General features: G+C 56.0%; 1 protein-coding gene across 13 annotated transcripts; it reads left to right on the top strand.

Moving 5' to 3' along the window:
* The first annotated feature begins 24,390 nt into the window (after positions 1-24,390).
* Positions 24,391-138,067, top strand: BCOR (BCL6 corepressor). 13 transcript variants are annotated; one of them, XM_045050454.1, is made up of 17 exons: positions 94,571-94,589; positions 95,285-95,389; positions 114,210-114,335; positions 115,663-115,741; positions 116,763-119,609; positions 120,295-120,348; positions 120,834-121,020; positions 126,433-126,693; positions 127,077-127,421; positions 127,974-128,299; positions 128,606-128,860; positions 132,941-133,107; positions 134,688-134,833; positions 135,298-135,375; positions 135,570-135,726; positions 136,874-137,161; positions 137,479-138,067. In XM_045050454.1, the coding sequence occupies exons 3-17, from the start codon at positions 114,250-114,252 to the stop codon at positions 137,600-137,602; spliced, it is 5,400 nt and encodes a 1,799-aa protein (XP_044906389.1). In that variant the 5' UTR covers positions 94,571-94,589; positions 95,285-95,389; positions 114,210-114,249; the 3' UTR covers positions 137,603-138,067. The 13 variants fall into 13 exon arrangements, with proteins under 13 accessions (XP_019679290.1, XP_023105300.1, XP_044906389.1 ...); XM_019823731.3 differs by lacking the exons at positions 94,571-94,589; positions 95,285-95,389 and adding an exon at positions 24,391-24,539; XM_023249532.2 differs by lacking the exons at positions 94,571-94,589; positions 95,285-95,389 and adding an exon at positions 55,012-55,135.
* Positions 138,068-139,942: the final 1,875 nt, after the last annotated feature.

The following is a 139,942-nucleotide window of genomic DNA, read 5'->3' as shown; positions in this document are numbered from 1 at the left end:
TCCCTCCATCTCCCTTGATGGCCAAGCGTAAATTACCTTCTAGTAGTCACCATTCCCTGTGGTCACAGAAGGTGACCCTTCCCCAGTCCTGGGAGCAGTGAATCATGCTTGGTCTAAGCCAACCATGGTGGCTTCATATATATCCCTTTCCCAAGATGATTGAGCACGGCCATGTGACCCAGTCCTAAGACAATGAGACTAGAAGGGAAATCCACTAAATACTCTCAAAGAAGGAAGTATCCTTTTTTTTTTTTTGAAGTTTCTTTATTGTTGAGAGACAGTGAGAACACAAGCAGAGAACGGGCAGAGAGAGAAGAGAGAGAGAATCCCGAGCAGGCTGCACGCCGTCAGTCCGATGCGGGACTCGAACCCACGAACCACAAGATCACGACCTGAGCCGAAGTCAAGAGTCAGACGCTTAACTGACTGAGCCGCCCCGGCATCCGAGGAAGTATCCATTTCTTTAGGCCGAACCTATCGTGGCTGGAAGTGCTTTGGTCATCTTTAGACCACGAGGAGAGTCACCTCCAACAAGCTGAGGACAGCAGAGCAGAGAGGTGAAAAACTCAGTTGCTAGACCCACCCGGGAACGGGTGTGCCTCAGGAGTCCTTGTCTTGGGAGATACACCCCCTTCTTGTTAAGCCACTTTAAGTGGGGTCTTTGGTTCCTTGCAGCTGATGGCACCCCATCTGATGGCCATATGTACTGGCTGCTCTCCATATGTTAGCTCATCCATCGTCCACCTGCCTGTGAAGAAGACATTTTAAGCCCATTTTAGGGATGGAGTCTGAAAGGCTGATATCACATCCAAGGTCACACTGGTGGAGCCGTCTTTTTATTTTCTTTGTAATTTTTTTTTTGCAGTGTTTATTTAATTTGAGACAGAAAGAGAGAAGGCAAGCAAGGGAGGGGCAGAGAGAGAGACACAGAGACAGAAACAGAGAATCCCAAGCAGGTTTCGTGCTGTCAGCGCAGAGCCCGACTCAGGGCTCGAACTCACGAACGGTGAGATCATGACCTAAGCTGGAATCAGGACTCAGACGCTTAACCAACCGAGCCACCCAGGCGCCCCTAATGGAGCCCTCTTTTCAACGCAGTCTGTGCCCAATAAAGGCGCAACGGATGAATGAATGACCGAGCAGGGGGTGCTGCTAAGGGGCTGAAGGTCACCGCCCATCCTGGGGGGCCCAGAAACACAACCTCGTGTACGACGCACCCTGTCCCAGTCTTCAGAGACAGCTGTTGTTTGGGGTGAATTTGAAGATGCTGTGTTTCATCAAAGAGCCTCCAATCAAAATCCAGATGGAAGACAATCCTTCCGGACGGGAAGTCCTTCCTCAGGTCTCACCTCAGAGTCCTCTGCTGGAGTGCGGATTGGTCCCTGACCCGAGCACAAGACAGCCCTGCCCTCTTCCTTGGACTCAGCACCCCTCCCTCCGGGCAGAGCAGCGACTATCAAAACAGATCTCACTGGGGGACAAAGGCTGCCGGGCTCCGGGACCCACCCCCCCCCCCTCGCTTTCAGGCGTCCTTCACGCTCCTTAGCTTATGCTTCCTTTTCTTTTGTTCGGCGTCCATTACAGGACGGCGACGACTGTTCAGACGCATTTCCCTCTGGCTCGCCACCCGGCTCCGGAGCTGGGACGTGAGGGCTGTCCTTCACCTGGTGCCACGCTGCATCAGATCACCGCCAGCTTCCCGAGGGCGGTGTTCCAGGCGAGGAAAATTGCTCCCGAGATTGCTTAAGGCCCCTGGGGAAATGACAAGGAGAGATTAATCTTCCATTGCTAATCTTCCTACGCGGCTGGATCAGAACGGTTGCCTGCAGGAGACCGCCGCCTGGCTCCCGCGGGGGCCCCGGGTCCCTCCACGTTGCCGCCGGGAAGGGGGCAAGGCAGAGGTCGCAAGCAGGCGCGGTGTGTGATTCTCCGGCGCCCAGCCCTGTGTCTGTCCGCATGACAGACTTCCCCAGCCGTTTGGTCCAAATCGCTGCTGTTTGACACTGAGCGTCCGTCTACACCTACCCCTCCGGGCCCACGGGATCTGGATCTGCTCCAGCCTCTGCTGACAGCCCGCCCCCTCTGGGCTCCGGGACCCACGCCCTTCTTCCCACAAGGCCTGGACTTCGGCCGGGCTCTCTGCCTGGAGCCCTTGGTTCTCCCCGGTGTGAAGACTTTCATGTCCGTTTCCCTGCTGGACCGTGAGGACGGGTACGCCATCTGCCCAGGAATAGGTGTGCCCAGGAATAGGTGTGCGAGGAAAGAACCCGTTCTGGCAGCTGACGACGTGCAGGCACCGGGGAGGTGCAGAAGGAGCACGCGGCTTTCGTGGTTGTCACCGTAGCCAGTAAACTTAATCTGCGCCGGTGACCTCAAGGGGCAGGTACAATTATTCTCTCCATTGTACAGAGGGAGAGGCTGAGGCACGGAGAGGCTAAGTACCTTGCTCGCGATGCAGGCGACTGGTTCTCGAACACCTGCTAGCCATCCCCGTGCCTCTCTGACTACAAGCTGCCGTCGGGGGGACTCCCCTGTGCCTTCCCACCCAGGCCGCATCTTGTTTTAGGACAAAGCGCCACTCAGCCCAAAGGAGCCATAGCCTGCTTTTCGCGGGACTGCACGCTCTCAAAAACAAGCCAGAAAGGGAGGAGGAAATGCAGATCACGGGGAAACCAGGAAACCGTCCAAGACGTCGGGGCGGCTCAGTCGGTCGAGCACCTGACTGTTGGTCTCGCCTCAGGTCATGATCTCTCCCCCCTCCACCACACCCCCCGGTTTGTGGGTTCGAGCCCCGTGTCTGGCTCTGCTGTGGCAACGAGGAGCCCGCTTAGGATTCTCTCTCTCACCCTCTCTGTCTCTGCCCCTCCCCTGCTTGTGCTGCCTCTGTCTCTCACAAAATAAATAAATAAAGCTTAACATTTTTTTTTTCTCAAAAAAGAAGGAAGTTGGGGCTGGAAAGTTAGTTAAGGGGGCCAGAGACCTGCCCAGCGGTCTCTGAAGCCGCCGGCATTCCTTGTGCTTTCGGTGCGGGAAGCAGGAAGCAGGATTCCCAGGGACGCCTGTCCAGCCCGCTTGGCCACTGGCAGGAGAGGGGAGGCTGTGCTGGCCCGGAGAAGCCTGACTCGCTGGCCCCAGGACTCAGATATCTGGGAAGCAACCCCTGCTGACTTCGGTGCCCTGAGCAGCTGTACCCGTTAGAACTGCCGTCCAGGGGCGCCTGGGTGGCGCAGTCGGTTAAGCGTCCGACTTCAGCCAGGTCACGATCTCGCGGTCCGTGAGTTCGAGCCCCGCGTCGGGCTCTGGGCTGATGGCTCAGAGCCTGGAGCCTGTTTCCGATTCTGTGTCTCCCTCTCTCTCTGCCCCTCCCCCGTTCATGCTCTGTCTCTCTCTGTCCCAAAAATAAATAAACGTTGAAAAAAAAATTAAAAAAAAAAAAAAAGAACTGCCGTCCGATGCAAATAACCACCAACTCCACCAACAAGCATCCCGAACAAACCTAAGCGTTATTTTGCTCACCCAAGAAGAACTCGAGAATGTGGTGCCTACAGGCGTGAGTTCAACGCATAAAGCATCAGGGACAGCATTTCGGGGATTCTCTTGCCCCCGCCTTCGGGCCTCAAAATGGCTGCGGAGCTTCCAAGAGCATGTTCACGGTCAAGGCACAGAGGTGGGAGGAGGTGGGGCGGCACCAAAAATGTCTGTTCCCTTTATGGAGAAGTGAAAACTTTCCAAGAAATCTTCCGGAGGACTGCAGCTTATGAGGCACCCATAACTGTGAAGGGGTCCCAGCAAAGTAAGCACTCAGCCCCTCCACCTCCTACATCAGGGGAGGGGGTTGGGAATGGGGGTCGGTTGAGGTTTCCCCAAAAGCAGAGCCTGAGAGGAAGGCTTGGGTCGCTGTGCAAGCAGGAAGTATGGTGAGGGAGGGGGGGAAGTGAGACCGAGAAGGAAGCTGAATCAGGGGGCTGTTGATGAGCGAGTTACCGCTGGGAGCGGCTGAGGCTCGATCCCACCGGAAACCCCATGACAGGCTGCGTACGACACGCTTCCGGACACACCCCCCACTCTAAACATCCAGCTTGGGGCACCCAGGTCCAGGGTTCCCCCCCCCCATGGTGCTAGCTCCGTGGCATTTGCACGTTGCATGCTTACAGCAAGATCTCTGATGCCAAGGAAAGCCGAAAGGCCAAGAAGAAAAGAGAGGAGAGCACTGTAGGCATTCCAGAAACAGCCCACGGCAGGCGGGCTCAATCAGAAAAGCATGTGACTCTTTTTTTTTTTTTTTTAAAGATTATTTATTTATTTTGAGAAAGTGAGCACAAATGAGGGAGGGGCAGAGAGAGGGAGAGAGAAAGAATTCCAAGCAGGCTCGGTACCGTCGGCACAGAGCCCAACGCGGGGCTCGAACCCACAAACCGTGAGATCACGACCTGAGCCGAAGTGCGCTGCTTAACCCACTGAGCCACCCAGGCACCCCAGAAGAGCCTGTGACCCTTGATCTCGAGGCTTGTGAGTTCTAGCCCCGCGTCGGGCTCTGGGCTGACGGCTCAGAGCCCAGAGCCGGCTTCAGATTCTGTGTCTCCCTCTCTCTCTGCCCCTCCCCCGCTTGCATTCCGTGTGTGTGTGTGTGTGTGTGTGTGTGTGTGTCTCCCCCCAAAATAAATAAACATTTAAAAAATTTTTTTAATAAAATAAATAACTTAAAAAAAAAAAACAAACAAACTAGTGCCTGCTATGGGCACCAACACTTATTGCCAGAGTGACAAAGGGAGAGTCTCCTACCGTCCTTCGTCAGTTCCACCCCTCAGGGTCGCTCCCATCAGCCCTCTCCCTGCTGGGTCCTTCTCCATCCACGCATCCACGTATTTTCACTCTCCCCTAGCCCCCCTACCCTCAGGCCCTTTGGCACTCCCAGTAGAATGTGATGAGCTAAGTTACACTACCTTGTATTGATATATCAATAACAGTAACATCTGTATGGTTCCTTGGAGTTCACCGTGAACTTTCACACGCGTTATTTTGTTTCAAACTCACACCATTGCTTAGACGGGAATCGACCTCAGAGAAGTTAAGGAATTTGTCCAGGGATACTCAGTGAATAAATTGACCAAACTGAGTACCTTCTAAATGCTAATACTCCTGGGGCGCCTGGGTGGCTCAGCCGGTTAAGTGGCTCTTGATTTTGGCTCAGGTCACGATCTCCCGGTTTGTGGGATCGAGCCCCTTGTCGAGCTCTGTGCTGAGCGTGGAGCCTGCTGGGGGTTGTCTCTGCCACTGTCTCTGCCCCTCCCCCCCCCAAATAAATAAATAAATAGATAAATAAATAACTTTAAATGCTAATACTCCAAATATCAAGCTATCCCAACCTCTCCACGATGCCTCCTGGTTTCTTGTCCTTAGTAGGCACTCAATAAATATTTACGTTGAACGGACTTTTTCACCAAAAAAAGAAAAATTGCTAATTGTGGGAACGGTCGACATCAAAGAGTCTGTTAGGAAACAGGTTCTAGAAGAAAATCCAAACTCTTTACCCTGGCCAACGTGGCCCACAGGGTCCGGTACCTGACCACCTTCCCTTTCACCCGTCTCTCTCCTCCTGTCTACCTGCCCTCCCTTCGACAGGCCACTTCCTTCATTAATTACCCTCCTGTTCCTTGAACGGGCCAAGCTGTTTCCTGCCTGTGAGCCCTGCTTCTGCTGTTCCCTCTGCCTAAAATACTCTTCCCCTTGTTCTATCATTATCAGCACTGACTCACCCTGAAGCTCTCAAGTTAAATGTTGCCTCTTGTCAAGATAGGAGTTCTCCCTCGGTGGCTCCCTGGCTGGCTCAGTCGGTGAAGCGTCCAACTCTGGATTTCAGCTCCGGTCGTGATCTCACAGTTTGTGGGATCGAGCCCCAAGTCGGGCTCCACGCTGACAGCACGGAGCCTGCTTGGGGTTCTCTCTCTCTCCCTCTCTCTCTGCCCTCCCCCGCTCCCTCCCTCTCTCTCTCTCTCTCAACAAATAAATAAAATGAAAACAAAAAAAAAGATAGGCGTTCTCCCCCCAAATCCATTTTTCTCTTCTCCCTTGATAAATAGCTTCCAATTTTTGACGCCAGAATACGGTCTCCATTTCCCAATTAGATGTGGCCGTGTGACAAAGTTCCGGCCAACGGGGTGTAAAATGAAGGGGTGTATACAATCTCCATTCAGGGTCCCTAACCAGGGGTCTTCACTTCCTTGTGGCTTCCCCGTCTCTGCCAGCTGGAATGGGTGCCAGAGGGCTGGCACTGGAGCAGAGGGGACCAGGGGCGGGTGCAAGCTACACAGGGAAGCCTCCCATCCCACATGGTGAAAGGGCCACAGGGGAGCTCCAGGCCAAGGACACCTGGGGGCCAATAGCATTCTCGAGCCTGGAAGGTAGAGCTCTAAAAACCTGGCTGTGAGGCTGGAACACCAAGGGGCCTCTGGGGAGCATGAAGGAACCAGAGTGGATGGTACGCCAGCAAGCTCTGCGGCCGTAAAATGGTCCACAGTAAACGCGTTGAGAAGAGAGGGGGCAGCACACTGTATTTCGCAAGTGGCCCCTGCGGTATCCGTGATCTCACATGGTCTTCCAGAACCACCTTGCCGTCCCCCATCAAGAGAGGAGTGGGTCTATTTCTCTCTCCCCTTGACGTTGGGCAGGACTTGGGGACCATCTTGACAAACGGAATGTGACCAGAGTGGTACCACCTGATTTCTCAGGACTGGATCATGAATGGGAGATTGGCTTCTCTCTCTTTCCCTCTCTCCCTCTCTCTCGCTGTCTCCCCACTCCCCCATCTCTCTCTCCCTTGCCCCTCTTTTCCCCTCTTTTTTTTTCAAAGTGTATTTATTTGTTCTATTTTTTTTTAACGTTTATTTGTTTTTGAGAGACAGAGAGAAAGAGAGAGCATCAGCAGGCGAGAGGCAGAGCGGAAAACACAGAACTCGAAGCGGGCTCCAGGCCCCGCGCTGTCAGCACCGAGCCCGACACGGGACTCGAACCCATGAAGCCGTGAGATCACGACCGAGCCTGAAACCAGGAGTCGGAAGCTTAACCTGCTGAGCCTCCCAGGCGCCCCATCCCCCCTCTTTCCCTCTTTCTCTCTCTCTCTCTTCCTCTCTCTGTCCCTCCCCCCACTCGGCCCCTCTCCCCCCTCCGCTCCCCCACTCCAGCCCCACCCCTGCGCTCAGCCTTAGAACCCAGCTTCCATGCTGTGAGGAGGCCCAGGCCACCGGCATGGGTCCTATGCAGCTGTTCCAACAACACACCCAGCGTCAACCCACCGAGGAGGCCTTGGGGTGATCCCAACCCCCAGCCTTCTACCCCCGCGGCTGACATGGCTGTCGCTGCCAAGCCCTGCTCAAATCACATATTTTATGGGGAAAATCAATGCTGTGCTCGTTTTAAGTCTTGCCGCGGTTTGGTACGCAGCTGGAGACGGGCGAAAGTCAGTGGGTCCCGGTAGGGGCGTGGGGACCCTTTCCTCATGCCACGGCCGGGGCTCAGCCCATGGGGGGAAGGGAAGCAGGAGGGAACTGGGGGGCTGAGATGTGTCCGGCCACAGCCCTGATCCTAGCCCGTGAGCAGGCACTCAGTTCACATACACAAAGACTAAGCCGGAAATCATGACTGAGCGGTATAGAGTCACGGGCCCTGGAATCCAGTGGGTCTCTGCCACACCCGGAGCCCCGTCCTGAGGCTTCTGGCAACGAGGGAGAAGAGGAAAGAGAGGAAAGATCAGTGCGGTGTGGAGAGGCCCGCGCTGCTCCAGCGCGGGGAGGGGGGCACACACGGGCGAGCTGCTCAGAGGGTCGTCACATGCTGGCCTAGTCGCTTTGTGGACAATCCAGACAGAAGGCAGCGGCCGATGGACCAGATGCGCCTCCAGGCATCCCCAGCCTTCCAATTCTGAGACAGATGTTTTATGACTCAAGAGTTTTGGGAAAGCAATCTTGCTTCAAATATTCCTATTGTAATCTACATCTGAAGTTTTTACAAAATACGCTTTTTTTTTTTTTTTTTTTTAACTTTAAAGTACCTGAAACGGCTCTCTGTCCCCAAACATGTGTTGGGAGCTCTTTGGCTCAGACCATACAGCTGAGCGGGACTGTAATTTTTTTCCCTCCTCGAACAAATTAGGTGCCTATTCTCAGGAATAACACATGGTTGCCATTAACGCTCGTGATGTTTGGGGTTTGATGTAAACCCACATTTTATCCATTGAACTATTTCTTTTTTCCAAAATAGTGAAAAGAACTACAAAACACAAAAGCAATTACATGATTTAACTTTCCATCTCTGTCAAGCCGTGATTAAAAGTGGAAAATAAGTTGCAAGTTGAATGCCATCAACTGCCAGGGGAAGAGACGAGACGAGAGACGAGAGACGTGGAGAGCAAGGCTGGGGATTCCCGAAAGGGCAAGAAGCTAAGACAAAAGGACTGTCTCGTGAGTGACAAGGGCTTGGTGACCCCTCCGGTCCTACAGAAACGTGAGATCTCCACCGTCGTGATGCTTGGGATTATTGCTTAATCTCTGATGCCTCACTCACTTCTGGTAGAATCCAAGAAGACTGGCTGTGATACTGTGATTTATAATAAGAAATAACGCAGTTGGTCTTTGCCCCAGTCTGGCACCGAGCTCCTAAAACCCTTGGAATTTCTTAAGCCTGAGAATGATAAAGATGTCTTTTGTTATGTTAACGAGATGACTTTTGGAAGGCCCTAGATCACCTAAAGATGGGGGGAGGGGGGCTGGTCAAGAGAAACTAACCGAGTGATTGCAGAGTTGCAAGTTTCAGTCCCACCCCCTGACCTCCGGGGAGGGGAGGGGGCCTGGAGGTTGAGTCAATCACCAATGGCCAATGATTTGATCAATCATGCCCGGGTACTGAAGCCTGCAGAAAACCCCCCAAAAAAGCCGGTTTGGAGAGCTTCCGGGTTGGTGAGCACGTGGTGATGCGGGGACAGTGGCGCGTGGCGTGCCTGGAGAGGGCGTGGAGACTTCAAACCCTTTCCCCAGACCTCGCCCTATGCATCTCTTCCGTCTGTCTCTTCTTGAATTATATCCTTTTATAATAAAGCAGCGATACAGTAAGTGAAGTGTTTCTCCGCGTTCTGTGAGCCGCTCTGGCAAATTAATGGAACCCAAGGAGGGAGTGGGGGGGGGGGTCACTGGAACCTCCAGTCTAGAGCCCATTAGTCAGAAGCACAGATGACAACTCGGGCTTTTCTCAAGGCGGGGAGAGGGGAGAGGGGAGCAGTCTTGCAGGACTGAACCCCTAACCCGTGGAATCTGATGCTGCCTCCAAGGAGGCAGTGTCAGAACCGAGTTGAATGATAGGACGCCCAGCTGGTGAGCCGAGCATTGCTTGTCGTTGGGTGTGAGAAGGGACACTCTTATTGCCAATAGTCTATATCAATGAGGGGTCAAGAACCCAACGCGGGGCTCGAACTCATGAACCTGATCCAAAGATCATGACCTGAGCCTATATCAATGAGGGGTCAAGAACTGGCTCCTGATGGATCTTTTTTTTTTTTTTAACATTTTTTTAAAAGTAATCTCCCCATCCAACGTGGGGCTCCAACTCACAACCCCAAGATCAAGAGTCATGTGCTCTTCGAACTGAGCCAGAGGGGCGCCCTTCTCTGGAGATTTTATTTTATTTTATTTTTTTAATTTTTCTTTAAAAAAATTTTTTAACGTTTATTTATGTTTTAGGAGACAGAGACAGAGCATGAGCTGGGGAGGGGATGGGGCAGGGGGGGGTCACAGATTCCAAAGCAGGCTCCAGGCTCTGAGCTGTCAGCACTGAGCCCAACGCGGGGCTCGAACTCATGAACCTGATCCGAAGATCATGACCTGAGCCGAAGTCAGGTGCTTAACCGACTGAGCCACCCAGGCACCCCTTCCGTTTTGTTTTTAATGTTTGTTTATTTTTGAGAGACAGAGTGCAAGTGGGGGAGGGGCAGAGAGAGAGAGGGAGACACAGAATCCAAAGCAGGCTCCGGGCTCTGAGTTGTTAGCATAGAGCCCAACGTGGGGCTCGAACCCACAACCCTGAGATCAAGAGCCGTGTGCTCCCCCAACTGAGGCGGCCAGGCGCCCCTCCCAGAAACTTTCAAGTCACCATCCCAGGACTTATTTTATAAATGCAAGTTTGTACATTTTGACTCCTTTCACCCATTTTGCCTGCTGCCCCCGTCTGGCAACCACCTATCTGTCTTCTGCACCTATGAGCTTGGGGTTGTGTTCGTTTGATTGAGCTTTTTTCTTTCTTTTCTGTAGATTACTTAGCAGAACATTCTCAAGGTCCATCTGTGTTTTTGCTGATGGGAGATTTCACTCCTTTTGATGACTGATTAGTATTCCATTCGATATATACCACGTTCCCTTTAATGATGGGGTGGGTCATGTTTAGACTTCATTTCAGCCAATAATAGGCTGGGCCTTCCAGTGAGCACCCTGCCATGCGCAGTTTAGAAATGGTTTCGACCCAAACTCCTCGGTGTTTCTTAAATCCTATTTTACTACGGATAAGGGGTGTGTTTAAAAAAACTGTTTTTTGATGTTTACTTACCTTTGCGACAGAGAGACAGAGAGACGGAGAGAGAGAGCTTGAGCAGGGGAGGAACAGAGAGAGAGAGGGAGACCCAGAATCCGAAGCAGGCTCCAGGCTCCGAGCCGTCAGCAGAGAGGCCAACGCGGGACTCGAACTCACAAACCGCGAGATCGCGACCTGAGCCGAAGTCAAACGCTTAACCAGGACCGAGCCACCCAGATGCCCCCAGGGTATGTTTTTCAAAGTTGGATTCAGGGGCGCCTGGGTGGTTCTCTCGGTTAAGAAGTGTCTGACTTCGGCTCAGGTCACCATCTCACGGTTTGTGAGTTCGAGTCCCGCGTCAGGCTCTGTGCTGACGGCTCAGAGCCGGGAGCCTGCTTCCGATTCTGTGTCTCCGGCTATCTCTGCACCTTACCCGCTCTCTCTCTCTCTCTCTCTCTCTCTCTGAGAAATAAATAAACATTAAAAATAATAAAAATAAATAAATAAATAATAAAAAATAAAAGTTGGCTTCATCTGGTAGGGTAGTTTCCTATCAGATACAGGAGGGCTCAGGAGCGTTAAATGAGAATCTTTGTACCTCTGCCAATCTCAATTTTCATAGCATTCAACACCCAAGAACTGCTGGAATAACTAAACCTGTTCACTTCCCAGAGCAGTAAAAACTGCTTTCTGTTAGAAGACGTAGAACGTCCCGGCTGAAACTGGCTTCAATTCCGACTGGGAGATATATTGGTTCCTATGACCTTAGAGTCCAGAGATAGAGCTGGCTTCAGGCAAGCCTTGATCCAGCCGTGTTGTATTATCCCCTATGCCCTGGTACCCCCCGTTTCACTGTTCTGGTTTCCAAGGCACAGGCTCCCTCCTCGGCTTTGCTCCCTGAGGCCGACACTATCGATGCCCCATTCCTGGTCCCCCCAACCTGTCTGAGTTGAGTGCAGCTGCTGTTCACTATAGTGCACTATAGTGCAGTTCACTATAGTGTCACAACTTCCTTTCCTCCAGCTTCCACATATCTCTGATCTTCCTGGACACCGTCTTCTGCAACAGGGGACTGAGAATCGCTGCTCACATATTGTCTGTGGCTGTTGTCACTGCCCGTGAAGCCTCTGTCTCTGACCCTTTACAGAAAAAGTTTGCCAATCTCTGATAGAGAATATTGACCCTGGCAATATTTCTAGGCTGCAAAACAATATTGCTGGGTGCCCGTAAAGAAGAAAAGTTTCGTTGTTTTTTGCAATGTATGAAAAATATATATTTCACATGTGTGTATGCACATCATATGTGACTATCCCATACGTGTGTCTCTCTTGGACCAGGACGTTGAAGTCCCTGCTTCCAAGTGGTGACCCACCCCACGTGAATTGTGGCTAAAATGGGAAGCGTTTCTAACAAGCTCTGAACAACTTGCCAGAGAGGTATAAAAAATGTTCTTATTAGACTCAGCATGGCAAAGTAACATGCCCAAAGTCACACAGTTTGTAGGTAACGGAGCCTGGTCTCCAGTCTTTTTTTTTTTTTTTAATGTTTATTTATTTATTTATTTATTTATTTATTTATAGTGTGTGTAAGCAAGGAAGGGGCAGAGCGAGAGGGACAGAGAGAATCCCAAACAGGGTCCGTGCTGTCAGGGCAGAGCCCGACATGGGGCTCGAACCCGGGAACCGCGAGATCATGACCTGAGCCGAAATCAAGAGTCAGACGTTTAATGGCCTGAGCCACCCAAGTGCCCCTCCAGTCTTTTTTTTTTTTTTTTCCCCCCAAGGAAACTATCTTAAACCTCCAAAAGAAAAAAAGTTACCAAATAGAGTCAAGCTGATACAATGTAGCTCGTTACTTTGGTCTGTCCAGAACTTGTTCTCTCGCCCCTTCTTCTGACACTCGCCTCCCCTTTGGTGAATAACTCCAGCGGCGGGGCCCTGGTGTGGCTGGGAGTCATGACATCCTTACCTTCCCTGAAGGAAGCTAGACGGAAGCTAGTTTACTTCCACCCCTACGCAGTGAGTGGCTCAAGGGATAAGCATGTGACCGAAGCCTGGCCAGTTGGAGACCTTTCCCAGAATTTTCTAAAAAGGACGTGGAAGGCTGCCTGGGTGGCTCGGTGGGTTAAACATGGGACTCTTGATTTTGGCTCAGGTCATGATCTCTCAGTTAGTGGGATTCTCTCTCTCTCTCTCTCTCTCTCTCTCTGCCTCTCTCCCACTGACCTCTCTCTTTTTCTCTCAAAACAAATAAACATTTTATTTATTTGTTTATTTTTAAGGTTTATTTGGGGGAGAGAAAGCATGAGTGGGAGAGGGGCAGAGAGAAGGAAGGACAGAGGATCCGAAGCGGGCTCCAGGCTCCGAGCTGTCAGCACAAATCCCGACTCGGGGCTCGAACGCACGGACCGCGAGATCATGACCCGAGCCGAAGTCGGATGCTCAACCGACTGAGCCACCCAGGTGCCCCCCAATAAATAAATACTTTTTAAAAATAAAATATAAATAATCGCTTATTTTGAAACTGAGAGAAGATTTCATCCATTTGCCAAAGATCCACAAATATGTACAGAAGGCAATGTGCTAAGTACTGTGGGGGCGGAGGGCACAATGTAGTGAGTGAGACACAGCCCGAGTCACCGGCAAGGAGTTGACAGGTGGTATTAGTCTGCCCGGGCTACCATAACGAAACACCACAGATCGGGAGGCTCAAGTGACAGAAATTCACTCCTCACGGTTCTGGAGCCTGGAAGCCCAAGATCAAAACATCGGTACGTTTGCTTTCTTCTGAGGCCTCTCTCCCTGGCCTGCCGTAGGCCGCCTTCTCGCTGTGTCCTCACATGGCCTTTTCTCTGCGTGCATCTGATCCTGGGGTCTCTCTGTGTGTCCGCATATCCTCCTCTTATAAGGACACCAGTCAGATTGGACTAGGGCCCACACTCACAGCCTCCTTTTAACGTAATCACCTTTCGTAGGGCCCCATTTCCAAAGGCAGTCGCATTCTGAGGTTTTGGGGGCCAGGGCTTCAACATATGAAATTTGAGGGGGCACAATTCAGCCTTTTCGGGATGATAATCGTGAGAGACTGGCGTGACGTTCGGCAAACGGTCACCCGCCTCCCCGCCCCTCTCCCTCTGTTGTGTTCCCCGGGCCCCGCTGACTTTGGGCTTGACCCTGTGACTTGCTTTAAGTCAATGTAATGTGAGCAGACGCGGTGCCAGCAAAGGCTTTAAATGTGCTCGCGCCGTTTGGCCTGACTTGCACGCTGGTGATCCACCATAAGCCGAATGCCCCAGGAAGCTGCCGGTCCGAGGAGAACAAGGAGACATCAAAGCAGGCCTTTTGTTACACAGCATTATTGCACCAATAGCTAAGCAATGTGACAAGTCATAAAATAAATTACTACGCCATGTAGACAAAAAGCTTTTGCTCTACGTTGAGGCTTATTTTATCAAAGACTTCGAAGACATATCATTTCTCTTTGTCTAATGGTCAAACCGACGAGGCATAAATTGTTTTGATTAGCTAACGTATTTGACAGGGAGGGGAAGTTTTTCCCAAACACATTGCATGTGTTTTCACTTCCAAGAGGATTATTACTGTTTCGTGAGTGTCAGCAATGCGCTAAGTGCTGACCTGGGAATCCAGGAAACTCAGCTCATGCCCAGAAACCTCAATACCGGAGTCACCTAAGGACCATCAGACGGATGAGGTCATGAGCTAAGAATTCCTTAAATATGTGAAAGGATTGTGAGTAACTATGTAATTACACTGGCGATTAGAAGTCCAAGTTCACATACCGTGGATCTCAGGTACGAATCCCTACCTGTTTCCAAACGGACATTTTTCAGACTTGCGTAGCCCCGGTCTGTTCCAGCTTCTTCTTCCGCACCCTGTGAATCTGCTCCCAAAGTTGGAGGCACGTCTTAACACCCGACAGGGTTCAAACACTGTGGTAACCTGCAATGATTCAAGATTTATAATCAACGGCGTGGGATTTTGGACATTAGTTGAAATTACGCTTTATAGGGTCTCCGGATCATCCGTTTTATTTCATTTGGGCTCACCTGTTTCCTTTGCATCTAGAAGCAAAGGTCACGACCTCTCTTGAAAAGGGCTCAACGGAAGGGAAAATAGCAAGTCTACGTGTTGAAGTAAAAGAATTTGGTTCACAAAATAAAACTAAGGCAACAGAAGGCAAAGGGGGTTTCCACTGTTTGAAAAGGGGCTTTCTCAGCACAAGCTTGGAAAAAAATGTTGATGATTTATGCAAATGAGAAAGGAAATGTGCCCCGAGGGATCTTGGCACAGAAGCTCAAGTTGGAATTCTGAATTCAAGGCTGGCGGTGTCTCTGATTCACTCTGTGACTGGGGCTGAGCCATTTAACCTCTCTGTTTCTAAATACCCTCATCTATAAACGCAGGCGAACAACGCTGTTTTTCCTGCCCCTGAAGGGGAGGCAGTAAAAATGAATGAAATGTCGGGGAATTACTTCTAAGAGCCATCGATTAGAAATACAGCATATGGTCTTAATGAGAGCTTGTTTCTGCCACAAATTTTTCCCCACTCCCTATGATCACTCCAGCTAGAGTGCCACAGAAATCAACTTCCCTCCTCAGCTATCTTTACACGCTGCTCTTAAAATCACAGAGGTCTTTAAAACAGAGCTCCTGCCTGTTCTGGGTACGCATGATGAGGCCGTGGCTCCTGGCTCTTTTCTCCACAGACCCACGCAGCCCGGATTTTCCGAGACGGTGATGATTTAAAATATTCTGTCCCATTGTCAGACCATGTGTTGGAACATGTGTCGGATCACGTGTCCCGATCATTGCTTCAGAAAATATGGTCGCTCACACCTTCACGGGAAAGGAAGCACCTGCTTGCTGCCTAAAGTCCTCTTTGGAAACGGATGGGAATAAGCAATAAAGCCATAGAGGGACCAACTGATTGATTGAGCGGCGGGTGTATAAATAGGGGAGGGGGAGCATGCTAATTTGACTCGAGCATTACTGTGTGCCAGGTGGGGTGGGATGAGTTATGTGCTTATTAAGTAGCTAGGCTTGCGCTGGGCGCTGGGCTGAGCCCTGCAGTTACAGAAAGTGACAGACAACGTCCCTGGCCGTGGCGGCCTGCAGTCCAGTGAGGGAGAGGGGCAGGTAGCAATTAACGAGCCAAGGGGCATGCTTTGGGGCTGTGACGAGAGCAAGGACGGTGTGTGCGAATGCAGGGAGGGCTTCGTGGAGGTGGTGACGCCACAGCTGAGTCCTGAAGGATGAGCAGCCCAGTGGGAGGCTGCGAGGGAGCAGACATTCCAAGCCAGGGGACCGGCCCTGCAATGAGGTCGCTCACAGCAAGCTCTGTTGGTGCCCCACCCATGTCCCTCCAGCCAGCTCGGAAGGCACCTGGAAGGACTTCCCACCTACAATGAGGACTTCCTGCAACTCCATCAGAGGGTGTTCTGTGGCCGCTGAAGCACACTTAGCTGGCCACCATATGTGTGGGCAGATCCTGAGTGCTTGGCTCCCCAGAAATAACCCTCAACTAATGCGGAATGAGCACAGGGGTGTGTTGGAGCAGGGGTACTGGCTCTGGAGAACCTGATTGTGACATATTCGGAAAATGTGCAAGCCAATTGTTAAACCGTCGCTAGCTTGGACTCGGCCACGGTGGGAACCTGTTAGATCATGGCAATTGGAGAACACTACAAATCGGGACTTCCTTGGTCCTCCCAGGAGCTGGTTACCAGCACACCCCTGGATGGGAGTTGGGGGATAAATACTTCCTCAACCCCTCACTGGGACAGTTTGGAGGGACGTGCTACACAGAGAGGCATCAGCGGGATGGAGTCCCCTTGCCCGCATCGGTAACCTGCCCACCAACGCGCCCTTTGGCCTCTCTCCATTCCCACTCTCTCACTGTGCTTCCCGGGATCACTGCTCTTCTGCGCCCAAATCCTTGGCTCAGGGTCAGCTTTTGGAGGTACCAGATCAAGACAGGAAGGGAAGCAAGACAGCGTGGAGTTTTACGTTATGTGAGTATTTTACCACAATACACAAAAAATCGGGGGGAAAAAAGAGACTGAGGACGGGCAAGTCGAGGACTAGGTCGGTGAGAGAGTCCAGGGAAGAAATGATGAAGGTGTCAGACCATGGTGGCAGGTGCCATCCACATAGACCATGATGGAGTGAACACAACTCTGAGCGTGGCCAACATTGTAAGAGCAGATACCAGAAGAGGAGGCTGGGAGAGAAATCTGGAGGGAAAGGAGGATAGTGTCAAGGAAACCAGCGTAAAGGGAATGTCAAGGAGGACGTGTCCGCAGTGCCACAGGCCAAAGAGAGGTGGTTGTGAGATTTCAATAGGTCGAAGTTTAGTATCCGATACAAATGTTTCATTAAAGCCTCACGAGAGTCCTACATTAAATCCAGTGACCTTGCTGAATTCCCTTACTAATTCTGAAGGTTGGATTGTAGGGTTTTTCTTTTGTTACTTCTATGTGCACAACCATGTCACCTGTGAATGACAGTTTCATCTCTTCCTTTCACTTTGGATGCTTTTTATTTCTTTTTCTTGCTTTATTGCGCTGGCTATGACCTCCAGAATAATAATGAATAGAAGGAGTGATAGCAGGTGTCCTTCTCTAGTTCCTGATCTCAGGAGGGAAGGCTTTCAATATTTTACCATTAAGTATGCTGCTTGGTGTAAGTTTTGTGTGTCTAGGCTCTTTATCAGATGAAAGAATTTCCATTCTCTTCTAAGTCTGTTAAGCATTTATATCGTGAATGGGTGTCGAACTGTATTTTGGATTTCTCTGGGCGACGCCGGGAAAGTTACTTGAAACTGTAAACTCGACACTCACCTACTGTTTTGGCATTAGCTATATCTGAGTTCAAATTCCAGCTGTAGCATTTTCTAGCTATGACTCGGGGCAAATTTTTTTGTTTATTTATTTGTTTTGAGAGACAGAGACAGTGCACACGGGCGTGCACAGGCGCGTGCAAGCAGGACAGGGACAGGGAGGGAGAGAGGGACAGAGAGAATCCGAAGCAGGCTCCGCACTGTCAGCATAGAGCCTGATGTGGGGCTCAATCTCACAAACCGTGAGATTATGACCCTAGCAGAAGTCAAGAGTCACACGCTTAACCTACAGAGTCACCCAGGCGCCCCCTGGGCAATTGAATTCAGTTTTCCCCCCATATAGAAAATGTAGATCATTATAGTAACTCCCTCATAGGAATCGGAGGTGTTTTTCTGTAAGTTCAAGAGCCTGAGAGGCTGGTTTTGAAGCAGGACTAGGGTTTAACATCCAAAACCCAAGAACTTAGTTCTCAGATCCTCTGCAGAGGTTAATGTTCCCAAGAGCCTTTCCGTCTCCTGCTGCTCACTCAGGATCCCCCCGAACCCTTTTGATGACGACGGGGATGGACCTGAGCTCTTCCGTCTGTGCGCTCACGCTCCGCCTCCCAGGACTGAGGGCACAAATGTATGAGTGGTTGGTCCACTGTGACGGCGAGTCTTCAAAGATGGCCCCTAGGTGACCCGCGTTCCTTGGTATTCACTCCCTTGTGTGTGCTCTGGGTGAACTTGTGACTCTCTTGTAACTAAGTGAACTGGCAGAAGTGATGTCCAAGGCTGCCTCACGTCCAAGGCTAGGTCAGAAGGAGCTTTCTAGATCGTCTTATTCTCTTGGAACACTCCCTGCAAGACCTGGGCCACATCTACCACCCGGTACCACTGAGAGACCGTAGTCAATCCCACATGGAACAGAAGAATCACCCGTCCGAGTCTTGCCTCAATTCCTGGCTCACAAGACCCCAAGATATGGTTACACGGTTGCGATTTTAAACCTCTGACTTTGGGGGCTGTTCGTCGTGCGGCAATAGAGAAGTGGGATTATCTACCTTATGTGTTCCGGCTTTCGTCACGGAAATGCGCTAAGCAAACCTATCCAGTGCTCAAACCTACGACCTTGTTTGACCTCAAACCTCTTGTTTGACGCTACGTTATTGTTTTCAATGTTTATTTATTTATTTTTGAGAGACAGAGAGAGAGAGAGACAGAGAGACAGAGAGACCGCACACAGGCAGGGGAGGGAGATACAGAATCAGAAGCAGGCTCCAGGCTCCGAGCTGTCAGTGCAGAGCCTGATGTGAGCCTTGAACCCACGAACCATGAGTTTCCCAAATTCAAACAAGCAGTTTTTAAGTACTGAGAAACCAGTGAGAGAAGGAAGTCGTTTTGCTCTAAATTTCCTGCACCCTTTATGCCTTAAGTCCCTCTATTACCAAGAAAGGGCCCAAACGTTGAGCAAATGAAGGCTCAACGAGAAAACGAACTTGCCAAATATCGCAGAATTAGTGAAATGGCGCCGTTGGGACTGGAGCCCAATACTACGAACTGCAAACCAAGCTTTCTTTTGGGGGGCGGGGGAAGGGGTTGGGGAACTTGCAGTTGGCAATCTGAGAAATCCATTCATAGTAGCACAAGGAACAGAAGAGGGGCGGGGGGGGGGGGTGGTGGTGAACAGGACCCGGGCACGGAATCCCCTCCAGGCAGTCATCTTCGCCCTCTCTGGGGCCCCATGTTTCTTTTCTTCTCTTTTTTTCTTTCTTTAACGCTTATTTATTATTGAGAGACAGAGAGACACAGAGCGTGAGCACGGGAGGGGGAGAGAGAGAGGGAGGGAGACACAGAATCCAAAGCAGGCTCCGGGCTCCGAGCTGTCAGCACAGAGCCCGACGCGGGGCTCGAACTCACACACCGCGAGATCATCACCTGAGCCGAAGCCAGACACTTAGCTGACTGAGCCACCCAGGTGCCCCTCTTTTTAATTTTTTTTAATGCATGCATCCATCTTTCTTTCCATCCATCCCTCTGTCCTTCCATGCATCCATTTTTCCATCCATCCATTCATCCATCCATCCATCCATCCATCCGTCCATCCTTGCATCTATCTACCAGCTCACCTATCCACTCATACTTGCAATCAAGATATTCCAACCAATATTACTCTCTGTGTTTCCCCAGACCGGCTTTCCCTGGCCCGACACACACAGGCTGGAACACAATGGCCCCACGGTCCGGCAGGGCTGACCACTTAATTTGCAGGGCCCAGAACGAAGTTAAAACGCAGGGCCCCAGCCAGGGGCAGGGAAAGCTGCCTCCTTGCCCCACCCCAAGATGCCGTGCACACCTGACCCTGACCCTTCCCAGTGTCAGCACCCAGGTCCCTACCAGGGGCAGGAGGAGGCAGCAGCCTCAACCAGGACGGTATCGGGGAAGCCAGGCAGGGCTGGGGGCACCGAGAGTTGGGGAGCAGGCATTCGAGAACCCATCTCAGGGAGGTAAACCAGGAGGTGGGACCATACATGACCTGAGGCTCCAAGCCCCTGGTTCACGCTCCATTGTCCCAAGAGCTTCACCTACCGAACACGAATTCAAAATCACATTGTTCAGAATGTCCAGACACCAACCGCAGAGCACTGAGCCCTGAGCACGGAGCTGCGTGACGGCCACGGTCACGTGCCACGGAGCCAGCCCTGGCCTGACTGACCAGCTTTCTCTTCCAATCGACCACGCTCGGGGGGGGGGGGGGGGGGGGGGCAGAACTGGCTCGGTCAGGGGCAGGTTCCACCAGCAGCTACAGCAACAGAGGCTGCTGGCGTCCCAACCCCAGGCGGGTGGGGGGTGGGGGGAGACAAAGGGCCATTTCCCGGGGAACCGGGATGGGAACCAGGAACAGACCCCACAAGGCCCCTGTCCTACCACGTACTAAGCGGTATCATACGCCCTGTCACACACTCTTTGCGAGTAGATGAGCAGAGGTGACTGGCTGCCTACCCCAATAGCCATCCGTCCTCTTGGTAACTCGAGGCAGCCACGTATAACCTGCAAGGCAACATCGCTTAGCCTCCCTTGCAGCAAAAGGTGGCCAATGAGACGGAAGTGGAAATCACTGGGCGAGACTTCTGAGAAATCTTTTCAAAGGAGGCTGACTCAGTTGGAAGGGTGTGTCCCTTGTGCCCCTTGTCCCCTCCCCTTCTGGCTGCTTAGAGGATTTTCAAGCAGTGCATGGAGTGATCAGACGGAGGAGGTAAGTTTGGGGAGGGTGGGTTCAATTGCTTCACCAAGAGTCCCAGGGGAACGGAAGGAAGGCAGTCGCATGTGTCACGATACATGTTATGGACGCAGGACCCAAAGGATTTGACCGTGGCACCACAATCCTGCGCCATTTGTGTGCCAAGCAAAGTAGAATGTAAGCTCTGTCCTCACAGACTTCGGCTCGGGTCATGATCTCACGGTTCGCGGGTTCGAGCCCCGCGTGGGGCTCTGTGCTGACAGCTCGGAGCCTGGAGCCTGCTTCGGATTCTACGTCTCCCTCTCTCTCTGCCCCTCCCCTGCGGGCGCTCTGTCTCTCTCTGTCTTTCAAAAATAAATGTTAAAAAAAAAATGAAAAGAATAGATGAGGGACGCCTGGGTGGCTCAGTCGGTTAAGCGTCCGACTCCTTTTTTTTTAATTTTTTTTTTTTACATTTATTTATTTTTGAGAGACAGAGACAGAGGGCGAGCGGGGGAGGGGCAGAGAGAGAGGGAGACACAGAATCCGAAGCAGGCTCCAGGCTCCGAGCTGGCAGCACAGAGCCCATGCGGGACTCGAACCCACGAACCGTGAGATCGTGACCCGATCCGAAGTCAGACGCTCAACCGACTGAGCCACCCAGGCGCCCCAAGCGTCCAACTCTTGATTTCAGCTCAGGTCACGATCTCATGGGTTCATGGGTTCGGGTCCCACACCGGGTTCTATCTGCTTATCTTCCACTCACGCAGCACACACACTCTCTCTCTCTCAAAGTAAATAAATAAACTTAAAAATAAAGAAGAAATGAAAACTGCTCCAGAAGGAAGCAGGCTCAAGGGGTCAGGAGCGTCCCTCTCCCAGGAGACCCTTTGTACACAGGAAAGTATTACTTCTCTTGCTTTGTGTCACCTGTGATGGCCCGCCATCCCCACGCTCAAAGCCAGGCTGGGTCGCTTGGGGCCTGGAGGAGAAAAGCCTTAGGAAGGAATGCCACCCTGCTTCGAGCTATTCCCAACTCCGGCTCCGATGCGGCGTGCGGGCCAAGTTAATGCCACTGTTTCCACAACATCACTTCCTCTGCACCGTGAGAAAAGAGGAAGAAAACTCGCTATGTGACTCTCCTCTTCCCCCAGGGAAAGCACAAGGGGGGACTTGTGTCTGTGCCGTCAGGGGTTGCTGCGCCTGAGACTTCCTGCAGGGACATTCGGCAGCTTTGCAGATAAATAAATGCTCACATTCAGAATGACCAGCCTAGAACACTTTTATGAGCCTTTTCTCCTCCCCAGGCTGTACACAGATAATAAATCAAATGAGCATCCCGAACCTCCCGTTCAGCATCACTTATCACCCGCCCGCCCGCACCAGGGTAAGCAAGGCTGTTCTCGGCTACAATCCGGCCACGTGGGACTGAGGCCCGTGGTCTCTTTGGAAATCATCCGATGCTTCCAACCCGGGCTGGCCCCGGGCTGAGGTCACAGGGTCCTGCTGGTCACTCGAGAGCAGACCGTGAAGGAGGCTGCCGAAACCCCAGCCTGAGAGTCAAGGCTGGGCTGTTACTCAGAAAATAAACGTTTTCATTTCTTGGTTAATAATCCTAGGAACATGAGCCAAAGTAGACAACCGTCAGGAAGGGCGGGAGGGAAGGAGGAAGGGAGAGAGGAGGCAGGGAGGGGGAAGAGGCTATATCAATAATCAGAAACAGAGACTAGGCATTTTCCTCCTCCGTGTTCTGCCTCGTGTAGTGACTTACACCACAGACGCGTCAACAGATGCTGGAGGAATCAGATTGGAAAGGAGACAGTTTACTTCCAGGTAACCTGAAGTGAAACTTGTCCTCATTTCAGATTGCCCAACTGGTGACACGAAAGGGACAACTGGTTAGGTTTAGAAAACGGAGAGGGAAACGGCGCCTGGGAGGCTCAGTGGGTCGAGCGTCAGACTCGGGCTCGGGTCAAGATCCCGCGGTTCGTGAGTTCCAGCCCCACCTTGGGCTTGCTGCTGTCGGCGAGGAGCCCACTTTGGATCCGCTGTCCCCTCCCCTCTCTCTGCCCCTCCCCCACTTGCTACCTCTCTCAAAAATAAATAAAAGTTGGGGCCCCTGGGTGGCTCAGTCGGTTAAGCATTTGACTTTGGCTGAGGTCATGATCTCACGGTTCGTCGGTTCGAGCCCCACATCGGGCTCTCTGCTGTCAGCAAGGAGCCCGCTTTCTGTCTCCCTCTCTCTCTGTCCCTCCTCTCTCTCTCTCTCTCTCAAAAATAAGCATTTAAAAAAGTGATATTTTGAAAAAATAAAATAAAATAAAAGTTAAAAAAAAAGACAATGAGGAGGGAAGAATAAGAAGATGATATACAAGTCCGTTCTTTTGGATTATCTAGAGAAGTTTGGTGGGGTTTTTTTTTTGTTTTTAGAGAGAGACGGAGCGCAAGTGAGCCAGGGGCAGAGAAAGGATCCCAGGAGGGGCAGAGAGAAAGACAGAGAGAGAAGTGGGGTTCACCCGAAGCGGGGGTCGTGCTCACCCGATGCAGGGCTCGAGGTCACCCGAGGTGGGACTCAAACTCACCAACCTTGAGATCATGACCTGAGCCCAAGTTGGATGCTTTCCATCTTTTTTTTTTTAACGTAATGTTTATTTATTTTTGAGAGAGAGACAGGGGTGGGGGTGGGGGTCGGGGCAGAGAGAGAGAGAGAGAGAGAGAGAGGGAGAGAGAATCCCAAGCAGGCTCCATGCTCAATGCAGGCTCCCACAAACCGTGAGATCGTGACCTGACCCGAAACCTAGAGTCAGACGCTTAACCGACTGAGCCACCCAGGTGCCCCAGGAATATTTTCTGTTTTAATCGCATCCTCTTTTGGGCCCCCGGCGGGAGGGGGGACAACACAGGGCACCACCGGGCGCAGCTCTGTAAAGGGCAGATGTGGTCCCACTGACCAGCATCTCAGAGCTATATGGGTTAAGGTAGGTCGTAGAGATGTGACGTCACAGCGGATGAGGGCCGTGACTGAAGCTACCTTCGCAGGACGGTGGTGGTCCTTAGGGGGTCTGTGCCTACAACAAGTAACCACTGAGCTGCCAGCCATATGCTTCCCCCAGCCCATCACCACCCGCCTGTGGAAGGGAAGCCCACGAGCCGTGTCTTCCCTAAAATCACTGGCCATCGGTGACCAGGTCAATCACTCATTCAGGGACCCGTTCATCCCACCAATGTTCGAGTGCCTGCTATGCACCAACCCCAATGCCTCCTGCAAAATACAGAGCCCTCCAGCGATCACTAGGTTTTGCAGACGGCTCTGTACTTTTGATTCCAAGGTGAGCACCAGAGCAGAATGTTCAACCACCCTGGACTCTGGGCCAACTGGGCTCGAATTGTCGCTAAGTCATTTAACTAGTTGGGTGACCCTGAGCTAGTTATGGAACTGACCCTTCTCTGTGCCTCAGTTTCTTGGGCTGCAAAGTTGGAGAGTTTCTGAAATTCTCAGCACAAAGCAGAAGTGGGAGCTACTATTAATTATTTAACGCACTCTCCCTCCACCCCACCCCAGCTCTGCTCGGTGCCACAGCCCACCGCTGGGTGGTATTTCCGAGGCTGGCCAGGCCCTCTGCCGCTGGGCCGTGACCCTGGAAATCGGGTCAGACACTAGTCAAGGCGGCATATGCGTAGGGTGGGGGTGGGGGTGTGTGCTTTCTTTGCGCGCGGCTGCGAGCGTTTCCCCAGGGCCTCCGGCTAGTCTAAAAACTCACTTTGGAGGAGAGGAAGGAGCGTGAAGTGGCTCTTTCGATCTGAGACACCCCCTCCTGGAGAAATCACCCCCTCCCCCCAGCCCAGCGCGGAGTGAAATCTTAGAAGCTGCCGCTGCTGGGTTTGAACGGAATGCCGGAGTCGGTGGAAGCCGGAGCTGGTCCGCCCGAAGGTCAGCGAGTTGTTTTGAGTTCTCGTACCCGGAAGAGGGGGGCAGGGAGGAGAGGACGCCAGGGCCCGAGAGACCCCGCGTCAGAGCAGAAATTGTTTGTGCTCCGGAACAGGCAGCTCAGCGGAAGCCGCGACGGGGGCGGGTCACGTGCGGCGGTGGCGGCGCAGCTGGCGGGGGAGCCAGGCTGGGACAAGGGCCCGGCCGGGCGGGGGTGGCGGTTTTCGCAGCCGAGGGTAGAGCCGGCGTGCTAGGGGCGCTGAGAGCGAGCGGCGCCCCGAGCCCGGGGCGAGGGAGGCGCGCGAGTTATGGGGGGTGGCGGGGGTGCTGGTGTGGGAGCCAGGGTGCTCGGAGCTCCGCGTGGTGCGGCACAGGCGGGACGAGGAATTGCTGGGGGTGGGGTGGGGTGGGGTGGGGGTGCGGAAACGGGCCCCCGAGGCCGGAGTGGCGATGGCGGGACCGACGCGGAGACTGCGAGGCCGTCTGCACCCCGAGAATGGAGGCGCGGCTCCTCTCGTCGCCGGCCTTGTTTTCTTCTCGCACGCAAATCCCGGAACGACCGGAACCGCCATCCCCGCCTGCGTCCCAGGGGCGCCCCGTTCCGCGTGCAGGAGGCTGCATCCCGCAAGGCGACTCCGGGCGGGGATCGGCTGAGGCCGTGGCCGGGGAGGGCTGCCGAGGTGGCTCCGCGGAGGGTGGGAGCCGGAGCCGTGGTGCACACGACACGCACGCCTCCCCCTCCCCCGGAAGAGCCGGCGAGCGAAGGCGCGGGCCGTCTCTGGGGGCTCTCTGGGGACTCCCCGGGGGTGTGCGAGCCGTGCGGCGGCCGCAGAGCGGGAGAGGGTGCTGTAGAGAAACCATCGGCCCCACCTTGCAGACAAGAGTGGCCTCGTGGCCGGGGGTGAGGAGTCTCACGCTTCCCCCAAAGCGGCGCGCGCTACTCCAGCGTGGGAGGGAAAGGACACAAACTTGGCCACCCGCCAGAGCCCTTGAAGACGCCCGACTTTGGTGTCCTCCCCCACCCGGTGGCTTGAAATGTATTCCCCGCCGCCGTAGCCCACGAGGTTCAGGTCCGAGGCCTGGCGGAGTGGGGGAGTGTGGTCAGGCCCCGGACGGGAAGCCCACCTACGTTCCTCTCCCGCGCCACGCGAGGAAGGCGCGGAACAGTTGTCTCGCAAAGTTTCCCGCGTCCCCTCTCCCCACCCCACCCCCCGGTCGGGGAAGGGCGGCTTTTCCGGACGTGGGGGCGGGGGAATGGCCTCGGAACGGGGAGTGGCGCTAGCTCCTTTTCCCGAGACCCCGGCGCAGGAGAGGGGCGCGGGCCTCCAGCGTGTTCGCGTCCCCAGAGTGGTGGCGCTTGGCCCGCTGCGACGTCTGCTCGGGGTCGCGGGGCAGCGGGAGCTGGGCAGAGTCTGGGACGACGTGAGACGCCATTTGCATTCCCCCCTCCCTCCTGCAGGTTGGCGGGGGCGGGGGTGTCGCCCGCCGCGGAAGCGTATTCCTGGCAGTGACACTGATTAGATGCTGTGTCGGTACGTGCACAGAATCGGGGTGGGCCTTCACCTCTCCTGTGCGCATACACTTTCTGTTGGAAAAGTTGCAGTTCCCCCCCCCCCTCCTCCCCTGCTCTCGCCGCACAGCTGCTGTCTCTAGGGCGGAATTAGGCGAGCACGTTTGCTCAGCCCGAGGGAGAGAGGATCGCGCCGGCGCGGGGAGGCCGCCGGCCCCGGGCCGCGAAAATCCAGCCCTGGCTTTGCGTCGAGCTGCAGAGTGCGGCGCTTACGCGCGCCCGGCCAGCGGAGGCCTGGTTTCCATCTGCCCCTTTTGCCTCCGTGTTAAGTTCGCCGGGGAAAACCCAATGATCCGTGCAGAGCCCCTCGGAGGAGAACCCCCCCCCCCAGCCCGATTCTGACCGATGGAAAAAATGACAGTATAGGTCAGAGCCGGCTGCCCGCGAGTATTAATGCGGCCGCCTCCGCTCCCGGTGCTTGGGGAGGATGGGCGCCTCGCCAGGAAACCGCCGGAGGGGGAGCCACGAGGGCCGCCTGCCCCTTCCCGGGCTAGAAAACGTGGATTCTTAGAGAGACTAGACAAATGGGGTCAGACAGCTGCGGGAACTTAGCCTATCTAAATACAGGTCGTCCATGTATCTTTCAGGCAAGATCAATTTTTTTTTTTTTTAACCGAGTACACGTTGAGTCAGTTATAAATACTACGAGAACTGGTTAATCAGTAGATGGGAATGAAAACCTCGCTTTCTGCCTGGTATTAAAACGTAGCGCAGGAGGCGCTGGGCTGAGGACGATGTCTCTTGGCACGGTTCGTGTGTGTCCTTAAGGCGCGGTCCCCTTTGCACTCCACCTTGGAGGACTTTTAATATAACTCTAAAAGGGGATTTATTTTAGTTGTTTCTATTTGGAGGTTGCTTACTCCTTGCAAACGCCTGTCTAGGATTGTTTGTACTTAGATTGCCCTGGGTTTGGGCTTTTAAAGCCCACGTTTTTCACTTGGCTTTTTCTTTTCCTGTGTACGTGCAGCTGGGTACGGGGAAGCTCCCCACCCCCGCCCCCCTCCAGCCAGACGTGTGCTGCACCACCTTCAGTCAGTCGCTTGCGCACCACGCGGCCTCGGCAGAGGGGAAATGTGAACTCTCCGGGTGGCGCTCGAGAACTGGAATTCTGACTTAGGGCTGCGGGTGTGTTCCGGGCAGCGGCTTGGGGGCCAGAGGCTGTAAAGGGGAAGCCCCGTAGGTGACCCTGAGGCTGCGGGAGCAGACCTGGAGTCAGCCGCGTCTTTGTCTTCCGCGGGGCTGGCAACCTGGCACGCAGTTCCGATAAGGATCAACCAAGAGCGAGAGCGCACCGCCAGCACATTTCAGTGATTAGGCGAATGCCTGCAGCCACGTTAGCGAAAGGCCATTTGCGTCGTCTTTGAAAAGGCAAAGGCTGTCCCACCTAATGAATTATGAGTGACCTGGGAGAGGCCAGACCCCGGAACGAGTGGCGCTGAGGCCTCCTCAGACCCTTCTCTGCCCCACCTCCTCCCCATCGCACAGGAGACCCCATTTCAAAGGAAATGGGAAGCTTCTTGAAGTTAGAAATCTGACCAAGTCTAATTACATAAATAGTGGCGCATGTATGTGCCCTTAAAATGAGGCCCACCGACAGCCCGGGAACTAGGCCTACCACATCCCAGCCCTGGACCAGTGTTAAGCTCCCGCTAAAGTACATCCCCAGAGGATGTGGCATTTGCCCAGCACCTCCAAGAGCTGGTTTACAGGAGGTGGCTTTGAGCCATCAACAAAGGGCGGCCTGGAAGAGTCTACTGGAGGTCCTCTCCACCAGTGCTGTTTAACCACGGCCTCGGGGAGAGGGTGGTGGGTAATGGTGCCTGAGCCCTGGCAGAAGCTTCCCATTAATCCAGTCTAAATGAGCCCCATTAAAGCGCACGTCCGTTCCTCCCTACATCCCAACGGCACGCGCAGGCCTTTAAGGGAAAGTGTAGTCGAGACCGTTTGAGCCCATTTTGCCTTCTGGCCCTTTTTGTGTGGGCAGCACTGCCCTTTGGTACCTGCCCAAACCCCTGACTCCATATAGGCCTTTGGGGTCTTTAACCTGGCTGTTTTTCTTACCCGCGCTCCATTCAAAGGTAAGAGAGTACCAAATCATAACAACGGACACATGTATGAGAGACCGCCTTCTAGGTGTTTTATGTATTAACTCATATTATCCCCAAGACAACCCTATGAATTTGATGCTGTTATTGGCCTCCTTCTACAGAAGGAGGTCACTGAAGGCCAGAAGTGTTAAGCAGCTGGACCAAAGCAAGGCTGTTTAGGATGGGGCAGGGATTGCCCTGAGGGAGGGAGAGCCGTGTTGGTCACCAGTGTTGTGTAGTGAAGGCGAGCCCTTTGGGGGATGTTTCCAAGTGGACTGCCTGAACCCCCTACCTTCCAAAGGAAGAAGTCACGGAGAGAAACAAGAAGGCCCAACATCTGGACCTTATTTTGCAAAAGAAAGTTTTGAGGCTTCATACAGAAGCACGTTATCGTGGCTCCGCATTGGAGAAGGGGTCAGAAAAGGCAGTGCAAAGGCCCCTCGCCCCACCTTGCCGCATAGCATCCGGTGGTCACGTCCACCGGAGGTGACTGGGGGCTGGGGACAGCCGATTGCGGAGGAACTCCTTATCACCAAGTGTCAGTGGTCCCGGGAGGCGGAGCTAAACGGACGCTTGTGGGGGCGGCTGGGTCACACGGGTCCCTGGGCTCCGGGTGCATCCCTGGGCTCCTCCCGCAGAACTGGACGGATGTCGTAGCCTCCCCTCCTCTTGAGCCGCCAGTCCCGGGCACGGAGCTCCATGGCTGGGGGTTTGGAGAGGTCAGCTTGTCAGTCCCGGTGGGGATGGCTGGTTCTGGGTTGTTCACATTCACCCTGCCTCTCGTAAACTCTGGACCCCCTTTCCGGGCGAGAGCGCGCGCGCGCGGGCGCGCGGGCGCGCGGACGCGGGATCCAAGCGCACAGCCGGCCCCCCAGGCCTCTGCCTTCCCTTCCTCCTCCCAGTTAGGGCGCGTCAGAAGCCCTTGGCGGTTGTGTGCTGCCCCGGGTGTGGAATCAGGGTGGAGGGGGGCCGAGCTGCCCTCCACTTCCCCAGCGTCAGTGTGCACGCTGCACGCCTGGGGCCCGAGGTGGTCAGGCCTGTGCATCTCCCCTCTACCCCACCCCCCTCCCGGCAAGTGGCAGAGGCTGGCCTGGGACCTGTGCGCTGTGTTTCCTGATGGGTCGGGGCTCAAAGGGGAGGTCCAGGCAGTGGGGTGGGCGCATGGATGAGGATGGTGATAAATCTTCTCTCCGGCGAAGGCTGGCTTGGCCGACCCCCGGCCACGGCTAGTAGGAGTGTACCCCGCAGGTCTCGCATCGGCCATTGGCCACAGCTTGACGCCTTTGCGTGCCCGGGGCCGGAGTGGGGGGTGTGGGGGTTGGTTCGTGGTCTGATCCGGCGCTGGGCGATCAGCTCCCCACCTCCTCGAGCCTTTAATTTTAACACGCGGGGACTTAAGACCCGCTGCCCTGGCCACTGAGGGGGCCCGCAGAGGGGCAGACCGGCCGCCCTGGCCGCACTTGCGGGCGTTGAGAGAGCCTGGGCCGGCCGCCGAGCCAAGGGAGGGAGCGCAGCAGCCCGCGCGCCTCGAGGCAGAACACACGCCTTTCCCGGAACCTTGAAACCCAGGGGAGCCGCTGCCATCTTCGCGTGACGAGCAGCGAGACGCCGGTGATTAAGTGTTTCTTTCCGGCTCCCTCCCCGGGTTGCGGCTCTGCTCCCTTCCACAGGGCTGGGAGAAAAAAAACCTGGGGAAAAAACACAACTGCGCTCTCCGCTCGCACTCCACGTCCCTGCTGATCTCCCAGGGTGCGTCTACCCGAGGCGCCTCGGGCTCCCTACACCTGGCCTCGCCAAGGATCGAGGTCCTGGGCCACATGCCTCAGTTTCCACCGGCCTCGGCCCAAGTCGGAGAGCTTAATGGGGAGGGGGCCCACATTACCAAAGTCACGCGACCCTCCCCCTCCGCGTCTCTCTCCTCCCATGGGGATTAAACCTTAACACAGGAATCCCCCACCTACACCAGGGACTAATCCTGCCGCCCCTCCTGGGATTAACTCGGCTCACAGGTCCATAAAACACTTCCGGCGCGGCCAGAGGGTCTGTCTGCAGAAACACTTTAAAATTGTCCTCCCGGGTCTGCAGTCGAAATTGACTCGGTGGAGGCAAGTGAGTAAACAGAAGGCTGTAAGAGCTGAGATCCCTGCGGTTTGCAGGCTGTGGAGGAGCTGCCCCAAATGTGGGCGGTGGGGGCTGCCTCAGCCCCCCCCCCCCACCGCCGAGGGTGGCCCAGGACCCCAGTAGATACATCTCACAAAAGGATGCAACGTTTACTAAATGACACTAATCTGGAGGAGGGTGGATGCCGGCAGGGGCAGGTGGGTGTCAACTGGGTTCTGGGTTCAGTGAGGACGACTAGATTCCTAAAATGTATGGGGAGGAGGGGCTCGATGTCCTTCGCTGGAAAATGGGACCAAATTGTCACAGCACTTTGTGAAAGGGGCTTGACCCCTCCACTTCACGGGCGATCAATGTTCAGCCTCTCTTGCCCTAGAAAACACAGCGATTTTGACCATTAGAAAACAAAACAAAGTAAAAATCAGCCCTTCCTCAAATCCATGCAGGAATGTGCAAGATAAAGGGAACCCAAAGGCAACTTAAGGCGTTGAACCTCGTTTTCTTTTACGTCACTTCAACTTAAGCTTCTCAAGTGGTGGGAGAATCCTTTGGAATGTCCTAAGGAAAATCTCCGTCAAAAATTGAGGGGTTCAACGGAAAGAAAAGGGACCTTCAGATGAGCTCCAAGCGCACTGTAAGGAGAAGAAACCCGGATGAAGAATATAAATTCGAAGTAGCTTTCTAGCCACTTCAGTTAGTCCGGAGAGCAGATGCCATAGACAGCCACCCCACCCCCTCAGGACCCCGGAAGTAGGCCCTGACTCTGGCTGGGTCAGCTAAGTATGAGGTGACGTTGACGTTCAGGGTGGGGACAGTGAAGAAGGACAAGAACATGCTTAAAATGAACACCACGTCCTGAAAGCCCAGGGCTGCTAAAACTGTGTATGGGAGGGGCTCCCCCTGACCTCCTTCCCCACAGATGGACTCACGCAGCGTGACCGGCCCCAGGTGGCGCCCAGGCACGCTGGGGACAGAGGCCCAGGCTGCGCATTCACCCAGCCTAGCAGATTGCAGGCGGGGGCCTCTGGCTGGACCGCCCACCGACCTTCGTCTCCACTCCGTGGCCCTGAGGCCTCGGGGCAGGGTCAGCTCGCCTCCACCCCACTGCCCCTTGTGCCGCGCCCTCCCCTCCCTGGCACCCAGCCCGGATCCCGAGGCCTCCTCCGCCCCGTAGTCCCCACTCTTCCCCCTCGTGATTCATTTAGCAGCGGTGCAGAAAGCCTGTTTACCTCTGCAGCCCAGGGCGACTCGATCTGCCGTAAAAAGCCCTAACGCCAGCGCCGACCAGTAGGGGGGGATTGTCCTATAGATTATTTCTCCTCCTGGTTTTTTTTTTTTTTTTTTTTTTTTTTTTTTTAATGAGAAGGCTCGGTTGGAGAGGGGGTGGGGTGGCGTGTTGCTGCTGTTTTTTAAAACACCGTATTTGAAAGAGAAACAAAAGCCGCACAAAAGCCGTTTAGGAGGTACCAAGGCTGTTTTTGCATATAAAAAGTGCAGCGAATACCAAGGGGCCCCCAGCAGTGATAAACTAAATGGTTGGCCGATTCCGACAATTAGCAGTTAATCTGTTATCTGCGATCTGCAAACAAGTTTTGAGGCTCGAAGGACACCGAATTCCTGTTCCAGTCCGCAGCATGGTTCGTCCTCGGATCTGGTGGGCACCTCCGATGCTCTCGGTTCCTCTGACTGTGAAGCCAGCTTCCGCAAACATATGTTTCTGGGGTTGGAGCACAGACTTGAGCCACAGAAAATTCACTTCGGCAGCCGAGGAGCCTCCGCCTGCATCTCCCCTCGGGCCTGAACTTGTCTGTTTGGTTACGATTTCTCCAGATCGGTTTTTACCCTCCCCCCCCCCCCCAGTTTCGCAGACCTCCTAATTGTGCACGTAGTAGGCCTCCAGCGAATGTGCCATGCGTGCCAGCAACTAAAATGAGGCTCTCGGCCTGGAAGGCAGCGTGGTGCGCGGCCTCGCCTTCGGAACCCCATTACGGTGCCCAGAGCCCCCTGGTCGCCGCAGCCTGTGCGCAGCTTCGCCCTGCGCGGGCCGGGGCGGGCGGGGGAGGCCGGGAGGCACGAAGCGCCTGGAGCCTGCACGATGATAAATATTGCGCAGACAGCCCATAAATAATTTGCATTATGTTCAGCTGACAACGCAGGGCGATTAATTTTAATAGCTACATATTTGCCTGGGCTGCTGCTTTCGTAGGCCCGGTAATGAAAGGCGAGAGGCCGCCCTGGCTCCGTGCTCGCGGTCTCAGAAGGCAGCCGGGAGGTGCGGGAGGGCCCGACGCGGAGTCTCCTCCACGCAGTCCCCCGGGAAGCACTAGCCCCAGGGCCCCCCCTCCCGCCCTCCACCCCGGGTAGGGATGGGGTGCGCGCGCCCGCCCGAGCACCCCGGGACCCGAGCAACAGGAGCCACCATAATGACACTGCACATTTGCCTGTATGGGGAGAGCCACTTGTGGACCAGGAGACCCTCCCCGAGGCGATGTACCCCACCCGGACCAAGTCCGAACGAAGTGAACTCCGGAGGGGATTTCACGTGTTCCAATTTGGTGGCGGTGGGGGGTTGCTGGCGTTGGCCACCGCCAATTCGCCGGTGGGCCCCAGGGAGGCAGAGACTTTTCCGCCCTCCGGACCCGGACAAGGGACAGAACAAAGCCCGGCTGCCCACGCGTCCTCTCCGCGCGCGTCCTGAGCCCTGCCGTCCCGCGCCCCGCGGGAGGCCCCCCCTAAAATGCTTCCCGAGCTCCTCGATTAAAAGGATCGCACACATAAAGGACGGAAGAAAGGGTTTGGTGGAGCTCTTAAAAAGAGGGGGCGGGGAGGGGAGCGCAGGGAGGAAGGACACAGCGCAGCGGCCGCCGCGGTCCCGTGGTGGCCGGGTGCGCGCGTGTGCGTGTCTGTGTGTGCGTTCCGATGACAAAGCCCCGCCGCCGCCAGCAAGCTCCTGGCTGCCTGAGCATTGGTGGGGGAGGGGAGGGGGAGGAGAAGAGCCAGCGCTCGCGTAGGTAGCGGGGAATCGAAGCTTCCCTAGAGAAAGAGTTCATTCATGAGCTGGAGGAGGCCTCCTGGCCGGGCCAGGTGGAGCCTCCTGAAGCCAACACCTGTGTATTTCCCCTTTTGGAAAGCCGGGGGGGGGGGGGGGGGGGGGAGCGCATCGATCATTACCATATTTTAATTGCCTTTTGCAAAGGTCATCTCTAATTATGGGTTGCGAGGAGGGTTGGCCAGAGGTCTGTAGCCCTTTATTATCTGTGTGTGTGCGTGCGTGTGTGTATGTGTGTGTGTGTCGCCACTGAGACAATGCATCCAGCTCTTCTCGAAATGCCAATCCGAGGGTGTCCGTGCGCGCCTGCGAAGCGGTCACGACGTGCTGAATCCACGCAGACAGACCAGGCTGCGTGCACAATAAAAGCCGAGCAGGCGGCGAAGGGCCGTGCAGACCCACGGTTTTTCTTTTTAGAAACGGCGGTGCGAAGAGACTTGACAATAATAACACGCAGCAGGATTGAATCAGGGCGGGAATAAGAAAATGCATTTTCCGTTTCGAGAACCGCGGACTGTGTTTAACCCATCCGATCCCCCAAGAGCTTTTTGTTCCCGCGTGGAGTCCCGCGCAGGGACAGGTGCTGGGCACTGAGCAGCTCGGGACTGCCTGATGACGTTCTGGGACAGCCACTTTGTTTTAATATTAATCTCTTTCTTTACTCCAGCATGTTGTCAGTTACAGTGCGGTGGACTCCTGAATGATGCCTGTTTGATGGAAATGATAACCGGCCAGTTGAAAAGGAGAAAGAAAACGTTGAGGGTTTTGTTTTTTTTTTTAACTTTTAAAAGTCTGCATTTCCTTAATTTTCGTCACTTGCGCAAACCCTTGAGGCAGAGGTCTATTTTAACTTCGTCAGAAGGAGAAGAGCAGTCCAGAAGGTTGTTGGGTGGTCAGGGGGTTCTTGGGAGGATATTTTAGAGATGAGGTGTTGGTGATCAGTAAAGAGCTATTTGTTGGTCAGGAGTGGGCAGCGGCCACTATGAACTTGACTTTCTCAAAGGATCCTGGCACCTCTGACCCACCATGCTGGTTTTTTGGGGGGAGTCCTGCCTGGCAGAGCCAGGGGCTGGGGTCAGGAGTCTTAGTAGAGAATTGGGGAGTTTCGTACTGGCTCTGCTTCCTGCCTGCTAACCCTCCCCACCCCTCCCCTCCCCACACACACCTGGCCTCCTGGCCTCACCAGCAGCCAGCTCTGCCCGGAGGAAGGCAGAGCCAGATGACTGGTCCAACCCCCGAGAGACTGCCTGGCTTTCTCCTCCCCTGTAATCAAAACCAGATGCACTTAAGCGCCTTTCATCAGAGGAAGCCCAAAGCCCTTTAACAGGCTTCCATAAAAGCCTTACTAGGGCCTACCAGCCTGCTCAGCGTCTGGGCCCCTGTGCCCATTTTCCAGCTGAGGAAGTCTGGGACTGCAGTCAGGGTCTAGGAAGGGTACTAGGATTCCTGCCAGGTGTGTGGGTGCAGACTCCTTTGACCCGAGAAAACAGACATGGGAGGGAAGCCAGCAGCTAATGCCCTAGGAAGGACAAGAAGAGTGGCCTATCAGAAGGAACCAAAGGAGCTAAGAAAGTAGAGGTGGGCTGGAAAGGCAGTAATGATCAGGATATTCAGACGGACCCCATGGTACTTAGACCATCTCGCCTTCAGCCCCCTTATCCCACTGTGTTGCTGTGTTTCTGCCTCCCCCACTAGACTACAAACTCCCCAAGGGCAGAGACTCTTTTATTGATCTTTGCAAGCCCACCTCAGGGCCTGGCACAAAATACATGATCAAAATGTTTGGGACATTAAAAATACATAAATAGGGGCGCCTGGGTGGCGCAGTCGGTTAAGCGTCCGACTTCAGCCAGGTCACGATCTCGTGGTCCGTGAGTTCGAGCCCCGCGTCGGGCTCTGGGCTGATGGCTCGGAGCCTGGAGCCTGTTTCCGATTCCGTGTCTCCCTCTCTCTCTGACCCTCCCCCGTTCATGCTCTGTGTCTCTCTGTCCCAAAAATAAATAAACGTTGCAAAAAAAAAAATTAAAATATATATATATATAAATAAATTTAAGGGGCACCCGGGTGGCTCCGTGGGTTGTGTCCGACTTCGGCTCAGGTCATGATCTCGTGGTCCACGAGTGCGAGCCCCGCGTCAGGCTCTGTGCTGACAGCTCGGAGCCTGGAGCCTGCGTCAGATCCTGTGTCTCCCTCTCTCTCTGCCCCTCCCCCACTTGTGCTCTGTCTCTCTCCATCTCTCAAAAAATATATAATAAAAAAAAAAACCCAATATTAAAAAAAAATGTTTGGGAGGTTGGGATGCCTGGCTGGCTCAGTCGGTAAAGCATGTAACTCTTGATCCTGAGTTCCAGCCCGTGTTGTTGGATGTAGAATTTACTTTAAAAATTGTTTGGGAGGGGCGCCTGGGTGGCTCAGTCGGTGGTGAAGCGTCCGACTTCAATTCAGGTCACGATCTCGAGGTCCGTGAGTTTGAGCCCCGCGTCGGGCTCTGGGCTGATGGCTCAGAGCCTGGAGTCTGCTTCCGGTTCTGTGTCTCCCTCTCTCTCTGCCCCTCCTCCGTTCATGCTCTGTCTCTCTCTGTCTCAAAAATAAATAAACGTTAAAAAAAATAAGAAATGTTTGGGAGATCACAGGTGTGATGGAAACCTTTGGAGCAAGACACATGTGGGCTTACGATGGGACCCTCTGCCCCCGCCCCCACCCCCCACCCCCCCCCACACACACAGTGCTTGTATAACCTATCTGAGCCTCGGTCTCCTTATCTGTGAAATCTGTTTGAGAATGCCTCCATCACAAGATTGGGGAAAGATTAGATGATATAATTGCATGGAAAACACCGGCAAGGTAATAAGATTTTAATAAATGTTGTGCCCTTGTTCTTGAAGGCGTGAGGGAGTTTGGGCTGGTATGATTTGAAGTGTAGGCAGGAAGGTTGGTGCCAGGCCCTAGCCGGACACAGGTTTCGCTGGGCTGGGATTTGGGTCAGAAGACAGAATTGGTTCTAACAATGTGTGTGCCAGCGGCCCTGTGAATTGGAGCCAGGGACCCCACAGTCCAGCAGGGGTGGGCAGCCCCCGTGTGAGTTCTGGGGAAGGGGCAGGTCCCAGGCCCGTGGGCTCTCCTGAGCAGGGCTGACTTGTGACTGAGCCCTGGCTGTGCTCCGAGGGTCAGGCCTCCCCAAGATGAGTAAGCGGCCGATAATCCCAGTCGGTGCTGGCTTTCTGTGGTCGGGGGAAGTGTCCCTTCCGCCTGACCTCTCCACCTGTTCCCTGGCTGCTTTGCTTGTTGGGGGGAGGGTGGGGGGGAGGTGGGGGGGTGCCACCGGGAATCCCCATATTCCCCGCTGCAGTTCTCCGCTTTCTACATGGTCGCAACCCCTCTCCAGGGCTCATCCTCTGAGCTCAGCACTTCCCCAGGAGGGCAGGCTATGAATTGGGGTCTGTGGGCCGCCGGGCAGCAGGGGCTAGTGAAGGAGGAGGTGCCGAGGGACAGGCCAAAGGGCACTGAATCCCTGGGTGATTCTGTGGCCGTACGGCCTAGCCAGTGTGACAGAATGAGAGTTGGAGACAGAGTGAAAGATGTGGAGTTGTGGGGGAAGAAACTGACGCTGACCTCCCTTCCATATTCCATCCCTCCCCATCCCTGATGGGAGAACCTTCGAGAACAGGCGAGAAGAATGTGGGGAGAGAAGAGAATCGACGGGAGAGCAAAGCTAGCCGGGTGGAGGTGCTTGGTCCCTGTCTCCTGCCCGGTGAACTGACTCCCTTGTGCAGCCAGTGTAAGTCCGGAGAGGACAACGAGTAGGGTTCTTTCAGCCACGTCCTTCGGGAAGTGTGAGATCAGATCTGAGAAACAGATGGACCTCTGTCCTATAGGGTTTCCATGAAGAACAAGAGGTTACTTAGGTCATAGAAGGTGGAGGATTTGGGTCATGATCAAAAATGTCCCGCCTTCTATGCTTCTATTTTTTTTTTAATGTTTATTTATTTATTTTGAGAGAGAGAGAGAGAGAGAGAGAGAGAGAAAGTGCAAGCAAGGGAGGGGCAGAGAGAGGGAGAGAGAGAGAGAGGGAGAGAGAATCCCAAGCAGGTTCTGCACAGCCAGGGCAGAGCCTGACTCAGGGCTCGAACTCGTGAAGCGTGCGGTCATGACCTCACCTCCACGCTACCGTCCTTCGTCAGTTCCACCCCTCAGGGTCGCTCCCATCAGCCTACTTACTATCACAAAAATAAGGGTCATCGCCGTGTCAGCTGCAAGGGAGCTCACTCAGAAGCAACTGAATTCTGCTCGTGGATTCTGTGGGTTCAGAATTGGGTGGAGAGACTCCACAGCGGGGAGCTAGAATCGCCTGGAGGCAGCTGCCCCCCGCCCCCGCATGTCTGGCTGCTGGGTGGGACCTCAGCTGTGTCCCACAGCACAAACAGGGGGCTCTCCGTGTGGCCTGGGCTCCCACACAGCATGGCGGCTCATGAACTTGAGGTTACATAGTGGCAGCTCAGGGCCCCAAGGCCAAACCCGCCAGCCAATGGGATGAAAACTGTATCACCTTTTCTGACCCATCCTCAGAAGTCACGTGGCATCATTTCACCTGTTATTTGACTGGTTACGGCAAGCCCCAAGCCCGTTCGTTCAGATTCAAGGGAAAAGGACTTAGACTCTACCTCTGTTGGGAGGAGTGTGAAAGAACTTATGGCCAGGTTGGGGCTGGGGGGCAGGGTGTGGAGCCATGCCAGGCTTAGCTCTAAACAGAATAGTCTATGTTATAACAGGAACCGGTACTCTCAAGAGGCCGCGGACGTTATACAGGGGGTGGGGGAGGCAGTTAAAATTAGGCCAGGGTAAAAAAAAAATAGATCCATAAAGCAAATATGGGGTTTATGAAAAATATACATTATCGAAGGACAGCTCTCTCTGTTGAGCTCGTCAAGGATGGGAAGGACTGAGGAAGAATTGTGTGTTGGGATCAGACGGGTTCTAGACCCTTCGGCATTGAAAGGGAAAGCGGGTAGGGGACAGGACTAGCAATCTGGCTGCCCCCAGCCTTTGCCCTCCATCTGTGGGGGGATCTGTGCCGGCCCTTCATTGCTTCAGACAACATCATTTTTACCGTTTGCTTACAAGTCCCCCCAGCCTTCTTTTTCCCCAACACACCGGTATCTTTATGTTGGTCCAAAGCTGGAAATGTGGTCTATGCACTTCCTAAAGTAGGTGCGGAAAAAATAACATATTAGTCTGATAATAAATTACTCTAATACTTAATGTGTGTCCCCTACCCTCAGGTGTGGTTTTAAATATCCAGCACGGAGAACACTGTGACTGAAAGGGGCTGCGTACATCTCTAGGGCCCCAGGTTCCCATTATCTTTGTCTCTAACCCCTGAATGGAGAGTTTGACTTCTAATTTCATGCTAGGGGTTTCACAGGCAACATAATTGTATTTGCCTCTGCCTTTGATCTGCTATTTGATCCGCTATTTCATTGTGGCTCAACTAGGAGACAGAGATAGAAACGCGGTGGAAAAACATGATTTTGTTTTGCTTTGGAATTGGCAGTTATTATTTTCTCTGGCTGTCTTAACGTGACACACCTTCCCTAAATCTGAAATCCAATCATTTTCCCGTGTTTGAAAATCCAAAAGGCATGTGCACCCTCATGAAGACTTCATTTTCAGCCAGGCTTTGGGGCCGGAGGCTCACGTTTTAGATCACCATGAAAACAACGAAGTCCCCGGGTTAGTGGAGAAGTCCTGGGTGAACTTCGACCTACCTGCCCCTTTCCTGACCTCACCTCCACCGTCCAGGATGTTCCAGGATGTACCAGGATGTACCTGGCTTACTCCAGCCTCCCTTCAGGTGATTTCAGTCTGTGGGGCTGGCTACTTCTCTTTTGGAAACCAAAGAAACCCAGATGCAGCGGAAGCCTTGTAGGTTCGTGTATTGCACAAAGGTTCCCCGGCCAAGACAGGGAGTGAGGGCTGGAATTCAGGCCCAGGGCTCCTCACTCACTCCCGTTCTTACAGTCACCAACTGGGCCAGTGGCAGTCTTCCTCGGGGCAGAGGAGAAACAGATTCTCTCTCTGATCAAGAAGAAAAGGGATGGTGACAAAGGGCAGGACAGGGGTCAAAAGGGCATCTTGGGAGCAGAGCGGGACAGCCGAAGGCTGCAGACCAAGCCAGTGTTGACCCAGCAGGTTGGAGCACTAGGGCCCATTTACTCTTTGCTTTGTCACCTCTCATCTGCAGGGTCCAGTGTTCATAAATCACTGGGTCTCTCCTAGGTTTTGTTTGGAGATAAAGAAAGAAAGAAAAAAAAAAAAAGACAGGGGTGTCACTCTATCTATGTCTTGTTTAGCAGGCAAGGTGGGATTATTTTGGAGGGGGCGTGTTTTCTTTGGTTTTGAATGTGAAGACTTTAAGGGATGTTAACTGGAGGCCTTTATGTACTGGGTGTAGGCGTTTGAGTGTAAGACCCTAACAGGTGGTGCAATAGAATTTGACATCCTAACAAGTTACCTGTGAAAGGAAATTCACACTAATGTGTAATGGATGAGGATCATTTACATTTAAAAGTGGAAGAACGGATGCCTGGCTGGCTCAGTGGGTAGAGCATAGGACTCTTGATCTTGGGGTCATGAGTTGGAGCCTCCACATGGGGTGGAGAGATTATTTAAGAATAATAAAAAAATAAAAATATATAAAGTAAATGAAAGTGGAAGATCAGGGGGCCTGGCTGGCTGACTTAGTGGAGCTTGCAACTCTTGATTTCAGGGTCACGAGTTTGAGCCCCATGTTGCGCATAGAGCCTACTTAAAAAAAAAAAAAAGTGGAAGATCATCCCAATAAAGCAATTAAACAACTCCAGAGAGGGTTTTTTTTTTTTTTTTTTCTGGTGTCAGCAATAGGCTGGTAGGGAAAGCCTTTGGAAGCCTTCTAAATTAGCCCTGTAAAGTCTACTTCTGTTCATTTCCATCAATACTTGGAAAGGTATTTTCACAGGAAGGCCATAAATGGCGTCTCTCTTGACAAGGACAAATTTAGAGGATTTGCTCTTCCTTTTTTAACCAGGAATGTATAGTCTGGGAGCCCCAAAACCATTCACCTCCCTCCCCGTTTCCTTCCACACTTTGGGTAATTTGAACTGGGTGTGTTGAAGGAAGATAGTTTCAAAGGACATTGGTTACATCATTGTGACTGAGTCGTTCTCAGAGTTTTATGCTTCCAAGAATGTGCGTTTTTAAATTTTTTTTAATTGTAGTTTTTCACAAAGGAATATTTGCCCAATGAAGCCAAATAGTATATAAAGCCTTGGTACAAAACGTTCTGCAGACCCCTCCCTTGTTCTGCTTGTTTCTTCTGGTAGATACCACCATATTTCTAAAAAAAAAAAAAATTTTAATGTTCATTTATTTTTGACAGAGACAGAGTGTCAGCAGGGGAGGGGCAGACAGAGAAAGAGAGAGAGAGAGACACAGAATCTGAAGCAGGCTCCAGGCTCTGAGCCATCAGCACAGAACCTTCAGCACAGAGCCCGGTTATGGGCTAAAACTCACAAACCATTTAGATCATGACCTGAGCCAAAGTCGGACCCTTTACCGACTGAGCCACCCAGGCGCCCAGATACCACGATATTTCTAATACACAGATGTGGCCTTCTCTTGAATAATCCATGGTAATTATCATCTGTCGACCTCCTAGTATGGTAGAAGAGGATTTTAATTTTTTAAAACGTTTATTTATTTTTGAGGAAGAGAAAAGAGAGAGCACAAGCAGGGGAGGGGCAGAGAGAGAGGGAGACAGGATCCGAAGGTGGCTCTGTGCTGACAGCAGAGAGCTTGATGCAGGGCTTGAACTCAAGAACTATGAGATCATTACCTGAGGAGTCAGGCACTTTTTTTTTTTTTAGAAGTCAGACACTTAACTGACTGAGCCACCCAGGTGTCCCATGATTTTAATTCTTTTAATGTTTATTTATTTATTTATTTATTTATTTATTTATGGGGGGGGGGAGGGGCAGAGAGAGAGGGAGAAAAAGAATCCCAAGCAGGCTCCGAGTTGTCAGTGCAGAGCCCGAGGCTGGGCTCAACCCCCCAAACCATGAGATCAGCCAAAGTCAGACACTTGACCGACAGAGCCACCCAGGTACCCCTGGTAGAGGAGGGTTTTAGTCCTCTGTATCATACTTTAGCTCTCCCACTCTTACGATAGAGCTATATCATAATTTCTTATTAAATTCATATGCAGTGTTTACTTTATGACCACATATATATTGTTTATTGCCCAGACAAATGAACTTCAATGATTGCTTTTCCTTTCTTGTCCGCTTTTCTTTTTCCTGGGGTTGATAATTGCCTCACTTTTTAATTTGCTTAATTTTCCTCGACCTATGACTAATTTTCCCACACTCCCCAACTTCTGTACAAATCATCTTGGGACAGTTTTCTGCACGTTCACCTCCTGGAGACCATCTGCACATAAATAGGGTGATCTTTTTTGTTCTGTGTGTTTTCTTTTAATTCCCATTATCTGTAAGCCTGAAACCTTTCTACAAGTTTCTAATCCTCCATTTAGTTTTATTTTTAAAACCTTTGGGTTTTGATAGAAAATTGCATCATCTCTACCACCCGGCTAATGTCAGGAGCTGCTAAATGAATCCGAAGTTTCTGATTCTTGGTATTCTGCTTAGTTTAAATAAACTTTCGCCATTTTTCCTAAACATCAACCTTTCAGAAGTGATGACTGTTATTCCCTGGAACCCTGGAACTCTCCAGTGTTAGTAAATTTTTATCCTTTCCTCTCCTCCCCTCCCAGAACTGGATTCTGTATTTTTAGGAGTAAAAGTTATTTTTAAAATCATTAATTGGCCCTTCCCCAGGCCATTTACTGCAGGATTCATGCCCTTTGTTTACATTCATTTCACGTTGCCTTTTATTTGTGTTTAGTTAGTCATTTACAAGTCTGCCTTCCCACCTAGATTGTAAATCACTTGAGGGCCAGGGGATGCCTTTTTTAAAAATTCACTTTTGTACTTTTGCATTCCCCTAGGACCTAACACAGTGCCTTGCCCTTAGCAAGCCCTCCATAAACGCATGTCAAAAAAGTGGACAAATAGAGTGGCAGTCTTCTCCAACCAAGATCCCTTAAAGAGAGGTAACTTTCCAATCTTATCTTGCCCCGAGAGCGACTGAGAAATCTCTTGAACGGTGGGGATCGCGCCGCAGGCCTCGCCCCCGCCCCGCCCCGCCCGGGGAGCTGCCACCGCACGCTGCGGTCGGGGACAGCAGCCCAAGTTCGGCGGGAGAGGTGACAACGTGTTGACCGTTGCCGGAGTCCGGGAACCAGAGGTCGTTTCTCGGGATTAAAATCCGCTCGGGCGGCGCGGCGAGGGGCGACTCCAGACTGCGCCTTAAGCAGGGGCGGCCGCCCGGGGCCGGGGGTCGGCCGTGCCCCGCCGCGCGGAGGGGGCTCCGGAGGGAGCGGGCGCGGCGCCCCGCGCGCCACCCCCCACCACCCCCGGCTGCCCGGGAACGCCCGCGCGGCCGCCTCCGCCGGGCCTGCGGCTCTGCAGTCCCACCGCCGGGGGCAGCGCCGCCCGCGCCGCCCGGGCTAAGATGGCGGCCGGCGAGCAGCCTCGCGGGCCGCCGGCGCCGGGGGTGGCGGGGGAGGCGGGCGGCGCCCCCCACCCCACCACGGGAGTCCGTGCGGGCGGCTGTGTCCCCCCCCCCCGGGGCGGGCGGGGGGGGGAGGCCGCTCCTCCGTGGCCCGCTGGGACCCCCGAAGACCCGGTCCTGCGACTTCCCCAGACAGGCACCCTGCCAGGCGCTCTACCTGGACGGGCCCTAAAGGGATATTTTGTCACCCAACTCCCCCAGGCTCCGGTTCCGAGGAGGTAGGGCTAGGCCCTGGCCGAAATAAGGACCGTGAGGATGGCTGTTGGAGTAGACGTGGTGGGCAGAGGACCGGCAGGTACCAGTAGGTGCAGGCCTCACCGTCCCCCCTACCCCCCGCCAGAAGACAGTCCCACCCCCCCACCCCGCCACTCCTGCCTTGGCAGATCTTCCTGTAAGCCTTGGAACACCTTTGGGGCACGATGACGGAACGCCAGTGACCGCAGGTAGGGGCTGGTGCCCGGGGAAGACACAAGGCCCGGAGCTCTTGAAATCAGAATTCTCTTGGAAAATCTGGTACATCCGGTTAGGAGATCCGTAATGGTACCTAGTAAAAGACTACAAAACGTGTACCGCTCATCACATGGGCTCTGACATCGGTATGCGCACAGCGTAGGCTGCCTTCTTCCTAGGACACTCCAAAACCTGAGGTCCAATTTACCAGAAATGGCATTGATGAATGCGGTGCATTCTGAGTGATCTCGCCTCGGGCTCAGGTTGGGAGGTCACAAGGGCTCCCCTAGGGAGCAGCCGATGCAGGTAGAATCACAAATGGTGGCAACAGAGATGTACCTGGAAAAGCTAGCCCTTGTCCTTTGTAAACTTCACGGCTGGCCCCTCCCACCAGTTCAAGGTTCTATCCAAAGTTTGCATGTTGCTTATCAGCTCAGCGTGAGAGGCTGAATGAGAACTTTTTTGGTTTTGTTTTGGTGAAATAAACTCGTTCTGTGTAACATTTGCACAGGCTTGTTATTCTTCTGGAGAACACTTCCTCCACCCGCCTAAGCAACAACCACACCAGCCTTTCCTTCCTTCTGCGGCCCCTCTTTTAATGACCTCTCTTGCCCCAGTTTAGGCAGCTCCCTGCGCTTTGTTCAAGTACAGCAATAAACCCAACACCGGACCTAGCCGTCCCTGGTCCTGACCTTCCCTCTAGCGGGCCTGGAGCCTGGAGGAGCGTCCTGACTCTCCCCAACCGATCGGGGCCAAGAACGCTGCATGTTGTGTTTATGTGCATTTTCTCCCCTCTGCACACTCGTTGGTACGTTTTAGACATGATGCTTTACCAAAAAAATAAATCGTATACAAGACAAAATTCAAAGCGGCCCTTTGAAGCCAGGCCTCTAGGAACTGAGGGTCTATCTTGCCACCAAGCCAACCATCCGCTTTCTAAATTGTAGTCAGCACCAAAGGGTTACTGCTGACCATGTGCCCACCGAATTCCTCTAGTAACACCAGCACGGGTGGCCCCGGCGCAGCCACCTCCGGCCCTGTCCAGCCCTGCGACCCTCCGGGAAGGCGCGGTAACCATAAAAGGCACGACAGGCGGCCCACGGAGCAGGTTCGGTGAAGGCTCCCTGCAGACCGCCGCCTGGAGCGGCAGGCCCCATCTGCAGTGCAGCTGAACGAGTTAAGCTGCCCCAAGCGGGAGCGGTCTGGGGGGGGCCTGGATGAGAAAGAACCAGCCGCGGCTGGGGGCAACCTCCGTCTCAGGATCCCCCAGTTACAGAACCTGGTGGATCTGACTCTCCGCTTTCCAAGGGCTGTGTGAGGCCCGGAAGACCCCCGTCAGGGGTTGGGAAGGGGCCTCGGAGCCAGGCCTGGTGTGAAGCTGCGCTGGAGACCTTGGAGTTGCAGGGGGACTCCCCCTCAAGGTGCCCCCGGGGCGGGTGAGGCGCTTCTGTGACGAGCTAGCAGGGAGGAGCTGCAGCACCCGACCCTCAAGCTCCTGAGGCCGAGAGGAGTCCACGATGCAGGCAGGCAAAGGAGGCGAGGCTCTTGGTGCGGAAAGGTTACTCGCCATCTCCGGGACAGCCAGCCCCCCGCCGAGCCACCCCTGCCGTCTGCCCTCGGGCACCGGCCAGAACCTGGGCTGCGTGTGCCACCGCTCTAGGACCGCCAGGCTCAGCCCAACTCGACCCCGCCTCGGCCTCACAAAGGCCGCGTGCGGCTGCCAGACGAGGACCGGCCACGACTCTCAGATCTTTAATTACGCCCCTACCCTTCCCCCTACCCCATCGCCGGCTTCCAGCCCTTTAATCAATTTCACGATATTAAATATTAATTTCCCGCCAGCCAGGCTTTCTCAGAGGAGGGGGAAGGGACCGGCAGGGCAGCTCTGAGGGAGGGATGGCTTTGTAGGGTGTGACCCGGGTGGTAGGGCGCGGAGGACGCGCGGGCTCCTAAGTGACCTGCGCCGGGAACTCGGTCTGCGCTTTGCGGCTGGAGAACTTGGAGAGTAATGCAGACCTCCAAGAGGGGCAGCTAGGTGCGCAGGGAGTCCCAGTGCGCTGGGCGACAGCTTCCTGCTCCACACCCCCCGCCCCCAGCCCCAAGTCAGCCTCTCGCGGGCCCGCGGCGCGCAGCGATGATGGATCGCGCCTGGCGGGGGTGATTTGGTGTTGATCGCACATTATCACTGGCAGGTTGGACTGGTTGCTGATGGACGACTTCTAGCGGCGGCAGCAGCAGCGTCTTCAGACACCGTGCGGGGACTCGCTGGCTCTGCGAGGGTCTCTCTTTATCCCCCAACCACACCTCGCCCACTTGCCAGCGTCAGGAGGATCTGAGAGTCCGAGAGGGGTCTTGCGCACCCAAGGCCGCTCGCCCCCGTCCGGGTCCTGGTGTGGGCCGCAGGCCGGACGAGGAGGGGAACCAGGACGCCTCTCCCACTTCCTCCCATTCCTCCTTTCCTTGCCGCCTGCCCCCCCCCCCACCATTATTTCCTGCTTCCCCATCGAAATCGGGAGGGCCTGGGTCACTCGCCCGGTGGTTTCCCCGCCGCGGGTCCAGGCCGCGGGGGACGGGGGGGGGCGAGTTCCCCCGCCCTGCGGCCCCCGCCCCTCTCTCGGGGCTCGCAGCACCGCGGCGCTGCGGTGCGCCCCTCCTCGCCTCTTTTTCTAAAGTGCCTGCAGATACAAAAGCGGTTTCGTAATGCCTTCCGTCTGCGAGAGCCGGAGGACCTTGGCTGACCTTTCGGAAACTGATTGCAACTGCCTGTTAACAGCCCGTACTGACCGCACCGAGCAGAGCGGAGGACAATCATTTAAGTGACAGACGGCGAGGTGGCCTCGGCTCAGTCGAGCGGCCTGGTTAAGCCCGCCCCGCCCCTCCCCCCCCCCCCCCGAGTCCCCCCGCCAGCCCCGGGCGCACTGCGGGCTGTGGCGGGCGTCCGGGCGGGCGGGGAGGGCGCGCCGCGCGCGCGCGTGAGTGTGTGTGTGTGTGTGTGTGTGTGTGTGTGTGCGCGCCCCGCGATTACCGGTCGACGGGTTAACCCTTCGCCGAGCTGCCGGCCCCTTTGAGGCCGGACGCTGCCGGCTTAATCTGCCATCTGCAAAAGAGGAATAAAAGGGCCGCCTCCGCCGACTTTCCCTAATGGATAAACTGTCCCCCCTCAGCGCGACCGGGGCTGCGTCCCCGCTGCTGCCGGGGAAAGATCCCGACCCTCAGCTCTTCCGGCACGTCCCCGGGTCCCCTCCCTGCGCCCCCCTCCCTTCCCCGAACAGCAAGACGCCGACACAGGAACAGCACAGGGACTGCGCGAGGGGTCCAAAGGCTCCGAGAGACTCGCGGTGCAGTGGACGTGGGTGTTCCCGGTGTTTTCTGTTTTGGAAACTGGAGAAAGGTGTGGGGGGGGGGTAGGCCCGCACTAGGAAGACGAGGTGGGGGAGGGGAGGCTGGTGACAGGGCACCTCGGGCTGCGCTCGCTCCCTCTCTCGGGAGAGATCGCCAGCTGCTCTCCAACAGGCAGCGCCCTGAAATCTATTTAAAGAGAGGGAAAGGGGAGGAGAACAAAGGGGGAGGAGGGGGGCGGTGAGCGGAGCCTGGGCGAGAGCGAGCGAGCAGGGAGGATCCGCCGCTCCGCGGGCACATCAAGCGCTCACATCTGTACACTCCGCGATCGATGGGGAGAATGGATAATATTTGTCAGCTGCAGACCTTTCTCTTCCCGGTTCCCGGGGAGGGGAGGGGGCGAGGGAGGGGGAGGGGCGGGCAGGCCAGGCGAGAGAGGCCGCCTCAAGGACAGCGCGCTTCCCCCTGCAGCCACACGGAAACCTAGAGCCATGAAAGCCCGGGGATTTTTCTCTTATTATCATTATTAATTATTTTTTATTATTCCACAGCAGCCAGCGAACGCTCAGCGGCGCCCCTCCCCCGCTCGCCCGCCGCCTCCCTTTGTTGATTCTCAGCTGCGAGCGCGGCGGGCCCGAGCTGCTGCCGCCGCCGCCGCCGCCGCCGCCGCCGCCGCCGCCGCCGCCGAGCACGATCTGCTCTTGCGCCCTCGGTCGCAGCTGCGGCCCAGGAAGCCGGGGCTGCGTCCCCGCCCCCCACCCCCCACGGCGCGGCAGCCCCGGCACCCCCTCCCTGCCGCCCGCCACGAGGCCAGCCCAGCCTCTTCGCTGCTTTTCGCTGCGGCTCCGCGTCCCCAACGCCGAGCAGAGGCGCTGGTTGCTGCCGCCCCGAGCCTCCGGCTGCGCGGGGGCCTTCGCCACCCCTCACCCCCCGGCGGCTACACTCTGATGCCGCCGTCCCCACACATGGTCTTCATTTCGCACACTCGCGGCGTGCTTCCTCTCGGCTCCTCTCCTCGGGGCTTTTCGGAGCGAGGAGGGAGGTTTAGAGGAAGTTAGAAACCCAGCGAGCCCAGGGGAAAGGGGGAAAACCCTGGCTCTGTGTCTGAGCTTCCCAGGCGGAGGGGAGCGCCCCGCGGGGGGTGGGGCAGAGCCTGGGTGCCCTCCCGATCCTTAGATGCGGGAAGGTGAAGTGAGGGGTGGCGGCCGGAGGAGGACAGGGCGCTGGAGAGCGAATGAGCTCCAGGTTTGCTTTGGCTCGTCCCCATGCCCGATCCTGCCGGCCAGGGCAGAACTGACCCGCCCCCTCGGAACGGCACAGCGGGCCTGGGAGCCGATCGGATTAGCGGTCATCAAATGAGACCAAAGACACCTCAGACTGTCCCCCACCTTCCGCGAGGGAGTTCCCTGGGCCTTTGCCCCCACCCTCCTCCAAGGTGTAAAGCCTATAGCTGACGCCCACAGGCCCGGGGTCCGGGCCCACTCGGGGAGGGGGGGCGCGGGTGTATGTGCAGAAAGTTCTAGTCGGGGTTTACTTGTGGCTTCGCGCCCCCACCCCCACCCCCGCTGTCCTCCTGCGATTCCGGGCCAGCCTGCGGCGGCGTCCCCGACTGCTCCGCGGTCCTGGGCAGGGCAGGAAGCTGGCACGGCCGCCGGCTGGGCCGGCGCCACTTGGCCGGGCCGGCTGCTCGCTGGAACTCGCGCGGCACCTTCGCGCCGAGTCGGGTTCCCGGGTCTCCCGCCCAGTCACCCTGAGCGGCTCCCCCCCGCCACCCCCCTCCCCGCTCTGTACGTCGTCCTCTCTCCGGAGTCTCCCGGTCTCCGCCCGCCCTCTCAGCTTTTCCCCTCCTCGGTCTGTCTCGGGAGCCCCGTAGCGCAGTCAACCGCCCTTCCCGAGATTCAAAAAGAAGTTTTGTGTTTCCCCGGGGGCAGCAGCCTAATGCTTCCCTTGTTTTCCGGAACAAAGCAGACATTCAGTGGGGAGGGGGCAGGCGCTGACTCCTTCCCCTCCCCGCAGCACCCCGCACCCCTGCAGGTTCAGAACGCTCGCTCCCGGGCCCCGGTGGCCTGGGCATGGGGTGGGGGCCCTCTTTCCCCAGGCTCGACTACAAAAGCCGCGCCGCCCGCGCCCCAGTCTCCCCTAGCCTCTGCCGGGAGCCTGAGAGAAGGCGACATGGTGTTTGGGTGAGGTTCCCAGCCCGGGCTGGGAGGGCGCGCACGCAGCTGTTTACAGTGTGCCTGTGCTGCTGGAAGCTCACCCACCGCCGCCTGACAGCGTGGGGCACCCGCGCGCTGCCAGCTCAGAGGAGGCGCGGAACGGCGAGCCCTCCGGCACTCGGCCCGAGGCCTCCGCAGCCCTGGGGCCAGGGCGCACGGGGAGGCTCGAGGTCTCCGATCGCGCGAGCCTCCTCTAGCCCACAGACCGCCCCCTCCTCCCCAACAATGGCCTGAATCGGGTAGTATATCAAAGGGACTGGAGGGAAGGGGTGAAGAGCTCGCGAGGGGAGCTCACAGCAGCCCCTGCGCCTGGTTCTCAGCAGTCCTTCCCCTCCCAGGGGGAAGTTCTCCGGCTAGAGTAAGCAAAGCACCCCACTCTGGCGACTCGGAGATACCTCTCGCTGCGGGTAGCTCCCCGCAGCCCCGCCCTTCGCGGTGGACTTCCCCCTCACCCCACCCCCGGGGGGACGGCTGCACTAGCTGTGCCCACGCGAGCTGGGCCTCGTCCGCGCACTGCTGCCTTAGATCCCGCTCCAGCTCTTCCCCTCTCCCGGGCCTGTGGCGGGCCCCCGGCGCCTCCATCGCGTCCTGAAACTTGATCCCGTGTCGGAAGGACAGTGTGTAAACACCAGGCGCGCTCCGAGAGCCCGCGGGAGGGGCCGGGCGAGGGCCGCCCGGGCAGCGCCGAGGCCCCGCGCCCTCGCCCGCCTGCTCGCCCCGGGCACGATCAGCGGGGCCGCCGCCTCGCTCTCTGCCTTCCCAGTTGGCTTAGCTAATTGGAACCGCCGCCGCCGCTACCGCGGCGGCCTCTTGTTGAATTTTCTAGATCGCAACCGTTCAGTCGTGGCTGCCTGCGGCTCCCCTCCCCCTCCCACAGCTGTTATCTCGGCCGGCAACTTGTTGGTGGTGGGGACGCCCCTCCGCTGACCCTGGCCTCAGACTCTGTGTTCACCCCAGCAGTTCGGGGGTGTTTTTTCTGCGGGGCGTGGGAAGGGAGGTAGAGTCTTATGGAACAGTGAGGCTTTGCGCCGGAATCCGAGGCTCATTTTGGTGAGCACGAATACTAGCCAGAGGATCCTCTCGGGCCGAACGCCATCGTCCTTGCTGTCCTGCACCAAGAGTAGTGACAGTCCCCAAGGGGCTTCAGGAGCAACTCCGCTAAGTAACTTCAGTTCCTTCCAGGAAAATGTTGCAGAAGGGTGGGGGGTGTTGGGAGGCACGCAGATACCCGCTCTCTCCTGCCCTGCCCCCAATCCCTCTCAGCATTTGGGACTTGCTACGACAGGGTTCTCCTACACCTGGGGCCTAGCCCACCTGAACGAGAGAGAGGGCCACTTTCCCTCTTGGTTTGAAGTATACCGGGTGGGCCCAGGGGGCACTTGTCTGGAGGTGTACCTCCCTCAAGCTGGGTCAGCTCTACGCTTGTGCCAGCAGGCCCTCCTGGGCCTTGGGTCTCCCCTGGGGAGCCTCCCTTCTCCTTGGCCTGCCACCGTGTACCGTAGCCACATGCCCGTGCTTGATGCAAACGGTTGGCTCTGCATGGGTCTATAGGAGGCCCAGAGCCTGGCCCAGTGGCCAAGGTGGAAAGAAGTGAGGCAGTTTGATAGTAGCGAAATATTCAAGAAAACACCGCTCACGATGCTGGAGCACTGCCCTATAACCAACAACCGCCTTAAAATAACTTTTCCTCCGAGTAGAACGTTTTGCTAGTGGGTTTCACAGGCCCAGAGCCGATGTTATAAAAGTGGCTGCACCCCCAGCCCGGAAACGCATAAACACACACAGGCAAACTCCCAGAGGGCCGGGTCTGCAAAGCACCGCTGAGGGGATCTGTGGCAGCCGGAGAGCGTCAGCTTTTTCTGTGCTGGTTCTGAGAAGGGCGCCTGTTCCCTCCCCTTTGATGGCTCTCTGACAACTGTTAGGGAACAAAGAGGCAAGGCCACTAGCCCATTAACTGTCACTTTCCAACACCTCTTTCCTTCCCTTCTTTTACCCAAATCACCTCTTTGGGGTTTTTCCCCCCGAGGTGTTCTCTCAATCTATTCATAACCAGAGCAAGATTTCCAACTCAGTCCATATCGATCTGAGCTATGATAAGAAGGGAATCTATAAAATTAATATTGTAACTTGGTGTCCGGACGGCACTTTGGTAGGTCAAGTTCACCTAGTTCTTTGGCGTCTAAATGCCTCCAGACCCTTCCAATCAGATCATTGAAGTTATTTCCCCCACTGCTAGTTTCTCTTCTCTTTCTGTAGTGGAAAAAAAAATGCTCAAAGATGTTTATTCTCCTTCACCCCTATCCTATCAGTCTGTGACAACCTTGTTTCTGTGCAGGGTAAAGTGAATTCCTGTGTTTTGATAAAGAAGAGAGTAATTTGTGTTCCTCTTCAGGCCCTCTAACAGACAATCTGGATTCTCATTCTGGAGCAGGAGTGCTTCCGTGTCCCAGCCTCCTCATCGTCGCCCCCTTCCCTCTGTCACCACCCAGCGATCACCAGGTCCTTGGGTGGGCCACATGGCCCGAGGGTTTCTGTCTTGAAGGCTAGGGGTACCTCAGAAGACCTTGAGGCTCTGAGTCTGGTATCAGGCATTCACGTTCCATTGACTGTGCGAAGAATATTCTGAGCCATTGGAATTCCTTTTCCATCTCCCTGAAAGCTTATGCCAAGAGCGCCCCATGGGGCCTATGGTGATGGATGTCCTGAGGCCAGAGGAAGGAGCCATCATGGTGGGAAGAGTTGAGTGCTTGCCCGCAGGACTTAGACCTGACCCAAAGCAAAATGCAAACAGCAACCAAAAAAATAAATAAATAAATGAAAGAAAGAAAGAAAGGAGGAAAGAAAGAAAGCAAGCAAGCAACTAGCTCCGTCCACCTGGTAGCTGGCTCGGAAACAGATCCTACCCAACCCCACCCCGCAACTAGTAAAGCCTGGGGGCAAACCATTCCTTCGGCCTCCCTTTAGCTCGACTTACGACTTACGGGTGGTGCAGTTAAGCATACCAGGAAGCTGAGAGGCATCCACTACTCCTCACTTCCCCTGGCGCTGGGCTCGGCTTGGCTGAACTCGCCGTTCCTGTCTTTTTAGAGGAGCTGGTTGTGTTCCCGAAGCAGGATCGCACTGTGCCGCCTCCCTAGGGGTCCTCAGCTATTGATTTTTAATATCCGTATTCAATATTGTGTATTAAATATTGAATCCATGCACGAGAGGATGTGATGCAAATCACCAGCCGTGCCTGAGACTTTAATAGTTGTTTTATTGCCCGGAAACCACAGTTGGACGCAAGGCATCCTGCAGCCGAGGCTGGGGGCGGGGATGACAGGCAGAGAGGAGAACCGAGCAGACAAGCAAAGCCAGGCCTCCCAAAGATACAAGACCTCTGGAGTAGCCACTGCTGAGGGCACGGCCAGGCACTGACAGCCCAGCAGGGCAGGTGGGCCGGGGGCCAGCTCTCAGGCGGCTATGGAAAGAGCGGGCCCGTTCGGTGAAACCTGGGTAGAGGAAGAGGTGTGGGGCTGTGTCCTTCCTTCCTGGACTTCCCTAACTGGACTGTTCATTCCTGTCCGGCCATCCCCCTCCCCCTCCCCATGGATCTTCACCCAGACACACACACACACACACACACACACACACACACACACACACACACAGCTGTTGAACAGGAAAGTGAACTTGGGGGCAGGAAATTCAGGCCTTGGGCCTCCTCCACCACTCTTAGCTCTATGACCTTGGTACAGACCTCTCTCAACGTCTCTGGGCCCTATTTCCCTCCTCTGCCAATGGGGGTAATGCTATCTGCCTTACCTCCCTCACAGCCCGGCGGTGAGGCTGGCACAAATGAGATAATATTCAGGGAAAAGGCTTTTGTAGACTGTCAGGCCCCACCGTAGGCAGGCTGAGGGATTAGTGTTGGCTTTCCCTTTATACTCCCCCCTCCTGCAGGCTGTGTCTCCCGGCTGGCTTCTTTCTCTCCGGCATGAGCCCCCTCCTCCATTATGGGCTCCTCTCCTCCTCTCCCTTGGCCACCTCCACTCCGTCTCCGGGGCTCCTGGCTCAGCGTGGCTCTGAGCTCAGACTAGGCACTCAGGTTTCGAGGACGCCCAGCAGGAGACAGGAAGGGCAAGAACAACTCTGAGTGTGTGTGCGGTGGGGGTGGGTATAGCTAGCGTGTACAAGGCCAACAGCCGCAGGAAAGCGCCGGGCTCGAGCTGGGGTTTAGGGGAGTGGGGTTGGGGGAAGCAGTGAGTTGGGTGTGCTGCTGGCCCAGTGGAGGGGCTGCTGGGCTCACTGTGGGGGCAGTGGGAGGGAGTGGCGAAGACCCTGAGGCTGGGGACCACTGTTTCGGGAAGTCCAGTCTCGATTACCGATTGTTGGAAAGCGAAAGCCAGGGCGTGGGCTTTGCCACAAGAGCCTTAAGATCGGGAAACCCAAATGTGAATGAGGTGGAGGGTGGCGACCCTCCAGCGGCCTCCAAGGCAGATAAACAGTTGCCCGAGGCCCCCAGGAGGAAGACCAGAGTTCTCCCAATGGCCGTGCTCCAGCCCTGAGAAAGTGCTGAACTCCTCTAGCCCATATCTTTGTCCGGGGCTCAGGGAGGGGCAGAGACCAGAGGGGTCCCTATTAGCTAAGACCACCCCCGGGGACCCCGCCGTGTGCCAGGAAGGCTCAAGCTGACTCGCCAAGCTCATTCAGGCCCAACAGAGACCAGCTCTGGCAGTAAGCTCCGCGGGGAATCCGCGTCGTTGTCCCCTGGGCGCGCGAAGTGGGGTATGCCAGGCCGGGCCTGGCCGTGCACGTCTCCGCGTCGGGGCTCCGGCGTCTGCTGCTGCCTGCGTTTCCGGGTCTGCGGCTGAGCCTCCCCGGCTCTCTCCTCCCGCTTTGTCTCGCTGCCAGCTCTTCGCCTGCCCTCGCCAGCCTCCTGGGTCGGCTGGTCGCGCTCTTCCTCTCCGAGTGCATCTTGGCATTTACGCTGCCTCGCTCTCGCGCGTGTGACCCCCTTGCCCCCAGCCGAGCTCAGCCCGACCTCTTCCCGCGGGCTAGTTGGCACTGCCTTAGGATCGCTGCGAGTGTCCACTCCTTGCGCCCCCTCCCCCGACCCAGAACTGACGTGTCCGGGGCTTTGCGACCGCCGGGACTGAAACATCCCGAAGTTCTGCTTTAGCGCCCCAAAGCAAACCCAAGAGGGTCGGAGTATCCCTCACTGCGTTCCGTGATGCTCCCAGCCCTAGGCAGCAACTGAAGGGGGGCTTTTAGGAGACCTACTTTCCAGAGTTAAGGGGGGACTCTTCAGCGGCCGACCTCGAGCCGTCTGTGGCGTTCTCCGAACTTGAGACTGTAAGCCGCGGAGCAGAATTGGACTACAGGATTCTGCCGCTGACCCGAAAGTTGGCCAGACGTCTGGGTCTGGGGAGAGGTGTCCGGAGTGCGGGTGCATGTGCGGATCGCAGGGACTCTCGGTGGATTAGCTGCTACAAAGCGGGGGAGGGGGCGCTGGCCTCGGGCGCCCGGGGCCGGGGGGCCTGAGAACACCCTAGGCCGCCGGACAGGTGAAGACACCCTTCCGAGCCCGGCCCCTCCCCCCGGGCCCGCACACGGCCGGCCTTTGAGGTGGAAACGGCGTCCAACTCCTTGAAAGTAAACTTGCCGCGAGGGGAGCGAAGGAGGGAGGGGGCTGGCAGGAGTGTCTGCGTCGGGAAGGCTTGTGTCAAGTTTCAACCCCTAATGACACTCGGTGGCAAGGTGCCAAGGCCCTGGGAACGGCGGCAGGGGGAAGGGCGGCCGGGGTCCGGGCGAGAGTGACCGCGCCGTGGGGCCGGACTCGCGAACCCCGAGGCGCACGGCGCGCTCTCGGGCCGGAGGAGGCCGGGGGGCGGGGGCGGCGGGCGGGGAGGGGGCGCTCCGAGAGCCGCCTGAGCGGAGAGGAGCGCAGGCATCTTCCGCAATCCATTCATGCACTGAAGCGCGTGCAGAGCTGCTGATCGCTGCCATTGTTACTCGCGGGCGGTGTGGGAGCCGAGCCTCCACTCTGGCGAGAGATAAATGGCCTCTGACAGCCCCTCCTCGCCAAGAGAGCTCCTCGGATTTCACCGCGCGGCGGCTCTCAGGTCTGTGCCTCGCTCGCTTCCCGGTGAGAACCTTTAAATCAGCCTCCCGGCCCTCCCTCCTCTCCGCCGCTGCCCCCCGCCTGCTCAGGCCCCGGCAGGGCCCCGGGCGCGTCGCGCGCCGTCTCTGGCCCCCTCCCCGCCTGGGGCGGGGGACGAGGTGGGGAGCTCCGGGAGGACCCGGGGGCCGCGGGGGAAGCGACTGGAGCCCCCCGCCCCGGGTCCGCACCTCCCCCGGAGCGGAGCCCCGCGCCCCGCCTCCGCGCCCACAAGATGGATCAGGCTACCGTGCGGAGAGCGGGCTGTAAATATTTAAAAAGTCTCTCGCGCGCCGGCGGTAATGGCTTTCGCAGTCGGAATGTGTGCTAGGAGAAGAGAGGAACGGCGATGTGTGTAGTGTGTTGCGAGGTGGGGGAATCGTTCCTGTGCCTCCCCCACCCGGTCCAGGGTGGGCTGCAGGTTCCGGCTTCCCGATTTCCCGCCCTCCGCCTCTCCACGGCCGCGTCCCACGGTAGCGTCGAGAACGCCAGTCGATAGGGAACTTGAGCATGGAAGGGCGACGCAGATCCGGACGAGGTGACCTGGAGCCACTATCCCCTTCGGGGTCTCTCAAGGTCCTAGGCTAGAACTGGCCGGAGATCCCTCGTCCAGATCCGCTTCTCGCTGATGCACGGGGGAGGGCGGGAAAAGCACAGGTTAGAACCCCCTGAGTTTGTGCGGTCGCTAAAGCCTGGGCCAGGGTTTCTGCAGCGGGGGCCTGGGCCCTGTTTGTGCCTTGGCTCCCCTCCCCGTGCCTCTCTTAAGCCTCGATCCACTCCAAAGGCGAGCCCTTCCCCCGGCCTCCCCGCCCCTTCTGAATCTGAAAGTAGCTTTGTGGCTGCTGGGACAGAAACCTGGGAGGTGGCGACGCGGAGAGATGGGGTGGGGGGCGGTGGCTAGCGCCCAGGCTTAGTGGAGGTCACACGTGGATGTGGAGGGGGATCTTTTGCCTTTCTGGCGAGTGTGGGCCTGGGATCTTTAAGGCCGATCCCGGCCGGATGGAAGAGGTGGGGGAGGGGGCATCCAGTCTTCCCGGCTGGGAGAGGCTTAATGGGCCCACCACAGGGTGTGTGCCGGGTGAGGCTGTCGCCTTTGCCAGCAGCCCCTCCCTGGCGGGGCGGGGGCGCCGAGTTGCCCAGGGCTGGGGCGGGCCGGGCGCCACGGGTTCGAGGGGAAGATTGGAGGGGTGTGCGCCCAGGCTGGGGCTGCCCCCCCCCCCCTGCACTCCTCCGCTCCGCCCGCTCGGGGACCCGCCAAAGTGTGGGTGCTGGCGGCGTGTCAGGGCGCGCCAGGGCTGCTCTCCGCGTTCGAGCGCGTGGAGCTCCCGACTCCTGGCATCCCCGTGCGCGCTCCGCTTCCAGGGGCTTGTGTTGTGCCCTGCTCGCTTGTTTGTCTCGTGTGAGTCTCGTAAACCGCCCTGATTTATTACCCAGACTAAATGCTTAATTTGTGAATATGAAACAGATTAAAAGGGGCGGGGGGGGGGGAGGGGGCTTGAGGTCGGCATATTTTAGCAATCAGACCAAAGCAGCCCGGCAGATGTTTCAAATTTGTCGACATTTTCAGGCTCATGTGGAAAGGCAGCCAGAATGGTCAAGAGGTCTTCTCCTTCCTTCAACCTGAGAACTTGGCAGTGATCAAAAGGAGGTGATTAGTAGCTGCAGTGAAAAGACACCGGCAGGCAAGGAGTTAACAGAGGCTGAGCCCTTTACCTCCAGGATTGGGATTGGAGTGGTGGGGGGGGGGCGGGGGGGGGGGGACCTGGTCACAAAGGCTAGAGACATCCCGGCTGAAAAGGCTCAAGTCCCAGAAGCTTACTCTGAAGAACAAAGTAGAGGATCCATTTAAAAGTTAATTCAGTAAATAAACTTTATTGGCGATGAAACAAACAAGAAAGATGGAAACCCCAGCTGCAAATGGCCAACAGATAATAAAAATAGTTTGATGTGGCCGAACGTGCTTGTGCCTTTCGCCAGGCTTCACACAGGCCTCACCGGAGCACCCTCTCCCTTTGGAGAGCCCTCACGTGTGCAGGCGATATTTTTTGGCATTCGGCATTTTTAGGCAACTTCACACATCAAAGGCGAGCACGGTGTGCTCTGGGGCTCCCTGGTTGCAGCCGCCCAGTGAAGCAGATACAATTTCTATAAATTGGCCTTCTCCTCTGGGTTTTGATTGATCATCACCATATGAGATTATTGAAAGTCTAATGTCTCATTTCACTTTCTCCAAGGGGTGAGGAGGGGGACAGTTTATTGGAAGTCAGGCCACGTGAAGACTCTGGTGTTGTGCAATCGTAATTTCCATTAGCCCGGGGAGATCACCCTCCGGAAACTCCCATGCATCTCCTGCCTGGTCCTTGTATCCCCTCCCCCCTCCCCCCCTCCAGGTCTCAGCTTCTGCCTTTAACAGGTACAGTACAAACTAGCGCCTTCTGGAGCCTTTGTAGTTGTAAGGAGACAATGGCTGTTGACTAAAACAGGGCAACAAAAGATTCCTTTTTAAACATATTTATGATAACTCACGAATCCCCTCTTGAGAATTGTTGCCTACTCCAAACTTTTTTGTCCCCCTTTGCCTCGGTACCGTCTTTCGTTTTATTAAAGTTGATTATGGTTCCTCTGCCTTGTCCTCAGCCAGACAAAGGCTTAGGGAAAGTCAGAGAACGTGTTAATTACATGTTTCTTGTAAACCGACTTTTCATTTCCCCCGAACACATTTAGTTGGCTTGGTGTTTAGTGTAACACTCAATTGCTGCAAATATGCTGCTTAAAAATGCTGTCTTTATTAAAACAAATAAATGAATGCAAAGACCTTTCTAATTTCAACTCGCGTGGGCTAGAAACAGAACAGAAAACCGAAATCGAGAGCAAGAACGAAGGGAAAGGCAGCGGGGAAGGGAGAGAAAAGAGACCAGGAAACACACACACACACACACACACACACACACACAGTATTTCTTCTGCCATCCCTCCCCCAGCCGTGTTAAACTGGTCCATACAATTGTCCCTCGCTGCGCCCTGCAGCTCACCAGCCCGCCTGGATTTTCCATCACTTGGCGCCTAAGGCTATCATTAGCTGAGAATGGACAACCTCTACCTGCTGGCAGCCCATCACTTACCAGCGGGGGGAGGCTGGCTGCAGGCTCCCGTGCCTGGGCTGGGCCCCATTTGCTCAACCCGAGAGGGGTCCTTGGTTCTTGCCCCTGGGTGCATTGGTGCCTAATTAAACTCTATCCAGGGCAACGTGCACTAAATATACGGAGGCTGAGAGGAAGCTGGGAGGAAAAGGGGGTCATTACCTGGGCAGAGAAAGTGACTCTTCTGAGAGACAGGAGGACGGGGATCCCTCTGATCACACTCTCTGTTTACCCTCAGCAGAGCCTCTGAGCGCACATTAACTGTCTTGCTGAAATCAAGGAGAAATGGAAATTAGGAAGGAAAAAAAAAAAAATCTAGAGCCCACAGATAACTAAACAGGGTCCGTGTCACCACCAGGCAGGAGGGAGGTCTACCGTAGCTCCAAACAGACAATGCTAGCTGCAGAAAAATTACTCGGGTGCCCTTGTGGCATTGGAGTTATAGCTCATGTGCCACGGCCCCGTCGCACGCAGGAGCTGGAGCCGTATAAATGGCTGTGAGGACAGAAAGGAACGGATATGTCAGGAGCCCAAGGACCAGGTGTGTGTTGTGAAGCCAATCAGACCGTGGCAAAGCAAGGGGAGAGTCCCCAGCTGAAGGCCGGGGACCCCACTAAGACCTGGGCCCCCGGCAGGATCAAAATGGCCTGACCTGGGGATACAGTGACAGTCTGCAAGCAGGAGTGTGTGCAGAACCCCTAGAACAGCCAGGCCCCCAGGGCTTTAATTGAGTCCCCACTGTACCCGGCTCCAGAAGTCGCTTCTGGAGTGTTAAGGTGCTAGCTCGAGGTGACCCGTTACTGGCAAAAGTAAGACCAGAACCCAGAGCTCTCTGCTTCGGGAAATGGAGTCAGGGGAGGCGGGTGGCTTGTGGTTAGAGGGAGATCCAGGGATGCTCTTGGTCACTGCAGAGGAGGCCCAGTGTTTTAGTCGTTCAGCACTTATTAAACACTTGCTGTGTGCAAAGCGCTACGCAAGCCACGGTGCTGCGAGGCCTCCAAGGGATGATGAGCAGGGGACCCTGGGTCCTTTTTCTGTGCCTGGGGACAGAGGCCTTAAAGGAGAAGGGAAGAAAGAAGCCGACCACTCTCGGCCCACAAGGGAGGTTTACAGCGGGGCAGCCTGGACTGTGAGACTGCTGTCCCAGACGTGGAGGTGGCAGGGAGGACATCTGGAGCAGGCCCGTCACTTCAGTTTCCCGGCGGGGCCTGTGTTTCCTCAGGCAGGCCGGGAGAAGGAGTCTAAAGCAAATCCCTGCGCCGAGCGCTCCCTGCACTTGTGTCTGTTGTCCTGGACAAATAGGAGACTGTAGCTTATCCCCAAAAGCTCCTGGACAAATGTAGGCTCTCTGGGGGAGCTGGTAAGGGAATACTGCCTCCCTTAACAAAACAAACCCGAGACTCTCCAAGGTTTAGCACTGGAAACGGAATCTCCCAGCAGAGAAGGGGAGCTGGCTCAAGTGCCCCCCCCCCAACTCCGTGCCCCCCGGATTCCACCTGCCCCTTGGGGCGCTCGCAGTGTGATCACAGGTGCCCTCCCTGCAGCCATCTGGCCTCGGCCCAGCCTCCGCTCTTGGTTTCCCTAAGCAAAGGCGAAACATGCTGGAGCCTTCAAAGCACATTCCTAAACACTAAGGGAGATCTGCGGGGAAGTGAAAACAAAGAGGCCCAAAGAGTGTTGGAGCGGTTCAGCTTACAGAGTCTGTGGGCCAACAGGGCTGGCCCAAGTTCAGTCAGACTCCCTGGCTGTAGGCCAGCCGGCGCTGGCAGCGTGCCCTTTCCAGCCCACCACTCAGCCCCGCGTTGGCCCCCAGACCTGGTCACACCCTCGCACCCAGCCCAGACCCCAGGAAGCCCTGGCCGCCCCTGGGGTTTGCTGCTTCCAGAGGCGGCCAACGGTCCCTGCGGCCCCTTAACCCAGAACTTCGCAAGAGTGAGTGCGTTGCCAGCGGGCCGGCCCCTCGGGGTGCCCTGTTGGGTCTGGGGGTGGCCCAAGCCCCCAACTGGGCCTTGAGCAGCCATCTTGGGCAGCTGTGAACCCTTGGTCACTGTTTCCCCGTGCGCGTCATAAAAATATCACATTCCGTGTGCTAACTTGTGATAAGCGTGACATCCAGGCCCCAAGAGGTGCCCACACCCGTAACGGGGAGAGCATCAGACCCAGGGCCCTTTACGGAAGGTGAGTGTTCATACGACATCTAGTCCCTCTTGTTTGTTGGGCATTGTGCTTGTGGCTGTCGGGGGTGGCCGAGGGAGACCCCCAGGCCCCGGGGGCCCCTCCTAAGGAGAACTTAATAATTTCCCCTAAGAGAGAGAAGCCCCACGGAGCTGAAAACCCCACTGTGCTCGCACTAACTAAACCCAGGAGAAAGAGCCTCCCTTGGTTTTCCTCCTCGGGCATATATTTTTCAAGCCAAAGGGTGGATGGTGTATTTCTGCCCACTTTCCACTTACAGCTGGACAACCAGGGACCCCCCCCACCCCCGCCCCAGCTCTGAGCTTCTGACCTGCTGAACAGGCACACTTGGGAACGGGGAGTTCTGTGCTTTCTTTCCTGAAGTTCCACTCGGACAATGTCACGGTAGCGGCAGATGTTACGGGCAACACCTTCATGTGCCTCAAAATTCTAAGGATACATATCAAGGGTGTGCAGAGAAGTAAGCCCCTCCCACCCCCAGTCCTCAGTCACCCGGTTTGCCTCTCTGTAGGGAGTCAGTGCGCCCGAATTCTTGCTTACTCTCCCCGAGATGGTCTATTAAGGCTAATTCTTTTTTTAAAAAGTTTCTTTTATTTTTAAAAACCCCAAACCCACATAAAAATCGAAGGAACAGTACAATGAACACCCATATAGGAAGGCAGATTTTTCAAAAGCGCTATATTTATTCAACACGCCTACCCTTGGAAAGAATTCAAAACCCCTTCAAAGATCTGAATTAATTTAACTTTATCTTAAAATGTTAGTTAGAGGGGCGCCTGGGTGGCTAGTTCGGTTAAGCGTCCAACTCTTGGTTTCAGCTTTAGGCATGATCTCGCGGTTCGGGAGTTCGAGCCCCGCATCGGGCTCCGTGCTGACAGCGCGGAGCCTGCTTGGGATTCTCTGTCTCCCTCTCTTTCTGCCCCTCCCCCGCTCTCTCTTTCTCTCTCTCAAAAATAAATATGTATTTTTTAACGTTAGTTAGGAATACTTTGCCCTCGTAGATACGTTGCTTGCCTATCCTCCCCCGCCTGCCCTCGGCACCTTATCATAGTGAGCCTTCAGTAAATCTTGTGGGGTTCAACAGCAAAGACCACGCAGTCGTTGTCAGGGTGGAGCCAGACTGCCGGGTCGGAAATCTGGCTCGGCACCTGACTAGTTGCATGGCTGTAAGCAGTTACTCTGGGGCCTCACTTTGCCCACCTGTAAAACGGAGGGTGATGATACGACAGATTTCAGAATGTTGGGAGAATTAAATTGGTTGATAGACATGCATCACTTAAAATGGTGCCTGGCATAAATATATATCTATCTCTATCTATCTATATTATATGTATATGTATATGTATATGTATATGTATATGTATATGTATATGTATATGTATATGTATATGTATATCTATATCTATATCTATATCTATATCTATATCTATATCTATATCTACATAGTGCTTAATAGGTACTGGGGAGACTGGAGATTTAAACACATTTGGTATCAACTTTGCTTTGGTGATTGCACGTGAGTCGTTTGGCCCCGAGTTCACGGCCTCCGGGTTTTCACTGGTAACCGTGAGAGAGGCCCCAGGAAAGCCGGAATGCAGCTGTATAATCCTCCCCCTGAGAGAATTGCCCTAGCTCAGCTCTGTTCCGTGCTGAGGCAGAGTGGCGTCGAAGGGGCAAGGGTTTCCCGTGGACAGCTTCCACACTCATGGAGAGTTCCTAGCCATGCTTATTAAAAAGGCATTTGGAGAAAAAGTCTACACGCGCCCCCCGCCACCCTCCCCGCCCCATTTTCTAGTCTAGCTGGTTGCCGCCCTGCTGATAGAACCATCTAGCATTGACTTTAGGGACAGAGCCGGGAAGAGCATGCCCCTCTCTGTCGGGGAGTTTCAGGCTCACAAAGGCCCACTTCGGGCCCAAGCTGAGGGTCAGACAGGCAAGTGGGTGCGATCCCAGGAGTCGCCCTGTCTGACAAGTCGGAGAGGGTCTTATGGACCCCCAGACGAAGTTGTCCCGGATGCTCTTCACATAGGAATGGTTGAATGGTGGGTGTCTTAACAGCCAGAGGCAAGAGAGGACACGGGAAAGATACAGAAATTTGTTTAAAGGTATGCTTTGCTCTGTGCTATAAAATACTATGCCTAATGTTAGGCTTTGACGGCTGTAATATCTGACCTTGACATTGTAGTGTTTCTGCCATATAATTTAATTAACGTGTGATGCTGGCACGATGCCAGAGAAGTCAAACGTTCTGACAGCTCTTGGAAGCCACATAAGTCCCTTTGAAGTTCCCCCCAGTGAACGAGCACACGGAGAAACCTCCTAAGGTTGAGGACAGCCCCCGAGACGGGGCACAGAAATTTAGCTGTGTTGTGGTTACATTGGATGGCACTGGCCAAGCCACCAGCTGACCTGTCACGGTTCTAGAGGCCTGCCGTGGTTTCTGGGGGCCCCAACCACCGCGAGTGGCTCCTTGAGGAAGAATAACTCATCCTACATCAGGGACCACATGCGGAGGTCTCCTGTTTGCAGACTTTTCTCCACCAAATGTTTTCTTCTTGTTCCACTTGGCCTCTCACCAAATCATCGAGCTTCATACAGGAACATAAATTAGATAAGAGGCATATTAACTAAGGACAAAAAGGACTATATACATCCACTCCGCACATAATTAACACTCACTAGGCACCTACCAAGGCTCTGGGCATTTATGGCAGGGAACAAAACAGTGCCTTGGCCATCATAAAACTCCATTTTACTGGAGAGAGAAAGAGGATAAATAAATGGGCAAAAATACGTAGGTAGTGATTTAGATTGTGATGCGTGTTATGAAGAATTAAGACGGGTGAGGGGGTAGGGAGAAGGTGGGGTTTCCTTTTAGATCGGAGACTGTGCACTGGGAGTCTGGGGTTGGCAGGATCACGTTGCTTAGGCGATGTATCAGCCAGTGCTTGCCACAATCATGCTGTGTAACAAACGACCTCAAAACCTAGTAGTTTACATCAATAAGAATTGATTTCTCACCTACGTGTCTGTGAGTCACCTGTGGTTAAGCTCTTCTAGACTGGGTTCAGTCAGGCTTAACTCCCAAGCGTGGGTTGGGTCTGGTCTCCTGCATGTGTCCCTCTTCCTCCGTGGCTAAGTGGGCCACCTGGAGCACGTTCTTCTCACGGCAGTGGCAAAAGCGCGCGAGAGAGGGCAGAGTGGAAGGGCCATGACTGTGAAGTCCTAGTCTTGGAACTTGTACGCTGGTATTTCTGCTTACATTCCGTTGGCCAAAAGACGACATCAAGGGACGGGAGGTACACTCCCATGTCCGGCGGGATGAATGGCAAAGTCCCACGGCGCAAGGGTGTGGATACAGGGTGAAGTGAAGAATTGAGAACAGTAATGCAATCTGAAACAGATGGTTCAAACCAAAACTATGTATCTCTAGCTATGGCATTTATATATACAAATACATATATCAAATGATATAACCGCCCTTGCTAGAATCTTCTGTTTTAGATTAAATTTAAATAAATCCATGCAGTAATTACACATTAGCATCCCTGAGGTGGTTCATTATGGGACCAGAGGCTTCTGGGTCATGGCCACAAACCTCAGGAAACCTGGGAAGATGGACCACAGACCATCCCAGTGCTCAGAGAGAAGGCCGTTGATAGAGAACTTTCCTCCTGCCTGAACTCACCTCGTGGGGCTGGTGAAGGTGGGAAAAGCCAGAGGAGACCCCCGCCCGCAGACCCAGCACGTGTCCTTGCCGGCCTCTGAGCACGTCTTGGAGTGACACAAATCTGGAGTAGGACCCAAAAGTATCACACTGGGCCTCGCTCTGCTACTAAGCAGACGTTTAGCTAGTCTCACTGGCTGTTTAGGACATCTAGACTCATGCATTCGCTGTATTAGGGCATAGGACAAGAGCTCCCAGAACTTTCTTGCAGTTCTTTTTCTCCTAGCCCAGTCTGTCCTTCCTCATGACATCCTTGAATAATGTGAGAGGGATCCCTAAGTGTCTCTTCAGCAAGCGATGATGTTTCACACCGGGCCTCTCTTCAATGAATTCCTCCAGGGCTCTGCAGTCAGCCAAGTACTGGAACCTGGCCCTTCCCTTCAGGAAGGAAAGCGTGCTGTTCAATTGATTCCGATGGCTAATGGAATCTAACCGCCTTTGCCCAAAGTGATTCCAATGAAAGGAATCCACTGTATAAAAATCCAAGGTAAGCAGAGATAATGGAGCGCAGGGGCAGATGTTTCATGGTGGGGCCCCGTGGGGATTCAGACCATCTCTTATTTGGGAGAATTCTGACTCCTGTCTCCAAAGGTGTGCTAATCTTCCGTAACGAATCCTAGCCTAGAAGTAGAAGGGGGACCAGCTGGATATAACCGCCTCTTAGACCAGCCGCCATCACGGAGCGCGCTGGGCATGCCTCACACTGTAGCTCAGTCTCCAATTTCACTGGCAACTTTGCCTGATTTAACGGGGTCTGCCTTGACCTTATCCGTGTCGGAACCTCCCAGAGGCTCCTGTGTGCTTCCAGCCTTCATTCCCCCCGTTAGATGATGATAATGATGGTGGTGATGACTTGCTTTTCATTGAAGCAAACTAGCTGCACAGAAAAGCACACACACCATCGGTGCTCAGCTGGACGGGCACACCCATCGAACTAGTACCCGGATCAGGAGACAAAACAGCACCAGCACCCCAGAGATCAATTCATGCCCCCTTTCAGGTACTACGGGCCCAAAGGAAGTTGTTGTCCTCACTTCTTTTTTTTTTAGTTATTTATTTTTTAAAGTAATCTTTACACCCAGCGTGGGGCTGGAACTCCCAACCCCGAGGTCAAGAATCACATGCTACGCTGACTGAGCCAGCCAGGTGCCCCTATTGTCCTGACTTCAAAGAGCATTGATTACCATTGTCTGATTCGATACCTGGTAGGAAATGGACTCCACAGGGTGAACTTTGGGTGTCTGGCTTCTTTCGTTCGACCTCCTGCCTGTGAGATCCATCCATAGTGTGCACAGTGGGGTTCATTCGTTCTCATTGCTGAGTAGTATTCCACTGTGTGAAGACACCACATTTTATTTATTTGTCTGCTATTCTGTGTGTGTGTGTGTGTGTGTGTGTGTGTGTGCGTTTATTTTTGAGACAGACACAGAGGGCGAGCGGGGGAGGGGCAGCGAGAGAGGGAGACACAGAATCGGAAGCAGGCTCCGGGCTCCGAGCTGTCAGCACAGACCCTGACGCGGGGCTTGAACTCACAAACCCCGAGACCATGACCTGAGCCGAAGTCGGACGCCCAACCGACTGAGCTACCCAGGCGCCCCTATATTTGTTTGCTGCTCTATTGTTGATGGGCATCTGGGTAACCTTGCTAACGGTGCTGCCGTAAACACTTGTGCACATGCCTTCTGGTGAATAGACACATTTCTGCCGGCTGTATGTATACCCACCGGTTGCATTGCTGGGTTATAACTTGGGCCTCTGTTCAGCTTTAATAGAGCTAAACTTTTCCCAAACAGTCATGCCAACTTATACTCTTACAACCGAGTATGAGAGTTTTCCTTGCCAGCCCTTGGGATTTTCTCTTTTTCCTTTTAGGCATTCCAGGGGACCCTAGTAGATTTCAAAGTACTTTCCCTCGGGGCGCCTGGGTGGCTCAGTCGGTTGAGCGGCCGACTTCGGCTCAGGTCGTGATCTCGCGGTCCGTGGGTTCGAGTCCCGCGTCGGGCTCTGTGCTGACAGCTCAGAGCCTGGAGCCCGTTTCAGATTCTGTGTCTCCCTCTCTCTCTGCCCCTCCCCTGTTCATGCTCTGTCTCTCCCTGTCTCAAAAATAAATAAAACATTAAAAAAAAAAAAAAAGTACTTTCCCTCTCTGAAGATTCTCCCAAGTGTCTCCTGTAAAACTATCATGGGGAAAATGTTAACTGATGCCCTGGGACATAAGAGCCTGTGGTTTTCTTTCACTTTTCAGGAAAATCTGAAATTTGGTCCTTGATCTTTAAAATGTATGTGTGTGTGTGTGTGTGTGTGTGTGTGTGTGTGTGTGTATGGCAGGGAGGGGCAGAGAGAGAGAGGGAAAGAGAAAATCCCAAGCGCGTTCCAGACTGTGAGCACAGAGCCCAATTCGGGGCTCGAACGCACGAACCGTGAGATCATGATCTGGGCCGAAATCAAGAGTCGGGTGCTTAACCAACTGAGCCACCCAATGCCTCTGGTCCTTGAGCTTTAAACACAGTAGCTTTTGGAAAGGGAGAAAATAAAAATCTGGATCCAACTTCAAGCCCCGGCTCCCCTTCTCCCAGTCTGGTCCTGTGCTACACCGGTTTCCGCAAGCCACAAACACACCCTCCAGGCAGCCCAAGGCTTCCCAATGCCCCCCCACGCCCTCCTGCCTGCTCTGACCCTCTAGGGAGCCTCAGCTCCCAGGCCCCCCGCTGGAGCCATCTCCTTGCTCACCCTGACACCCAACTCCAGGCTTACCTCCTCCACAGAGCCGGCTGTGGCAAACAGCAAACGACCGGCTTAATTGTCCCAGATGTCTTTGTGCTCATTGTCACAGCCACAAAACTTGCCATCTGGCCTCTCTGTTATATGTGAGTTCCTTGATTCAGTTGTGAGTTCTTAGAGGGCAGGGATCACAGAGCCTAGAAGGAGCTGACACACACGAATTGTCCACAACATTAGGGTCAAGAAAGTCTGAATGTAATCAGATGAGCACGTATCATGAGTGATTTCCTGAAACTGGGTCTATTTTGAAGAAAAGCTTGTGGGCTCCTCTAATTGTCTGTAATAACCTGGCTTAGCTTCAGGGCTTATGGGCTGGTTCACACCCTGACGGCCCGTGCCTGAAAAGTCTGACCAAGTAGGTCTAGGGTAGGGCCCAGCATTCTCTACCTTTAACACTCACCACAGCTGACCACAGCCAGATTTGGAAACTAGTTGAGTCTGAAAAGAATGTTCTCTTCCACAAAATGAGAAAACGTTGGGGGGGGGGTGGTGAGAAGGGGCTGTGATATAAGGCTTTGGGTTTATTTGTTTATTTTTAAATGTTTATTTTTGAGAGTGAGAGAGAGACAGACAGACAGAGCCTGAGTAAGGGAGGGACAGAGAGAAAGAGGGAGACACAGATCTGAAGCAGGCCCCAGGCTCCCAGCTGTCAGCACAGAGCCCAAGGTAGGGCTTGAACCCACCGACCGCGAGATCACGACCTGAGCCGAAGTCGGATGCTTCACCGACTGAGCCACCCAGGCGCCCCAAGGTTTTGGGTGGAGAGAGATGGTGTTTGAGTCTCTGCTCTTTCGCTTACCAGGTGTGTGACCTTAGGCAAGTCACTCAACCCCTCTGAGCCCTAGTTTTCTCTTCTGTGAAGTGGGCACAAACACGAAGGATCTGTTTCAGTGCAACAAGTTCCCCCCGGCTTTGTTGGGAATTTAGCCGGAGGCATTCCAGGAAGGGCTCGACTGGGTGGCTCTCACATGGGGTATCTCGTGCAATTGCACTTGGTTGAGCGGCTGAACTTCAGCTCAGGTGGGGCTGTCGACTGGGGCAGCTAACTGTGACTCCCCAGCATGGTGGTTGACTTCTTTCTGACTTCTCCCAGAATGGGTGCCCCGAAAGATCCAGGAAGAAGCCGCGCAGCCTTTTTCTGACCTAGCCTTAGAAGTCTCATGGCATCACTTCTGGTGCGTTCCAAGCAGTCACGAGCCCACCCAGATTTCTCGGAGTGGGGGCATCGACCCCACCTCTTGGTGGGAGTAACCTGCAGTCGTGTTTGAAACCACCACAGGGTCTCGTGGGTTCTTTTATTTATTTTTTCTTATTTTTTTAATGTTTATTTATTTTTGATAGACAGAGCATGAGCGGGGGAGGAGTAGAGAGAGAGGGAGACACAGAATTCGAAGCAGGCTTCAGGCTCCGAGCTGTCAGCACAGAGCCCGATGTGGGGCTCGAACTCACAGACCGCGAGATCATGACCTGAGCCGAAGTCGGACACCCAAATGACTGAGCCACCCAGGCGCCCCTCATGGGTTCTTTTAAAGATTGAATGAGGTGATCTCTTTGTGGATTCCCCTTGGAATTTGAGGCCCGGGAGCTCACAGGTCAAAGTCAGTGCCGGGTGCCAGGTTTTCAGTCACAGTCGTTCCTATTTACGGGGCCGTAGGGATGGGGTAAAGGGACAGTCTTTCCTGGTTTCTAGTCACTTATGGTCCCTTTGGATAGTGGTTACAGGGCAGCAATGGAGCACTTTCTGATTCCCCGGTGAGAGTTGCTGGCTGTGCAAGGTGTCCCATGGTTCCATATGACCCCATATCAGCTCTGCCCCTGTGCCTGGACTCCACTAGACGCTTCTTGAGCTCCAAATGGGAACGCTGACTGAGGGCCCCACACCAGGGTGTCTGTCCTGAAGACATTGTGTTGTTGTTTCTAGATTGCTTTTCTTTTTTTTTTTGAATTTTTAAAAGTTGCTTATTTATTTTTGAGAGAGAGAGAGAGAGAGAGAGAGAGAGAGATTGCAAGTGGGGGAGGGGCAGCGAGAGAGGGAGACAGGATCCCAAGCGGGCTCTGCACTGACATCTGACATGGGAGGAGCCCCGTGTGGGGCTCGAACTCACGAACTGTGAGATCATGACCTGAGCCGAAATCAAGAGTTAAGTTGGACGCTTAACCAACCGAGCCACCCAGGCACCCCTGCCTTCGCTTTTTTTTTTTTTTTTTTTTTTTTTTTTTTTTACCCCGGGTCTGGAGAGAGTCGGGGAGCTGAGGAAGTCAGCGGGAGACCATTTGGGCCAGTTCCTGGGCTCCCAGAGGGAGGTGGGGGATAGACTGCTTTCTAGAGCTGCATTCCAGGGTGCCTCAGGGTACAGCAGCATTAAAAGGGGGGCTGGGTTCTAGTTGATGCCAGGGTGGGTAGGATTTGCCCAGTAGGGTATACTGGGGAGGCAGGACAGAGGAGGAGAGTCATCACGTGTATGCCGCAATCTGCTGTCATTTGGGAAGGGGGTGGTTGAGAGCTGTCTCTGAGGAAGGGTCCCACTTACCCCTCTGCCTCACACTCTTGTTCTGGAAAAAGGCACTGGAGCCCGTGTTTGGCAGCGTGAGGAAGCTGGCCTGTCTGATCTTCCTGCTTCGGTTTCTGGGGCTCTTTCACCTCCCCCATCACCGCCACTAGCCTCACACCGGACAACTGTTGTTCAGAGCAGGGAGGGGGCGAGGAGGGGGGCGGGGGTCGGAGCTGCTCCAGGCGCTGAGCTGAGGGCGACACGTAGTCCACAGGCTTCCATGATGGTGGCTGGGGAGCACAGGCTGACAAGTACACACCGGAGAACTGAGGACGCCGGGAGGGGACTCCTGCACCGAGTAAGTAGGCTGGGCCACACTGTGGGCTTCCCCTTGGCTCACAGCTTCGGGCCTCCGGGCCCCGTCTGTAAAACGGGGACAGCGAGGTGCCTACCTTGGCTTGAGGATGAAACGTGGGGGCGCAGGTGAGCGCAGGCCAGGCACCGTCAGCCCTGGGTCGGGTTGGGCTTCGGGTAGGGATTTGCATAAGCAGGAGCCTGGGAAGAAGGGACGGGTCGGAAGGGAGGGTGGGGTCATTGAGATGGAGAAGCCAGCAGGAGGTCCGGGGGCGGGTGATGGAGGGGCTGTTGGCTCCGTGGGTGGGTTCTGTCTAGAGCCCGGACCCCCCCCCCCCACTCCGTTTGTTGTTCATTGTTCCTGCTCCAAGGTGAGGACCGTAGGGGAGTTTCCGCCCCCATCCCTACCCCCACCTCCCCAAGGCCTTTCAGCTCCTCCTTCCTTCCCTCTAGACTGGTTCACCTCCCTGAGGCACTTCTGGGCGGGCAGCTCCACCCAGGGTTCTGCCCTTACCTTACCCACCTGGCCGGGCCCCAGCCCCGCCACTGAGGCCTGCCCCTCCCTACCCCATTAGACGACCAACTCCTCCCATTCTTAACTCACAGGGCCAAAATCCCCATTCTCCTTCAGCGGCAACCCTTGAGGGAGGGGAAAGACCATCGGCTTGGGAGGGCAGGCCCAGCCGCTTTGTGACCCCGGAAGAGCTACTCACCCTCGCTGAGTCTGTTTCCCCGTCCACAAAGAAGCATAATGATTGTGACTGGTGGCTTTTTTCAACTTACGTATTTATTTTGGGAGAGAGGGAGACAGAGAAAGAGAGAGCGAGCGAGCAAATAAGTGGGGAAGGGGCAGAGAGAGGGGGAGAGAATCCCAAGCAGGCTCTGCCTCACCGGTGCAGAGCCTGATGCAGGGCTCAAACCCACAAACCACGAGACTGTGACCTGAGCCGAAGTCGGATGCTTAACGCACTGAGCCACCCAGGCGCCCCGACTAGTGACTTGTTCCATGAGGATTAAATAAGGGCACGCATCAAGTAAGCACCTGCTACTTAGTAGAGGCTTAACAAACCGTGGCTATTTTCATAGTGGTTCTATGGCTGTGTGTCCAGACGGTGTTTGATTCGTCAACATTCAGGGATTTGACTGGCATAGGACGGAGGTCCTCCTCTCCCTTCGTGATTCGGGGAGAGTGCGCCCTGCCTCCCTTTCTTCCTGCGACGTACCCCGTGCTATGCCCCAGAATTGGAAACAGCGGGCACAGACGCAGGGCCCGGGCAACCCAGAGGTAGCTGGGAAACCCTAAGGGAAGAAACAGCTCTGGACGAAGGTTTTCCCCGTTTCCTTGAGCGCTTGGCCCAGTAGACACGAAAACATACCTTCCGCTAACACTTTTGAATGGAAACCTTTCGACACTGTTTCTTTTTGTTTCTTCTTTAATGTTAACTTATTTTGAGAGACAGTGGGTGCGTGCGTGCGCGTGCGCGTGCGCGCTCGCACGCGGGGGGGTGGGGTGGGGGGGAGGGGCAGAGAGAGAGAGAGAGAGGGAGAGAGAGGATCCCAAGCAGGCTCCGCACTGGCAGCACAGAGCCCAATGCGGGGCTCGCACTCACGAACGGTGAGATCACGACCTGAGCTGAAGTCAGGAGTCAGATGCCCAACCCACTGAGTCACCCAGGCGCCCAGGGCACCGTATGTCTCAATGCGATGTATCGATTGGTTATTGCTGCGTAACAAAGTATCCGAAAACCGCAGTGGCTGATGACAACAATGTATCCTTCCTGGGTGTTGGGCAGTTCCCTCACCCACGCAGATGGGGTCAGCTGGAAGACAGCAAGGGGAGGCACGAGCTGGCCTCGCGCACAGCCTGGCAGCTGGTGCCAGCTCCCAGCTGGGGTGAAAAGTGGCCCTCCTCCCTGTCACCCCACACCCTTCCCTACGGGACACCGGCTTCCTGCCGCGGCATTTTCAGAACGGCCCGAAGGGGGGGGGGGGGAAGCAGGTTGCTGGCAGCAATGTCGCCTCAGGCCTTGCCTCCGAAGTCACACAGCATCACTTCTGCTGCGTCCTGTTGGCCAGAGCAAGTGTCCAGGCCAGCCCAGGTTCTGGGGGGAAGGGACGCAGATTCCACCCTGTCTCGGTTCGCCTGGGCCATCATGACAAAGTACCGCCCGTTGAGTGGCTTAAACAACAGAAACGGCCTGCCTTGCAGTTCCGGAAGCCGGAAGTTCAAAATCAAGGTGTCGGCCCAGGTTGGCCTCTGAGGCCTCTCTGGGCTTGCACATTTTAGTATAATTTCCCCTAATTCCAAATACAATCACATTCTGAGGTACTCGGGGTAGGACTTCAGCATATGTGGACTGTCTTGGGGGGGGAAAGGGGGGGGTCGGAATTCAGCCCGTAACCCAACCCCTTGGTGGGAGGAGCTACGGAGAAGTTGTGGCCGTGTTTAACCTACTATGGGAGATTATGGAGTCCCCAACCCTAGTAAATGCTCACACTTGCCAGCTGCTAGTATTAGTATTTTATTACCTTTGCATCGTGAGGTTAGTGAGGAAAAACTGTCTCCAGCAGTCACGTGCCTTCCCCAGGGTGGCTGCCCTCACACCTGACTGCCGAGCGCACAGCAGGCTGCAGGGACCTCACCAGCCCTTGTCACCAATCTTCCCACTGAGTGGACTGTGTGGGCAGCCTCGCGGAACCGGACGAGCCGGGCTGACCCCGGCAGCCTTTGTCACCCCCACGCCCCCACCCCTCCCCCCCCACACATACCCCTCCACCTTCAGTCTGACCCGTCGCCTCCCTCAGGGGCCCTGGAATGTCTTTTCCAGGGCATTCTCCCTAGAGAGCGTGTGGAGTCCTTCCCATAGCACCTGACTTATAGGCGTTTGTAGACTAGGATTGATGTCAGAATCTTCACGGTTCCCTTGAGCCCGTAGCTCAAAATCCCAAAGTCGCAGAGCCCAATGGGAATCCGGAAGGTTCCTCCTCCTTCTTCTTTTAATGTTTATTTTTGAGAGGGGGGAGGGGCAGAGAGAGACAGGGACAAAAGATCCGAAGCAGGCTCTGCACTGACAGCAGGAAGCCCCAAGGCGGGGCTCAAATCTGGGAACCTCGAGACCATGACCTGAGCAGAACCCAGCCGCTCAACCGATGGAGCCACCCAGGTGTCACTTGGAAGGTTTCTTCTATCACAGCTTCTCTGATGCTCACGCCTCCCCTCCGAGGCCCCTGCCCCTTACTTGAATCCGTTCCACATCTGCCCTCCCTCACCACGTAACACCTTCTGAAGATGCGGGGTTTTGACATTGACCTGATGTGCACCTGCCATGCCTTGGTGGGATGGCGGTGCAGGGAGAGAGGAAGCATTTCTGCTCCCCCTGAACCTCTTTACACACACACACACACACACACACACACACACACACACCAGGGAGCTATCCTGTGCCCCAGCCGATATCTCTTCCCAGGCTGTGCCCCTGCCCTCCCAGAGCAGGATAAATGAAGGAAAGTTAAGACACAGCTATAGGTGCAGCCGTGCCGACAGAAATGAGAACGTGGGGAAGAAAAGGCGTGGAGTTGGGGGAGCTCAAGCGTCCGATTATTTGCAGCTCTGATGTGCCCAGTGCAGCTCAGAGACACGGCGATGGTGACAGCCCAGCAGAAAAGGCCGATGAGGCCAACACCGGTTGCCAGAGCTCCAGGCCTGCAGGGCAGAGGACTTTAGTTCTGTCTGTGAAACACCATTATGAGCTGATGGCGAACGTGCCGGAGGCGTCACCCCAAAACATGCTCAAGTGACTGTGGCGTCCCTACTGACCCTACGCAGCCCTCCCCCGCCCACCATGCTCTGGTGGAAGGGCCCCGAGACCCTTTCTCTACCCCCGTCCCCACCCCACTACTGCAGACACAGCTCGGTGGCAGGCCGAGTATGACATCTCGTTGAAAGCGGGAGAAGCGTGTTCATCCAGGAGAGGAATTCACCCAGGGATTCCGGGAAAGGTAGAAAATGGGGGATTTCTGATCCCTGTGCCCCATTTCTTTTTAAGTCGCTGTTTGACCTCCAGGGGATGTCTTGAAACCTCTAAAAGGAAGGTCAGCTGGTCAGTCAGGCTTGGGGCAGCAGTGGGTAGCAACAGGCTAAAGTGTGACTGCTGAAGTCTGTACTCTGAGCTGCCTGTTTGGGAATGGAAAACCTCTCTGCCCTGGTGGGGAGGCATCTGAGCCCTGGTGACAGGGAAGTTGAAATTCTTGGGACCAGCGGACAAAAGCTGCTAAGAATATCCAGCCACAGATCTGACCACAGGCCAGTTAATGCCCAGTGGCTTCCGTGGCCCTCCGGGCTTGGGAGGTAGGACGTTCCTGGGCCTCCGGTGCTCCTACAGTCCCTCAGTTACGAGTCTGCAGACGCGGAAGTAAAGAATACAGGAGAAAAAAAAAAATCCAGCACAGCAAACCAAACAAACAAACAAAAAAACCAATAGGTCCTTCCTGCCCTCAAGGAATATATAATCCGAGGAGGGAGGACATTGACCTATCACACGGGACTCACTAGATGTTACAGATAAATGCAAGGACAGCCACACCGAGGGGGCCGGAGGCTACAGGTGCAAAGGAGAGAGCCCACACTGGCCTTCCTCCGGCCCTCCGTTTCTGCATCTGCAAAGCCAGGGGTTTGGATCCGTTCCATAAACGTTTCATGGTCAAAGGTGACTCCCAGGTTCCTGGACTGCAGTTCATGCACCACAGCATGTAATGACCAGGTGACCAGCGAAAAGAAGCAGGACTTGTCACTATCCCCTGTACAGGCTGCAGGGGAAGATAGGAGGAAAGGCAGGGTGGGGGCCTGGCCCTTGGCCAACGCTGCCTGCTTTCCGCTCTGACTCTGGAGCCCTGGGCCACGGGCAGGGCCGCCGCGAAGCCGCGCCGTGCCTCCTCAACCCGGGTGGGGGCCTGGCCCTCGGCCAATGCTGCCTGCTTTCCGCCTGAAAGTTTGCTTCTGTTCACGTGATTTTACCCCGTGCTTCCTGGCTGTCTCTAGGACAACCTCACTGCCCTCCCCTCACACCCCTACTCCCCCCAGAGCGGCCCCACCCCCCTCCTGCAGCCAGGTCTCCGGCACAGAGCTCACGCCAAGCCTTATTCTAACCCGGTTTGCTTCTGTGTTTTTCTTTAATGCTTTTTGTTGTTGTTGTTGTTGTTCACATTTTATTGAGGTGCAGCGCCCAGACAGAAAAGTGTGTAAGTTGCTCAGGGTAGAGTTTGATGAATTTTTACAAGCTGAACACAGCCGTGTAGCCAGCATCCAGATCAAAATGCAGAATGTTCCCTGCCCCACAGAAGTCTCCCTCCACGGTAGCCCCTACATGCGCCGACTTCAGACACCTTAGATTGGCTTGGCCCAGCCTCCCGAAATCTCTCTGGTCTGTGGACTCCTTCGAGGAAATCTTGGAGAATCCTTAGTAGAGGCAGTAGAGGGCCCGTGGAGACTTGGGGTGGGGGTGGGGGAGGACCACATGAATGTTTTGCACAAATGATAGGCTAAGCATTGTGTTAGGTGCTTGGAGGGACAAAAACGTGGAAGATGGGGTTAGGAGGGAATGAAAGGAAGGCGAGCCTGGAGGGGAGTGACTCCTGCCTCCCTGAAGGATATCCTCCAGGCTACCTGTGCTCTCCTGGGAGTCCCGCTTTTAGCTAAAGATTGGAAGGAGGTGGGGTCCTTGCCTTGGGGGTGGGGGTGGGGGATGACAATTGTAGTTTCATTGTCCCAGCCTCTGCGAAGATTTTTCATTGTGTGTGTGTGTGTGTGTGTGTGTGTGCGCGCGCGCGCGCACGCTCGCGCGCAAACACACGTGGGTGAGAGAGAGAGAGATTGACAGAGACAGTTCAGAATTCCAGGATCCAAAATCCAGAGAGGGTGCGTGGCTCTCTTGTCCCCACCATGGTTGTTTCCGCTCCAGTGTACCGCCCCCCCCCCCCCCACTTTACAAAGAACCTAGTGTTGCCACCAAAAGAGCCGAATTACCTCATTTTTGAAAGACGTCATGAATTTAGTTCTATTTTGTGGACCGGGGCAAAGATGTTGTGAGCAGGCATGACATTACAATTCATGTCCCACTTCTATTTATCTTTGCTGTGGTTTGTGTATCTTTGGAAGCATCCTTAAATCATTATCGGAACAAAGTAGGGCGAAAAATAATAATATGTAATTACGAATGAGGAATAGACTGTGTGATCCTATCAGTTGCCTTCCCTGCGATCCTTCTTCTTGGTGCTTTCCGAATAATGAAAAGATGAGCTTCCATCGGTGGACGTAGTGGGTTAGCACTGAACCCTAAACAGTCACGTCACCTACTCCAGAAATGGCCCGGTGCCACCCGCCGCCCGCGATTCTTTCTGAGTAACGCCGAGGGCTCTGCTCCAGTCTCGGAGTATTTACTCTCTTCGGAGGAGAAACTCTGGCAACGGCTGTAAAATCAACCCCAAAGCAAGGAAGAAGCTGAGGAGAGCAAATCCTTGGTGGTGCATTAATCATAGTCGTCAGGCCCAGAGCAGAGGACAGAGGCTGGTTCGAGGAAAGACAGAACCTAAATTAGCTTGGAGATTGATCTTCCCTCCTCCACGCTCCCTGTGCCAGCAAGCAGGTCAGAAAGGTCCCCGCGCAGCCACTGGCACTGAACCGGCGAGGGCACCCCACGGACTGACCGGAGGGCTTTGTCAAGGAGCGGGGCAGGGATTACCACACTCTGTCTTGGGGATCGTACAGGAGCTTCCGCTCGCCCTGAACAGGCCTCATCTTGGAAAGCCCCAGAAGTGAAGAGGCCCCTCGGAGGGACCCGCGGGACAAATTCACTGCCGTTGTGGCCTCAGGGGACATCGTTTGCATGCCAGGATGCCGGGAAGGCCACTTTCTCCGGATCTGAATAAAGCACCCAATTATGATGAACCTGTGGAATTGGCAGAGTCATGAAGCTGACCACAGGGGCCTGGAAAGTTTGAGAGACCACGTGGATAAAAGTTGGGGCTCTAGGAATGGGGCAATGAGTGTCCAGGCAAGTGCAGTAGGTAATTATCCTGTAAAGCCTCAGTTTCCTCATCTGTGAAATGGGGATAATGGCACCTTTATTATAGGGTAGTTTTCTCGATGAAATGAGATTTCTTTTCTTGTTGTTATTTTTTTAAATTTTTTAAAATGTTTTATTTATTTTTGAGACAGAGAGAGACGAACGTGAACAGGGGAGGGGCAGAGAGAGAGAGAGAGAGACAGAATCTGAAGCAGGCTCCAGGCTCTGAGCTGTCAGCACAGAGCCCGACGCGGGGCTCGAACCCACCAACCGCGAGATCATGACCTGACCTGAAGTCAGACGCTTAACTGACTGAGCCACCCAGGCGCCCCAACTTGTTATTATTTTTTTAATGTTTACTAATTTTTGAGAGAGAGACAGAGAGAGAGCGTGAATGGGGGAGGGGCAGAGAGAGGGAGACAGAGAATCCCAAACTGGCTCCAGGCTCTGACCTGTCAGCACAAAGCCCGACGCGGGTCTCGAACCCACAAACCGCGAGATCATGACCTGAGCCGAAGTCGGACGCTCAACTGACCCTGGTGCCCCCTTAGCTATTGTTTTTTCTAAGAGCCGACAACAGCCAGTGACCCTCTTCTCTGCAGGTCTCAAAAGCTGTCCAGCTTCAGAAGGGTTGTGCGGGGTATTCTTTCTATATCATATGTTCCCTGCTCTAGCTCTACCCGTGGTAAGAGCCGAGCAATGTTTACCAAAGCTCAAAGCAGGAAAAAACCCCAAAACATTGCCCAGAGGTATGAAAGGACAAGGTGGTTTATAATCTTGCCAAACGCTGAGCCATAATTTAGTATCGGTGGAGTACAGAAACCTTCCAAACAGCTAGAGAATAGACTTGTGCTGGGGAGGGAGGCCTTCCCTTGAACTTGGTCCCACACTTTTTCCGAGCTTACCTGGGAAGGAGGCAACTCTTCATTCAGATGATAAACTTTTAGGTTCCCATGGTGTATGCAACAGATCAATCGACACAACAGAGACCTGCTGATCCCAGAAAGAAACAAACTCCTTTGGTGATATTTACTGCACTTGGCGAGTTGCCAAGATGACCACAGAAGGACATGATTAGAGGAGCTATGTAGGATCTGATCCCAGAAATAGTTTAAGGTTTGGGGGAACAGTGCCTGTGGTTAGAAGGCAGACAATATACTTCATTGGAAAGAGTCCAGATTGGGAGTCAGGTAGAATCTCTGTAGACAACTCGGCTAGATTAACTGCGCGGTTTTTTTTTTTTTTTTTAAATGTTTATTTATGTTTGAGAGACACAGAGAGAGAGAGACACACACACAGAGGTGATCGGGGGAGGGGTAGAGAGAGAGAGAGGGAGACACAGAATTCAAAGCAGGCTCTAGGCTCTGAGCTGTCAGCACAGAGCCCGACGTGGGGCTCGAACTCACGAACTGTGAGATCGTGACCTGAGCCGAAGTCGGTCAACCGACTGAGCCACCCAGGCGCCCCAGCTATGGTTTTTGTTTGTTTGTTTGTTTGGTTTTGAGAGACAGAGAAATCTTGAGCAGAGAAGGGGCACAGAGCGGGAGAGAGAGAGAATCCCAAGCAGCTTCCACACCCAGTACAGAGCCTGATCCAGGGCTCAATGCCACGACCCTAGGATCATGAGCTGAACCAAAATCAAGAGTTGGATGGTCAAAAGACTGAGCCACCCAGGCGCCCCCACCACTATTGCCCCTTGCCTTTTTTGGAGGGCAATTGTAAGAGCTTCAGTTTCCCACTATAAAATGTGAATAGTAATACCTAAGCCATAGGTTGTTTGGGGGGCTTATGGGAGGTACATAAACAAACACTGGAAATGTACCTAATAAAGTAACTGAAAAGAGCAAACAAAGGCCCTCAATAAGCAGTAGCTATTTTTATCACATAGGAATCATTCATGGTCAAAAAGGACTTTGCTGTGCTACCAAAGGCATTGTAATGGCACAGTTACTGTTAGAAGTCAGATGGCATGGGGTGTCCGGGTGGCTCAGTCGTTAAGCATCTGACTTCGGCTCAGGTCATGATCTCACGGTTCGTGAGTTTGAGCCCCATGTCGAGTGAGCTCTAGCCCCGCTTCGGGTGAACATGAGCCCTGCTTCTCTCTCTCTCTCTCTCTCTCTCTCTCTCTCTGCCCCTCATGGGACTCTCTCTCTTTTTCTCTCTCTGCCCGTCACTTACTTGCACCCCCCCTCAAAAAAAAAAAAAAAAGAAAGAAAGAAAGAAGACGTCAAATGGCATGGAATTGAGGGAAGAACTCCAATTGCTTAAGGTCAAGTGTGAGCAGAACCCCACTCTTAAGGTTTCGGAGGGTCTCGAAAAGAAAGACAGTGACGAGCACCTTGGTGGCTCAGTCGGTGAAGCCTCCGACTTCGGCTCAGGTCCTGATCTCGCAGTTCGTGAATTCGAGCCCCACGTCGGGCTCCGTGCTGACAGCTCAGAACCTGGAGCCTGCTTCGGATTCTGTGTGTCTCTCTCTCTCCCTGCCCCTCCCCTGCTCATGCTCTCTCTCTCTCAGAAATAAACATGAAAGAATATATAGAAAGAAAGAAAGAAAGAAAGAAAGAAAGAAAGAAAGAAAGAATGAAAGAAAGTCACAACCTTTTGCCACCAAGTAAGGACCAAATGGTTGGCAATAGGCAAGTTACTCTAAGGAGGTTCTGTTTTCGGCTCTGGGTTTCTGGCTTGCTCCTGGCTGTCCCTCACTAATCTCCTGGGGATGATACTCTGTGGCACTTAGCAAGGATACTGGGGATGTTCAGGCCTGCCCCCCAATGGGTACACCCAGGAACCTTGGCTTCTCTGACGAAGACCTGTATACGTGCATCCCATGCATCCGTGGGGCTTCATCTTTCCCTTTCTTAAATTCCTCAGCCTCAAGCCACACCAGAACTACAGCGGCGCCTTTTCCTTTTAGCCCACATCCACAATTGTCTTGCTGTCTTAAACTCGGTTTCTTCTCCGGCCATGAGAGACAGCGTTGGCTCAATACCGTCTTGTGGAGGATGGGCCGGAGGGGGACTCAGAGTTACAGGAATATGGTGGTTACAGGAATATGGTGGCCTGGCCTAAGGTGGATGAGGGAGAATGGGAAGTAGGCTTCTCGGACGGGACATTTGGAGAGAGAAACAGTTTAGCCCTGTCAGTGGAAGATCACGTGGTAGAGGAAGGAGATAGGTCAAGAATGACCGCCCGTCCCCCAGGATTCTGCTTTAACTACTTGAGTGGCTGAGACATTTTCTGCGATAGGGAAGGGAGTGGGTACAAAGGGCAGGTTCCAAGCAAAGGGGTCATTCCGTTTTTAAGGGACAGTGTGTCCTGCTTTACCACTATTTCCCCAGCACTTGTCACCGGGCCTGGCGGTTCGTAAACACCCCCAAATATTTGTCGATTAATCCGTGATTTTAACAGTTCACTTCTAGGCGTGCTAGGACACGGTGAGGCAGAATGGCTGGGAACATGGCCTCTGGAGCTAGAACTGCCTGGGTTTGAATCCTGTCTCCACCATTTTCTGAGTGACGTTGGGAATGTTCTATAACCTGTCTCAGTTTTCTCACCTGTAAAATGTGGGTAAGGATTAATAGTGAATTTGCATAAAGCACTCAGAAGGCACTGCTTGCATTATGCAAATGTTAGCTGCTGTCATGATTACACTGGACATAGATTGCCAAGGTGAGACGTCAGGTCTGAAGCTTGATATAGGGGTGTGGAATGGGGGGACGGGAAAGGTAGGATTCATCAGCCTGGATGAGATTGGGGAGGGGAGGGGAGGAGCGGAATGCAGGCAGAAAGCAACTAGTAGAGCATAGAGTGGAACCTAGAAAGAGGCTCAGAGGTAGGATGAAAACCATGTGTGTATGGCATCTGGGAAGCCGAGAGCAGTTCGAAGGGGTGTGGTCAGGGGCGCTGAGTGATTCCAAGGCCAAAAAAAAGGAGTGGAAAAATGCACACACACCCCCACTCCTGGCATGATCCGGGAGCGCCTGGGGGGCTCAGTCGGTTTAGCGACTGACACTTGGGTTCTGCTCAGGTCATGATCTCGCAGTTCATGGGATCAAGCCCAGCATCCAGCTCTGTGCTGACAGCGTGGAGCCTCCTTGGGATTCTCTCCCTCTTCCTGGCTCTCTGCCCCTCCCCCACCCTCTCACGGCCCGCTCTCTCTCAAAATAAGCAAACTGAAATGAGAAATTTTTAAAAGGAAAATGACCGGTTAAGAGGTAGCGATAAGTTTCATAGGTAAGGTACAAAGCAGTTTGTGTAATGTGTACCCCAGCGGTGTTGAAGATGTTTCATGCACATAGTAATATGTGTCGATATTCTCCCCTACTTGGTTTTTACATAAACTGTAACATACCCAAGGTGTAACGTACAATATACACCACTTCCTTCTGCACCCAGTGTTTTCTCTTAACAATAGACCTTAGGAGTCACTCTGTGTCAGTCCACAGAGCAGATCTTCATGGTTTTAATAGCCACGGACTATTTCATCCTTTTTTTTTTTTTTTTTTTAATTTCAGGATATTCTGTCCTATGCATGTACCATCAAGGCCATTACTGGACATCTAGGTTTTCTAATCTTATGCTGTTGCAAACAAACCTACTACAATTTTCCCCAAATCATAGAATAACTTCAAAACTAGCCAATCTTTAGAGTGCACCCGACGTAAGGAAACAGAAATGCCCCCGTGGCTATAGACACCTCTTGCAAGAAGTACAGCTGTGCAAGGGGACAGATAAATAAGGAGCCGGAGAAGGAGATGTGGGGTCAGGGAAGGGCATTCTGAAGATAGGAGATGTTGCAAGGGAATGAATACAACAGGGTAATTCAATAAATGCTGCACGGGGTTGGGGGAGGGGCAGTCTGGAAGAGCGTCTGCTGTGATATTTTAGCAGGTGTAGGAGGATGACCTTTAAATGGTATCAGGCCCTGTGCTGGGTGCTGTGGGAACACCAGGATGGATGCATGGTCGGACCCAGGCCTTCAGGAAGGATCCACTCCAGCAGGGAGGCTACTATGTTTCACAAAGGTACAAAGATCTACAAAGTTCCCAGTGGAGGGTGCTCACCTTTCCAGTGGGTGCTGGGCTCCTGATAAGACATTAGCTGGGGAGAGGAGAATGATATTTTGTGGGAAAGTTGTCGATTATTCCCATAGGGATTAAAGGACACGCATGCCCTGGAAGGCTTTAAAAAAAAAAATCAGAAATAAATAAATAAAAATCCCAAGAAGAATTTATATTCCTGATGGCTTTGCTGATGGTCTTGTAAATTGTATATTTAATCAAAGGCACTCGAATGTCTTTTTTTTTTTTTTAACTATTGAAGAGCCATTTAAATGTCAACATAAGTGATTCCCTCCCAAATAGTGCTGTTTATACATTACTTCCCCTAATAGACCATAATGATTCATAAGGAGGCATTTCGCGCCTCCAAATTGTAGGCCTATTGAAATATAAATTAAGATGATAAATAATTTGACCTTACCTGAGAGTACTAAGTATTTACATGTGTCAAATACGAAATTACCCTGAATATCAGGGTCCCTAAAAAGGCTTCCTCTCCTGGCTGAATTCAATAAATGACACGGGTTTAGAAATTTCCTTTAGTGTGTGCAGGAAAGAGAGGGGCACACACAAAAGAATGGGCCCAGGGACCCGGCCATCCTCGCCCTCCAGACAGATTTCCCATTCGGGCGGGGAGGGAGGGGGGAGGCAGGACCCCCCCCCCCCACCCCGGGAGTGAACGGCGGGTGCCCGTCGCCCCCGCACGCTCCGCGCGTTCTGGCTCCCCCCCTCCTCCCGCAGCGCCGCTGGAGTTTCTAAACAAGGAGTTTGAACAGGAACTTTGCCAGGCCGAGCTCGCAGCCCTCCCGGGTCCCCGCCGCGGGATTCGCCCAGTCGCCGGCGCCGCGCCGCCTCCCCGCCCCCCACGCCCTCGGGGAACCGCTGACCCGCCGGTCTCCAGCCCCGCAGAACCGCTCCGCCGGGTTCATAACCCGAGGAGGCGCGGAGGCTCCCGGGCTCAGCGCCCCCGCCCGACCCTGCCGGGGTCCCGGAGGGTGGCCGCTGGGCGCCCTCGGCGGGGCCCGAGCCGAAGCTGCCCGCCGGGCCTGTTTGTCGGCCGCCGCCCGCGCTCGGGGCCCGGGGCTCGGCGAGCTCTCCGCCTCCCGGGCGGGGGCCGAGACGCGGGGGTCGCCGAGGCGGCAGGGGGGTGCAGGCCGCGGCGGGCCGAGTCGGCCGCTCGCACTGGGTTTTTGTTTTGTTTTGAAGCCGGGCGTGGGGGAGGGGCGGCACCTTGTCAATGAGAAATTTCCTGTTCGCAAGACTCCGCTTGCAGAGTTTCTGTCCTGCCCTTGAACTGACAAGTGGATCTCGGCAGCGCCAGCCCCCGAGAGTCCATCCAGCCGCGCCGGGCGTGCGCGGGGGGGGGGGGGAGGCGGGGGCACCCGCGCCGTGGCGCCGAGGCCCCGGGAGCCCGGCTGAGCGGGGCCGACGCCTGCCCTCCCGGTTCTCGGGCGCACCCGTGAGTGCCGAGCCGAGCGGTGACTAATCTGCGGCTCCGGGCCCCTTGGCGCGCAGCCCGGGCTCGCCTCCCGCCCCCTCGCCCCCCCTCCCCGCCGCCGCCGCCGCCGCCGCCGTCCTCCCGGCCCCGCCGCGCCGAGCTCCGCCAGGAGAATCGCGCGGGCCAGCGCCGCCGCCGCCGTCACTGCGTTCCCGAGAGTGTGGGAAGCGGGTCGAGGCAGGCGGCTCCGAGCCGTCTCTCCAGTCGGCCTTCTTCGACCTAAGCCCGAGTGCGCGTGTGTTTCCTTCCCCGTAAGCACTTTGATCAGCGTTTCCTCAGCGCCGCCAAGGAGCCAGGGCGAATCGGAGCTTTTAACCCCCTGCGTGCCGTCCCACGTTGGGCTCCGTGGGGAGGGCGCCGCAGGGAGGCTGGTCTACACGGGGGCGAGCAGTTTGGTTTGGCAAGCCAGAGTATGGAGGAGCCCAACCGGATCTGAAGAGCTTGCCCAAGCGCGGCAGGCTCTCCTGGGGAGACCAGGCCGCGAGGCCCCGGGCGCCTCGTTAATGTTCAAGCCCGCCCCGGGGCCGCACAGTAACCCGACCTGCCTGGCGAGGCAAGGTGCGGGCTTCAGAGGCCCGGCAGGCGGAGGCTTCTGGAGGGGATCGACAGGCCGCCGGGGGGACCCGTCTTCACGCACCCTGTCCGCTGGCGCGGACGGGTCCCAACCCGGGGTGGGGGCCTTGCGCTCGCCCCGCACACTCGGTTCTGGCCGCTGCTCCCTGTCTCCGCTGGCCAGGCCTCACCGGGGAGTTAATGATTGATTTACTGGCTCCGCGAGGCCGGCGCCCTCCCAGCTATTTGTCCAGGCTGAGGAGTTGCTGGCGAGCAGCGCAAAGGCCGGAGAGCGGGGGGTCGCCTGGGATGGGAAGCCGCGCTGCCGACGGGACCGAGCGGCCACTTGATTAGCCCCAACCGAGCGGCTCTAAGCCGTGTCCCGGGCGAGCCCGCTGGAGGCCCGGGCCGGGCGAAGGGAGCATTGGGAAGCGCCACACGTAAACGGGTTGGCAGCTGGTGATTAGGCCGCCCGGTTTTATGAGTCATAATGGGCCGCCCGCCTGGCCCTCAACCTGCTCGCTGTGGACTCGGAGCGCTGGGGTCCAGGCGGTGGACTGTTCTGGGCCGCGCAGAGGGGGATGATGCTCTGGGGGGCCTTGGCCGCCGAAGGCGTTGCGCAGGATTTCCTCTCATTTCTCGCAGAAGGCAACACAAACACCCTAAATCAAACCGCTCCGACAACCGAGGGCTCCACACAGACACATCAATAAGGATTTCGCCTCCCGCGTTCGAACGCACTGAAACACTTGTCCTATTTTTATGCAAATGACACCACACAAATAGATCTCGCAGGCCCGGGAGTGGGGCGAGAGGAGGAGGGGCGCCGCCGCCCCAGCCTGGGGGCTGTGAAGGGGGAGGGAGTCCCAAGCCCGCACCCTGGGGCCCGCGCCGGCTCCGGCGCAGCGGGGCTGGTACTGGCCAGGCGGCCCGCCCCGCGCGCGATGGCTCCCTGCCAGCGCCGCCAAGTCGGCCGCGTCCCCAGGCTGCCTGCAGAGGCGGATTAGGGAAGGAGCGAAGCGAGCCTGTGACTAATCGCGGGGCCTCGGACCGGAGCACCAAGGCCATGTGCGACTGACAGGATCGACACTAGCAGAGGACACGGCGACGCCTCGCTTAATTGCAGGCTTAAAAAATTGCCGCCTGAGCAGCTCCGGTGCGGAGAGCCAAGGCGTGCGCGTTGGTCTGGGGAGCGCGCCAGGGGGGGACCTGCGCTCTCGCCCAGGGGAGGGACGTCTGGCGTTTCCTGGATTCAGGGACCTGGCCCTCCCGTCCCCGACTCTGCAGGGTCGCCCCACCCTTCATTCGGGCGGTGTAGCCGAGCCAGCCAGTAGATTAGGATCCAGCTCCCAGGCCTAGGTTTCTGACCCTTTCTCCCGTGGAGCCCACGTCGTCTCCCCCCCTCCCCCCTTCTCGCCCTAGATCCTATGAAGGATGCTGTGCTGTTGGGGGTGAGAGATTCCAACAAACCCTTAATATAAAAGCCACACACACAAACCACTTTCTTCTCTTCCCTCCCCTTCCTTCTCCATCGGCTGATACAAAGCCCCGAATGACCAAAGGGAGGGAGAGGCTAGTCAGGGCTGCAAAGATCGAGGTTACCGAGTGCCCCCAAACTACTCGGGGCTCACAGGCACGCACCCTGGGCTCTTCACCCCTGGACACAGTCCCTCTGGCCCAGACCTCCTTCCTGGAGCGCTGAGGCCTCTCGGGGGAGAAGGGGGAAGCTTCGGCAGGCCGGCTGGCCTGTGTGTGTGAGGGGAGGGGGGGGGAGGCGGGGTGGCGGGGAACCCAGCGAGAGAAGTTTCCACCACGCTCTGGTCGGCTGCTGCCAAAATCCCCGGGTCCCTCCCCGCCCGCACCGCCTTCCGTTGCCACCACAAGTTTGGTTTAACGAGAGCTCGGGACAAAAGCAAACGTTTTCTATAGACCCGGAAAACAAAGGGGAAAGAGACGCGCGGGGCCGCCGAGAAGCGGCTGCTAGCGTAATGGTGCCGGGCCGACAGCAGAGCATTAGAACTGCAAAAGCCGCGCGGGCGGGAGGAAGTGCGAGGCGGGAGGCGGGAGCGCGGGGAGGGCGGGCGGGGGAGGGGCGCTGCGCCATGTTTCCGTGTCACCCGCCGAGTCGCCGGCGCTGGGCTCGGCCGCCGGCTCCCGCCTGCCTCCGTAACAGCAGAAAGCGTGCGATTAGCAGCCAGACAGGCGGGGACTCCGGGCCCGCGGGGCCGCCGCACACGCCGCCCGCGGCCCGGGCCTGCGCCCCCCCGCCCGCCGGGTAATCATCCTCCTCGCTGCAGCGCTGTGTGCACTCTCATTAGAGCAGGGAGGCTTTTCTCTGCGCACTCGCTCGGCCCCCGCTGGCAAAACAACGCCTTCCCCGGCCGGGCCCTGGGCCAGGAGCGCTGGGGAGGGCGGGACGGGGGAGGGGGGGGGAGGTGAGGCAGGGCGAGCAGCGCAGGTCATCTCGGCCGCCCGATCTCCTCGGGGCACGGAGAAGATGCGGAGGGTCCATCGGCCCTCCCCACGCAGAGTGGCAAAGTCCGAACCCCAGAACAGCCCCTTCGTGGAGGGTGGGGGGTAGTTGCCGGTGCCGCCATGACCTACTCTCGTCCCCCGCCGGAGGCTAGAATCGAGGCCGAGGGGAGATGAGTGTGTCTGGTTTGGAGAGCGGGGGCGGTCACCGGGAAGGCTCCCAAAACAGGTTTTGCCCCATCTGTCTTGCGAACGACCTCTTAAGGCCAGAAGTCGGATCCGAGGGGTGGCGGCCCTTCGATCCCTAGGAGACCCGAGTCCCCAGGCTTCGAGCTTGATCGCACAGAAGGGGTGGGAGACGGGGGCGGCCGAGACGCGGCTGCGCCTGGCCCAGAGCTTCGGAGCCCCGTGTTCTCCTCCGCGATCCCTGCACACAACAGTAGGCAGCCTCTCCCGGCATCACGCGCCCAGCTGCAGGGCCCCGGGAGCAGGTGTTCCCGTCCGGCCGGAGTGGCGGCTCCGCGCCCCTCCCGTCCCAGCTGCGGGGCTGGGACTGGGGCCGGGGCGGGGAGGGTGGGTGGGTGGTAGTGGGGCTCTTATGGCGGTCACAGAAGGAGATCTCACTGGACCGCGAGAAGGGTCCTCCGGGCTTAACTGGGGATGTCCCAGGGCGAGGGCGGCCGCCTGGGGCCAGGAGGGATGGAGGGTGACGCGCGGCCAGCTCTCGTCTGGAACAACCCTGGGGGCCGGCAGAGGCCGCTCGGGGCGGCGCGAGGGCTTCCGGTCCCGGTGACTGCGGCGGCGGCGGCGGCGGCAGCGGCGGCGGGGCGGCTGGGAAGTTCCCGGGGCGGCCGCGAGGAGCACCCTCCCCTGGCTGCTGCCTCCGCGCAGCTTTCGGAGCGGCGCCCTAGGAGCCTCTCGGTGTCTGGCAGCGCCGCTCTCGGCTTGCGCGGGGACGGGGGCTGCGGGGTGGTCCCGGCCCAGCCCCCAGCGCGCAGGGGGGAGGCGGGGGCTGGAGACCCCGCGGGAGCTGCGGCGCGCCTCCCTGCCCCCTCTCCTCGCCGCCGCCGCGGCCGCTGATATGGCGGGCACGTGAAGCGCAGCTCGGCGCCTCGGCGCCAGCCAGGGAGCGGCCTGCCCCGGCGGCTCAGCTTACCCGCGGGCCCAGGAACGCGGAACCGAGCTCGGCCGGGTCCCGCAGAGCCCGCGCCCCCGCCCCGTTGCCCGCTCGCAGCGGCCCCGCACCCCTCCCCGCCCGCGCCCGGCCTTGGGGCCGCGCCAGACGGCTCGCCCGAGGGGAACTCAGGCTGACTAATGGGACGCGTGTGGGCCTTACGTGAGGCCCGGCTGTCAGCGGATGCCCGCTCGCTCGGCGCCTACGCCGCGGCCAGGCTTTTCGGGGAAGGGCGAGAGGAGGGGTTTCCCCGCTCGGCGGTTTCGGCTCCCCGGGGGACAATCCGGCCGCGGCTGGCCCCGGGCTTTAGGTCGTGCAGCCTGGGCCGGAGGGGGCGGACTCGGTGTGCGCCCAGCGCCGAGGTGCGAACCCGGGATGGGGGCGGGGGGGGGGGAGTGAGGTGGTGGGAACGTCGGAGCTCTAAGCCGGAGGTGGACACAGAGGCTCATCAACTCGGTCTGGGGCGCCCGCCTTGATGTTTGCGATCTGGAGCCAGCGGCCGGGCTGGGGGGAGTTTACCGGCCGCCCTGCGGGCCTGGAGTTCAATACCGAAACCTCCCTAAACAAATACAAAGTCTTCCGGAAACCCCTGCGTGATGTATTTGTGCGGGGGGAGGAGGAGGGTTTTATAAAACTCCCCGAGAGTCCGGTTCGGTCGAGAGTTCTCGGGTTTCTGGGGGCGCACGATGCCTTTTCCTTCCTTTACAGGGGCCTGCAAAGCCCAGCAGAGTTTCTTATTATTTCGCATTAACAACCACTTCGTGTTGACATAGTTATATGACCCTCCCAAATATAACTACCTGTTTAGTTTCAACACGCGAGCGCGATGGTGAAACGCAAACACTGGACAGTAACTAAGAGAAGAAAGCCCGGCTGCGAGCTTGAGGTTGGATGCAAGATAAATCCTCATAACGCATCCCTGGTTTTATTCAGCCTAATTACCTTAGTAATCCTGCCCCTCCCCGCACCCGCGCGCGCGCGCACACACACACACACACACACACACACACACACACACCCGAGAAAGCCTGAATCCCTGTAGTAGAGGTGCGACTTTTCCTGGGGAGCCCCAAGGATGGGTAAAGGGGTGGTTGCTGGTGTACAGGAGGTGGGTTTTAAATGTCACTTCCAAATGAAAATGCTTTCCTTCGGCCTTTTTCTTTTTTTTGATGCAGTTTTCGAAAGGAGCATTTTTGCGAGATAAGAAGTGACCGATCAAAATCGCTGAGGGGAGGTTGTAAGCGGCCGCTTTGCCCCAGCTTAGCGTTATCTTATCTTTCACACTTGCATGGCGGAAAAAAAAAATTGGCTTATCTTTATCCCCACCCCCTTCTCGCCTTAATTGCTAAAAAACACTGGTGTGTTAAACGGGGAGGAAGGAGGTCTCTGGATTGTCAGTGGAAAAGGAAGATTCAAAAATGGGGGCGCCTGGGGGGAAACAAGGGTGGCCGGATCTAGTCTTCCTCCCGGGCCTTTCTAGTACAACGTAGAGGGTCCAGTCCGGGATGGAAGGCTTCATGGCCAGATTAAAAAAAAAAAAAAAAAAATCTGGAGATGGCCTTGGATCGTGCGCCTTCCCTAGGCCTTGCTTTCTCCGCTGCGTTGACCAACCTCTCCTTCCCTTCGTGTCTCAAAGCTGCCGATGGGTCTCGGGTTGGGGCCTCTCACTCTGCCCTGGTTCCTCCTCCCCATACACATCCCCCTTTTGGGGAGGGGGATGCAAGGCTGGGACGCCTGGCCTGCTGGAAATCATTAAAATATATGCGAGTGTCTGCAAACACACACTTTTAAATCATGGCGTTTCCCCTCCACGCTGGTATATTTAAACTCCAGAGCGAGCTGGATCTCCTCCCTCTCTCTCAGTCGTTTGTCTGTGTCACCGACAGGCCGCTAATGGCCGGGCTTCCAGGCGCTGTGCATTATGCATTAGCCTCCTCCCTCCGCCGCACACAGAAGGTTCTGTCAGGCCTCGCAACACAAACCACCCTGCGCCCCCTCCCCCCCTCCCCCCCCCCCCGCACTCTCGGCCAGGGGCTGCGCGGCTGCAAACGCACTGGGGTCGAAGGGATGGGGAGGGGGGCCCTAGGAGTGAAGGCAGAGCAGAGTGGGCCAGAGGGAGAATGGGAGCGGGTGAAAAAGTGCCGTGGATTAGGCCCTGTGGAATCCCCAGCCTCGCACTGCCCCCAAGCTTTGCTCCTGGCCGACCTTCCCGAGGCAACCACCTCCCGCCACTCACCTCTGCGCCCGACTTTGCGAGGGCCTCAGAGGTTTTTGGAGAGATCAGCTCCGCATTTCCATCTGCTGGGCCGTAGTCCCCTTCTTCCCTGAGAGAGGGGCTAGTGGAGCCTTCCAGATCCCTCCAGGCCCCGAGTGGTGCCTGCGAAGGGGCTCGGGCTCAGGGTGATGCGTTTGCGCAGGGGTCCCCCGGGAGTGGAGGAGGGAGGCAGGATACAAAATGGCTGGGGTTGGAAAGCCAGCCTGCTGGTTCCGCAAGCAAGCCGTTGGTGGTTCTCCGTCCCCTTCTCCGGGGCTCCCACTCACTGCCCCCCGGCCGGGTAACATATGAGCCAAAGGCGCCTTGCTAAATAAGCAGCCAGGGTGGGACTTGGCGTCCGGGTTTATCGCCAGGAGCATCCGGCCCTCGCGGTGCTTCGAGGGCTCTTAAGCGGGGGGGGGGGGGGGGGGGGGGGGGGGGGGGGGGGGTGGAGCGCAAGACAGGGCCTCCCTGAAGCCACCCTTATTTATGTTCATCAGGCTGACACCCGTCTACCCAGCGAGCCCCTCGGTGTGAACTCCAAGAGGCAGTGGGTACTAACTTTCTGCCTGCCTCTTGGACCCTCCTCCCCCAAACGCCCAATAACCCCTCAAAGGCTGGGCTGAAAGAACAGCCCTCTTCAACCTAGCGACCTCTCAGTCTAGCAGACTTCTGCCATGGAAAGCAGCTCCCTTTAGATGTTTCTTCATAACTGAAATCCCTGGAACGGAGGATGCCCTGTGCTTGGAGGGGGCAGGCTAGTGAATCTTTTCAGTGCCACTGGGTAGCCCAGAGTTCTTTGCACAAAGCAACCGGTTAGTATGGGTGTTTGTGTGTTATTTAAAACGTTTAACATTAATAGGCCAGCTCACACCATGTAAGGTAAAAATACATCGCCCGTGACCACCAAATCCCACCTATCCCCATAACCAGTGTCATAAATGTGAGGACAGCCTCTGAAGAGTGTCATCAGGGGTCTACAGAGCTTTATGATTTAGATCCCACACGTTTGTTACAAATGAGCCGCACCCACCATGCTGGAACCCCAGGGTCCACGAAATACCAGGTAAGGACCTCACCACGGGAGGAATGGCCTTTCCCCTAGGCCTGGGCGGTGGTTGAAGGTGTGGAAGAGGCTCTGACAGGTCTTGCACAGTCAGTCTGGGCGGAAAAGGGTGGCCGGGCTCCAGGCCTGTTCCCTGAGGCTCCGGCCTGCTTGCCTGATTGCAGAGCTTGGAGAGAATGTGCAGGAGAAGAGTGCCTGAGAGCCTGAGGTCTAGGTGGGTGGGAGAGGGGTAGCCTTGCACCTCTCCTGTTTCTTTATTTCTCCACTGCCTGTGCTGCCTCCTCTCCTTTGCACTCACTCACTGGCTCTCTCCGCCTCCTCCTCTGCTTTCATTGAAATCCTCCCCTTGCTGAGTGCTGGGTATAGCGGCCTGACCCCCAGGTCAGCTCCCGGGGGACTCGTGGGAGGGCAGGGGAGGAGGGAGCCCAGAAAGGCCCTAGCTGCCCAAACGCTCCATAGGCTCCGAGGTGTCCCCAGCTCTCGGAGTCCCCTCCTGAATGGGGACTCAGGATGGGACTGCCCTTCATGAGCTTTCTTCTCCTCCTCCCTGGAACGATTCCAACTAACCGGGCCAATAGGTGTAAACTCCCTACCCCTCCCCTGCCTTAGAGCACCTCCGGAAAATCTCACATTTTAATTCCCAGTGAGTCACGAACCACCCTCCCCACACACACACTCATGCCTCTTAGGACTCCCTTAATAAGATATTTTTAAAATCCCACAGAGTTGGAAAATGTATCCCTCAGAGATGGAAACGAAACCCTTTAATCCCACCAGCCCGCACGGGGATACCATGGAGGCCCGGCTCCTTAAAACAGTGTATGTGTGTGTCTGGGGGGGGGGGGGTTGAACGCTGCAGATTACGTCAAAGGCGAATGTACTGGCCTGTTTGTCTCCAGCATCGAGGCCCCCTCAGATTTACAGCACCGCACCCCCCCCCCCCGCAATTCATTTTAACTCTAGGACTTTTAAAGTTAGACAAACAGGCCCCTTTGTCAGCAGCCCCAGGAGGCCACAGGACTCAGAGGCAGCAGGCTCCGTGTCTCACTTAGTTCCTGGATTTTCCAAAAGTTCTGGACGGTTACATGCGACTCTTAACTCCGGGAAAAGCCTGTGCCTGGGGGGAGAGTTGGGGAGGCATGGGAAGGGGAGAGAAGGTGGCCGGGCACCGTGCCAGGGTCTCGGCGGCGGCCTAACCGAGCCGGAAGGGCCTGGCACGGCTCCACACTCGCCCAGGCCAGCTCTCCTGCGCGGCCCACAGTGGCACAGCGGCCTCCTCGCCTGAAACCACGTTCAGAGAGTTTCCCCACAAATACCCAACTTCAGCCTTCCCGGTTATTTTAGACTTGTTTTGAATAAAAGGAGTCGCTTCAAAAAGAAATGTTGCTACAACACACAACCAGAGGCCTTTTCTCCAGCTGTGTCTGTAACTCGCATGCGTTCAGTCTAATAACTTTTAATGTCTGGCCCTAAAATGTCTTTATAAAAAATAGCTTTACAGCATAATAGTCCAGGTGTCTTTCTGCTTGTTACCGGAGATTAAAAAAATGTGTGGGTTAGCTTTCAGAGACATCCACCTCCAGAAAGACTGGGAAGAAAAAGGCGTGCATTCCATTATGCAGGCGCGAGTCCTGGAAGTGGCGCTGGCCCAGCAGGGCTGGGCACTGTTCTCGGGGGCACTTGCCTGCCTGTCTTTTACATCAGTTGTTATAAGCAGCTCTGGAGCATGAAGATTTAATTCTGCCCGAAGTTTCGGGTTTCAAACGGTAGAGATGTTTCACTTCTGCTTTGAAAAGGGCTCTTTTTATAACTATGTACCGAGAACTAAAACAGCACAAATAACATCGCACCTAACACCAGTCCCGCAGTCAGTATTAAGTCTAATTTGTAAAAAGGGATCTGCTAGCTAGAGCTGATTTTGGCCTTGACCTTGACTTCGTAATCAACTTGAGATGCTTTTGATTATTTTTGGCATGGAGACACTCCAGGATATTTTAAAACTTTCCGTGTGGATTTACAAGCTACCTCCATTTCGGATTGATGTTCTCATCGAGCCTGCACCATCTTGTCCTTAGGCAGAAAGAGACTTCCCCCACCCCCAGCATAAAAAGACTCTAGCGAAGGGCCCAGTAGGATCACCTTTTGCCGCGAGGTCCGGGCCCGCGGTCTGGGTGCGGCTAGGCCGGAACACCCCTCCCCCACTCCCACCCCTTCCCGCCAGCTTCACGAACTGGGGCTTCACGGCTCGCCCTAGAGGCTCTGCGCTCCGGGGAGGCCGGAACCTCGCCTCTCCGCCTCCCCCCCTCCCGCCCGCCGGCCCCCGCCCTCCCCCCCGCGGCCAGCGCCGCGCCGGGTGCGCTGGAGAAGCTCAATACGTGTCAATTGAATTGAACTGCTGCGGGCGCAGGCTGTACGCCGCCGCCGAGCACCGATCAGCACGACGTTACCGAGTGGAAATTTATGGGGCGAACGGTGTAAGCCAAAAGTTGCTCCCTGCCAAGGAAAATAAAACGCGGGAGATAATCTCCCGAGGCTGGGGTGAGGGGCCAGGACGGAGCCTCCAACCATCTGAGGTGCAGACTATGAAATGCCCGCGAACCCAGAGAAATTCTGGAGGATCTCCGCTCCCCTACCGCCCCCACCCCCGCTTCCTTGTGCCCCACTGGCTGCCCACCCCCTCGCGTATCCAAACAATTCCCACACAATTGAAACGTCCGGGGAACTCGGGTGCGGAGTTCGGGCGGAACGGCCACTGGGGCCCGGCGTGGGGTGTTCAGGTAGCTCTGGACACCAGAATGGGCAAGGGCTCCTCCCGGAGGAAAGGGCGACCCAGGGCAAGGGTGGGCGCCGACGCGCACTCGCCAGGCTCTGCTGGGTCTCGGAAGGGACGCGCGAGGTGGAGAGCGCAGCGCTGGTGGCGAGAGGAGGCAGCGGCGGCTGCCGCCGGGGTTTGACAGCTTTGGCTGCGCGGAGTGCGAGGCGCTTTATGGTAATTGCGGTCCTCCACTGGCCTTCTGGGTAGCGAGGGGAGTCTCGGAGCGCGGCTGGGAGAGCCGCCCCCGCCGCCCCCCATCCCCTCGGCTCGGGATCAACGGGCCGCCCTCGCCGCCGCCGCCCGAGCCGGTCTCTGGCTCGCCCAGGACGCGCGCCCGGGCCGGGTGTGCGCGGCCAACTCGGTCCGAGCGGGGGAGGGGAGGGCAAGGGGCGAGGGGGGGAGCCACCCAAGTGGTCCGGGATTCGGACCTAGAGAGGCGAAATGCGCCGGGGCAGGAATCGATGACCGCTGGGGAAACTCGGGCAAACCTTTCCCGGGGAATCACCCCTCCACAACCCCACCGCCGAGGCGCCGCAGCGGAGGGTGAGCGGAGGCTGGGGGAGCTCAAACTTGCGAGAGCTGGAGGCGGCGGCGGCGGGCGGGCGGCTGTCGCCCGAGCGCTGCGCCTGCGGGGGGAGGGGAGGCGGCTGCTGGGAGGGAGGGAGGGAGGAGGGCGGGCGGAGGGAGGGGGAGGAGGAAGAGGAGGGAACCAGGGAGGGGGACGCGTTGGGATCGCGGCGTGCGGCGGCAGACGGAGCCTGGGCTCCCAGCGGCAAGGTGAGGCAGAGCTACGCTCCTCGCTGAACGCGGGCCGAGCTCGGCGGCTGCGGGGGAGACGCGCCGGAGCCCAGACCGCGACCGAGAGCGGGAGCGAGGCGGGCGGCGGCGGCGGAGGGGGAGCCCGCGAGCCGCCGGGCGGGGAGCCCAAGCCGCGCTGTCGCCGCGCAGGGACGACTTGGCCAACACACTCGCACACACACACACACACACACACTCACACACACACACACACACACACTCACTCACACACACACACACACACACACATACACACACACACACCCAGCCCGAGCGGGCGCTCGCGGCGATCCGTCAACATGGCGCTGGGGCTCCTGCCCGAGCGCGGGCGGCAGCAGCGGCGGCGCGGGAGCTGCTGAGCCCGGCCGAGCCCGGCCCAGCCGCGGGAGCCCGGAGGATCGCGCGGGGCTGTCGCCACCTGCCGGAGGCTTTGAGCCCGCCCCGCCCCGCCCCCACCCGGCCCAGAGCCCACCCCTCGGCGGGGCCGACCCCGAGGGCAGCCGGCTGGCAGCAGACGGCGAGGGAGACGAGCGAGCGCGGCGCCGCGAGCGGGCTGCGGGCAGCCGGGACGGCAAACTTTGCTGCTCGCCGCGCTTCCCCGGCCCGGCTCCTTCTCCGCTCGCTAACGTCGCCACCCCACTCTCCTCCAACCCCGCACACCTCTCCCCATCCAGCCATCCGCCCCTCGCTCCTCCTCGCCGCCTCGACTCTGTTCGGGGGGAAAACTTCAAAGCGCCGAATCGCAGGCTCCCAGCTCACTCCCCGGCCGGGGATTTCAGGTCAGTGCTCGGAACACCTTTCCCCGGGGAGGCCGCGCGGGCGGCGGGCGGGCGGGCGCGCCGCGGGCTGCAGTCGGCCCCCTCCCTCGGGGCCCCCGCCCGCAGCGGGTTGCTCCTCCGACTCTCGCGTACCCCGCGGAGCTCGAAGCTTTCGCCTTGCGCTTCCCTTTGGCTGCTTGGCTCGCTTTCGTTTTTATCTCCTAGCTGTAAGTTATTAAAAATGCAGCCAGCCTAAGCGGCCCCGCGTGGGCATCGGGGAGGGAGGGGCGCGGCGGGGGGCCTGCCGCCTCCCGGGGGGCTGGGAGGAGAGCAGGGAGTTCGCCGAGTGGAAGTTTGCAGCCTGTGTGTGTCTGTGCGCGGGAGCGCGGTCGCCGCGGAGCGCCGCGAGTCGGGCGCGGGAGGGGGGGGCAGCTGGGCTGGAAGCTGGGAAGCTCGGCTCGGCGTTAGCTCGCGAGCAGGAAGGGGAGGGCGGCGGGTTCCCGTCTGCTTTCTTTTTCGACTCGGGAAAGAACTGTAAAAACCCCCAGCCGCCGCCGCCTCGCCTCGCCTCTCCAGGGGACGGTCGTTCCTCCTAGTGGAACGACGGCGTGTGCGTGCGCGAGGGTGTGTGGCGGGCGCCCCGGGCCGAGCCGAGCTCGACCTGCTGCCGCCGCCGCGCAAGTCGGGAGGGGAGTCCCGGGTTTTTTCTTGGCTTGCCCCAAAGCGCGAATCACGTGGATTTAAAAAAAAAAAAAAAGAAGAAGAAGAAGAAACTACTAGGAAATCGAGCTGTGCTAGGGGTTCCGACTCGGCCCGTCGGCCCGCCCGCCCGCCAGGTCAGACGCTTTGTTTTTAAAATGTTCTTCTGAAATTATAATCTGCGGTTCCCTCCCACCCCCACGCCCTCCCCGACGTTGCCTAGTAGGTTTTAAGTTGTGAGCCCCCCGGGGCGGGGTAGAATGTGCGGGGGCGGCGGCGGGAAGGGAGGGTGCGGGCGGTGAGGGGGGGGGGGTGAGACCTGGGCCCTCCACCCGGCTGCTGGGAGTCTGGTGGGGAAGCTGGTTGGGCGTGTGCGTGTCTGCGGCCGGAGGAAGTTGGTCCCACTCGGAGGGCGTGCGGCGCAGAGGCTGAGGGCGAAGAGGAACTTGCGCACCCGGGCGCGATCCTCGGCCGAGGTGGGGAGGGCGAGGCGGGCAAGGCGCCGCCGCGCCGCGGGGCCCGCGCTCGGAGCAGGCGGGCCGCTGCGCTGCAGAGCCTCTGCCAACTCGGGGGCTCGGGGCGGCGGCGACGTGCGCCTGCTGTTTACCAAGCAAGCCCTGGGGCGCCGTGAGCGGAGTAGGGCGGCTCAAGGCACGCGTGGTCCCGGCGGGCTTCCCGCCGCTCACACTTTCGAGTGGGCACTTCCTCGGGTCCCTGAGACGGCGGAGTCTGGCCGCGTGTAGGCCGAGGCCAGGCGAGGCTTAATTTGCTGTTAATGAATCTTTTCCAGAAAGTCCGCGATCTCCAGCTAGAGGCTGTGAGTGCCTGCGCGCGAGGGCGCGCGCCGCCGGCGTCTGAAGGGTGGGGGTTGGGGGAATTGCAGAGCGAAGGAAGGGGGAGGGTTATGTGTATTTAAAAACAAACCTTAAAAAGAAACCAGCGCGCTTCAAATAGGTATTCTCACAGCCTCTCTGTGTCTAGACCAGACAGCTCATGGTTTTAGCTGGGGTTTTTTCTTTTCTTTTTTTCTTTTTCTTTCTTTCTTTCTTTCTTTTCTTTCTTTCTTTCTTTCTTTCTTTCTTTTTTTTTTAATTTTTTTGGAGAGAAGGGGAGGGAGGGGTGGTGGTATTTGGTGCCAGGGGTAGGCTCTTGTCGAAAAAATCCTTAAAATTGGCCTGGAAGTGAAAACAGGGAGGAAATGGCCCACCCCAGAAGGTAGTGGGTGGCGAACGCAGACAGAGTTGGGTATTTCTAGCCATCTGACACTTCCTGTGGCCCTGGAAACGGACACCGCGGGCCGAAATCAATCCTTACGAGGTGTTGGATTCGGTTTTGCTAGCGAAATTGCTTGTGTGGAAGGCATTTTAATTGTCGGCCTCGGAGACTTCTGTACGTGGGCACTTGGAGAATACGTTTGCTTCTCGACCCTTCCCACTCCACCCCCGACCTGTTATCTGGTCTGGGCTTTGCAGTGTTGGTTCTCGTGTTTATTTTGGGCATGATTTCACCGCGTGGAGGAAGGGGGGGGAGGTGAGATGGCGGTGATTAATATGCCGTCCAGGTTTAATGGGAGGCTAGCCTTCAGTGTGCGGGTATCCGCCGCACTCACCCAGAACCTGGGGTAGTTAGGGGAACGCGCGGGGTTCGGGCGCCAGGCGCTTGGCGGGCAGGTCGGGGCTGGGGCTCGCACGGCCCCAGCGCTGTCCTTTGAGGCGCTGTCACCAGTAGGTGACTGAGAGTTAATTAGGAAGTGTTCTCCGGATCAATGGGCCGCACAGCTCATTAGCGATTCTCCCCAACCCTTTGCAGGGCCGGCCGGGCCTCTGCCTCCCACACAGGCCAGGGCCCCCGCGGCCCGGGCTTCGGAGAGCGCCGCTGGGAAGTGGGGAGGGACTAGCAGCGAGGGGTGGCGGAGAGGCGAGTGTGTAACTTCGCCGGGCTGCGCTTTGCGTGCAGCGCCGCGAGGCCCGCGCAGCCCGCTCTTTCTTCCTGCTCTCGGTCGCCTCGACTGTGTCTTTAACTCGCTCCTGCTCGCGTCGCTGCCTGGCTGCTCCTCCCCGCCTCCCTCGCCTATCTCTTGTTCTCTAAGCACGACGCCTGTGCTCCCCGCCCAGTTTGGGATTAGACAAGATAAAAATAGGACTGCCCAGCGCGCAGAGCTGTGACTGCCCCGGCAGCCGGGCTGGCGGGAGCGCCGGGGGCCGGGGCCAGGGCCGGCGAGAACCCGCGGTGCGCTCGGGGCGGCCCGCGCGGGTAGGCTCCCACCCCCACCCCGCAGGCGCGGTCACGCTCCTCGGGTTCTGCCCGCCGGGAACCGTGCGAGCAGGGGGACCTGGGCAGGGTCTCCGCGCTCTCGCGGGTGTTGTTGGTGTGCCTGTGATAGATCGGTCTAGACAGGCATGCAGGCTCCCTCCCGGCTGAAGGACGGGAAAGGGGGGGGGCGGGCCGCGGAGGCGGCGGCAGACTCCCGTGAGCAGCGAGTGAGCGAGCAAGCCTGCGGGCTCTGCGAGCTGGGTGGAGGGAAGGCTGTGAGGATTTCTCTTAACCCTTTAAAGGCAACGGAGTGTAATGGGGGTGTGGGGGCAAAGATCCTAGTAGAAATTCCTGGAGGCAGAGTAGCACCCCCCGGGGGGGAGAGGGGGCGGGGCGGGAGTCTGGGCCTAGGGTTTTCCTTTCTCTTCTGTGCACGCACGCTCACATCCTGGTGCATTGGACTCGATTCTTGGACGAACCAAACGTAGCTGCTGGATGATCTAATTTGACCCAGGACTTCTCAGTGGGAATGAGGTGTGAACACACATAGCGGGCACCCTCACTTAAGGAACTGAGTTTGGGAAATGCAGATATAGACCTCAGCGTTCCCAGAGAGAATTCATGCAGACATCTAGTAATAGGAAGGTCGGCCCTGAGCTGTAGTGGGGTGGGGCCTCTGACCAAGACTGCTGCAGACCTGAGACCTGAGGCTGAAATGTCAGGCCCCGTGTGTCCAGGTATGCGTTGGACACAGCATAGAGGTCCTTGGGTTGTCTGTATAAATAGACGCACCCTTAACCATGAACTTGTGGGTAGTTAGGATCAGATACGTGCAAGGAGACAGCCTCTAAACAGGAGTTGGATTGCGATGTGTACAAGATCGATCATTCATATATACACATACATGGGGTCGATATTGAACCCATCTGAGGATGTAACATAACTTTGCAGACAGTGGTCTAGTTCTTTCTAGAGGTTGAAATTGGTGGGTGGGTCACCCTGTGTATAAATGAATCATTAGTTAGCACACCTCTGCCTCCTTCCCCACCCTCTTCCTTGTAGGGTTTGTGGTCCAGGGGATCCTCTAGTTCCATTTAAACTGCAAACCCATATTGGTGTAGCCCGGGAATGGGCCACATTACTGGCAAAGCTAGAATTGTACGTAGTGGGGAGGTGTAGGAGCTAGACAGGGATGCTCAGATTAAGATGTGCGCCTGGATGACAAGTGGTGAGACAAATCAAGACACTTGGGCTCCGATGCCCACATGGAACAAGAGATACGGAAGAGATAAAGAACTGGCCGAGAGGAATGTAAACACGGGTATGCAAATACAGACACCTATAGTGATATCCTAAGAGAAAATCCCAGACTCTGTTGAGCTGGAAACTGGGGCAGAATTTCTGTCAGTGCGTTCCAGAGACAAAAGCCCATTTAAAGGTGTGAAGAGGGTCACTTGGAAACACAAAAAGCATTCATATGCACACATCCGTGCTTAGACACACAGGCTGAATGACAAAAACGCCTCACTGCCTGACTGTGGACTTTCCTGCCGGGCAGGAGCTCCGTGGGCACCCAAGTGTGGGCCGCACCACCGCCTTCCTGCACTCATTCACAGGGAAATCCGCGAGTCGTTTGGCTGGAAGGAAACTGAGGGCAAAGTGGCCTAGCTTAAGGGTGGATGGCCCTCGCTTACTACTATCACTTTGGGTTATAGTTTCTTCGCTTCTGCAGCAGGGGAGAGGGCGTGTGTTGAGCAGGTAGGAGGATTTCTAAGAGGTTTTGTGTTCTTGACCTTGAGTGGATGGAAGGTGGAGGAAAAAAGAGGAGTAGCTTTCAGCTCTGGGTCAGGAGGAATGGGTGGTGGCACTGCTCTGAAGTCCTGTCTGCTAATGTGGCTCTCAGCCTGGTGGACTGATAAAGATAGAACCGAAAGAAGTGCGAAGTTCGGCCTCCGGGAGGAATAAAGGGGAGGTAGGCTTTCATATTGGCATGCTTTAGGGTTTTTTTTTTTTTTCCCCCTCTCCTGGAGGAGACCTTGCGGGGACGGCCTGTGTAAGGGTGGATTAGCAGGCGCCTGTGTGACCCCAGACGCGCACGTAAACTAGGCTAGGGTTTGGTTTGCCCGCGGCGTCGATTTGCCGCGGTCCCTCTTTGTCTGAGCCCAGCCGGGAATTCCAGCTTTTATTGGGAAGACCGCACTCGGGTGGAGCCCGCGCCGGGTCGGGCGGGGCAGGGCTGGGCCGCGGGCTGGGCGGGAGGCTTGCAGGCCGCAGTGCCTCCCGAACTCCAGGACGGCCTTCTGGAGCGCCCGGCAGCCCTGACAATGCCACCTAGGCGGTTTTCCTCGAGGGCGCGGGGCGCGGCGAGGCGGGATGGGGGACCTCGAGGGTCCACTTCGGCCGGCGAGCCCCACCCCTTCCCCACTGGCCCCACCCCTCCCCCGCCCGCCCGGGGCCGAAAGGAACTCTGAAGGCCCTTTGTTAGGCCCCAGGGTCACACCCGTGCCCTGGGGGCCGCAGAGGGGCGGGAGAGTGGTGCTCTCGGCGAGAAAGGACCTTATCCTTGCTTGGAGGCCTCGGCCGCCCGCTCACACGGTTCGGGGAGGGGAGGCCGAGGCCGGCCACGGCCCGCCCCAGCTGCTTTGCCAGTGTGTACGGCCCGCGGGATTCCGTCTGTTTGCAAAAGCTGGTTGCGCTGCTGGGGCCTAGGTGGCGGCGGCGCCGTTGAGAGGCTGCCGGGGCAGGAGTAGATGGCCTCCGATGGTAGCCAAGCCGCTTGCGTCTGGAGCACTTGGCCCGAGACTTCCCCCGACCACCAGCCCGGCCCGACGGCTTTTGCTGGTTGTCTACAACGTGTTCCTCCGGAAGGGGTATCTGACTTTGTGTTGGATGGGGATTAATGAACGATGCTTTTCCGCGATATTTCTGTAGAAGGCCCCCTTTCCCAGCACAAGCTCGTCTGTGCCGGTCTCCAGCCGAGGGTCTCGGAAATGGGGGTCCCTCACTTGGTTATTTTTTTAGAGCCATGTGTCCCCAAGCCAACCATTGCCCCTCCGCACCCACGGGCTCGGCTCCCTGTGATTAGACTAGCGGGGAAGTCCGCTAGAAGATCCTGACAGCATAAAATATAATTTGTGATCTAAAAGACAGTTTCCAGTATAATCTCATTATGCACCACAGACTCCCGGTGTTATTTTGTGGAAGGCGGACAATGATCAATTTACATTGACCCGGGGCTGGGCGAGCTTTTAGATGGTAATTGCCATATTGATTTGCATGCAAAAAGGAGACCTGCTAAAATTAAAGACCGGAAGCTAAATTAAACTAAATTTATTGTCTAGGTGCAAACCAGAGAAACTACTGGGGGGAGGGGGTGAGTCAGGTTGGGGTGCCGGGAGGGAGCAGGTGAAAGTGGCAAAGAGCTCCCAGAGGTCACAGATTTGGGAGCGATCTTTGCCCTTACGATTTCATAATGTGAGGAGGGGGACTTGTTTAGGGTATGGGGACCCAGCGGGGAAAAGTTATAAACAGGCACCATTGCATTGAAGGCACTGGGGTCTTTTAATGCCAACAGTAAATGACAAGGGGAGGAGAGGTTTATAGGGTTATGGGGGGGGGTCTTCCTGCACCATTTCCGGCAAGCCCCCATTTCTATTGTTCTACCCGAGCGCTGGCTCTCGTGCCAGGGACACCCAAAACTCTTGCCACTGGAGAGTTTAAAAAAAAAAAAACAACAACAACAAACCCACAGGCCTGCCCGCCCCACTCCCTCCCCTCCCCTCCCCCCTGCAGAAGTTCTTTCCGAGAGCGCGCGGGTGTGGGGCGCACTGCACGCGCAGCGGCCAGGCCCGGACCGTTGGAGGCTGCGGGAGTTCCTCCCCGGTCGCAGCGGTCGCAGTAGTCCCAGGCTCTACCGGATGCCGATCGCTTCGGGAAGCCGCCCGCTCCAGGTGGCTCTAGGTGTGGGGGGGAGGCGTCGGCCCGGGCCACTGCCTCGTGGTGCGGGGGCGGGGGTTGGACGGACCTGCACCGAGTTAGGGGGCCGGGACAGGGAGGAGGCTGGAAACCCTGTCCCAATCGCCAACGCCGAAAAGTTTAAAAGAGAGAGAGAGAGAGAGAGAGAGAGAGAGAGAGAAGAGAGAGAGAGAAAAAGAGAAAGCCACTGGCAGGGAGCCAGGGGCCGGCGGGCGGCGGGGGCGTGTTCGGCTGGCTAGCGGGGTGAGGACCCGGCGCCGCCATTGCCTCGATCCCTCCCGCTGCCGAGGCCCTTGCCCGCCCAGTCGCCCCTGGAGCCATTTCGCACATCCGGAGCCTCGGCCTCTTGGAGGAGAAACCGGTCCGGGGTCGGGAAGCCCGCAGGGGCAGCCGGCTGTCCGGTGCCCCTGTCCTTCCCCGGTCGCCCCGAAGCGGAGCAGGAGATGGCCCTCGGCCTTAGAGGCTGTGGAGCCTGTGTCGTCGGGTGTGGGGAGTTCCCGGAGCATCTGAAAGCCTGGAGCAGATCTGGAAATTGGGGAAGGGGTGGGGTGGGGATGTTAGGCTCCCACCCCCGCTTCTGGGATGAGAAGTTGGGAAAATGAAAGATCAACCAGTCCCCAGCTTGTCGGCGGGCTTGGGCTTTTTGTGGGGACCCGCCCCCCCCCCCGGGGGGCGGGGGGGGGGGGAGTCCAGTAGGGCTCCGCCTCTTGCAAGCCACTTCCCTTTTAATTTCCTCCCCCATCCCACTTTGGTCCCTGAGGTTTTACCTTAAAAACCCTGGGAAAGGTAGGTGTAGGCACTGTTTCCAAAGGGCTCTTGCTCTATCTAGATAATGTGATTTATTGCTTTCTGTGGCAACTATGGTGGCGGGCCCAGTTCTAGTACCAGGAGTCAGCGCTTTTTTTGCAGAGATCTGGGAGGAGCGACCCCCCCTACCCCCTGCCTATTCTGGGCTCCTCCAGTGTAGGGAGGTGTGGGGGGAGTCGGGAAATTGGGAAAGACTTCAACTGGGCCAAGAGATTCCTGGGTGTAGGAGAAACTGGGTTCCAGTCTCCTTGTGGCCTGAGTGGCAAAGGTGTTTAAACGCTTTCCCCCTGTACTCCTCTCCGCAACTCCAGGACTGAGTTTGACCGTGGCCCATTTTTACTAGCTGTGTGACCTTGGGGGCAAGTTATTTATGGCCTCTGAGCCTCAGTAAGTTTCTTCATTTGTAAGACTGGGAATAATTATCCACCTTTAGGATCAAAGAAGACTGCCTGGCACATAGTAGGCCCCGAGGATTAGGGATTGCTTTGAATGACTGGTCTTGTTCCTATAGGCTGCTACTCTTTTCCCTGCTGCCCCAGCGCGCCCCAGAGACCTGCTCAAGCCAGTGTCCAGGGACCAAGGATGCAGGTTTAAATTCCCCTCCCAAGGATATTCCTCTGGCCTGCCCCCCCCCCCCCCGTGGGTTCCTCTTTTGTTGCAGTTCTTTGCCCCTAAGTGGGATCACTATGTGGTTAGGAATTGATTCCAGAACCCGGTATCTAGGTGCTCTTTGGCAAGCCTTCCCGTCCTGCTCTTTCACAGGAGAGAGAACAGCCAGCCAGTGGCTGGAGGGGAGAGACCTGGTTGGAAGAGGTGAGGGGGTGGCCTGCTGCAGAGGCCAGAGGTGCTGTGGTTTGTTTGATAGGGATTAAGTCCGGATGTTACGAGGTCTCAGTGTGGTTTTCAATAAAGTCTGCCAGGGATTGCTTCTTTTTTTTTTTTTTTTTTTTTTATATCGATATGTATTTTAAAAAATTACCAGCATGAGAAGAAAACCAGACCTGTATGGATCCAGGCCGTAGTAAGCTACTGTGATCAGGTTTCCTACTCGACTCCCAGAGGGGAAGTCAGCGTTTGATTGAAGCTACACTTGGTTCTTGACTCTCAGGGGATGCTTGCTCTGAAACAGGAGCCCTCCCTTTCTCTCCTCCTCCCCCCCCCCCCTCCTCCCTCTTTTTCCCTTCTTCCCCTAAAAGCCTTTGTGCTGAAAGAGCTTCAGTAGGCACGAATCCCTGGTCCCTCTCTAAAGAATGCCTTCCAGCCTTTGCTGACATTGTTTTGTGAACAGTGGGTTTTACCAGGCCAGCAGTTTCCCCCCCGCATCTCAGCTCACTATTTTCGAGGTAGAGTGTGGCCAGGGTGCGCGTCACAGCCATGATTTCCACACTGGAAATGCCCCCCAGAAGGGGTGAAGGTGGGGAGAGCGGGGACAGGGGGTTGCTGTTGAGAGTGTTTGTTTTCTCCCGCAGCAGGGGCAGAGGGGCGAGTCAGAGGGTAGGGACGGTCCAGCTTTGGGTCTGATTTAAAACTTGGTCTAATTGGAGAAGCTCTTAGGCACTTAACAGTTCTGTACAAATGCAAACTTGAAATAGCTCTAGGCCTGCGTCATTTAGGACAGAATAAATGAAGTACAGAAATGTCCAAACTATGTAAATCCTGGAGTTGTCTGCCCTCCCATAAACACATGACAAGTGCCAAGGCATTTCCAGTCAAAACACCCGTGGAACCAGCAGCCTCCATCCTTTGTATTTATTATTTTATTAACAGCATTTTACACAGCATTTAACAAGCACGGCCTGCCTGCTTTGCACCAAGGCTGAGAGCCGACCAAAGGGTGGAAAGCGGATGGATGGTGGGGGGGGGGGGGGGGAGGAGTGGTCTCTAAGAGAGACGTCCAGCTGGAGAAATCTCTTCAGATGGGTAAGGGAAAGTGGCTTTGGGGGGTTGTTTCCACTGGCCTGAAAGGGAAGACAACAAAAGTAATGCTGTGCAGGGGAAACCCCCCCCCTCCCCTTCTCAGGAGGAAAGTTGCGCAGATGTAGCTATGTCTGGTCTCTGCTTGGATTCCAGAAGGTGAAACAGTATCATTTCATGATACTCTGCCCATCAGTTACTGGTGATTTTCAAAGAATAAGTATTTGTCTGGTATCGTTAGTCTATATCCTGGTGGAAAGTTTATAACGAAAAGTAATGCCTTTCTTAAGTCATAAAATGAGCCTTGTATGATTATTTAATTAAAATCTATTTAAGGACCGATTAGGCGTGTAATTTGCGCTAATAATGACGATTATGGAAATGTTCGACTTAACCAAAAATCATAAAGGAGACATTTTGATCAGTGGGGCGGCCAGTAAGTATTCAGGGAGTTGGACAATTTTCGAAGCACGGGAGGCAGTGGGGCCGCGCGGGCCGCGGGAAGTGCAGAGCAGAGGCCCGGAGAGCTCGCAGGCCTCCCTGCCCCGACCCCAAGCCCGGCCCGGGGGGCAGGCCAGCCCACGCTTTGCTGAGCACAGAAACGACCCTGGGAGCCTGAACAACCTTTATTCCCAGCTGAGGAAGTGGGGGAGGGGCGCCTCCCCAAGCCACCGGGAGGGAGGAGAAAACTCTGGGAGAGGGCTGATAAACCACACAGAAATCCCTGCGAAATGGCTGTGCTCTTTTTGCTTTCACAATCAGCGGCGACAAACGCACGCTGCCTTGGCCAGCCTTGGCTGGAGCCTGGCGGGGTGGGGGAAGAGGGGGGTCCCCTTGTTCCGGAGAAACCTGCCAGCTGCTGGGCTTGGTGCGAAGGCAGCGGAGGCAGACACAATGCTGCTGTTGTTGGTTTGATCTCTAACTGTGGATTGTTAGTCTGGCTTTAACTATGTGGTAAGGGGGGAATGTGAAGGCTGTTTACAGCGAGTGCAAATAATGTGACAGCTGTTGGTGCACGAGCAGCGCTGCGCCTCCTCGGCACTTACACAAAGCGTGCACTATGCAGGCCCGCGGAGAGCCGCAGAGGTGGCCGCCGCTCTCCGGCCGGGAGCGTCCCCGGGTGCGAGCGAGACTCAGCAGCACCGTGCGCTGCCCCCCCTCCCCGCCACGGGTCCCCGACACACACCTTTGGGGCTCCCGGAATTGGGATGGAGGTGCGGGATGTGTGTGTGTGTGTTGTGATTTAGGGAGCTTGTCACGCAGAGAAGGCCCACAGGGTCCTGAGTGTCACCCAGTCGGGAGGGGTTTGGCCAGGATCCGTGGACCTGGGTCCTCCTCAGGTGCTTTTGCAGGCAGGGTTTTCAAGATGTGGGAAAGGAACTTTGAACCCTTAAGCAAGCTTGTTGGAAACAATGTATTCACAACTGAAGGCTTTCTGGAAGTTGCAGAGGCTCTGATGGTCCTTGTTCTTGCTCTGAAATGGCTCCGGTACTCAGACAAGTTGGAGAGACAGGCATGTAGGTTCAGGACCCAAAAGGGGGGGGGTGGATTGGGGGGCAGGGGTACGGTTTGGCTTTTGATCGCCCACACCCCTTAGCCTTCCCATTTTCTTTTTGTTTTTTAATTTTTTTAATGTTTATTTTTGAGAGAGAGAGAGAAAACAGAGTGCGGGTGGGAGAGGGGGAGAGAGAGAGGGAGACCCAGAATCTGAAACAGGCTCCAGGCTCCAAGCTGTCAGCACAGAGCTGGGCGCGGGGCTCGAGCCCACGGACCCGTGAGATCATGACCTCAGCCGAAGTCGGTCCCTTAACCTACTGAGCTACCCAGACATCCTAGCCTTCCCGTTTTCAAGAGCACGTTCGCCTTCAGCTGCAGGACGCAACCGTGCGGGTCCTGAGGTGTGCCCACAGCGCCGCCCACTCTGTGACTTAATCAACTAGATGTCTACCAGCCACAGGCCTTCTCTGAGTTCCTGGTCGCTGGCCAGACACTGCGGGGAGGCGGGGAGGCGCCGGGGTGGACGGGAGAGCAGTTGGTGGCAGCAGTCATCGCCTTGGCCACTCCTGGAGATGCATGGCTGGCCCAAGCAGGCGGGTTCAGGATGGCCAGAAAGGTGGGCCTGCCTCTGGGCAGTCCTGGGGCAAACTGGGTGTCAGAATCGCTCCCCTCCCCATCCCAAGGTTGGAGCCTTCACAGCCCTGGCCTCTAGGGTTTGGAGGATCATCCAGAGCTGATTTAATTCCATATCTTGTCCTTCTCTGTGACTTTGGTCCCTGAGAGTACAGCCTCCAGGATATCTGCAAATTGAGTTCATTGCCCCCAGCCCCCCAGGGCTACCCTCTCCGAGTTTCAACGTGGACTTCTCTATCCAGTTGGGTTCCCCAGTGGGGAGCTGGGAGATGCTTCTGGAGTGATACATGAACTTCGGTGCCAGTTCTATAAATTGGTCTCTTTTTATGACGTGTGCCATTTTCTGTAGGAATGTTGCTTGCAAAACGAGTTTCGCCTTGGAGGAAAGGCGGAAAGATAAACAAGCCTGTAACGCCAAAACACTGGCAGTCTTTCCCTCCTTCCAGCTCTCTTAAAGCAGCCGGGCTGTATTTCCAGGATTAGACTCGTGCTTGTGAAGAGGGACTCTGGTTGGCTTTTTTTTTTTTTTTTCCCCAAGCAAATGCAAATTAGAGAAAAATAATTTTCTTTCAACGATATGCAATGTATTAGTCACTTGTTATCGTGCTCGGAGGCAGGCCTCATTTGCGCGTCTGCCAGCTCGCTCACATCTGCTCGGTGCTGTTCGGGGCATTTTAACCTTGGCGGTGTCGTGTCTAGTCCCACGGATCAAGGAGGAGTAATTAAGCTCTGAACAGCTACAAAAATTCATGGGCCCCCATCTCCACCGTAGTTGTTCCACAGCTTTGTTTGGGGTGTTCCGAGTTCCAGGATCGAGTAGCAGGCATGGGGTTTCTTTTGTTCCTTGTAAAGAAAGTGGGCACCCCTCTCCTCCTCTGACCCTCATCCCCGGCCCTCCCAGAACTCCCAGGCAGCGCACAATCAGCAAGGAACCCGGGTGCAGATCACAGGACCCAATGTATTATGTATCTTTTATGCGTAAAAAGTTCCTTTGTGCTTCCTGTGTACTCATGATAGCTGTTGTTAATAGCCTTATGGTATAGCTTTTTCCTTGGGGTGGGGTGGGGAGCATTAAGTGTGTTTGATTCCTACAAAACCCTGGTAGGGATTGCAGTGCAGTGACACCCCCTCTGGAGTTGTGACATGGCTCGTTTATTCTGGATTTGCCCCCAGGTTGTGCACACTCCCAAGGGGGTGTGGGGTTGGGGGGAGGGGGAAGTAAGGGTGATTAATCGCATCCAACCTAGCTTTCCTGTCCTGGGCGCAGTCCTGTCCAGGGACACCAGCTTCCAAATGGGCCCTCTCTTGCCCACGTGGTGGTGTGTGGCATCACCGTGAAAGAAAGTGAAAGGGACAAGGGGGCAGCGGTGTCAGGGGAGAAGGGGAGTGTCCCACGTTGGTCCAACTGCAGAGCCCGCCCCCCCCCCGCCCCGCCCCGCCCCACGGCTGTGCCAGGTGGGGGTGGGGGTGGGTGCATGGTGGGGGGCCCACCCGCGGTTTGGCAGCGCCTCTCCCCGTGGATCCTTTGCAGGGGCCTCCCCCTACCCGAACCCCTTCCCACTTCACAGTTGGCTACATTTGGCTTGCATGGGGTCGGGGGGGGGGGGCGGAGCATGTCCACGGAGGATAACACGCCAGTCTGCTCCGGAAGGAGCCCAGGACGACGGCCAGGAGAGGGTGTGCGGTGCGCGTTCCCCGGCCGGGCTCGGAGCATCTCCTGGGTTCTGCGTGCGCCCACCCAAAGTTCTTTTTTGTCAGAGGTTCAGCGGCGGGGGCCTCGGGAGGGGGAAACCCCAGAGGAGCGCGCGGGGCCGCAGGGCCCGAGGGGTTAACCGGGGTCGGGGGGACTGGGGATTGCGGAGGTCGGGCCGCCTCCCGGAGAGAGCCGGAGTTCCTGGAAGGCGGGGCGGGGGCGCGTCGCGAGGGTGTGGGTGTGTGTGCCGTGGCGCGGCCCCGCGCGGGGACCTCGGCGGAGGAGCGGCGAGGAGGGGCGGGCGAGCCCGGAGCAGCACGGGTGTGTGTGGTGGGAGAGAAAATCCCTTTGTTGCCGACCGATCGCGCTCGGGGCTGAGGCAGGGGAGGGGGCGCCCTTCCCCCGCTCGCCCTAGCCGCCGCCGCCGAGGGCCAAGTTCACCCCCCGACAGACCCGAGTGGCTCTCTGCTCTGACCCAGGCGCCCCGGGAGGAGGCAGGGAAGGTTCTGGTTGCTCGAAAGGTCAGGGCCGCGCGAGTTTCCCATCCTCGTCGCTCCCTCTCCCCTCCTGCTCCGCAGCTCAGTCTGTTACTAATGCAAAACTTGGGGCGTGGGTGGGGACGCCCCCGGAGGCAATGGCCGTGGCTTGAAGTGTGCCAAGAGACGGCGCCTGGGCAAGCTGGATCGCTCCTCCCCACCCCCCACCCCTCCAACACTCTCGGAGGGCGGGAGGGCAGAGCCAGCCACAACCTCAGCCACATCTCTGGAAGCCCTGTCCGGACGCGGGGCGGGGGGCGGAGCGGGGGGAAGGGGGCTGTCTTGGGGTCCCCCTCTCCCCGCTGCTACCCGCCCCGTGAAAAAGGGGCCCAGGAGGACCCGCCCCCAACAGTGCACATCCGGGAGAGCTTTTCCCTCCCATCTTCTACCCCCACACAGCCCCCCTCCCCCCATCCTAAAATAGGAACTTCTTCACCCCTCCCTTCCTTGACACCGGGAGAGAAGTGCCGCTGGGCGTGACTCAGTCTGCTCTTGGAGCGGCCCCAGGAAGGGCTCCCGCGGGGTTCGCTTTGGGCTTTGATGAAATCCACACAACTCTGCTGAAGGTCACCCCTCCCTGGCCTGGCCCCCTCTGTGTCCTTGCCTCAGCCTTCCCACTGCCACAGAGAAACTCTGCAGCCATTCTGGGCTTGTTCCCACAGTGTGCCTCGTGGAGTCAGATGCTGTTTAATGGGGTTAAACGCCGCCTATACTCGCTATTGCCGGGCAAGACTCAAGTCCACGGTGCAGTTTAATCCTCTGGAAAACACGGTGCCAGATATTTACAGATGAGGGGACCAAGGTTGAAGAGGTTCGGCCACCTGCCCAGGGACACCCTGTGGATGAGGGTGGGAGCTGGGATCCCGGCTGTGGTCACCGCGTTCTTGCATGTTTTGCCCAGAGAACCAGCTATGACGTGAGGGAGGTCCTTTCCCCCCAACAGGTCTCCAGCCCTCGCTGCACACCGGCTGGTCTCCCTGCTGCCAGCTCAGCCTCCTGAGCCAGAAGCCCCCCACAAACCTGCCCAGGCCTTCTTGGCCACTGGCCGGAAAACTGCCTGGTGGAGGAGAGGGGTGCCAAGTGAGAGAGACCCTAGGAAGGGGCACCATTCATGCTTGCGTGCCACGTGAGAGTTGGGGTGGTTTGCTGGCGATGCTTTCCATTTTGTCGGTGAACTTGACACGTGTGACGTGCAGACTTGAACCGATCACCGCTTCAAGGGTGGAGGCAGTAAAAGTGGCCTGGTGCCAGGAGGAGCCCGGTGGAGAAAAAAGAGGGGTGCCAGGAGCGATCTGGTGCTGCCTTCCCTCCCCTGGCTCCTCCCAGCCGCTCAGGGTCACTGTTCCTTCTCTTTTCAACCTGCTGTTTGCTGTCTGCCAGGGTAAATCGCCTTTAAAGAAAGACCAGCAGCTCTCACGGCACGAATGGGTCAAATGGTGGAGGTGGTGGGTGCCTCTCGGGGGCCTGTGTGCCCCTCCTGTCTGGTCTGAGGCTTGGCAGTGTCCCTTGTCAGGGACGCCAGCTCTTAATTTTGGTCCCTGTGACCCCAGGGACCAAGCCAAGCCTCGTACTCGCACCATCACCCTTGGCTTCCAGAGCATATAACCACCCTGGTCTGACCTGGGGTGGGGTGGGGGAGGGGGAGGCACAAGGTCTCTTGTGCCTCTAGTCACTTCCAGTCCAAGAGCTGGAGGCTACTTCGCAGGGTGTGTGTGTGTGTGTGTGTGTGTGTGTGTGTGCGCGCGCGCGCGCGCGCGCGTTTTGCAAGCCAGGTCTCTCCCCGGAATTGGGTGTGCCGGTGGGCACCCACTCCAATCCAATTCCTGGGTCTTTTCTTTAGAAACCAGCCACTGCTCGGTCTCCCCGTCGGACCTTTTCTCTCGGCCCACCTTCCCCTTCCCTCTCCACCCCTATCCTGCGTCCTCGGCCCCCTTCTCTCCACTCCTGGAAAAAAGGGTTAAACCCCACAGCCAAGGTGTAACTTAGCAGCTCACAGGGAAACAGGTTGGTGCCTGTAAAGTGCTCTTGTGGAGTGACTTCACGCATCCTGGCGCTTCTGGCCTGCACGCAGAAGGGGGGTGGGGAGCACACGGGGAAATAGAGCCTCTCTCGCGGCAGCAAAGTGCCTGCTCCTGTTTGTCATCTAAAGCACATTATTTGTCCTCTCCACCGTGGCCCAAGGGTCAGCGAAGTCAGTTTTGAAGCACTTTCTCTCAGAGTTTAAAAAAAAAAAAAAAAGACCCCAACTATTTCAACAGCCCCTTCTAGAAGTGGAGCATGGGATGAGCATCGCTGCATCTCCGCCTCTCAGTCTCTTTGTGTTTCTTCCCCCAACGTCCCCTTGGTTCTACATCCCCAGAGAGGTGGGGGAGGGGGGGGGTCCCCAGCCTTCAGTCGCCGCAGGGTGGGCGCAACATGGCCTCTGCCTACAATGTTCCTGCTGGGGATTTGGGCTGTCACCTTGGAGAAGGGCCTCCTGCCAGGCAGGGCCCTTGTTCCCTGGCCCTTCCCACTTGGCTCGGTGTTTGGCCAGGAACCCGAAGAGTTAAAAGTCTTTAGCTTGTTGCAATGAAATTATGGCTGGCAGTGGCGCCGCTGTTTGTTCAACAGACCTCCACTTTTAAACAGTTCACAAAAAGTTCATGGGGCAGCTAAAGATTGTGTGTGTGTGTGTATGTGTGTGTGTGTGTAGTCAGCAGGATCCAACAATGTACCTCCCCCTGCCTTGTATCTTCAGTGTTCAGCCTCGTCCCTCTGCCCCCCACCCCCAGCACTCCATCTGACCCCGTGCACGCGAAGCCACTTCGTTCTGACGCCCGGTGTCATTTAAGTGTGCGGCGTTAATGTTGAAAGCCCCACAGGACGAGCCCTGGAGAGGGGCGAACAGCTCTGAAAGCACCCAATGGCCCCAGGTGTCTCTAAATCTCATTCACCTTTCCGATCAGCGCAGGCCTCCCCTTCTCAAGAAAACCCCTTTCAAGGGAAAGGGGTCACTGGCCCTGGGGTGGGGGGGAGACAAAGTAGGATGATCTGAGACGGCCGGGCCACCCAGAATGTCTTCCTTTTGTTAGAAGGGGCGGCAGGGGTTAGGGAGGGGACAGTCCCTTGAATGTGCCTTGTGGTCATCCCTGCAGTAGGGGCGGACGACCCCCAACATGATCTGTATGTCTGTAAGAAGGGAGACAAGCCCACAACCCCCGACAGAACCTTCTTTAGGACCCCAGTTTGTCTTTTTGGGGCACCGCAGCTAGCCCATCGGAAACGCCTCTGTCTCGAGAAAGAGACACTTCCTAGGCAAGTCGTGCGCTCGGAATCCCACCAGGCCTGCTACAACTGCAGATTTCTGCCTCCTCCTCCCCTCCTCCTCCTCCTCCTCCTCTTCCTCCTCCTCCTCTTCCTCCTCCTCCTCCAGCCTCATTGTTGAGCTCCAACTCTGAGCCCTGGTGTCTGTGTGTGTGGCTCTTGATTAACAGACGGTGTTCCATGTATAGGGGGCCGACGGGGATACTGGTGGACAAAAGGCCTAGTTAGGACAAAGAAATGCCGAGGGCTAGCCTAGCCCTGGCTCTTGGAGTCTGGTCTCCCAGGTGCCTCCCCCACCTCTACCCTCAGTTACTCTCCGAAAGAGTCCCCGGACCCGGTGCCTCCAGCCCAGCCGACCTGGCAGTCTGCTCCTTGTGCTCAAGTGTAAAAGCGAGCATTTGCATATTTTTCCCTGCTAACAAAGGAAATGTGTCGAGTTAGGGAACATTTGGGCTTTCGGAAACTGTGTGGGTGGGTGTGTGAGGGAGGAGAAAGAAAAGTTCCCCCGACGATCTGCACACCAGTGTTTCCACACTCAGATTTGGGTCCCACGTAAGGATGCCATGGCCCGGCCCGGACAAGGGGGATGACGATGTGTTTGTGAGTGGGGTTGGGGGGGGGGGCGGGGGGAGATTGCCGAGGGCCATCGGTCCCAGGCATTAAAGGCTCCCCTACTTATTAACCCAGCATTTAACAGCAGGATATGGGCTGAAGCGCAGTCAAAAGAAACGGCTCAACCTCCAAAGAGCAATTAAAATCCTGCACGAGGATAAATCACGCGCCGTGATAATCCTGTTAATAAAATGCAGCTTGTCCTGACCCTTCACTCATGCAGCAAACTAGAATGTGATGTGGGTGGGGGTGGTGGGCAGAGAAGGTAAGGCAGGGCGGGGAGAGGTGCTCTCCCCTCCGCTGCCCGGGCAGCCTCCCCCTCCCCGTGGGTGGAAAATGGGTGCCTTTTGCCCGCTCCCAGCGTGCCAGTGGCTCGCAGCCCGGCAGCCTGGGCTGCTAAGACTTCTGCACTCGCTAATGATTTCTTGTCCCCAGTGAGCAGGCGTCATTGAATTACTCAACCGCCTCCCTCTGCAGCTCCCAGGCCAAACCACCCAGGCAAAACCACCCGGGTTCGGCGCTTAATCTAATCTAGGGCCGGGTGGGATGGTTCACCAGCCCACCGACTCTTTTTAACCCTCCATCCAGATACCGCACTGCCAAGTGTGTTCCCAAAGGCTGGGAAAGGAGAAGGGAGGCCAGCGGGCAGGCCGAGGCGGCCGGGGGTGGTGGTGATGTGTGCGGCACCGGGACCCCTCCCCGCCCGCCAGGGAGTTGCGTGCGGTCAGCCCGGGACCCTCTGGGTCAGGTGTGCCCCACCCGTCCTGGACGTCCGCAGGACATCGAGTACGACGTGCCCTCCCGAGTCTGCGCTCTGTATGAATTGCTTGGAAAGACAGCCTCTCCGGTTCCCTCTTTGGCTCTTCTTTAGTCAACCTCCTGGAATTTTTTTTTTTTTTTTTTTTTTTTTTTTTAACAGACTAGACGCTTGAAGAAAAGCTGCCATCCAAGAAGACGACATGCTTTCAGCAACCCCCCTGTATGGGAACGTTCACAGCTGGATGAACAGCGAGAGGGTCCGCATGTGTGGGATCAACGAAGACAGGTGAGTGGGCCTGTCTGGCTGGGGCCCGGGGAGAGAGGGTGGGTGCCCCCCTCCCCCCTCCCCCCCTCCCCCCCAGCTCCTGAGCAGGGCCCATGCGGAAGCCCCCCTCACCTTCTCAAAGCCAGAGTGGGCGCAAAAGGGGTGGGGGGAGAAAGATCTCCCGCCTAGCCGGCGGCCCTTGATTTACAGTTTTAACAGGCAACCCGGCTCAGCGAAGCATTGCCGCCCTTTAAAAGATTAGCCCCTAAAGCGGCCTTTCAGTGCACTTTCGTCCTTAATTTATTATTTCATATTTATGAAGGAGAATTAATCCCAGTCTATATGCTGCTTTAACTCTAAATGTCAGGAGTGTGGGCCCAGGTGGATCGGCATTCGATGTGCTTTTAAAACAAATAGTTTGCTCAGTAATAAATGGGGAGATAGCCACCCCTCACTTCCTTTAAGCCCAGGGTCTCTCGGTGTCCTCTGCTGGGTGTTCAGCGAGGCCCTCGGCTCCTGGTCTCAATCCCCCGACAGCTCTCTTACGCTTCCTAATCCGTAATTTTGGAGCGTGGGGTAGGGGCGGCTAAGCGGTAGATGATTGAAGCTGCTGTTTGTCAGCGATTTCATCCTGGGGAGTTGCAAGTTGGCACTGAGCGCTTTCTTTATCGATGCCGTCTGATAACGAGTCCCAGGGCAGCCGCAGCAGCCTGGCACAGGTGTGCGGCTTTCTCGGGAGCCTAGAGCAGCTGGCATTTGTATGATATTCGTGTGTCTCCCCCCCTCCCCCCCGCCCCCGTCATTTTGATAAAGGCAGTCAAATATGGCTTCATTATCACCATGGAAACCGGTGTTGTAGAACAGGGTCCCTAAACTTTGTTTGGGGAAAACTTTTCGAAAGCCTGCCTTTCGTGAGGAACGCAGAAGTGATGGATGCGGCCAGCGGGGAGACTCCGGCCTTGTGTGTCTTTCCACTTTGGCGTTTGGCCATTGGACTCCCTAACGCCTGCCCTCAGGTGGAACCTGGAAGGGTCGGCTCGCACAGCCTACTTGGCCTCTTGGGCGAAGGCGTCGCGCAGGATCTTAATTTCTGCGTCCTCCACCTTGGGGACGTATTTGTGACTTCACGTCCCCGTTGCGCCCTGCCTTTCCTTTGTTTTCTCCCAGCCCAGTTGAATCACCATTTGGGGACAACTTTCAGTGCGGGCCGTTGGTGAGGAATGTTTTTGTGAGGGCGGTTTGAAAAATGGAGCTTACTAGAAGCCGGTCTCTCCTGGGGCCATCTACGTACGGAAAGATGCGTTAAGCAAGGAACGCTTTCACAAAGTTGGTGTGTCCTTTTAAATAGGAAAATTCCTGTAAATGATGGTGACGCTTCAAAGGCCAGACTGGAACTGAGGGAAGAGAATCCCTTGAACCACAACGTGGTAAGAGATTAATGGCTTCTGTTGACGGGCTATCTGAATATCCGTGATCTGTAATCAATCGTGCATTAATTTGCATGCCATTAAAGGGCCTTTTGGGGGGGGCGGGGCGGGGCGGGGCTGTTTCAGGGCAGGGCTGAGTAGAATGTGCCCTCCTCAGGCCCTCACCCAAGCTCTTCTCCGCTCGCCTTCTTGGCCCTTGGCACTCCTTTGGGCACGCTGGCCACTTATGTCCGAGCCGTGTAGTGACTGGTGGGATGCGTGCCTCCCTTTCTTCCATAAGCTGCGTGCCACATCAGTGCTCCCTGGAGCTGGATAAATCTCCAGCCTCCAAGGAGACCCTTAGGGTTTGCTTTTCCAGTAAAATATGAAACACAGAACCGTCTTCAGACAGCAGGGAGAGGAAGTCAAAAGACACAACCACAGTTTGACCCATGGCCTCTTTATTGATTTAGAAATGAGACCGCCAAAGTCCTCCTTCCCTGCTGTCCCACTGAAGATTGTTTTCTTGTTATGTTAAATCATAATGCTTCCCTGCGTCCGGCCAAAAAAAAAAAAAACAAAACAAAAAAACAAAACCCCAACCCGGTAAGCACCGCCCCCGCCCCCAACCTAACAGGCCTGGGAGGCTCAGGTCGGTACCCCATGGGGGGCGGCGCTAAGAGGACTGGAGCTGGTGTCCTCTCTGCAGCAGCAGAGAATTTTTGCTGAGAAGGTGAATTTTCCAGAGTTAATAGATGACTGAATTTAATGTATGGGCCCCAAGTCTAAAGGGATCAACCTTTTACAGGCTTTCAGGATACTAGTTGAACCGAGGTGAGAAGGCGGGCGGGCAGGCGGGCGGCAAAGGCCTTTGGAGAAGTGGGCAGGGGGTCGCAGGCCCCGTGGGACCTGTCTTTTAACCCTTTCTGCTCAGACGGCAAGGCTGATGGCCCATTGAGCTAGATGGCGGTTCCTCTTCGGGATGGGCCCTGCCGCTTTGAATGCTCGTCTCGAGTCACACCCGTGTTGTTCTTCCGTAAAGGTGGATGCCACTACTGGTCATAGGATCGATGGCCTGGCAGCACTGAGCATGGACCGCACTGGCCTGATCCGGGAAGGGCTTCGCGTCCCCGGCAACATCGTCTACTCTAGCTTGTGCGGACTGGGCTCCGAGAAGGGTCGGGAGGCTGCCGCGAGCACGCTAGGTGGTCTCGGGTTCTCTTCTGAGAGAAATCCAGAAATGCAGTTCAAACCGAACACCCCCGAGACCGTGGAGGCTTCCGCCGTCTCGGGAAAGCCCCCAAACGGCTTCAGTGCTATATATAAGACACCACCCGGAATACAAAAAAGTGCTGTGCCCACAGCCGAAACACTGGGCTTGGACAGGCCTGCCAGCGACAAACAGAGCCCTCTCAACATCAATGGTGCTAGTTACCTGCGGCTGCCCTGGGTCAATCCCTACATGGAGGGGGCCACTCCAGCCATCTACCCGTTCCTTGACTCGCCAAATAAGTATTCACTGAACATGTACAAGGCCTTGCTACCTCAGCAGTCCTACAGCTTGGCCCAGCCGCTGTATTCTCCGGTCTGCACCAACGGGGAGCGCTTTCTCTACCTGCCGCCGCCTCACTACGTCAGTCCCCACATCCCGTCGTCCCTGGCTTCGCCCATGAGGCTCTCGACGCCTTCGGCCTCCCCGGCCATCCCACCTCTGGTCCACTGCGCAGACAAAAGCCTGCCCTGGAAGATGGGCGTCAGTCCCGGGAACCCCGTCGATTCCCACGCCTATCCCCACATCCAGAACAGTAAACAGCCTAGGGTGCCCTCCGCCAAGGCGGTCACCAGCGGCCTGCCCGGGGACACAGCCCTCCTGTTGCCCCCCTCGCCCCGGCCTTCACCCCGCGTCCACCTGCCCCCCCAGCCCACTGCAGACTCCTACTCCGAATTTCACAAGCACTACGCCAGGATCTCCACGTCACCGTCCGTCACCCTGTCAAAGCCATACATGACGGTCAGCAGTGAGTTCCCCTCGGCCAGGCTCTCCAACGGCAAGTATCCTAAGACTCCGGAAGGGGCCGACAGTGCCCAGCCGGTTCCCGGGCACCCCCGGAAAACAGCAGGTCAAGACAGAAAAGACGGGGGCTCGCCGCCTCTGCTGGAGAAGCAGACGGTTACCAAAGACGTCACCGATAAGCCCCTCGACTTGTCTGCTAAAGTGGTAGATGTCGATGCTTCCAAAGCTGACCACATGAAAAAGATGGCTCCCACGGTCCTCGTGCACAGCAGAGCTGGAAGCGGCTTAGTGCTGTCCGGAAGCGAGATTCCGAAAGAAACCTTATCTCCTCCCGGAAGCGGCTGTGCTATCTATAGATCTGAAATCATTAGCACGGCTCCCTCGTCCTGGGTGGTGCCCGGGCCGAGCCCTAACGACGAGAACAATGGCAAAAACGTGCCGCCGAAAAACAAGGCCTTGGACTGGGCCATACCACAGCAGCGGAGTTCATCGTGTCCCCGCATGGGCGGCACCGACGCCGTGGTCGCTAACGTCGCAGGGTCGGTGTCGAGCGCGGGCCGCCCGGCCTCCGCGTCGCCAGCGCCAAACGCCACCGCAGACGGCTGCAAGACCGGCAGGAGCTCCATGGACACCACGCCGTCCGTCATTCAGCACGTGGGCCAGCCCCCGAGCACGCCGGCCAAGCACGGCGGCAGCGCCGGCAGCAAGGGTGCCAAAGCCAGCAACCCGGAGCCGAGCTTCAAAGCGAACGAGAATGGCCTCCCGCCGAGCTCGATATTTCTGTCTCCAAGTGAGGCTTTCAGGTCCCCACCGATCCCCTACCCCAGGAGTTACCTCCCTTACCCAGCGCCCGAGGGCATTGCTATCAGTCCCCTCTCCTTACACGGCAAGGGACCCGTCTACCCCCACCCGGTTTTGTTGCCCAACGGCAGTCTCTTTCCCGGGCACCTGGCCCCAAAGCCCGGACTGCCCTACGGGCTGCCCACAGGCCGGCCGGAGTTTGTCACCTACCAGGACGCACTGGGGTTGGGCATGGTGCATCCCATGTTGATACCTCACACGCCCATCGAGATCACGAAAGACGAGAAGCCAGAGAGGAGGTCCCGCTCCCACGAGAGAGCCCGCTATGAGGACCCGACGCTCCGGAACCGGTTTTCCGAGATGCTGGAAGCTAGCGGCACGAAGTTACACCCGGACGTCCCCGCCGCCGACAAGAGCCTAAAGCCGAGCCCCGGCTGGAGTCAAGGGAAGACGGTCGTCAAGAGCGACAAGCTTGTCTACGTAGACCTTCTCCGCGAAGAGCCAGAGGCCAAAACTGACGCCAACGGGTCCAAACCGGGCTTCGCGGCGGAGAGCGTGGGCCAGAGCGCCGAGCCCGCCAAGCCCCCGGCCGACCCGGCCCTGCAGCCACACCGCGATTTCATCGCCCTGAGAGAGGAGTTGGGGCGCATCAGCGATTTCCACGAAGCTTACGCGTTCAAACAGGCCCCGGGCCAGTCGGTCTTCAGCCTGAGCAAGGAGAACGGTCCAGCGGGGACCAACAAGGAGAACCTGGGGATGCCGGTGGCGACTCCCTTCCTGGAGCCGACTCTGGGGAGCGATGGCCCTGCTGTGACTTTCGGTAAAACCCAAGAGGATCCCAAACCATTTTGCGTGGGCAGTGCCCCACCGAGTGTGGACGTCGCCCCCACCTATACCAAAGATGGAGCCGATGAGGCGGAATCGAACGATGGCAAAGTTCTGAAACCGAAGCCGTCGAAGCTGGCAAAGAGGATCGCCAACTCCGCCGGTTACGTGGGTGACCGATTCAAGTGTGTCACTACCGAACTGTATGCAGATTCCAGCCAGCTCAGCCGGGAGCAGCGGGCCCTGCAGGTGAGCGCCCCCCCACCCGAATCTCAGGAACTCTACCAGTTGTCAGTTCTTTTTTTTTTTTTAATGTGGAAAGAGGATTGGGGGAGTGTGGTAGGGCAGGACGCCAGGCAGATTTGGTTAATGGAGCTTATGGTAAATGTAAATGTATGAAATGTGTCCAGTAAGGGGACGTGAGCGGTAGCTCTTAGGAGGTTCGCGTGTCTGGATACTTGAAGTTATTCTGTAGATGATATTAAGGGAACGCCACTCAGCTGCTGCTAACAGAAGTGGTAATTGTTGCAAAGGATATCGAAAGACTGCATGATGTTTGCCTATCAGTTGCTTTGAATTCTCTGCCATTACTGTACGTTAACAAATAGTACCTGTAGCCGCTGAGAATGCCTTATGTGAGACTTGGTGGAGGTGTAGAACAGCCGCATGTCTGTGGGATTCGTGCGATTTCTCTCACAAAAAAAAAAAAAAAAAAAAAAAAAAAAAAAGCTCGCTTAAAGGGATAGAGTATGTGTTTAACTTGCTAGCGAATGATAGATGTTGTATAGGCATTTCCTTAAGATATTTTACTTTTCATTAAAAGATAAATACAGCCAAATTGTTTTTGCAATGTTAAGAAAAAAATTGGTTTATGCTTATAAAAATGGATGAAGTTATCTAAATGATCCATTGAGTGCCCATTTTAATTACATAGATGGAAGGATTACAAGAGGACAGTATTTTATGTCTCCCCGCTGCTTACTGTGAGGTCAGTTCTTCAAATTTTTATTACTAGAATCTTACATAAACCTTTTGAGTTAAATTTCATTTCCAAATATACAAAGGGAAGTTTGTGGGCCATGGTCGTCTTTATTCATTGTGCATTTTGTTTTCTTTTCTGTTGTGTTTTTTTGTTTTGTTTTGTTTTCTTTGCGTTGTGTTTTTGTTTTGTTTTATTTACCTTCGAAAGAGAATGTCTCTATGCAGTGGTGTATGTATGGATGTACATGCACGGCACATATATATCTATACACATATGGCTTTACGAGTAAAGAATGTGCGATTACTTACGTATAGATACTCATAAATTTTTATCTATTACATTTTAAAATATCTCCGCTGTATCATAAATTGTGGTTGGCTTTGGGCAAACTTTTCTTTGAACATACTTTCCTTTAAGGTAAGGCACACGAAATAGCTTTTATGGTAAGGTGTTGTGTTTTTTTTTTTTTTCCATCTCCGTTCTCTTTCTAGCGTGCAATGATGCGCTTCTCAGAGCTGGAGATGAAAGAGAGAGAAGGTGGCCACCCAACAGCCAAAGACTCCGAGGTGTGCAAATTCAGCCCCGCTGACTGGGAGAGGTTGAAAGGAAATCCGGACAAAAAGCCAAAGTCGGTCGCCCTGGAAGAGGCCATTGCCGACCAGAATGACAATGAGAGATGTAAGTAAACCCGGGCAGCCTACGTGTGGTGCCGCGTCGGTGGGAACAGCGGGCCACCGCTCCCAGGGCTGACGGAGGGGACAGGAAGCAATTCACTGCTAGGGCCCGACGTCCAGCGGGCACCCCCCCCCACACACACACACACCCAGTGACAGTCTCGTATTCCCCCTCCAAAAGCAGTGGTTTTGGTAAAATGAGATGGGGCGGCGGGGGAGCGAAGGCAACATAGAGATGAGATGACTGCTGCGGCAGGTTCGTCTGCCATCGTTAGGTGTCGACGGCACGATCCGAGGGCGTGGTGTAAATGAGCGCGTTCTTCCCACCAGACCGAGGTTGTGTTCCGTTTTGGAGGCAAAATGGAGAGAGGGCTAGTGCTTTTGTGAGTGAGGGCTGCTGGCTGAACGTCAAGTAGACGATGGGTGCAGAACCCTCGTGACGCGGGACAGTCCGGGATGGCCGGTGCATCGTGTGAGCTCTGTGCTGTTGGACGTCACGGGCGGGGCGTTCCCGCACGCACGCGGTTCATGGGCTTCTGGTGGAGCTGGGGAGGCTTTGCGGTCCAGGAGAGCTTGCTTCTCGCTGCCTGGGGCACAGCCCCCTCCTCCGTCCACCCGCCAGTCCGCCTTGGGGTCAGACAGTGGCCTGTGGCCAGGTTTCTGGATAGGCCCACCCACCGGGACCTGGAGTGAAGATTTCCTTACTCCCCCCCGCTCATGGCGTTGATAGGCAGACCTGGAGAGTCTGGGCCGCCCTTGAGTAAAGCAGCAGAGAACACCTTCCCCTTTGCGCGCGCTCGCCCTGGGCATCTGGGTAGCTTGCCTTTTTTTCTGACGTGCCTCATAAGGCCGGCTCTTGGGGAAAATCTCTCAGGGAGACCTTGTAGAAGTGGACAAGGCCAGGTTAATGGGTAGGTGCTTCTCTGAGGAGAGGGAACTACCCGTGCCCGACACTCCCTCTTTGCTCTGGGTGCACTGAGAGGTAGGCCGGAGGAAGGGAGTGGGAAGTTAGCCAGCCCGGAGTCTTCTTGACCTTTGTCTGGGTTTTCAATCAGATGGCCAGACCCGGCTTCACATCGCAGCGGCCTCACCCCGGCCGTCTTCCCAGGGAAGTTTATGTCCCTCCTCGTCTTTGCTGCGGAACCTAGAGACGAGCATCAGACTAGGCCAATGGGGAGCAGAGCCCGGACGCCTCCGAAAGGCCTCCCTTCTGCCCTCCCCTGAGTCCGTCCAGGCCCCGACCAGTGGGTACTGTTCCTGGAGCACCCAGGACGTGGCCCGGCAAGGCCTAAATCGTCCCCGAGGGCAGGAAGGGGATAGAGGAGCGGGGTGGGGGGAGACTCACTTGTAAGGACTGGGGCGACCAAAGGAGGTGGGTCCCCGTCCCCGATCTTCTGGGGGACCTGTGGTTTGTGTTGGTCAAGAGGAATAACTTGGAAGAGCCGTTGGTTGTCTTTGCTGCCATCTCCTCATCCAGGGGACGGCAGGTGCTGGATTCATCCGGCCGCAAATTGACGGGCCTTCTTGTCCTTTTGGCCTTCATGTCTCATGTCTTCATGTCCCGTGTGGGCTCAGGCCCTGCTTCACAGTTGGTTCTCTCCTCGCGGGTGTCCGTGTGGCCGAAGGTGGAGCTGTGAGCACGTGAGACGCGGGGCAGGGATCTGGGGTAGGCAGGGGTGATGGAAGAAGGTACGGGATGCCTCCCAGATGCCGTCCCTCTTCCAAAGCAGCCCCCCACTCCTGCGGACCCCAGGAGCTTCTAACCTGGTGGGTGCTTCCTGTGTGGCCTCTGCCGCCCAGGCGTTCGGTATGCACTCGTTGGGAGGGGCTGGCCTGGGAAGAGTGAATTAAGTTGAAAACACCGCGGCCGGGATTTTCGTTTATGCTTTATGATAGTAGGCGTGGCTGAATTAAGTTTTTATTTGAGAAGGTCAACAGAGCACCTAGGCGGGTTCTCAAGTTTGGAACTTTGCTGAGGGTTCCCATCAGTGGCATTTCGAAGGGGGGGGGGCGGGGAGGACAAGGAGACCTCGGTCCCTTCCCTCGTGAACCGGGAGTGGCCGTCTGTCTCGCTTGCCAGCCACTTGGCTGGGGCAGACCCGGGACCTGCTCAGTGGCCGTGCCTGGGGCAGGAACTGGAGGAAGCCTCAGTCAAAGGGCTTCACGAAACTTCTCTTGGGCCGAGCCGCCTGCACGTTGATGAACTACGCTGAGTTTGAAACCGCGATCCCCCATGCTTCTTTGTGGAGGGCGTAAGTTTCCACAAGGTTAGCCTTTGCTTGAGGTGTCACAGTTATCTGCAGAGCAGGGAATTTCCATCATGGGGAACCCTCCCACCTTGTTTAGGGCTGACTGGTCATGGCTCAACGGTGGCGAGGGTGCTTTGTTGCCACGGTGACTTGTAAATGTTGCCATGGCGATGCTTCTTTGAGGTGGTGCTATGGCACAACCATGATAAATTATGGGATGTATGGTCCGTGAGTCACGTGACCACACTGCAGGGCCCAAGTGTTAAACCACGAACGACAGAGCCACATTCGCATCCGCTTGGCTCAAATGACCAAGAGCACATAGCTTCCCACGTTTAGAAGGGAACGGGTGGTGGACTGGGTAGTTAGGACCCCTGTGTATCTGGCTCTCCATCTCCTTTGCTTTCAAGGGTAATCCCGGCAGCTGTGGCTAGAATAGTCTCATCGAGGAGCTCCCGGCAGATCAGGTGTGTGACATGGCACATGTCCCCCATAGCTGGTGGCCACGTGTATCTAGGGCAGTCATGGCGGGTGCTCTTTAGAATTATTAATTACTGGCCTGGGTAAGGTCATGGCGCATGAGGTCTTGGGCACGGTAGGGGGGCAGTTTCCCTCGGCTGAACTGGGATCTTTGCCCTGAGAGGCTCGGGAGTTGTGGGAAGGATGGATGGATCTCGTTTGGGGAAAGATCCTTTCGCCAAATGGGGACGAAAGCAGCTCAGCTACGTTGCGTGGGTGGGTGATTTCAGCGAACCACGGCTCCCCATCCTGGCCGGTGAAGGGGAGGGCTGTTGTGCGCCTGTAGGGCTGCTGTCGTTCGGCGAGGAGGGGGAGACGAGGTCTCCGGTCGGTCACGGCCTGCTGACACGGTGAAAGGCCAGGTAGGGGAGAACAGAACCGAGCTGCACTGTGGGAAGTTGGCAGCGAGGGCCAACGCGCCCGGAAATCCCTCTCCCCGAGCAAGACGCGCCTCTTTCGCCGGATAGGGCCCGTAACAGATACAGGGGGCGAAGAGAGGCTTAATAAACCGATCGGGGCACGTCGCAGGTCGCCGCCTAAGCTTTTCTGCCTGATTGTGACCCTGGAAGGCATCCGTCATCTCCCGATTACCCCTGCTTTCAGCCCCCTTCCTTTGAACCATCTTTCCTACCTAAGGGTGGGGGAGGCGGATACACTGAATTGACTTTAAAATTGCACACGGTGGTTCTTGAGCTAGCCCTTATATCTGTACACTGATCCCCAGCGCCTCCCACGGGGCTTTCGGGGAAGGCTGGTTGGACCAGGAACGTCAAATGGTGTTAACCAGGAGGGCTCACATGTTAACATCTCATGCATACAGGGCCAACACTCAAGCCTAGCCTGACAGTCTTGGCATCCCGTCCGTTAAAGTGATTTCTCCGGCCTTTCCGTTAGCTGGGCTCGTGCTGTTCATGGAGCCCACCCCCGGGAGGCAGCTCACCGGCGGGAGGAGAGCTCGCAGCCATATTCCCACTTTTACAACCGAAGGGGGGACCGCGTTGTCAAGGAGCGCTGTTACCGCCAGAGCGGTTGCGAGGGTCACAGCGCGGCAGGCGTGCGAGTCACAGCCTGTCCCCTTTGCTCGCCTGGGCCGAACCCAGTCCGCCGGTCATCCCGGCTGCATCGCCGGGAAGCATGGGTCAGAGGCTTGCGCGGGCTTCCTGCTGCCGCCACTGAGCTTTGTGTTGGGACGCTGCCGTGACAGAAGACCCACGTGGGCAGGTCCTTCCACCATTGACAGCTCAGGCTAGCCGAGGCCAGGGTGAAACTCCCCCCACCCCACCCCCCACAACGGAGTGCCACTGAATGCTGCCGATGCCCCCAAGGCAAGTCTGATCAGGGGACCAGCTGGGCTGGTCAGGAGCGGGAGTGATATTTGAAGTGGCCTAGGCGGGGGAAGGAGGAGGAATGGGGTCAGCATATGATGAGTGTGTTTATGACTTCCTGTGGAAATGGACTTGAGCAGTTCTGCTCAGTGTTACCATCGAAATACTGAACTCCCGCTCCTTAACGTCACAGTGATGGTTACAAAACCATTCAGGGATTAGAAGAAATGGGACCAGAGCCGTCGATGAGCCACTTCTTAGGCTGGAGCAAAAGCAGCGCGTGACGTTGGGCCGAGCCGATTTAAGGGCACCAAAGGGGGCGGATCCTTGCGTTTGGAATGTCCCTAGATGTTTGCGTGTGAAGGAAGGCATGGAAGGAGTGCCAGGTTGGGTCCCCGTGGGTGTGCATGGTGTCAGCCAGGTGTTGGAGTAAAACACTACACTTTTTTCACTCTGCAGATGTCAGAAAGACCGAGGGAAGTGTGGTAATCAGGTTGAGTTCTTTGAAATTGCCTTTGACCCTTCTGGGGCACGTGGGTGGCTCAATCAGTTACGCGTCTGACTTCGGTTCAGGTCATGATCCCACAGTTCGAGTGTTCGAGCCCCGCATCAGCCTCCTCGCTGACTGTGCAGAGGCTGCTTGGGATTCTCTCTTCCCCTCTCTCTGCCCGCCCCCCCCCCCCAAAAGAAAGAAACCTAAAAAAAAGAAAAAAGAAATTGCCTTGGACTCTCGTGTGCACACCAGGAAGCCTCTCCTTGGCTTCCCCAGGCTCGTCTTCCCCGCTTGGTCCCCCAGCTTCCCTGCCTGCCAACACACTCCTTCCCCAGCCCTCTCTCTTCCCCGTCTCCCCTGTCGACCCAAGGGAACGTTGCTGCTGTCCCTTCTGCAGATGACGCGGCGGCGCTATTCGTTGTTTATTACATAGCTTTCCTTTGATTTCAAAATAATGCCTTCAGCAAATGATTCCGGAGAGATTTCTTGGGTCAGCCCTGGCTTGGTTGGATCTTGCTGCAGGGTCACCTGCCCCCCGCGGGACAGGGCCCTGGAAGGGACCTGAGCATCATTGAAGTCGTGAGGATGCCTCGTCTCCCGACTCTCTTTGTGCCCCAACTATAAAAAGGTAGAAAGAGAAAGCCGAGTGTGGTGTGTGCCTCCCTTGTGAGACGTTGAATTTCTGCGGGTTTTGTGCCGCCAACGCGTGAGGCCCCCGGTCATCCAAAGAACGGTCTGTTGGTGGCAGACGACCGTGGGCATGGAGGTCCTGCCTTCCCGTGGTGACCTTCGGGCCTTCATCCCTCGTATTCCTGTCTCCCGTCCGCCAGGCGAATACAGTGCTGGAAACAAACACGATCCCTTTGAAGCGCCAGAGGACAAAGATCTTCCCGTGGAGAAATACTTCGTGGACAGGCAGCCTGCGAGCGAGCCCCCCGCCGACCAGGCGGCCGGGGACATGCCACACAGCCCCACCCTCCGGCTGGACAGAAAGCGCAAAGTCTCAGGTGACAGCAACCACACCGAGACCGCAGCGGAAGACCTGCCGGAGGACCCTCTGCTGAAAGCCAAGCGAAGACGGGTCTCCAAAGGTGAGCTCGGTCGGCTTCGGCTGCCTGCGCACGCGGCCAGAGGTGGACGGACATGACGTGTGCCGCGCACCCCGGCCGCAGGGCGCCCAGGGGGAGTCCTAATGCGGAGCAGTGGAGACCCCCCCCCCACCCCCACCCCCCGTTCCCGCCCCGGAGCCCTGGGGAAGCCGCTCACCCTTGCCCCAAAGCCAGATGCAGGAGCTCCAGCCCCAAGACGGCCAAAGATGAACAGGCCCCCTCCCAAGACTTGGTGGCAGCCCTCGGGCAGAGGCTGTGACCACTCCCCTCCCCTCCCCCACCCCCCATTAGTGATGCTTAAGACAGTTTGTTCCCCCCCCTCCCCAGGGGGCTTGTTGATTAATTTGTAGTTATTTCTCCATTAGATGACTGGCCTGAGAGGGAAATGACAAACAGTTCCTCTAACTACTTAGAAGACCCACATTATAGTGAGCTGACCAACCTGAAGGTGTGCATTGAATTAACAGGGCTCCATCCTAAAAAGCAACGCCACTTGCTGCACCTTAGAGAACGGTGGGAGCAGCAGGTGTCGGCAGCAGAGAGCAAACCTGGCCGGCAGGGCAGGAAGGAAGTGACCCAGGCAGTTCAGCCTGAGGTCACTGCCCAGGGCAATAACAGCCCCGAAGAGAAACCTGGCAGGAAAAGGGCAGAGGCCAAAGGCAACAGAAGCTGGTCGGAGGAGTCCCTCAAGTCCAGTGACAACGAACAAGGTACGCGGAGGCCACCCCGTGACCGCGCGCCCCGCTCGCGGAGGGTGGATCACCTGCCTGGGGAAGGGCGCCATAGAAAGCGGACTGATTGTAGGGTGTAGGATGTAGGATGTGGCGGGCGGGGAGTTCTCTCGGGAGGTCCTTCCGGCCTCCCCACGTCCCTGCAGAAAGGGCAAGTCTGGGTGACCCCGCGGGCCCGCCAGCACCCCGGTGGCAGCCTCAGACTGTGGCCGATGGCTAGGTGCTGAGCACCCAGGCCCCCCACGGGTTGGGGGTGGCAGGTCCGGGAAGGGCTGGCTTGTGCCCTCTTGTCCCGGCCCTCCGGAGAAACTTGCCGCTTGGCGTTTCGTGGGTTAACCTATTTGCCGTTTGAATGTGGGATAATTAAAATATTAATGCTTTGGAAACATAATTGGTATATCTTTAAAAACTGAAGCCGCTCCAGTGATCAGTGCTAACAATGGGCTTTTCTTTCCGCACCGGCTACAACCGTGTAACGCCTGCTTCTTCTCCCCCTCCCTCCTTCCCGCCCGCCACCCCCTCCGGATTTAGGCTTGCCTGTGTTCTCCGGCTCTCCGCCCATGAAGAGCCTTTCATCCACCAATGCAAGCGGCAAAAAGCAGCCTCCGCCAAGCTGCGCGCCAGCCTCGAGGCCGCCTGCCAAACAGCAGAAAATTAAAGAAAGCCAGAAGACAGATGTGCTGTGCACAGACGAAGAAGAAGATTGCCAGGCTGCCTCCCTGCTGCAGAAATACACCGACAACAGCGAGAAACCATCCGGGAAGAGACTGTGCAAAACCAAGCATTTGATCCCTCCGGAGCCCAGGCAGGGCTTGTCGCTGACCGGAGACTACTATGTGGAGAACACTGACGGCAAGGTACCTCTTGCCCCCTGCTTCTCGGCTTCTGGGGACAAAGCTTTCCTTTTCCCAGGTTCCCCTCCCAAAACGTCACTCCCCCATCCTAGGGGCCACGTCTCCTGGGTGGTGGCCAAGTTTCAAACTAGTTAAGAACGAAACCCTTCCCCCCAGCCTCCCTCCACTCCACAGCCCCCCTCCCCCAAACAAACGGAAAGGGGAAAGTGCCTCCCCCACTCGGGTTTGTAACTTGCGGGGAGGAGGGGAAGAGACGCGGGTGCTGGGAGGCCGGCTTAACCACGAGCGCGCTGCCTGGTTTTGTGATAGGTGACCGTCCGGAGGTTCAGAAAGCGGCCCGAGCCCAGTTCCGACTACGATTTGTCACCAGCCAAGCAGGACCAGAAGCCCTTCGACCGTTTGCAACAACTGCTGCCGGCTTCCCAGTCCTCCCAGCTGCCGCGCTCAAGCTCCCCTCCCGAGACCACCCAGTCGCGCCCGATGCCGCCAGAAGCACGGAGACTTATTGTCAATAAGAACGCAGGCGAGACCCTCCTGCAGCGGGCAGCCCGGCTTGGCTACGAGGTGAGTGTCCTTGGGGGTGCCCGGATTCCAAGAGCCTGGGCTGTCGCTCCTCGAGGCTGGGGTGGGGGTGGGGGAGGTGCCCTGGCTGAGCCGGGCAGGGTCTCGCAGGGTCTCGCAGGGTCTCGCAGGGTCTCGAGCCCAGCGCCCCTACCCTCCCCCATCAGGGGCTGGGCTGGGTATTCCAGCAGGATGTTTGCATTAGCCCCACTCGCGTTCCGACTCTTTTCTGGCTTGTTCAATCGCCATGTGAAAAGAAAGGCCTCTCTGATGTTCAGTTCGTGTTCAGGCAGGTAGGCTGCTTCGGCATCCTCCAGTCTCGCTCACTTATCTCTGATATAAAATCTGACATAACCCAGGGCTTGGCGACTGGGGGAATTTTAATGAGCCCTTTTGGATTCTGATTAGCAAGGGGGAGAGAAGTTATTAGCTCTATTTTGGGTTGCTTGCGCTGTTTCTCGGGCAAAGCGGTGCCCCTGTGGGGAGCGGGGCGGGAAATGTCTGGGCAGGGGTAGGGGGTTGGTGGGGGAGGGGGGCGGACCCGAAGAGTGAAGAGTCTTTTATGTGAGAGGGCGAGGGAGCCTGAGGGCTGCTGAGGAGGAGGAGGAGGAGGAGGAGGAGGAGCAGGAGCGGGACTCAGGCCTAAGACTCACTGCCCCCTCCCCCACCCTGCTCCTCTCCAAGACTGGCTTACGTCGGAGCTGCCCTCTGAGATAGATGACCCCCTCTGCCCTGTGCGGCTCCCCCACCACACTTGTCAGATGAAATTGTGATGTAATAGCCCACAGGGCAAAGGCATTTTTTATGCTGGCATCAGCCCTCTGGGAGTTGAATGGTGAAAATAAAACGGGGCTCAGCAGGCGGAGTGTGGAGCTTGGAGGTGTGGCCGAGGGCTGCGGTGGCAGGGCTCTGCCGGGGGCTCCCGGGATTTGCCGAAGTCCTGGCCCCCACACCCTGACCGGCTCTGTGCTTCCATCCGTTGTGGGGGCGGGGGGGCTCTTGTCGGCGTGACCGCCTTGACCCCAAGCCAGCCCGTCCCCTGCCCCATTTGCTCGTTGGTGAAATGTGCTGTCGTTTGTACGGTCGTGTCTTTTCTGGAGATGTCCAGATTACCTGGAGGGAGCTCTCTGGGATGATGTTTAGTTCGGGAAGGTGAAACCCACGGGGCGGCCCCAGAGGAAGCCTCACCTGAGGGCTGGAGGGGGAGCAGGAGGGCAGCGGGCTCCACCCCTCGGTGGAGGGCGGTGGAGGGTGGGGCTCCCAGCCTCACCTTTGATCTTGACATTTCCACCAGTCTCCCTTTCAGACCAGGGACGGACCCTGGTTGGTCCTCTGAGGAAGTTTGCGTTTTGGTTTTCGTGGAACCAGTGGGTCTGAGCCCTGGACCAGGGAGCGCTTACTTGATCCAGACGTTTGTAAGCTACCTAAAGGGCCTTCGATGGCACGTGAAGCCGTAGAAGTGTTTATGTCAGGACGACCGGGGTTTTTTCTCCCCCCCCTTCACATGTAAAGTTCAATATGTAATTTGCACAGATCAGCGGTTCGGATGCTGAACATTTTAACTACCGACTTTTAACTTTCAACTTCCCAGGATTTCTCCAGGCAGGACTTAAAATGTTGCGATGATGGCCAGTTAGATGTGGTGGGCCAAAACTTTGAAAGGTGAAGGACAGTTTGTTTAACCCCGTAAAGGTGTGTTTCACGAAGGCACTGACTTGGGAAGGCCTTCCTGAAGTTAGTCTTTCCCACTGTCATTTTCTGCTGAGCTGGACATACTATGTGAAAGCAAAAGGCTGTCCAAGCTTTGCGTTGGGTTTATCTGGTTCTTAAGGTTCAGAAGCACCCTCTGTGTTAAATAGACCACGTGCATGGCCAGAGACATTCAAACCTTTCCCTTCCGGTAAAAAGGTTTCTGTTTCTTAGGCTAAAATGCCAATGTGCAACCACATGCTTGTGCGTTTAGTGGTGATGGTTAAATTTTCTATGAATTGAATAAATCATGTTTTTAAAAAAGTTAATGAGGCATTTAATTAATTAACAATGTCGGGTTTATGGCCTTTATGGTTACATTTTGCGGTTAATGGCATACGGCTTATAGCCGCTTAACAGAGAATTGTCCAACAAAAACAGTTTGATTTTGTTTGGAAATGGGTGGGCTGCCCTTCAAACCGTCCCATTTCTAGTGTGGAAAATAAACCAAGAACCGTACTGGGGAGACCAACTTGCCCAGCCTCTTCGCCATTGTCTCTGTTGGTGACAGCGGTGGCCAGCCTATAGAGGCCGCCGCCGTCCCAGCTAAGAGAGAGCGGGTAGCCTGCTCGACCCCCTAACCAAGAGAGCCTGGCGTCGGGATGGGATGCTCGTCACAGCACGATTGGGGAGAGGGAGAAGTCCTTTGTAAACGGCGATAGCCACACGGCTCAGTTGGGGCAGCCCATGTGAAAGAGTTTGACCTGGCCGTCGGGTTACCACTGCCTTCCCCACCACCCTCCGGGAAAAGAGGGTTGACTTACCCATCAGCTTTGTCCTTTCATTTCTAGGTACCCTCAGATCCGTCCAGTAGCGACAAAGGTTTCCAGGTGAAGGCCATAGTTGTCAGAGCAAATAAACCCTGGGTTGATAGGACACCGGGCCGGCCGCCGGGCCGCGGGTAAATTGATCTGTGCACAGCGGTGGTGCTCAGACCTGATCCCAGAGCCACGTGACGGGGCCTCTCCCTGGCTGGGGCACACAACTCATTAGCTTGCAGCCGTCCACTCGAGTCTGGCTAGTGAGGGCCTGCTAAAAGAGCAGTAGCTTCATGCGGTATCCTGGATACGAGGGCTCAGGGCAGGTGGCCTGGGAGCCCAGAGGATTGTGGGCTTCCTGGCAGGTTAGGGTCTGAACGAAGACACTCATTTGTTGGCCACACCTTCTTTCTTCCTCCTCCGGGTTTGGAAGGGAGCTGCCTCAGTCGCCTGAAGCAGCAGGGCCCCAACGGCCAGGTTTACCAGCGTGCGATACCAGGTCCCCAGGGTGAGCATATGGAACCTTCCGGTTAGCTCCCAAGGAAGCGGTCGCTTTTGATTGATGGGTCCTAGAAAGGCCACGAAAGGTTTTCAGGTCCCACCTTACATCTGTGGGCGGCTGGAATGGCCCCTGTTTGAGGTTGAACAGATGAGTTATTTAAAAGTTGTCACCGGGAGGCCTGCTCTGACCCCAGCCAGCTCCCTCTTACCAAGTAGACCACGTGTGGGCAGGCCCCGCCTACCCCCAGCTCCCGGAACCTGACGGCTCTCTGCTGGACATGACTTGTCGGAGAACAGTGTAGCGTGTTTTCTGGTGGCAAATGCTGTTCCGTGTGTTTGAAAACTTTCTTAATCAAGGTAATAAAACACTGAATAAATTACTGCTCTGCTTACCGGGAGCAGTTCATATTAATATTTTAATACACCAAAGAAGTCAGATTAATAACAGTGATTCTAATGCAAACCGTTGACACAGAATACCTTCCTCGAAGGGGGAAGGGTAGACTTGTTTTATTTAGTTCTTGAGACGCGTAGGCGGCCGCGTGTGGTCTGTCGGATGCTCATCTTTAACTTCGGTAAATCCGTAAATATCATATCGATTCCGCTCCCAGGGGGGTGGAGCGAGGTAACATATAGGGCGGGGGTTGTTTGAAGAATTTCGTGTCCCTTCTTGATGTTTTCTGTGGTGCAAAGAGTGTCTCTTTTACCCTACTTACCCTGCAAGCGGGAGCGTGGGAGGACCTGGCTAACCTAACCGGCCACCCCTCCCTCTCTACGTGAAGGAATGTTCTCCGGCTGATTTAATCTCTGCGCGTCGGTCGTCCGTGCTTTCATCCAGACTCGCGTTGTTCTCCACTACCACCTACTGAATGGGCCCGTTCAATCTTTGTCACACGTGCCCTCGCCCCCTCACCGACACGTCCACCGTCTGCCCACCCCGCGGTGGCTCTCGGGCCCGGGGGCGGGGGGGGGTGTGCCTTTGAGAGAAGGCACTGACGGGCTCTGGAGAGGTCACCCTTGGAAGGTTCGCCGTGTGATGATGGATGATGGCATCCCTCTCCCCCTCTCCCCGCAGGAAGTGGTCTTGTACTGCTTGGAGAACAAGATTTGTGACGTGAACCATCGAGACAACGCGGGTTACTGTGCCCTGCACGAGGCTTGTGCCAGGGGGTGGCTCAACATTGTGCGACACCTCCTTGAATATGGCGCGGACGTCAACTGCAGTGCCCAGGACGGAACCAGGTCAGTGGCGGTGGTTCTCAGGGCATGTGGGAAACCCCCAGAAGGAAAGATAGATAGAGACTGATATGTAAGCACGCGGACGGCAGAGTCCTCGAATGGAATGGAACAGACCTTTCTGGCAAATTTAGATAGAACGTTAACAGTAACGTTCCCCTGGACAGAAGTCCCTGAAAATGTCGGAGCCTTCACGAATAATCGCAGGTGTTGCCTTTGAAGACCCTGGACTTATTGTCAGCAGTTTTTCTTAACGTGTCTTTTATTTTTGACGGCGAGCACGAGCGGGGGAGGGGCAGGTAGAGAGGGAGACAGAGGATCCCAAGCAGGCTCCTCCCTGACAGCAGAGAGCCCGATGCGGGGCTCGAACTCACGAACCGTGAGATCATGACCTGAGCCGAAGTCGGATGCCCCATGTCAGCATGTATTAAAGCACTGTATTTAAAATACACGTGAGTTGAAAGTCCCAGGAGTACAGACAGAGGGCCAGAGGCCACTGGCTCCGTAGGACCCGCTTTGTCCACTCACATCCCCAGGCCTGTCCCCTACCCTGCCCTTGACCTCGGTTTGTTGGTCAGAGGCCCAGGTCTGAGTCAGCCCAAGCATCTTCCTGGTTGTGTGCATGGGATGCCACCAGGAGGCGGGGCATAGGGCTTTCCTGACAGGCATAGAATTAGCAAAACTGAAAGGTATTTGGTGTTTCGTGATTTCCAAATAGCCTTCCCTCAGGACGGGACTGTGGGCAACCGCCTGACCCCAGTGGACACCGGCCGGAAGAGTGTGTACCCTCCCAAGGTCTCACCCCAGGGACTCTGCTTCTGGGCCAGAGGTTTGATCATTGATCTCTAAGCTGCTGACATGCGCCTTTCAGGAAAGGCTCCACTTCGTACCTAGTTTCTTTTTGAAAAAAGGAGTAGGCTTGGGCCACCTGGGTGGCTCAGTCAGTTAAGCGCCTGACTTCGGCTCAGGTCACGATCTCGCGGTTTGTGAGTCCGAGCCCCGCGTCGGGCTCTGTGCTGACGGCTCAGAGCCTGGAGCCTGCCTCGGATTCTGTGTCTCCCTCTTTCTGCCCCTCCCCCACTCGCACTCACTCTCTCTCTCTCTCTCTCTCTCAAAAAGAAACATTTAAAAAAAGGAATAAGCTTTTCTTTTTTCTTTTTTTAATGGTATAACAATTGCTTGGTGTTTTGGCTTCCATAATGGTGCGATTCCCCGCCCCCCCCCCCCCCCCCCCATAAAGTCTCTTTTTCCAGTCTGTCACTGCTTAAGTTCATTGAAAATGATTTCCTTTGGGCTTGAGTTCCTCCTGGGGTCCTGGCTTAAAAATAGACTTGCAGTTGAGAATTAGGCCTGAAATGTGTCCCTTCACCTGCCTTGTAAGGGGTTAAGCACAGACATCACAACAGAGTGCTTCGTTGCTTGACCTCGGGCCACTCACGGTGCCTCAGTTCCCCTGTCCGGAATGGCAGAGGCAGGCGCACACCTTGGTGAATTGGCCCCCCCCGGGAAGCTTGGCCCGCGCGCATCCACTCTTGCACGTTGTCAGAGGCAAGCACACGTGTAAATCCGCCGCGTGTCTCTCCTAGACCTCTCCACGATGCCGTCGAGAACGATCACTTGGAAATCGTCCGTTTGCTCCTCTCTTATGGTGCTGACCCCACTTTGGCTACGTACTCAGGTAGAACCATCATGAAAATGACCCACAGCGAGCTTATGGAAAAGTTTTTAACAGGTACGACAGAGTTCAAGACGTGGGCTTACTTACTCAACCATTTAGATGGCTTCTTGCGCGTTTCTGTCCAGGGAATACCACTCGGTCGTGGGGCCCACCCTCGTTTACCTTAAGTCATACTTCCTGGGGAAAGTGAGTCTATCAGAGAAGGGATACGAAATTCAAAGACAAGATACACACTCTTAATTTGCTTGCGAGGGCTGAGAAAATGCGTAGCTGGCCCGTCTAGGTTTTTTGGTGGGCTCCAGGGGCAGTGAGGGTGGCCCGTCTGTCCGGAAGGCAGGTGGACAGGTATGCAGGTCCTGGTCTGATGTGGCAGAGAACCGGGTGTTGGCAGCAGGGCACAAAGGGGGCGCTGTGGGATGGCCGGGGAGTCGCATGCCAGGCCTGACGGTAAAATGCCCCCGAAAGCGGCCAGCATTTGTCTCTCCCCAGCGGGTTTTATCTTGGTTTTCTCCCTCCAGATTATTTAAATGACCTACAGGGTCGCAGTGACGAAGATTCCAATGGCTCCTGGGAGTTCTATGGCAGCGCTGTGTGCGGTGAGCCGTTGTTCCTTCTGGTTCGGTGGGAAGCGAAGGAGTTTTCTGTGCTGTGGGCGAGGGGCGGTGGGCCGTGGGCGCCACGAGCAGGGCCGACTTGGGAAAGAGTTTTTCACGGCGTCCTCTTTCGACAAGAGCTGATACCTCGCGGTGGCTTATTGATTTCTCTCTCTCTCTCGTTTGCCCTGCATTAGAGCCAGATGACGAAAGCGGATATGACGTTTTGGCAAACCCCCCGGGGCCGGAGGACCAGGATGACGACGATGAGGCCTACAGCGACGTGTTTGAGTTTGAGTTCTCAGAAAGCCCCCTCTTACCGTGTTATAACATCCAAGTGTCCGTCGCTCAGGGGTGAGCATTGAGCATGGCCATCACGTGCTCGTGGACTAGTTAGGCTGCTCGGGGGCAGGAGTTAGAGACGCCTTCAAGCAGATGGCGGGTGGGTGGGTAGGTGAGTGGATTCCTCGAAGCCCACGAAGCCCACAGCAGGCCTTTCCCGGAAAAGGCGTGGAGGTTGGGAACACAGCACCCCTGGAGCCCAAGGGACGTTGAATTCACTGACCGGAACTTCACAGAAGAGTCTGCAACTTGGATCCTTGGGTCCCTAAACTCTTTGGAAAGGGGTCCTCCTTAAGAGTCGCCCCGTCCCGCCCCCGCCCCGCTCCAACAGGCCACCGTAGGGACCTTCCAAGGCATTTGAGGTCTGTTGGCCTATGCCCACATGGCCCCTTCTCGTGGGAACTGGAAAACGCGTCCCAGGGCACCTCGGGTCTCGTGTGTCCTCAGATTTGGTCAGATCCAGTCTTGCCCCCGCGGCCAGGCCACTGGGCTGCAACTGACCCATCCCTCGGGGGGTGCGTACACGTCAGGAAACTGTTCTGCTGAAATGTTGACAGAGGTGCTTAACGAGTAGAGTAACATCCTCCTCGCGTATGCTGAGGGTGTACAGAGGGAATGTAACACCTTCCCTCTCAAAAGCGTCACTCCCCAAAGCACTGAGGGGTGGGGGGAGGGGGGAAGAAAGCCAGCCAGCCTTCTGGGTGTCTAACGCTCTGTTCGTGGGGGTTGGAGGAGACGAGAGACCAAAGAGGCCTCTGCATCACTGTCAGGCTGGGAGACCGAAGGCTTCCCGCGGTGACAGCAGCGAGGCACTCCCTTGGAGAGTGGTGACCCGAGGTGTGGCCAGAGCTGAGCGAGCAGGTGTTTCACCTGGAAGGTTCTGGCAGCACTGAGATCCCCACCCCTCCCAAGAGAAGGCTCCTTCCGTTTAAATCGTCTCTAGACGGTCTCTTCCTAAATCCAGCCGAGTCCAGAGTTGTCGCCGCGTAAAAGTAGATGTCGCAGGGCTGGTGAGACCCGGGGCGGGGGCAGAAGTAACCGCTGGCCTGGCCCAGGGCTCCTCGGTGGGGGGGGGGGGGGGGGGGGGGGGTGCGGGGAATAGCGGGGAACGCTTTTAAGTTGGCCGCAGCCTCGAACCACTCTCCCCTCTCACGCGCAGGCCTCGAAACTGGCTGTTGCTCTCGGACGTGCTCAAGCAACTGAAGATGTCCTCCCGCATATTCCGGTGCAACTTCCCAAATGTGGAAATCGTCACCATCGCAGAGGCAGAGTTTTACCGGCAAGTTTCGGCAAGTCTCCTGTTCTCTTGCTCCAAAGACCTGGAAGCCTTTAACCCCGAAAGCAAGGAGCTCTTAGACCTGGTGGAGTTCACCAGCGAGCTTCAGACTCTGCTGGGCTCGTCCATGGAGTGGCTCCACCCCGGCGACATGGGCTCGGACGACTACTGGTGAGCTCGCCGGGCCCTCCGTGTACAGTGTGGTATAGTGTTAATCTTTGTGCATATGTGTCATAATACGACTATTTCTGTAAAGAAAGGACACTATTACATACGAAAATATCTCTTCTTTATATAAGAGAAACGGCTCCAGTCAGAAGGACTTAGAAAACACGATTTCGTTGCTGTTGTCATTCTTTCCTTTCTAAACGTCTCCGTCAGTTTTTATGAAGTTGTTCTAACGTTTCTTTACCGTTTCGCTGCACACACGCTTCGGGATACGTTCGTTTTTACTGGGACTGTTTGTTTTGTTCCATTTCTCTTTGAAGGAGAAAACAAACAACGAGGAAACGGAGTTCCACACTTGGACGCGACGTCACACAGAGCTCCCTCGTCGGAGGCCACGACTCTTGCGAGTGTGGTCCGAGCCACGCGGCTGGTTTCGGGGAGTGAGTTGGGTGAAGGCGCTTGGCAATTGTTGTACCTTTATGTTTTGTTTACAGAGTACCTGCTCGGGCCAGGTCAATGCTATTGGATGTGATCCGGTAGTGTGTAATATAAATTCAAACCATATCCACACACAACAACTAATTGTATGAAACTTTTATATCCTAATTTAAAAAGCTGTGAAATTAGTTTTCACGCATCAAACCGGATTGTTTATATGTTTAAACATTTTATGCTCTTATTTAAAGAAGACTGAGCTATTTTTTTCTGTACCCTGTAAAATATTGAGAACTAACATAATAATGTCGAGGTTGCTTGGAGATGTACATAAAACTAAAATTTTCTGAATTGTGTGTTTATGTTTGAAATCTGTGTTTTAACTTTGTAAGTAAATTCTCTGCCTTTGTATTTATATTTTACAAAAATTTTCTTAAAAGGCAATAAACCTGTTGCGGAAAGGAGAAAATTGGAGCATCTTGTGTCCTGTGTGTTCCTCAAACACCACTTCCGTCGCGGATGTTTTTTAAGTGACCACGATGGTCCGTTCCCTACAGATGACTTCCGGGGAATATATGGTCTCTGTATAAACCGGGGCAAATTGGAGGATTTCAGGGCAGTTATACTCAGAATCCAGTTTGCAGTCCTAGGGGCGCCTGGGTGGCTCAGTCGGTCAAGCATCCGGTTCTTGATTTCAGCTCAGGTCATGGTCCCACGGCTCGTGAGACCGAGCCCCAAGTCTGTGCTGGGAGCGCAGAGCCTGCTTGGGATTCTCTCTCTCCCTCCCTCTCTCTCTGCCTCTCCCCTGCTTGTGTGCATACTCTCTGTCTCAAAAATAAACTTCCAAAAAAAAAAAAAAGAATACAATTTGGAGTCCTATTCTAACATCTCAATTCGTGGACATATAGTTTGGTGTCTCTCGGATCCTTCTCTTCCCCATTTTCTTGGATGCCCTCGTATGGTCGTACGTTGTCTTTGGCCTTGATGGAACGTGGTAGCTCCATCATGGCCAACCCTTTAACTTTAAGGAGTGGTCCTTCCAGAAACCGAGCTGTCCCTTCTCCCTCCGGGCCTCATGTTTTCCATTATCTTTTACCGCTCTTAGTTTTTCTAGCAGTGTCCATGCTGGGTTCTATCGGTCGGCACCCAGTTTCTGTCCCACATCCTTTTATGGCCTTCCCTCGTTGCAGAGGCCAGAAGGCTGAAAGCTACCAGACTCTCTTGCAGCTAGGATCTGAACGCCCCTTCGGTTTGGAAGGCAGAGTGAGGTAGAGACCTCTTCCTGCTCTAGTAACGGCTGATAAAAGAGGTCATCCAGACACATTGGCCAGTTGGAGTGACTAGACCAAGCAGACTTCCAACATGGGGTCCTTAGAAGCATCAGTGGTTGCCGAGGCCCGTTTTCTGACGCCTGGATGACAACCCCGGCAGATTGTTCTGGAACCCAGTGGTCCCCGCCCCGAAAGACTCTATGAGCACGCGATTCCTTGTATCAAATCCATTTGTGCTCAGAATGCCCTGAGTACTTCCCAGGCCTGCCCCGGACTCTGAGAACACGAAGGCAGAACAGATGGGAGGCGGCTCCGGAGACCAGGAAGAGGTCACGGAGCTGATGTACTTGATGAACGGGGGGAGTCGCCAAGGCTTAGCAGCAGGAGGGAAAATCAAGGGGTGGCCGGGAAGGGGAAAGTCCAGCGCCGTTGGCTAACCCGGTAGGTGGGATGTATTCTGAAGACAGAAGGCAGCCAAGGACTGTGTTTGATCCATTCTTCCCTTAGAAAGAAACCCACTTTCAGGACACCTGGGTGGCTCAGTCGGTTAAGCGTCTGACTCTTGATTGTGGCCCAGGTCATGATCCCAGGGTCGTGGGATCAGACCCCTGCATCAGGCTCCCCGCGGAGTGTGGAGCCTGCTTGGGATTCTCATTCTCTCTCTCTCTCTCTGCCCCTCTCCCGCTCGAACCTGTACGCGACCTCTCTCTCAAAAATAAAGAAATGAACATTAAAAACAAAAGGAAGAAGAAACTCACCTTTGTTGTGAAGAGGACAATCCAAGCGTTTCAGAGAAACCGGCTCCTGTCACCCCTCCCAAGCCAAGTTTTCCTCCCGTCCCCCATTCTGGTATGAAAACGACTGTTAATAGTTTGCCAAATTTTTGTCTTTTCGGAAGTCACTTCAAACAGCAGGTGAGAGTGGCAAGAAGCTAACAGCAAGACCTGTCAAACAATCAATTCTCGGGGCGCCTGGGTGGCGCAGTCGGTGAAGCGTCCGACTTCAGCCAGGTCACGATCTCGCGGTCCGTGAGTTCGAGCCCCGCGTCGGGGTCCGTGAGTTCGAGCCCCGCGTCGGG

This window comes from Felis catus, chromosome X (assembly GCF_018350175.1).
Source record: "Felis catus isolate Fca126 chromosome X, F.catus_Fca126_mat1.0, whole genome shotgun sequence".
NCBI classification, from domain to species: Eukaryota; Metazoa; Chordata; class Mammalia; order Carnivora; family Felidae; genus Felis; species Felis catus.
Note: the sequence above shows the minus strand (reverse complement) of the source record. Positions and strands in the feature narration are given on the sequence as shown.

Bases quoted from the DNA above. Each gene is read 5' to 3' on its own strand.
- BCOR (XM_019823731.3), top strand. From the start codon at position 114,250: ATGCTTTCAGCAACCCCCCTGTATGGGAACGTTCACAGCTGGATGAAC. The intron at 128,861-132,940 runs GTGAGTGTCCTT...CTCTCCCCGCAG, and splicing joins CAGCCCGGCTTGGCTACGAG to GAAGTGGTCTTGTACTGCTT. The intron at 135,376-135,569 runs GTGAGCCGTTGT...GCCCTGCATTAG, and splicing joins CTATGGCAGCGCTGTGTGCG to AGCCAGATGACGAAAGCGGA.